This window comes from Oreochromis niloticus, linkage group LG11 (assembly GCF_001858045.2).
Source record: "Oreochromis niloticus isolate F11D_XX linkage group LG11, O_niloticus_UMD_NMBU, whole genome shotgun sequence".
Classification (NCBI taxonomy): domain Eukaryota; kingdom Metazoa; phylum Chordata; class Actinopteri; order Cichliformes; family Cichlidae; genus Oreochromis; species Oreochromis niloticus.
The window spans coordinates 24,954,035-25,092,853 of NC_031976.2; the positions used below are offsets into that span (position 1 = coordinate 24,954,035).

The 138,819-nt window shown below is 38.7% G+C and overlaps 18 protein-coding genes and 3 long non-coding RNA genes across 31 annotated transcripts in view; 12 read left to right on the forward strand and 9 right to left on the reverse strand.

Moving 5' to 3' along the window:
* LOC106098629 (carcinoembryonic antigen-related cell adhesion molecule 6) overlaps positions 1–3,102 on the forward strand; it is a 5,114-nt gene extending 2,012 nt beyond the window's left edge. The window contains exons 1-4 of one of the 2 annotated variants that reach the window (XM_019364830.2): positions 1–273; positions 1,149–1,436; positions 1,524–1,799; positions 1,881–3,102. The exon at positions 1–273 is cut by the window's left edge and continues 7 nt beyond it. In XM_019364830.2, the coding sequence (XP_019220375.1) occupies positions 1,154–1,436; positions 1,524–1,799; positions 1,881–1,963 (642 nt within the window). In that variant the 5' untranslated portion in view covers positions 1–273; positions 1,149–1,153 and the 3' untranslated portion in view covers positions 1,964–3,102. The remainder of the gene's footprint in view (positions 274–1,148; positions 1,437–1,523; positions 1,800–1,880) is intronic. The other variant, XM_019364829.2, reaches the window with a different exon arrangement.
* Positions 3,103–11,049: 7,947 nt separating this feature from the next.
* Positions 11,050–14,297, forward strand: LOC102075620 (carcinoembryonic antigen-related cell adhesion molecule 20). 2 transcript variants are annotated; one of them, XM_019364827.2, is made up of 5 exons: positions 11,050–11,195; positions 11,978–12,235; positions 13,114–13,407; positions 13,495–13,770; positions 13,852–14,297. In XM_019364827.2, exons 1-5 carry the CDS (start codon positions 11,138–11,140, stop codon positions 13,947–13,949), a joined length of 984 nt encoding a protein of 327 aa, XP_019220372.1. In that variant the 5' UTR covers positions 11,050–11,137; the 3' UTR covers positions 13,950–14,297. The 2 variants fall into 2 exon arrangements, with proteins under 2 accessions (XP_019220372.1, XP_019220373.1); XM_019364828.2 differs by having other exon boundaries at positions 13,867–14,297.
* A 4,536-nt stretch (positions 14,298–18,833) lies between these two features.
* On the reverse strand, positions 18,834–23,087 carry LOC109204226 (uncharacterized). Of its 3 annotated transcripts, none has more exons than XR_002063806.2 (3): positions 23,053–23,087; positions 21,847–21,934; positions 18,834–20,776 (listed from the first exon to the last, which is right to left on the reverse strand). It is a non-coding gene; the product is annotated as an uncharacterized LOC109204226 (long non-coding RNA). The 3 variants fall into 3 exon arrangements; XR_002063805.2 differs by having other exon boundaries at positions 18,834–20,954; XR_003222203.1 differs by lacking the exon at positions 23,053–23,087 and adding an exon at positions 22,612–22,647 and having other exon boundaries at positions 18,834–20,954.
* Positions 23,088–27,015: 3,928 nt separating this feature from the next.
* On the forward strand, positions 27,016–35,783 carry LOC100703577 (hemicentin-1). Its single transcript, XM_005463957.4, has 15 exons — positions 27,016–27,248; positions 27,467–27,763; positions 28,359–28,640; positions 28,745–29,005; positions 29,224–29,502; positions 29,630–29,881; positions 29,995–30,270; positions 30,395–30,646; positions 30,780–31,064; positions 31,397–31,672; positions 32,247–32,522; positions 33,446–33,697; positions 33,865–34,149; positions 34,268–34,507; positions 34,815–35,783. The coding sequence occupies exons 1-15, from the start codon at positions 27,197–27,199 to the stop codon at positions 34,901–34,903; spliced, it is 3,654 nt and encodes a 1,217-aa protein (XP_005464014.1). The 5' UTR covers positions 27,016–27,196; the 3' UTR covers positions 34,904–35,783.
* A 1,561-nt stretch (positions 35,784–37,344) lies between these two features.
* pafah1b3 (platelet-activating factor acetylhydrolase, isoform Ib, gamma subunit) lies at positions 37,345–41,748 on the reverse strand. Its single transcript, XM_003458803.3, has 6 exons — positions 41,674–41,748; positions 41,306–41,396; positions 40,463–40,552; positions 40,211–40,327; positions 39,924–40,046; positions 37,345–39,188 (listed from the first exon to the last, which is right to left on the reverse strand). Exons 2-6 carry the CDS (start codon positions 41,384–41,386, stop codon positions 38,928–38,930), a joined length of 672 nt encoding a protein of 223 aa, XP_003458851.1. The 5' UTR covers positions 41,387–41,396; positions 41,674–41,748; the 3' UTR covers positions 37,345–38,927.
* Positions 41,749–43,085: 1,337 nt separating this feature from the next.
* Positions 43,086–47,523, forward strand: LOC100698714 (uncharacterized). The gene is made up of 4 exons (XM_025911786.1): positions 43,086–43,132; positions 44,124–44,997; positions 46,446–46,522; positions 46,629–47,523. Exons 2-4 carry the CDS (start codon positions 44,301–44,303, stop codon positions 47,253–47,255), a joined length of 1,401 nt encoding a protein of 466 aa, XP_025767571.1. The 5' UTR covers positions 43,086–43,132; positions 44,124–44,300; the 3' UTR covers positions 47,256–47,523.
* A 259-nt stretch (positions 47,524–47,782) lies between these two features.
* On the reverse strand, positions 47,783–51,304 carry tlr21 (toll-like receptor 21; the record flags this gene model as incomplete). The annotated part of the gene is given in 4 exon segments (NM_001311317.1): positions 47,783–49,564; positions 49,566–49,582; positions 49,584–50,854; positions 51,214–51,304. Coding segments are annotated over 3 exon segments (2,938 nt in total), but the record flags the coding sequence as incomplete, so codon positions are not given.
* A 1,293-nt stretch (positions 51,305–52,597) lies between these two features.
* On the reverse strand, positions 52,598–53,958 carry cnfn (cornifelin). Its single transcript, XM_003458785.5, has 4 exons — positions 53,692–53,958; positions 53,310–53,435; positions 53,081–53,217; positions 52,598–52,899 (listed from the first exon to the last, which is right to left on the reverse strand). The coding sequence occupies exons 2-4, from the start codon at positions 53,431–53,433 to the stop codon at positions 52,807–52,809; spliced, it is 354 nt and encodes a 117-aa protein (XP_003458833.1). The 5' UTR covers positions 53,434–53,435; positions 53,692–53,958; the 3' UTR covers positions 52,598–52,806.
* Positions 53,959–59,035: 5,077 nt separating this feature from the next.
* cxcr3.2 (chemokine (C-X-C motif) receptor 3, tandem duplicate 2) lies at positions 59,036–60,862 on the forward strand. The gene is made up of 2 exons (XM_003458801.5): positions 59,036–59,172; positions 59,357–60,862. The coding sequence occupies exons 1-2, from the start codon at positions 59,083–59,085 to the stop codon at positions 60,455–60,457; spliced, it is 1,191 nt and encodes a 396-aa protein (XP_003458849.2). The 5' UTR covers positions 59,036–59,082; the 3' UTR covers positions 60,458–60,862.
* A 5,872-nt stretch (positions 60,863–66,734) lies between these two features.
* LOC102076104 (C-X-C chemokine receptor type 3) lies at positions 66,735–70,425 on the forward strand. Its single transcript, XM_013266508.3, has 2 exons — positions 66,735–67,209; positions 67,522–70,425. The coding sequence occupies exons 1-2, from the start codon at positions 66,784–66,786 to the stop codon at positions 68,269–68,271; spliced, it is 1,176 nt and encodes a 391-aa protein (XP_013121962.2). The 5' UTR covers positions 66,735–66,783; the 3' UTR covers positions 68,272–70,425.
* Positions 70,426–72,742: 2,317 nt separating this feature from the next.
* LOC109204162 (C-X-C chemokine receptor type 3) lies at positions 72,743–76,217 on the forward strand. Its single transcript, XM_019364478.2, has 3 exons — positions 72,743–72,983; positions 73,640–73,993; positions 74,329–76,217. Exons 2-3 carry the CDS (start codon positions 73,643–73,645, stop codon positions 75,064–75,066), a joined length of 1,089 nt encoding a protein of 362 aa, XP_019220023.1. The 5' UTR covers positions 72,743–72,983; positions 73,640–73,642; the 3' UTR covers positions 75,067–76,217.
* A 4,790-nt stretch (positions 76,218–81,007) lies between these two features.
* On the forward strand, positions 81,008–86,036 carry LOC100702497 (C-X-C chemokine receptor type 3). 3 transcript variants are annotated; one of them, XR_003222181.1, is made up of 5 exons: positions 81,008–81,364; positions 81,468–81,648; positions 82,378–82,806; positions 83,063–84,694; positions 84,776–86,036. XR_003222181.1 is itself a non-coding variant. In XM_025911500.1 (3 exons), the coding sequence occupies exons 2-3, from the start codon at positions 82,381–82,383 to the stop codon at positions 83,810–83,812; spliced, it is 1,176 nt and encodes a 391-aa protein (XP_025767285.1). In that variant the 5' UTR covers positions 81,008–81,648; positions 82,378–82,380; the 3' UTR covers positions 83,813–86,036. The 3 variants fall into 3 exon arrangements, 1 of the variants encoding a protein (XP_025767285.1); XR_003222180.1 differs by having other exon boundaries at positions 81,008–81,648; XM_025911500.1 differs by having other exon boundaries at positions 81,008–81,648; positions 83,063–86,036.
* Positions 86,037–89,231: 3,195 nt separating this feature from the next.
* Positions 89,232–92,760, forward strand: LOC100702230 (C-X-C chemokine receptor type 3). 3 transcript variants are annotated; one of them, XM_003458799.5, is made up of 3 exons: positions 89,232–89,355; positions 90,336–90,701; positions 91,030–92,760. In XM_003458799.5, exons 2-3 carry the CDS (start codon positions 90,345–90,347, stop codon positions 91,777–91,779), a joined length of 1,107 nt encoding a protein of 368 aa, XP_003458847.1. In that variant the 5' UTR covers positions 89,232–89,355; positions 90,336–90,344; the 3' UTR covers positions 91,780–92,760. The 3 variants fall into 3 exon arrangements, with proteins under 3 accessions (XP_003458847.1, XP_013121966.1, XP_005464010.1); XM_013266512.3 differs by having other exon boundaries at positions 89,306–89,820; XM_005463953.4 differs by having other exon boundaries at positions 89,309–89,461.
* A 3,869-nt stretch (positions 92,761–96,629) lies between these two features.
* LOC100701965 (C-X-C chemokine receptor type 3) lies at positions 96,630–101,131 on the reverse strand. The gene is made up of 3 exons (XM_005463951.3): positions 100,946–101,131; positions 99,514–99,894; positions 96,630–99,421 (listed from the first exon to the last, which is right to left on the reverse strand). Exons 2-3 carry the CDS (start codon positions 99,892–99,894, stop codon positions 98,744–98,746), a joined length of 1,059 nt encoding a protein of 352 aa, XP_005464008.2. The 5' UTR covers positions 100,946–101,131; the 3' UTR covers positions 96,630–98,743.
* Positions 101,132–103,724: 2,593 nt separating this feature from the next.
* LOC100709758 (C-X-C chemokine receptor type 3) lies at positions 103,725–107,096 on the reverse strand. The gene is given in 5 exon segments (XM_019364479.2): positions 103,725–104,192; positions 104,195–104,803; positions 104,896–105,270; positions 106,594–106,744; positions 106,880–107,096. Coding segments are annotated over 3 exon segments (1,113 nt in total). The 5' UTR covers positions 106,594–106,744; positions 106,880–107,096; the 3' UTR covers positions 103,725–104,063.
* A 199-nt stretch (positions 107,097–107,295) lies between these two features.
* On the reverse strand, positions 107,296–108,276 carry LOC106097037 (uncharacterized). The gene is made up of 3 exons (XR_001223368.3): positions 108,050–108,276; positions 107,914–107,974; positions 107,296–107,384 (listed from the first exon to the last, which is right to left on the reverse strand). It is a non-coding gene; the product is annotated as an uncharacterized LOC106097037 (long non-coding RNA).
* Positions 107,739–109,171, forward strand: LOC109204163 (uncharacterized). Its single transcript, XR_002063717.2, has 2 exons — positions 107,739–107,863; positions 108,512–109,171. It is a non-coding gene; the product is annotated as an uncharacterized LOC109204163 (long non-coding RNA).
* A 1,981-nt stretch (positions 109,172–111,152) lies between these two features.
* Positions 111,153–117,412, reverse strand: LOC112841684 (C-X-C chemokine receptor type 3). Its single transcript, XM_019364475.2, has 3 exons — positions 116,998–117,412; positions 116,175–116,905; positions 111,153–111,733 (listed from the first exon to the last, which is right to left on the reverse strand). The coding sequence occupies exons 1-3, from the start codon at positions 117,385–117,387 to the stop codon at positions 111,730–111,732; spliced, it is 1,125 nt and encodes a 374-aa protein (XP_019220020.1). The 5' UTR covers positions 117,388–117,412; the 3' UTR covers positions 111,153–111,729.
* Positions 111,153–122,925, reverse strand: LOC109204161 (C-X-C chemokine receptor type 3). Of its 3 annotated transcripts, XM_025911501.1 has the most exons (4): positions 122,898–122,925; positions 120,372–120,479; positions 112,557–112,940; positions 111,153–112,464 (listed from the first exon to the last, which is right to left on the reverse strand). In XM_025911501.1, the coding sequence occupies exons 2-4, from the start codon at positions 120,372–120,374 to the stop codon at positions 111,730–111,732; spliced, it is 1,122 nt and encodes a 373-aa protein (XP_025767286.1). In that variant the 5' UTR covers positions 120,375–120,479; positions 122,898–122,925; the 3' UTR covers positions 111,153–111,729. The 3 variants fall into 3 exon arrangements, with proteins under 3 accessions (XP_025767286.1, XP_025767287.1, XP_019220021.1); XM_025911502.1 differs by lacking the exons at positions 120,372–120,479; positions 122,898–122,925 and adding an exon at positions 118,216–118,310; XM_019364476.2 differs by lacking the exons at positions 120,372–120,479; positions 122,898–122,925 and adding an exon at positions 114,833–114,941.
* Positions 122,926–128,393: 5,468 nt separating this feature from the next.
* Positions 128,394–133,885, forward strand: trim35-28 (tripartite motif containing 35-28). The gene is made up of 6 exons (XM_003458796.5): positions 128,394–129,052; positions 129,872–129,967; positions 130,721–130,951; positions 131,055–131,077; positions 131,283–131,401; positions 131,979–133,885. Exons 1-6 carry the CDS (start codon positions 128,639–128,641, stop codon positions 132,551–132,553), a joined length of 1,458 nt encoding a protein of 485 aa, XP_003458844.1. The 5' UTR covers positions 128,394–128,638; the 3' UTR covers positions 132,554–133,885.
* Positions 133,886–135,583: 1,698 nt separating this feature from the next.
* LOC102081177 (multiple epidermal growth factor-like domains protein 8) overlaps positions 135,584–138,819 on the forward strand; it is a 23,442-nt gene continuing 20,206 nt past the window's right edge. Inside the window, exons 1-3 of the mRNA XM_019364468.2 lie at positions 135,584–135,730; positions 136,445–136,631; positions 136,718–136,881. Of these exons, the coding sequence (XP_019220013.1) occupies positions 135,686–135,730; positions 136,445–136,631; positions 136,718–136,881 (396 nt within the window). The 5' untranslated portion in view covers positions 135,584–135,685. The remainder of the gene's footprint in view (positions 135,731–136,444; positions 136,632–136,717; positions 136,882–138,819) is intronic.

Below are 138,819 nucleotides of genomic sequence, written 5' to 3' on the forward strand. Positions count from 1 at the left end.
GACAACCTGTGAAAATCTCAGCAGGGGTGATTAATACCTCAGGACTTGCACCAGAAAATAAAAAACCCAGTAATTCTAGGGGGTGTTGGGTTTAGGGAAGTTACGCAAATTTGCGCAGGTTTAGTAAACCTAGTGTTAAGGCCAGCACAGTCAATGGGAGCACATTAACTTGGACACCAGATGGACTGGATGATACAGTGAAACTGCACTGCACTGTCTTCAATCCACAGACAGGAGTCTACACAAGTACTGACACCATTGTAGAAATTACAAGTGAGTACATCAAGTTAAATGTCACATTAAATAGTGGAAAGTAACAAAGGTACCTTTTATTCTGTACTTCTAAAATGTACTGGGTATGGGTAAAGGAGTTTTGAAGAACAGAAATTTAGTTAATGAAATGAAACTGAAATTCTTAAACCATGTGCATGTCTGCTCAGTAGCTTCACAGCCCTTTTTAAATCATTAGCTGAGAGGCGACAGGCATGCTTCCTCCATCCTGTTGGGATTTGCCTCTCACATGTTGTCTGTCTCCTACATTACACCAGAGAAACAGAAGACCAAGCAGCCAGAGTCAGAGGAATAATCACAGCATTAGTAATTAAATTCAATTGAAGTAAATTCACCCTCAGATTTCAATAATATGCTGTTTACATTTTGACCATTTAGAATCACATTTAAAGCAATTTCTTTGCTTTGACGACAGGAACGAGGTGTGTATGAGTTACACATAATTAGGACACATTACACGGACAAAACTACTTTGCTACCTACACATTACACCTACCCTGTCATGAGGCCCTGGGCACGCAGTTTTTCAGCTGATGCTAATGCCAAAGGAGGTTTAAAACTCTGCAGTTATTGAGTCAGGAGGGAATATCTAAGAGGAAGGAAATTTCACATACTGATTTTTAGCAATGGTGGCATCTTATTACACTATCTCATTTAACTTCACTGATGTCTTTAGCACACATTCTTTCACAAATATTTGTAAAGGCAGACTGCATGGCTAGGTGCTTGACTTTACACACCTGGGTCAAATGGACTGAAAACCTGAATGCAAAGATTAAGAGGTGTGGCTTAACACTACCGTCCATATTTTTATTCTCACTTTATGAATTAAAAACTTCTTTTTTCTTTTTGTACAGATCAAATGTCTGTACAGGTCAGTCCGCTGAACACTGTCCCATCTCTCAACCAGTCATTAAATCTCATCTGCCATGATGCCAGATTTGGTGATCCACAAGGTCTATCAGACCTGGTCTGGTATAAAGATGGACAAGAGGTGACCCTGCGTGAAAATATGTGGCTTCAGCAAAACAACCTCACACTTCACTTTGACTCACTGCTGCCTTCTGATGCTGGTTTCTACCAGTGTCAAACTTATCTGCCTACATCACAGACAAGAGGTGTCAGCCTGGGCTATCTGCTCAGCTGTAAGTACAAGGATACAGAGAGACTGAACCAAAACAAGAAAGGCTGTATTTGATCATAACTGCAACAAGCTTTCTTATCTTTTGCAGATGATCAGTGGAACGTCAGCATTAGTGGACCTGACACTGTGTTTCCTGGTCAGTTAAGTGAGTTCACCTGCCTGACCAGCTGCACCTTAAATGTGGAATGCACCGTCACGTGGGAGTTCAGGGGAGGTTTCCCTGTTGGACCCTACCTTTCCATCAATAAAAATGTGGTCAAGTGGACTCCTTCACTACCTGGGACTTTTCAGAACTTCACCTGCGTTGCAGAGAATAAAGCTGCTGGACGTTCTGCTGAGGCCACCAAGATGGTAGAAGTTAAAGGTACACAAACCTCTTTAGAGCTTGCTTGTTCCTACTCTTACTGCTAAATCAGTTTCAGTTATTTTCTTTTTCTCCAAACAGATATCCCAATCTCTGGATCAGAGGCGATGCAGCTCAGTGGACTTTTTGCAGGAATCCTCAGTCTGGGACTGTGGGTCCTCTAGGGTTGGGCTCTAAGAACAGTTTACTTATTTTCACTTTAAGGAGACTCTTCACCCCAGTATCAACTTTATGCCCAAATAAATAGATAACTACACCATGGATTATCACAGCCCAATTACAACAAAAACATGAAATGCAGCAGATATCTGCAAAAGTAACTCAGACCTACAGCCAGAGGAAAATTACGTAAGTTTGATTTTGGGGTGAACTGTCCCTTTAAGTTTAGGTGGGCATATTTTCTCTGCTGTTTATTTCTGCAGCAGCTTTTTATTTATTTATTTTATTATTATTCCTGCAAAACACTGCAAAAGAAAAGTATGCAATGTCAAATGTTAGAAAAGGAGGAGCAGTCATTTTTCATTATATATTATTGTAAAACATATGAACACATGAATGAAAAATAAAGTGTGTGTTTTGTCGCAATCGGACTTGATTCATATTTGACAATGAAATTTGATACATTATTGACTTAGTGCTAATTTATAGCGTACGTTTTAAATATGACCACAAGGTGTCACTAAAAACACAGAAGTCCTGGCTTTCAAGGACAGTGGAACGTATCCTGTTAATTATTTCTATGAATTATATTGCAGTCATTATTCTGATTGTTGGGATTTCAATGACAAACGTAAAGATTAATTTATAATTCTGTAAATGCATTTGTAACTCCCTCAGTAAAAAGAGATTTTTGAGACGTCAGCTTGATAAAGAAATTGTGTCACCTCCACGCTGTGCCCCTGTGCTCAGTGATTCACCAATCTGTCTCCTGTTCTTTTGAAACTGAAAAATTAATACAGAGAAGATAACCACACAGAGCAAACTGGGGAACACTGAGGTTTTCCATGTGTTTTGTGTCTACCTGTGTTGTTTTCCTTTCCTCTTTTGTGATATCTCAGTTGGTTTATTAGATGTAAAACAGGCGACGGAAAATGAAACTAAAACTTTTGCTTTCATTTTGTTGTAAAAGAAACCGAGTTGTGCATCCTGACCTCATCCTAGTTTCAGCCAACTGCTTGTTTAAACTGTGCAGTCTCCATATCTGATCTGTTTATTGTAAACTAGAAAATGTTTGGTGTCTTGTGATATGTCTATGACGTGTTCTCTCTTTAAAATTAAAGAAATATTTTTTGTCCAAATTCCATTCCCTGGGATTGTGTTTTATAAGACTTATATGTCTCACATAAATAACTTATGACATTGGTGCCTTTCACAGTTTTCTTCAACATGTCGTTTCTCGAGTAGTAAATTATTATATTTAGAAGTGTTTTTGTAATTATGTTGTTAGAAAAATGGAAAGAGGCCAGTTTTATGTGTAAATCCCATTTTGAGTCACATAGGTCTTTTGAGAAATACAATAGACACACATACAAGACAATGTAAAAATGTACAAATTAATATTCCAAATTCTTTTTCATATTGGAAGACATCCCATTATTTTTAATAATATCATACTGTGAACAATCTCTCTCATCTTTAACATCTAGTTCTGCTTTAAATATAGACCTAGAAGATTCAATATATTTTTCCTGCTTTTGCATAATATATTTCTATCTGTTGTTATACCCTAGACAGGCCACCACTCAATCATAGGTTCAGTAGTTGCCTGAATAAGAGACAAACAACCATTCACTCTCAGATTCACACCTACAGCCAAATTAGAATCAGCAGTTAACCCCACGCATGTCTTTGCAGACACTAAGAGATCAAAAGTCTACACAGAAAGGCCCCAAACTGAAATTTGAATCCAGGACTGTGCTGTGGGGTAATGGTGCTAACTACCACTACCCTGTTAATATAACATAATATAACAGATTGTGATTTTTTTTTCTATATTTTTAGTTATTTAGGGGCTCCATTGTGTAGTGGTTTCCACTACACACAGGGCCTCCAGGATAAAAAAGAAAAAGACAAATCTGGCAAATCAAAAATGTGGCACTGCTGTGACAAATCCTCATGAACAACGGAGCAGCTTCAAGTATCTTCTTCCATATTAGTTTTGTGCATATTTTACTGTTTGTGTGCTGAAAGGAGGTGCTGTGCTCCCGCTAATATCAGAGGCTAACAAATGCATGTAGGTAGTACAGCTACTTTAATTAACTTCAGTTTAGTTACATTTATATATTACAACACTGGTACAACGTTACAATGATAAAGGCCAAGCACTAAAACTTTTACAGTGTGTTTATTAATATGATTATGCTGCAGTGCTCAAAAGGTCCATTACATGTTTGCAATCACCTGGATCGTCGTCCTCATTAAAGTCACTGTGGATTAAAGATACAACTGGGCTCTTTACATTCCTCTAAGTTTCCTGCAAGCCTGGAAGCATGACTGTAAACAAATATTGAATCTGACCAGGTGTGCCACCCAATGATTGATGATCTATGACCTGCTCACACTGAAGTTTTGTTATCTTGAGATCATGTCAGGCCTCTATCAGACATGTCTGTTTCTTGTCCTTCTGGCTCCCTGCCAAGAAAGAAGGATGACACCACCTGTTTATGGGAAAAGTGATTTCTCATAATATGGGTGCTGTAAAAAAATCATCATATGAGGGCATCATCCAGAAGCATTTCTTCTTCTTCATTAATATTTTTTATTTCTAATTTTTACTTTATTATTGTTGTTTTTGTTGTTCTCATGTATGAGGTCTGAAGTCTACTTTGTTTTTCAAAAGTATCATATGACGCATTTGTTTTTAAAAGTGCGACAGAACTTTGCAAATGATTAATTCAAATCATATTACAGCAGATATTTGAATAGACCACGTGGTCACATGATAATAGTGGTATAAAAATATTGATGTACTTGTCTGATGGGTAGTTTTATAATTTATTCAAACCAAATGGCGAAACATGATCCCTAGTCCCTACCTTAGATTTTAATTCCTTTACATTTAATTAACTAGCCAGCTATCGGCTACTGTTCAGATTTTTAGAAAGCTACTAATTAAAATGTATTTAATGAATCATTTATGTCAAAAATGTGTAGGTTAACCCACAAGGTATTACATACACTGGTTGATTTTAGACTCACATTGTCACCCTTAGCATTAAAATTAAGTATACAAAAAACATAACCAACTCCATGATGCAGCTATAATACAATATTGGTTTGTAAAGACAGAACTAAAAAAAAAAAACAAAAAACCCCCAAAAAGACGCAGTTTAGTGGCACAGTTCATCTAATGTCTTTTTTTTCTTTGTAGGACTGTGACTAGTGATCAGTAATAGAGAACTAAAGAGTTAAGTTTAGTTTCACAGTGCCACTCACACTCACCTTTAAGAACTAGAAATGACCTGGACATCAGTCACATCTTCTGTTTGGCAAATGTATACGACACAGGTTTGCTCAGGTCCTGAACTTCGCCCAACCACAGCTCAAACAACGCACCTGCTGTTTACTCAGTGCTATTGGTCACTGCATCACAAGTTGTAGCATTTAATCCACAAAGCAGTACAAAATGCATGCAGAGGGTTTTTGATCAACCATGAAAGGCTTCTGACAAGGTATGGCTAGAAATCTTGACCTAAGCACACTGAAATAAAAAGACCAGCAAAGTAGTGAGTCAGGTGTGCACACTGAAACCAGGAAAGAAGAGAAACTCATAGTCTAAGCGTAACTTGATATTTAAGCATAGGTGTATATAGGAGTAGACAGTAATGAGAAGGAACAGCTTCAATCTTGCAAAGAAAGAAAGAAAAAGAAAACAACTACCATGATCTATTGTCCATTCATGCCCACAATTTGTCATTTTGCTGATTGGCCATTATCAGACCTTTACATGGAATGGAAAATTAAAAATTTCATCACCTTTCTGAAAAATTTGACAAGCAGGAACCCCAGATGACCAAGAACGACCTTGGTTGTTGCCATATGCCAGTGTATAGGGAACTGGTCATACAATGGACAACTACAAGTCACTGGAAGAAAATGGAGAAGAAAACTGAAGGAATTTTACTAATTGTCATCCTGGCTTTGAGATAAGATAAGCCCTATTATACTGATGAATCTGTAATCATGACTCAATAATGGTAAATGGCCTGCATTTGTATAGCGCTTTACTCAGTCCCTAAGGACCCCAAAGCGCTTTACACTACATTCAGTCATTCACACACACATTCACACATTCACATTTTATTCAACAATCATGTTGAATAAAATTGAAAAGTCAAATCAATTTTTTTTTTTTTACTCAGATTTTCAGGCTTTTTCTGCTTTGGAGAGACAACCTTCCATTAGCCATGTTTTAATTGAGAACACAGTGACACTTCTTCTGGCTCTGTCTGCAATGCTGAATAGTGAAAGGAAGTAGGAGAGTCCCTCGTACTCACTTGGCTTGTGAACAAGGTTGCTGTGTTTTTTACGAATCACAGTGGGAGGGCGTCTGTCAACAGCCTCACTAGAGCGCTCACCCTCTGATCCACCACAATGGATGACTTAGGTGTCTAAATGGTGTAGAGTAGTGACCCACAACTTAGGGTCAACACTAGCGTCAGGGCTCTACATGAGAACAAATAAATAAGTGCTGATGTTGGGAGAGATTGGGTGCAATGTTGGGAGACACATTCTAGACTTTCAAATGGTATTAATTATGGTTTGAACTTTGTAGCTTCTGCCTAAACATCAGAAACTGAAACACAAGCATTTTAAGTGAATGTGAAATTATATTATGAGCATAAGTAGTGCATTTCTTTATTTAATCACATTTCTGTTTTGAGGTGACAGACTGGGAGACACTCTGAGGCCACGTCCACACTAATGCGCTTTCGTTTGAAAACGCATCATTTTCTCTCCATTTTGGCCTCCCGTCCACACTGAGACCTTTGTTTTCACCGAATGAAAACGCAGCGTTTTCAAAACGCTCTCGAAAATGCATACTTTTGAAAACAGTGCTTTCTCGTTGCAGTGTAGACAGCAAAAAGGGAGACTTTCGAAAACGATGACACATTTTAGTCATATGTTGCAGTCAAAGATAGCGGAGTGTATTATACAGCAGTTGTTTTGTTTGCTCTCAATTTTGACAGCCCTATTAAAGATTAATATCAGTCTGTACATGCTCCAGATAGCTTTTCTTCAAATTCTTTCATTCTCACTCACTTTTGCAACTTTGTACTTTTGTGTTACTCGCAGCAACAACTCCACCTCATTGTTAGTCCATTTAAAAAACTCGGTGCTTTTCCTCAAAATTTTGCCGCAACGTTTCAAAGAGCCAGAAAGTAAATAAGCGGCAGACAGAAATGAGGCAGGTCGAATCTTCTTGCATTTCACGCATGCGCAGTACTGGAACGTAAGCGTTTTCAGCCGTTTCAATGTGGATGCGCAACTCTGTGAAAACGACTGAAAACGCTAGTGTGGACGCGGAGCGTTTTCAGACGAAAACGCCGTTTTCAAATCTATCTGGGCTAGTGTGGACGTAGCCTGAGCCTCACGGTGAGGACATCAGTGGGTTTACTGGGTGCACCTGACTCCATTGTTACAGCTGGGACCGTCCATGTAGTTACAAGACTAGGGTAACTAAGGATATCAAAGCCCTCCTCAGTGACAAGAAGAGGACCTTCAGAGCGGGCAATAGAGAGGAGGTAAGAATGATTCAGGCATCATTGAAGGGTTAGATCAGATAGGCTAAGGTCAATTACAGGAGAAAGCTAGAGTGGAAATTCCAGCAGAACAGCATGAGAGACGTGTGACCGATAACCTTCCTCAGCACCATATGGAAGCTCCTGTCAGGCATCATGGTGGCTAAGAAGAACATGCTTATGGCTCAATATATGAGTGGGGCAGAGAAAGGGATTGGCAAGAATACCAGAGGCGCTAAAACACCAGCAGTCGCCAGAGACTGCAAGACTGGGCTGACCAACCTGTGCACTGCCTGGATTGATTCCAAGAAGGCCTATGACTCGATGCCCCACACCTGGATCCTGGAATGCCTAGAGCTATACAAGATCAACAGGACCCTAAGAGCCTTAATCAGGAACTCAATGGGGATGTGGCGTACAACACTAGAGGCCAACTTCAAGCCCATAGGACAAGTCACCATCAAGTGTGGGATCTAGCAAGGATATGCTCTGTCCCCACTGCTGTTTTGCATAGGCCTGAACCCCCTCAGCGAGATCATTGACAAGACTGGCTACAGATACAGACTATGGAATGGAGCAGTTGTCAGCCATCTCCTGTGCATGGATGACATCAAGCTGTATGCCAAGAGTGATTAAAAAACATAAACATAAAACATAAAAAACATAAAAGACCAGAAAGTATAGTGTGTATATTTTTTAAAAACTGAAAAAAAACTAAAAAAAAATACAAAAAGACAACACACATAAAGTAATTCATGTTTTTGCATACAGTTTCTTTAATGACCATTTATTTTGATAATGCTTTGATATTTTATAGAACGAACAAGGAAAAGTAGGTAAGTTCTAATATTTGTTATTTTCCACTATTATTATTGAGTTAAAAAAACAAAGCAAAACAAAAAAACCCAAACATCCAAACCTACATGTCTCTGTGTGAAAAATGACAGCAGGTCTTCTTGGTCCAGCAAAACTGTCCCAGGCAATCACACCACTATATTTTAGTATTGGTATGACTTTCTTTTCTGAAAGGCTGTGTAACTTTTACACCAAATCTAATGGGACACACACCTTCTACAAAGTTCAGCGTTTGTCTCATCAGTTCAGGTAATATTTGCTCAAAAGTATTTGGAATCATCAAGATTTTTTCTGCCAAAACTGAGACGAGCCTTTATGTTCCTTTGGCTCAGCAGTAGTTTCCGACTAGGAACTCTACCATGCAGGCTTTTTTTGGCCAGTCTCTTTCTTATGGTGGAGTCATGAACAGAATCAGAATCAAAATGTCTTTATTGTCATTGTCGCAGATTCAGCGAAATTAAAAGTGGTCTCCAGTCAGTGCATGATCCATAAAAATACGAATAAAAACAATACATTTTAATAAAATCAATAAATAAAATACTTGAAGTGCTAATAAGAATAGTATGAGCAGACATTCACATACACACGTCCACACATGCCTCAGTCAGTGCATAGATCATTTCCAGAGTGGCGTGATGGACATTTTTTTAGTAGCAGCATTCAGACATGTCGCGGTTGGGTAAAAACTGTGTTTGAGTCTATTTGTCAACCCTGACCATTTGTCAAATGTAAAAGTTCACCAAGCAAACAGACTCAGAGATATTCTTTTGGAAGATTATCTAAAAAGGATGACACAGCTTTTCTTGTGCTCTTCTGAATAGAGACCTCTGATGTTGCTGGAACTAGTCTCTCAAGTTTAATAGTTACAGCTCACAGCATTCCTATTACCTCTGGTACCACTGTGGACCGACAACTCACATCCTACTACAATGTGCTGGATAGTCTCCAGGACATCTTTGCACAGCCAGCCTATTCGGTTCTGTCAGCTGTCTTAGACTCCTGCCTCTATGGATCTGGTGCTTAGAGCCTATTCTTGTCATTAGTGCCTCTGTGCTGTCCTTTAGGCCAACATTTTTTAGCCACTGTTGGATTTCCTGATGTCAGCTACATCCTATGTTGTCAGTGGTACATCATATCCAGGGACTTGATCATCCATGATTATTTCTCCTCCTCATCACCATTTGCCTTCAGCCACCTAAAGTACTTTTGGAAAAGAATTCTCAGGGAACCAGATGAACTTCTCCAAGAACTTCTCCATCATCCTGGATTATGGCTCTGACACCCAATAATCCCTTTTTCTCCCTCTGTCCATTGTTCATAGAGCCTCAAGGTGCCTGACTTCAACTGGACACCCCAGTGCATTGTGAGCAATTTTTTGTCTTGACATCAGTGACATATATCCTCTTCTGTGCCCAGCTTATTATTCCAACTAGATATCTGGCCATTAGGATGTATGTATTGAAGGCTTGGATCTTATCCCTACCATTCCTCTGGCTTCTCAACCACTGCCTTACATTTTGGAGGTGTTTGGTTGTCATACTTTTCCAGACTTGTGCTGTCAGGCCTTCATTGAATATTAATACTGTAGCTTCTTCATGCCTGAAAGTCAGTGTTAGATATCTGCCTTTGTGATGTTCTGATGGTAAAACTTGGGTTTTGTTTTTGTTTTTTTACATTTTTCCTAGATTCAACTAAAGAAATGGGAACAAATTATGTGTTTGTGACTAAGTGTCTAAAAGTAGAATTTCTGGCTGGTTCTTTGCTAAGTGTAGACAGCACTGGTTCATCCTTTGAGTTAGGTGCCTCATAATGCTGAATGGTTTTTAATCTAGTGGATTAAAAAGTAAACACTCCTTTAAAGAATGGACAGGTACAGTAATTGTAGTGAAAAGCTCTAAAAGACTTTCAGAAAGCCTGGAGAACTGTTGCTCAAGACCACTTTTTAAAAAAGGACAAAACAGTTTGACTTCTTTGGAAACAAAATCTAAAGACGTGAGGGATGACTTAAGATGTTTGCACAGTACTGTCTACATGGCATAGATTACAATGTTTTTTTCCATTGTACTTATACCAGTAACAGACTGACAGCAACTTTTACTGCTTGTCTTTGCCCTTGCATCTTCCATGTAATCAGGTTCAAAGTGTCAGTCATGGGAGAAATGTTTTAGATCCAGGAGGGTAGAAAAGATAACTATAATATTAGCTGAGAACAGAAATATATAGTTGGATGTTGCATTATTACTGTATCACTACTGATCTGCAGGCTTGTTGAGAGTAACCAAAAGGTCCAGGTATTTCTTGGTGAATATTTTAATGCAGAGGTTATTTAGAGCCAGAAGGAACCAGAATTAAAAGACTCCTGTGAGACAGCGCCATCTAGTGCTTTGAGGAGTGCACTATAAAAATCTTCAATTTCATGCAGCTTTTGACTAATCCATGCATTAATACAAATAAAACCAAACAAAAAAAATTAATACAATCAAAAAACAACAACAACAGAATCTAACCTATTCTTTGAACTCTATTTGACCTCTTCCTCGCTTGTTTCAGGAAACTTCCACCTTCTGCTGATTTCATCATCAAGTGAATTCCAGTATTAAACAATATCAGTTGTGAAATCAAAGTGTGACTGTAACCTGCACTGTTTTAACAGATTTAGTAAATGATTTAAAACTTCCTCCCAGTAACTCACAGCTGTTATAAAAACAAAGAAGGTAAAGCAACCCTACAGCAGAGTCAAACATGGCGAGTGTTACTGTGACATCCTGTTGGAAGAGTCTTCTGCTGGTGGCACTTATGGGTGAGAACATTTCATTTGTCTTCACTGTTATTACTCTATTATTATTCTTTTAAATGCTGACTATGAACATGAATGACAATAGTAACAAAGTAACTGATACAACAGCTAATAAGAGGCTCAAGAATGCAGGTCTCTGTGCTTTGATTCATATTTTATTATAGCAGATGTTTATCACATTTATCCCTACATAACATCTTCTGAGTGTAAAGATTTTACCTCGTGATTTAAGAATACATGGAAGGAACAAAGTGAACAAGGATTGAAAAGTAGCTTTTTCTTCATACTATGTGATCCTGTTTTTGAGGTTGTTGTGCCCAAACTGTGGAACAGCCTTCCTCAGTCACTCAGGTCGGCTGACTATGTTAATTCATTTAAGCGACTGCTGAAAGACAGTTGCTTCTTTAACTTTTGTTTTCTTAAATGTAAATTATAATTATTATTTGTCTGTTAACAAATCTGTGGAAGCAGGAGAACTTTTCTTTTCAAATGTGCTCTGAGAAAAGATGTTTGAATACTGTCAATCCCTTCTACCACGTACATGTAGGTTAAGAACTACACTTGACAACTTTGAGTACCTGCTGATACTAATATAAGTCTTACATCATCTTTTTCTCACACTCAAGTTTGGACACACATTTGATCCATTATGGAGTAATGGATTACATATAATTTAATTCTCAGATTGAGTGAATCAGTGATTCTAACCAGTATTGTACCAGTATTGACACAGAGTGGCTTTTACTGGTATGTGTTACAGCCATCCTGACTGCTCTCTCTCTCAGGTGTACCAGGTTTGGGGATCACCGTGGAGATTTCTTGGACTGGCAGGGTGACAGCTGGTTCCCCCACTACTTTCACATGCTCATCTAGTTGTTTTCCAAACTGCATCTACACCTGGTCCTTTAATGGCAGCACAGTCAATGGGAGCACGTTAACTTGGACACCAGATGGACTGGATGATACAGTGAAACTGCAATGCACTGTCTTAGATCTACAAACAGGAGAGTACTTAAGTACTGACGCCACTGTAGAAATTATAAGTGAGTACAGCAAGTTAAATGTTACATAAATATGGTGGAAAGTAACAATGGTAACTTTAATTCTGTACTTTTAAAATGTACTTTGGATAAAGGAGTTTTGAAGAACAGAAATGTAGGTAATGAAATTAAGCTGAAATTCTTAGACCACATGCGCGTCTGCTCAGTAGCTTCACGGCCATTTTCAAATCATTAGCTGAGAGGCGACAGGCATGCTTCCTCCTTCCTGTTGGGATTTGCCTCTCACATGCTGTCTGTCTCCTACAAAATACCAGAAAAAAAGGACCAAGCAGCCAGAGTCAGAGGAATCATTACAGCACAAATAATTTAAATGAATCAAAGTAAATTCACCCTCAGATTTCAATAATATGCTGTTTAGATTTTGAATATTTAAACACATTTAAAGCCATTTCTTTGTCTTGATGGAAGGAACACAGTGTGTGTATGGGTCTGAGTTACACATAATTAGCATACATTACGTGGACAAAACTAGTGTGCCACCGATACATTACACCTACCCGTAACATGAGGCCCTGGGCATGCAGTTTTTCAGCTGATGCTAATGCCAAAGGAGGTTTAAAACTCTGCAGTTATTGAGTCAGGAGGGAATATCTAAGAGGAAGGAAATTTCACATACTGATTTTTAGCAATGGTGGCATCTTATTACACTATCTCATTCAAATTCAGTGATGTTTATAGAACAACACATTCTTTCACAAATATTTGTAAAGGCAGACTGCATGGCTAGGTGCCTGACTTTACACACCTTCGTCAAATGGACTGAAAACCTAAATTCAAAGATTAAGGGGTGTGGCCTAACACTACTGTCGATATTTTTATTCTCCCTTTATCAGTTAAAAACGTTTTTTTCTTTTTTACAGATCAAGTGTCTGTACAGGTCAGTCCGCTGAACACTGTCCCATCTCTCAACCAGTCACTAAATCTCATCTGCCATGATGCCAGATTTGGTGATCCACAAGGTCTATCAGACCTGGTCTGGTATAAAGGTGGACAAAAGGTGACCCTGCGTGAAAATATGTGGCTTCAGCAAAACAACCTCACACTTCACTTTGACTCACTGCTGCCTTCTGATGCTGGTTTCTACCAGTGTCAAATTTATCTGCCTACATCACAGACAAGAGTTGTCAGCCTGGGCTATCTGTGTTGGCTCAGCTGTAAGTACAAGGATACAGAGAGACTGAACCAAAACAAGAAAGGCTGTATTTTATCATAACTGCAACAAGCTTTCTTATCTTTTGCAGATGATCAGTGGAACGTCAGCATTAGTGGACCTGACACTGTGTTTCCTGGTCAGTTAAGTGAGTTCACCTGCCTGACCAGCTGCACCTTAAATGTGGAATGTACCGTCACGTGGAAGTTCAGGGGAGGTTTCCCTGTTGGAACCTACCTTTCCATCAATAAAAATGTGGTCAAGTGGACTCCTTCACTACCTGGGACTTTTCAGAACTTCACCTGCGTTGCAGAGAATAAAGCTGCTGGACGTTCTGCTGAGGCCACCAAGATGGTAGAAGTTAAAGGTACACACACCTCTTTAGAGCTTGCTTGTTGCTACTCTTACTGCTAAATCAGTTTCAGTTATTTTCTTTTTCTCCAAACAGATATCTGGCGAACAGATATCCCAATCTCTGGATCAGAGGCGATGCAGCTCAGTGGACTTTTTGCAGGAATCCTCAGTCTGGGACTGTGGGTCCTCTAGGGTTGGGCTCTAGAAACAGTTTACTTATATTCACTTCAAAGAGATAGTTCATCCCAGTATCAGCTTTATGCCCAAATAAACACATGACTACACCATGGATTATCATAGAATAGTTACTACAACTAAATGCAGCTGATATCTACTCAACTCAGACTTACACAGTTTTCGTGTGAATATTTTCCCTGCTATTTATTTCTGCAGCAGCTTATTCTTTTTATTATTATTCGTGCAAAAGAAACATATGTGATGTCAATTGTTAGAAAAGTAGAAGCAGTAGTTTTTACTTATGAATTATTGTAAAACATATGAACACACATATGAAAAATAAATTGTGTGCGTTAAGTCACAGTTGGAGTTGATTCCTATTTAACAATTAAAGTTGACACATTATTTCCTTTATGCTCATTTATAGTCTACGTTTTAATTATGACCACAAGGTGTCACCAAAAACACAGAAGCACTGGATTTCAACGACAGTGGAACATAAAATGTAAAATATTTCTATGAATGATATTGCAATAAGTACTCTGACTGTTTGGGGTTTTTTTTCAAAAACAAACTTCAAGATTTATTAAAAATTATTTCGCTGGAATGTAACTCCTTCAGTGAGAAAGGATTTTTGTGAAGTCAGCTTGATAAACAAATTGTGTGACGTCCATCCTGCGCACATGTGGTCAGTGATTCAACAATCTGTTTCATGTTCCTTTGAAACTGAACAATTAATGCAGAGAAGACAACCACACTGAGCAAACTGAGAGCGACTGAGTTTTTCAGGTGTTTTGTTTCTACCTTTGTTATTTTCTTTTATTCTTTTGTCATATCTCAGTTGCTTTATTAGGCGTAAGAATAGGTGGGGAAAAATGAAACTAAAACATTTGCTTTCATTTTGTTGTAAAAGAAACCAAAATTTGCATGTTAACCTCATTCTAGTTTCAGTTGAAATGCTGCAAACTCTGTAGTATCTCTCTGTGTGTGTGTGTGTGTGTGTGTGTGTGTGTACATATATATATATATATATATATATACATATCCTGTGTTTAATTATAAACTAGAAAATGTAGGTTGGTGTTTTATGTTATGTCTGTTATGTACTTTCTCTTTTAAATTAAAGAAACAAAAAATATTCCATATTGGAAGACATCACCATTAGGGATGGGTATTGATAAGATTTTAACGATTCCGATTCCATTTTCGATTCTGTTTAACGATTCGATTCTTTATCGATTCTCTTATCGATTCTCTTATCGATTCTTGTTTTTAAAAAAGGAGAACACTAAGGTCGATTAGCTTAGAACTGTTTTATATCTTCTCTTTCAACAAGATAGAAATTTAGGAGTAACATGGCCTTACAAACCCAACAGTGAGATCTTAAGAGATCCACAGCCTACGGCTCTTCAATGGGGTGTCACAGGGTCCCCGGGGAAAATTGTAAACGTAAAATAATAAAATAAATATTCTTCTGTAGCAATAACAAAGTATAACATAAATTATTCTGTAGCAATTACACAAGAATATCCAGTAATCCAGCTGCCCCTCTGTTGGTCTTCCTTGGTCTCTTGTGTTCTGGGGGCCTCTGGATGTCTAGAGTTTTGATCTCCTCCATACCTGCGTCATGCCCTGGAGGACGGGGCAGTGGCCCCCCACACCCTCTAGCAGATCATTACATGAAGGAACCTTTAAAAAAAAACAAAAAAAAACAAGCGCGTTCATGCTCACAGGTGTACACACAGGTGATCACACACAAACTACACCCTTTTTGGCTCTTACCTCAAAGCACACTGTGCGCTGTCGATCTTACGTGCTGCACAATAATGTCTAACATTTAGTATTTACTGTCATATTCCCATAGATCATTGTGATGTTGTTTATTACTCTCGTTTTCTTCTGCTTGCTTTCTCTTTCTTTCTCAACAGGTGATCCAGATGATCGATATATGTATTTTTTTGTCTGCTTATTCTGTTGGTTTTTGGTTTTTTGCCCTTTTTCCCCGTCCCTCTTCCCCGCTGTTTTTCTTTCCCTCTTTCTTTCTCCCCTTTCTTTCCCCCAGTTAAGTCTGTCCCGTATTCAGCAAGTGAAAATAAAATAAACAATAAAAGGTGAATCAAATGGACCATTACGGCAAGGCTGGGATGGTCAATTTGGTAAAGTAAATCCGTTGGGCATCTTTCTTCGCCTTTAGACAATAATTCTGATGGCAAAAGAACCAAACGGGACAGGTAAAAAAAAAAAAAAAGAATATCCAGTAATGTCCCTGTCTACAATTAAACACATTCACTTACCATCTGCTGTGGCAAATGGCTGCAAGGTTTTGACCACAAACTAGTCACTGCTCGGTGACATTCGGGCCTGAAAAGAGACACTACCGGTAGACTGCAGCGACAACTGCCAGCGAGCGCCAGCCAGACTCTGTCTGTCTGTCTCATCATGGTCACCTAAATGCACAATGGCAGGTTTTGTAATAAAGCAGATCGCGCTAACATAATATGCACTGTTAGTTGATTATTTACCTGCCGCATTAACGGGAGATGACGTGCAAACGTTACCGCTGCTGCTGCTGGGTTGAGATTCACGAGTCCGGAGCGGAATTAAAGACATTCATTTAAATTCATCGCGTGTTTTGTGAGCAAATGCTTTTGCATATTCGTAGTGTTTCCTCCCTTAATGAAATATCTACTTTGCAAGTATTGCAAGTTGCCCTGTTGTCATCCGTTCTCGTAAAGTATAAACAAACTTTTAAGCGTTTGAGCCGCTTAGGTGCCGTGTTTCCTGCCAGGTACGCTCCGACGCTCCGCAACGTGGTGACGTCATTCGGGGCGACTGGAATCGATAAGGGAATCGTTTGCAAAAATGGCAAACGATTCCAAGGAATTGAAACAGTGGGAACCGGTTCTCAACAAGAACCGGTTTTTGATACCCATCCCTAATCACCATCATTATTCTCATATTACTGTGAACACATGTCTATCATCATCTAGGTCTGCTATTATTTTGCAATTTAGATATTTTTTCCTGCTTTTGCATAATGTATTTGTATCCATCCATTTTCTTCCACATATCCAAGTCAGTGTTGCTGGAGCCTATCGCAGCGGTCAGTACACCCTGGACAGGCCACCAGTCAGTCACAGGGTGAACACAAAGAGACAGGAAATCATTCACTCTCACATTGACACCTACGGACAATTTAGAGTCACCAGTTAACCGCAAGCAAGTCTTTGCATGTCTTTGGACCCGGGGCAAACTCAAGCAGACACTAAGAGATAAAAAATCTACACAGAAAGGCCCCAAGCTGGATTTGAATCCAAGACTTGCTGTGGGTTGACGATGCTAACTATCACCCCACTGCACCTGCCTGTTGATATAATATATTGTTAGAGATTTTTTCTCTATTTTATTTTATTTAGGGGCTCCATTGTGTAGGGGATTCCGCGTTTGTCTAAAGTACAAAAGATCCCGGGGGCATCCAGGATAAAATAGAAAAAAAAAATCTGGTAAATCAGAAATGTGGCACTGCTGTGACAAAGCCTCGTGAACAAGGGAACAGCGGACAGCTTTTAGTTTTGTGCATTTATTCTTTGCTTGCTGAAGGGAGCTTCTGTGCTCCCAGTAATATTAGAGGTTAACAAATGAATGCGTGTAGTACGGTTAATTCAGTGGTTAATTTTATATATTACAATGATGGTACAAAGTTACAGTGATAAAGCCCAAGCACTAAAACATTTACAGTGTGTTTATTAATATGGTTATGATGTGATACTAAAAGTGTTTAGGTTCCATTACACATTTCCATCCATCTGGATCACTGTCCTCAATAAAACCACTGTGGGTTAATAATATAACTGGGTTTTTTAACTTATTCCCTGTACGGGGGCCTTTGTCACTGTGTCACAGGGCCCCACAGGGCCCCACAGGGAACGATTCTGGCTCCGTTCCTCTTCACCATCTACACTGCAGACTTCTCCCACAACTCCACCCAGTGCTTCCTGCAGAAGTTCTCTGATGACTCTGCAATAGTCGGCCTCATCACTGATGGGGACGACAAGGAGTACAGAGGACTGACCCAAGACTTTGTGGACTGGTGCCAGCTGAACTACCTCCAGATCAACACTAATAAAACCAAGGAGCTGGTGGTAGACTTCCGCAGGCACAAACATCCTCCAATGCAACCACTAAACATCCAAGGTATGGACATTGAGGCTGTGGACAGCTACAGGTACCTTGGTGTTCATCTGAACACCAAACTGGACTGGACTCATATTTCAGACGCCCTCTACAGGAAAGGGCAGAGCAGGCTGTACCTGCTGCAGAGACTCACTCCTGAAGACCTATGACTCTGTGGTGGCCTCAGCCATCGTTTATGGTGTGGTCTGCTGAGTTGGCAAGATCTCTGCCGGGGATAGGAAGAAACTGAACAGGTTGATCCGCAGGGCCAGCTCTGTTCTAGGATGCCCTCTGGACCCAGTGGAGGTGCTGAGTGACAGGAGAATGGTGGCTAAGCTGTCATCCCTGTTGGACAACATCTCCCAGCCCATGCAGGAGACTCTGACAGCCCTGAGCAGCTCCTTCAGTGGCAGGCTGCGGCACCCACGGTGTGGGACGGAGAGACTTCGCAGGTCTTTCCTCCCCACTGCTGTCAGACTCCACAACAAAGACTTTAACTGATCAAACACACAAACCCACACATGTGCAGTAAGACTAAGTGCAATACTCTTTTCTGACAAAGTTGTATTTTTACTCAGTTGTATATAGCATTTGTATTCTATTTTTAACCTATTGTAGATGTTATTTTATTTTATTTTATTTTATTGTATATAGTATTTTATTTTATTTTACTCTATTCTATTCTGTACAGTTGTGTACACTATATTATTCTTATTGTATTCCAGTGTTCTCTAATTTTTGCTATATAACTTTACACTGTCCACTTTTTGCTGTGACAAAACAAATTTCCCACGTGTGGGACTAATAAAGGTTATCTTATCTTATCCTAGGTTTCCTGCAAGACCTTGAAGCATGACTGTAAACAAATATTGAATCTGACTAGGTGTGCCACCCAAGGATACATTATCTGCTCACACCTGCTCACATTGAAGTTTTTTGGGGGGGGGGTTGAGATGATGTCAGGCCTCCATCAAATGTTTCTGTTTCTTTCCCATCAGGCTCCGTGCCAAGTAAGGAAGGATGACGCTACCTGTTTATGGGAAAAGTGATTTCTGATAATATGGGTGCTGTGATATAAACTCCTCATATGAGGGTATCAAGCAGAAGCTCTTCCTCTTCCTCATGAACATTTATTACCATTTTCTACTTATTTATTGTTGTTTTTGTTGTTCTCATTCTATTTACATGGTCTGACACTTACTTTGTTTTTCAGATGTATCATACAATATACTTGTTTTAAAAAGTACAACAGAACTTTGTAAATGATGAATTCAAAACATATGACACCAGATATATTTGAATAGACCACACAGTCACATGATGACAGTGATGTTAAAAAATATTAATGCAGAAGTCTGACAAGTAGTTCATACTTTATTCAAACCAAATAGTGAAACATGATTAAGTACCTAGCTTAGCTTTTAATTCCATTACATTTGATTGATTAGCTAGCTAACTATTGGCTATTGGTTATGTCAAAAACTTGTAGATTAAACTACAAAGTATTGCATTCACTGGCTGAAATTAGACCCACCATTTCACCCTTAGCATTAAAATGATGTGTACAAAAACCATTACCAAATGCAGGATGCAGCTATACTACATCATATTTGTTTGTAAAAACATAAGGTTTTTTTTATAAAACTCTGGCATGGCTCATCAAATGTTGTTTTTTCTTTTCTAGGACTCTGAATAGTGATCAGCAATAGGGAACTAAAGAGTTAAGACTATAATTTCATGTCAACAGGGCCCCTCACACTTACCTTTAAGATCTACAAATGACCTGTACATCAATCACATCTTCTGTTTGGCCAGTATACACAGCACAGGTTTGCTCAGATGCTGAACTTCGTCCCGTCATAGCTCAAACAATGCACCTGCTGTTTACTCAGTGCTATTGAGCAGGGCATAATGGTTTGCCTGTGCTTCACATCCAACGTGGGAAAGAGTGTGTGAAAACAATTGGTTGTCTGAAATAATACAGTTTTCTGGTCTAACGCACAACACTGCACATCTTGTTCTATGTCTCTTAATTGTTAACTTGATGACTGTAATGGGTCACTGCATTACAGTTTGAGGCATTCAGTTCAAAAAGCAGTACACAATGCATGCAGAGCTTTTTGATCTACAGTTTGAATGTAAAGTTTATGACAGCGAAACTTGACATAAGCAGAAGTTGTATGTCAGGTTTGCACATTGAAACCAGGAAAGAAGAGAAACTCATAGTCTGGGCCTGAGCAGATATGTAAGCATAGGTGAATATAGGCGTAGACAGTAAAGAGGAAGAACCATTTCAACCTTACAAAATGTGGATTAAAAATCATTTTGCTGATTGGCCATTATCAGATCTTCACCTAGGATGGAAATCTAAAAATTTTATCACCTTTCTGAGAAGTTTGACAAGCATGAAACCCAGATGACCTATAACACCTGCAGATAAGACCCGTGGTTGTTGCCATATGCCCATGGGTAGGGGGCTGGTCATACAATGGACAACTATAATTGTGGAGAAGCAGCAAATGCTGAATAAAATTGGAATTCTGTTCATTACATCAGTTATTTGTCTTTCTCAGGTTTGCAGGCTTTCTGGCTTTTGCTGCTTTGGAGATCCATGCCTTCCATCAGTCCTGTTGTAATTAGGGACGCGCTGACACTTTCTCTGTCTCCATCTGCAGCGAACAGTGGAAGCAAGCAGAAAAGTTCCTCATCCTTACTTGGCTTGGGAGCCAGGTTGCGGTTTTTACAAATCACAGTAGGAGGGCGTCTGTCAACATCCTCACTGGAGTGCTCACCATCAGATCCATCACATCTGTCCCACAACTTAGGGTCAACAGTACCTTTACAGTTCTAGGTGAGAACAGATAAATAAGTGCTGATGTTCAAGGTTGGGAGAACCATTTTTGTAGAATTTGAAATGGTTTATTAATAATGGTTTGAAGTTGGTAGTTTCTCACCAAACATTATAACTGAAACAAAAGCATTTAAGGTAAATGCGAAAGTATAAAGTCTCAGGGAAAGGTTGGGAAAAAAGAGCTTTTCCTAAAGTGTTTTTTATTTGTACTTTTTAGTATTAGCATCATTTAAAAAAAAGTTAATCATTTATTCTGAAACATTTCAGCAAGTCACTCTGACACTTGAACCCTTCACCCTGGCTTTCATGCATTATATTTATTACTGACTTTTTATTTTAGGAATGCTGAAGTATGCTTTGAAAAAACTGTGATCAGTGTTGAGTAAATACTATGAGATGAAATGCATGTGGGTGTTGTACAAGAAATGAAATCATCTTTTGTGGAAGTCCAGTTTCTGATAATGTGACGTAAGGAAAAAAAAAAAGAAAAGTTTTCTAACCTTAAATGACTTTGAATGACACAGCAAATTGTGTAATGTAAGGCAGAACAAGGATAAATCATATGAGCAAATAAAGGCACCATAATGAATGACATATTGAAAAAGCCAAAGCAAACTTAAAAGAAACTGTGAACACTGGCTATAAATTCTTACAGTTCTGTAAGGTGACCAAAAACATTTCGACACACTGAGGGTAAGCGGGATGGAAAAACTTGAAAAATATGCTGATTAATTGTTTGCACTAAACATTTTACTGGAGCAGGTTTCTGTTGTAATGAAAAATGATCCCAAAATAATATTGGAAAAGGTTTAATGGAATTCAGGAGGCCCCTGTCTCGTGGTATTTGGACTAACAACCAGCAAAGAGGAAAAACAGCCTGTTCCTTACCGTATGTCTACGTGCTTTTGCTGTTTGTTGTTTTTGGTGTCCTGTTCATCACGTTGCAGTGTCATCTAGTTTCTGCCTGTCCACGTGTCTGTCCAAAGTAAGTATGTTAGTATGCTTCTTTTATCCCAATTGTCATTTCCAGTGTTGAGCAAGTTACATTGAAAAAGTAATTAATTATAGTTACTAGTTACTTCTCCAAACTGAGTTAGTAACTGAGTTACAAGATTCTAAAAGTAACTATTGCTTTACTTTAAAAAAATGTTTAACCCTCAGGGTACAATTGGGAATTTTTAACTACTTTTGATTTTCCCTCCACATTTCACCTTTAAAAACTATTTGCTTTGCCTTGTTTGGTATCATCCTTTTCAGCACAACCTCACGTGTCTGAATTTACAGTTATGTTTTCATTTTGACATACTATATTAACACAATTGATCTAAAATCAGACAAAAACATAAAATCAGAGTAGAAAAAGTTATATTTTTTACATTTTTTTTACTGTAACAACCACGTTTAATGAATCATATTTCATAACTTTAAATGCAAATATAAATTGTCAATTTTAAAGTCCTATGCACAAGTTTTGCAAACAACAAAGTTATTTGCATCATTTACCTTTTACCTTGATTTTTTTAAATAACCATTTCAAACTATTTACAGAACAATCAGCTGTTCTGCATTCAATAAGATGCCACACAAATGATTCGTGCCACTCCCAAAAAATAATTTCTGTCCACTATAAAGAAGAACATCACAGCCTGATACCTGCAGGTCTGACAGCAGCAGGTGTATCCTCCTTTTTCTACCTGGAGACAGCAGTGGCCTCATTGTTCTGACACGCAACACAAAACTATCCACAACACACCAACTACACAAGACAACACATTAACTACACACTCCAAACACGCTAAACGTCACAAATCTCACACATCTCAAAACTCGCTCTCTCTTTTTCTGCTGTCTTTCTCTCTCTCTCGCTCTCGCCGTCACTCCTAAAACTTCCCCTGTTTTTTTGTTATTGTTGTTTTTTTGCTCATAAGCAGAGAGTGCTTGCTAGCGCTGTCCTTAGTAAACGTGAGGAAACTATTGAGGAAAAAACGTCGCGTATATCATGACTCTGGTTTTACGTGGCCTATCAACACAGTTTATAAACTGGTATATATCACCTTGTTGCTTTGTCTTTAAGTGGTCATATGATTGGCTTACCACGACTACTTTATTCTTCCTCGGTCAAACAGCAGCACTCATGCGATTGTTTTGCCCCCTTAGCTCCAGGTGTTGTGCTACACAGTGATCGTGATTACCGTCCGCGGGAGCACGCGCAGCTGCCTAAAGCTGTACTTACGTAGTCAGCTACTTCCGTGCAACTGATATAAGATGCGGTAAGCTGAACACAGCTTCAACCGTCTGTATGTTGAAAAATAGTAACGGGCCGCAATTTCTTGTTAGTAACTGTAACGGCGTTGTAACGATGGGAATATTAATTAGTTAGATTACTTGTTACTGAAAAAAGTAATGCCGTTAGTAACGCCGTTACTTGTAACGCATTCCCATCACTGGTCATTTCCATGCAACAAGGTTAATGATACGAATCTGCTCAGACCGCACCTTTTATTTGAGTTTACATGTTGTTTGCATCTGGCTATTTGCAGGTGCTCTGGTTTCGTCCCTCAGTCAAAAGATGCCTATTTGGTTAATTGGTAATTTTAAATTGCCTGTCAGTATGGGAGGGTGTGGTTGTCTGCTTTGTTATGTTAGCTCTGTCATGGTCCTGGGTGTAACCCACCTCTAAGTGAGCTGGGATAGGCTCCAGCCAGAAAATGGATGAATATATAAAGCAGAGAACTTCAGCTTGTCACATTGTTTCTTTTTGTTGTAGTTAAAATTTTCAGATAAGGCAATTTGAGAAACAATGTAGGGTATTTAGACCAAAATATTTTGATACTTATGGCAGGGGTTATATATAATTTTTTTATTAATTATTTTAAGTAGGTAATTAAAGCACAAAAATAAATAATCAAATAATAAAAGAAATATATTTTTGTGCGTAAAGTTTTTGCTTTGTTTGTACTGTATACTGTCCTAAAACATCATGGCTAATGATGGTATTAGTTTAGGAAACAATGATGGTGTAAAGTACAGTCATCGTTTAGTTATATCAGTTATATTAAATTATATTACATTTACCAAAACGGAACCAAAAAGGAACATTTTATGTTTAAGAATAATATTTATAAGTACTGTTTGTAAGTACTGATGTATTGTATCATATTTAATAATTAAAATTAATATAATAAAGTGGTCTAAGAATAACTAGAATTAATATTCATTACAATTAATACACTCTAACTGTATGCTTACTGCAAAACCTCATTGTCATGAAATACATTTGTAAACATTTATTTTCATCCGTTTGGCTACCACAGAATGAATTATACATGTGCTGATCAGTGTGAACCCAAGAGTCTGAATGAATTCCACAGCTCATCAATCATCAAGTGCTCGATCTCATTCTCCTTCCATTCTCTTTCTTTTGGATGAACAGCAGCTTTGAGGTTACTTCCAATCACAGAGCTCAGCTCACTGATGAAAACGCTCTCTGTAATCAGTGTAACCTGCTATGACCATGTAGTAAACTTTACCATCAGCTGTGAGTTGGGCAATAGCATATTCACTACTACTGCAGTTTTATATAGTAATATAATCATTGAGCTTCAATACACAATTCTTATTTTTCTGTATGTCTCTCGTCTGCCTAATTGTGATTGCTTTTCTCAGATGGACGAGATAACATAGCACTCAAAATGAACAGACCAAACATTTTTCCTTTTTAGCTGGATCCAATCTGTCCGCGGTCTGTTCTGCATTCTCCAATCCTTCAGCTCAGTTTTAGTGGGTTTTCAAAGGGCTTATAAACATAACAGGCCCATTACTGGAGCTGTTACATGTCAGCAAAGACCAAAGTGGTCCATATTGCTGTCTGGCCTTCAACAATCACACCAACATAAGAAACGACATCACCGCAAATGTGCTCATAGCAAGTGCATTTGTTACTATTACAACAGCAACGTCAGTACTTCTTGGTTTTGTTCCAAACTAACTTTGTTTTGTTTTTTTCTCAACACAAACTGTATTCACTGTGGAGCACTGCCTTCCTTTGCTTTTCACAGATGATAGCACGTTCACTGTGATGGACCGAGCAGCGAAGGAAACTTAAGCACAGGTTAAAGTAAAAAAAAAAAGAAAAAAAAGGATTTTTTTATTGAACCCCCAAAAATAATTGGTTAAATCATGTAAAAAGAATAGAAGTCTTGGGCCCATAAAAGAGGTCAAAATAACAGAACTCTACTCAAAGTTAACACACAATACTGATAACTCAAACAAACTGAACTAACTTAACGAGACAAAGGGGAAACTTAACAATGGCTGATCAGCCCACAAAAACACAAAAAGGGGTAAAACACACAAAACCTAACTGAAACTAACACAATGAACTCCAATTCCCCCCCATGGTCCTAAATTATGAAATGAGCCAATTTGCAGCTTTCCATCAAGGCTTGCTCCGCCCCTTTTCCACCTGTTGGCTCCTCAATCAAGGGACGGGAGCAGCTGCAACTAAAGTAACTCAGAAAACAAAGATTAAATTATACGTAATAGTGTAAACTAAAATGTGCACACTTATTTTAGAATACTGTGTTATATGGATATGTGAACTAATTCTAAACCAAATCCAGTTGTTCATTGTCCTGTAATTAATTCCTATTTGAAGAAAGACAAATGTGAATGTGATGTTATGTATAAGCCTCTACACTAATATGGTGGCTATTACCACTGTGTGGCTGTAAGTGCAGCCATCACATTCACCCTAAGCACATGAGAGACACAAAAGGGTCTGGAGAAGCTGTGGAGAGTGTTATGCTGCCTGCAGCGTTGTTCAGTATGACTGGTTTGGTGGTGGGTCAGTGATGGTCTGGGGAGGCATATCCATGGAAGGAGACACAGACCTCTAAAAGCTAAGCAACAGCACTCTGACTGCCCTTTATGTAACAGGATGAAATCTCAGCAAAATGGACTGTCCTGCTGTACTGATAGGTTAACAATTTTACTTTCCATCAAACAATGTGGCATCCCTCAATTATAAGTGCATTCCCCAGTCCATATAAGCAAAGATATCCAGCATTATCCCCCCCCCCCCCCCCCGAAGAACTACACATCATGTCCTTTCCAGTCTATATATAACCCTCTCTGCAATATAGGGTGTTTGTTCTCATTTTCATGTCCTACCCTCTCTGCTTTTTTTCAGCTCAACTCTCATTAGTACAGGGGGATTTGCCTGGCCCAGTGAGCTGCGGTCAGTCCCCTTTGAAGCCTTCCTGAAACTGCAGCCTCAGTTCATTCTAATGCCATCTGCCATTATCTACTAGAAATACTGTCATACCTAAATTAGGATGTGACCTCAGCTAGTTAATGCAACACCCTTGTTTTTGTTATAGCCTTTAACACCACATGTTATTGAGTGCTCCAAAAAAAGAAAAGCAGACATCATGTATATTGAAAATATAAAATTGAGCTAATTGTCAGAGGTATTTGTGAAAGTTTTTTATTTTATTTTATTCTAGTCTTATGGGGGAAAGAAAATTGTAATTTTGTTTACAGATGAATAGGACATTCATCCCGTGTCTCTTTGGTTACTGTAAACAAAATAGGAGAAGGAGACGATCCAGTTTAGTGAGACAGAGAGTCCATTGTCCTCTACAAATTCTTTAAGTTTTGATATTCGGGGTGCAACTCATAACCAAATAATCCAAACACAAACCTCTCCATAAGAAGGCATTTACAGATATAGATTTGGATGGATCATCATAGCTGAATCTACAAATGCTTAACCCCAAAATTCGTTTTTATTTTGTCCAATTCAGTGGTTTCCATCTCTATTGTGGGAAGAAGTGACTCATCTTTTTTATGAGAATACTAAAATGACGTTCAGAGACCAAGATTCCACAGATTTGGTTTGCATTCTAGGTACAGAGTCATGTGTTAAAATTATAAACGCTCTCCACATGTTTCCTTGGTTGGAAAAAGTTGCAGAACAACAGTATACAGTAAATGGACACTCATAGGTGTGCACCTGGAACGCATCAATATAACAGGGTAAAACAAGGCGTGGTCATGACTGTGAGGTGGCATGATGATGGTGAAAGCAGGGGAAGGCATTTGCATCAAGAACACAGAGAGCTGCAGTGTTACAGAGTAAATATTAGCTGATTTGAAGGCAGGTAGCAGAGAATATCACAGGATTTTATTCATCAAAGCCAGATTCAAGTTTAGGGAAAGGATACCAAGGAGCTTAATGGAGTCTCCAGTGGGGTTCATCCTATTCTTGGCTGCAGTAACCTTCACAGGTAAAACTGAATGATAAGTGAAGTTCAATGAGGGTTTTATTGACTATTAAAATAACTACAGGGTCAGAGAATTAGACAATTTATAGACCCTAATATAAATTAAAATCCTTTAAATATACTACGTTGACATATATCAGTACTTTTGTAACTACTTCTGTCCCAGTGTGTGCATGACAACTACGTGGCGACTGAATATTTTACTTGCTTTCTCTTTCTAGATGTGACACGCAGTCAGACATTATATGCCTCTGAGAACCCCGTCGCAGTGGGAAACAATGTTACACTTAGCAGCAATCGCAATATCACCTCAGGCGGATGGCTATTCAACACCCGCCAAATTGTGATAAAACTAAATGAGTATTTTGCTATTTCCAAAACTTGGAAAGACAGAGTATTATTTAACCCAAATACTTCATCACTGACCATACTCTCAGTAAAATTGGAAGACTCTGGAAACTACACACTGCAGGATGTAATCAATGAATTTTTTTCTCAGTTAACACTTTCAGTTGAAGGTAAGGGCTCTCTCATTTTTCTTGTTTAGTCACCAGCACAGATTTCAAGAAGATTTCACTTCCTACATTATACTTCTTGCAAGATTTCTGTATCATTGTCATTATTATTATTATTATTATTATTATTATTATCAATTAACTTTGTTATGATTTATGAAAAGAGGCATTGCTAGAGTCTCTTGGTTCCATTATGTTAAGGAGAAATGTTAACAATTACATTGCCTACAATATATATTTGTGAAAAAGAAAGTAAACCCTCTTTCAGTTCTAAGGTTTTACATCAATTAAATAAAAGTTAGGGTAAATACCAACTCAGAACATGACATCACACCAAGTCATTGTTTAACAAAAATTTTAAGAAGTAATTGCAAATAAAAGTACATCCTTGACGAACCAGAGAATTGGACTGACCAATCAACAGACCAGTACTGTCACCCAAGGAGCCCATTTTTTATAAGACTGTTTTGTTTTTATTTGTTTTTATCTAAAACCTGACTTTAATTCAACATATGGGTCACATTTTCATATATATTTGGTGGAGAACACATTTCTTAAATAAAACATGACAAATGCCTTGTTATTTTATTCTCCGCAGAGTCTGTTTACAATGTGACCATTCAGACAAGCACAACCAACCTGGTGGAGTTCAATGACACAGCAGTACTTATGTGCGGTGTGTCCAAAGGCACATCCCTGTCTTATCAGTGGTTCAATGGGAGCTCAATGATCACGGCCAATGAAAAAGTTCAACTCAGCAGTGGAAACACCATTCTCACTATCATGAACGTGACCCGCTATGATCAAGGACCGTACATGTGTAATGTGTCTAATAATGTCAGCAATGACATCAGCGCCCCTGTGAATCTGAACATCAACTGTGAGTTCTAACTAAAAGACACCAATACATGCATACAATCTATAAAACAATCTGCTATCCCAACAATAACCTCTAAAACAATTTATGCCCTGTTCTGTCACCAGATGGTCCAAGTAACGCAAAGATGACAGTCATGCCCGTAAGCAGCATATACAAAGGCGGATCTACTATCACACTGTCATGCTCAGCGGACTCCAGTCCTCCAGCAATGATCACTTGGATGATTGATGGAGTGTACCAAACAAACACATCAAGTATTGAACTACAGGACGTTACTGAGAGCGATTCGGGAAATTACACATGTCTAATTCAGAATACAGTCACGCTGAGATTCAGCAGCAAAACGACAGCAATCCAGATTGTGGGTAAGTTTGGTTTGGTACCTGTTTAAAAATTTACTTTGTTTTACTTTTTACTTTGCTGCTTAGATCTGCTGAGCTGGTAGACCATTAAGACCAAAAAGAAAGAGTTGTGGTTTGTGCCTTTTCCTTTGTACAGTGCAGAGGAATTATCTAGTTGAACATGCCATTATTTTCAGGTCAAATATTTGAGTGAATTTAAATTACTTACTAAACTCCAACAGATCCTGTGACAGCAGTAGCGGTGAATCTTTCCCATCCAGCATCACTTGGTGAGACGTTCTCTTTGAGCTGTGAAGTGACGGGAGCTGTTGACATCATTTTTTGGTGGAGAAATGGAGAAATCCTTATTTCTGCTGACAATAACAACACAGCGTTTAGCCCGGACAACAAGACACTCACTATAACTTCAGCCCAACATTCAGATGGTGGAAATTATCAATGTCAGGCTTTCAATGCTGTAAGCAACCAAACCAGCCATCGCTTCACAGTCACAGTTTACTGTAAGTATTTGTACCATTATCAACATAACGATTATCACTGTGATGTCAGTTCTGTATTATCTGAATGCCTGTAGTCACATAAGCATTTTTCAGTGAAAGTAATTTGTGGTGTGCTTTATGTGTTTAGATGGACCAGAGATAGCAAATGTCATGGGGCCAAATTTGGCAAAGGCAGGAGACTACGCCACATTCACCTGCAATGCAACATCTAATCCTCCCAGCAGGTATGAATGGTACTTTGGAAATGATCTGGTCTCCAACAAGTCAGAGTATGTCACACAGTCTCTGACAACCAGCATGAGTGGAAAGTACCTCTGTGTGGCCTTCAACAGCATCAGTGGCAAAAACAGCACTGCCGACATAATCCTTACTGTTGTCGGTAAGACTTACGTGACCTTTTTTTTTTTTTGGGTGTACACAAAATAACTTTTCATTCATAAAAAGGAGACAGGTAGAACTAAAGAGCTATTTTGTGATTTGCTTTGTTTGCAGAGCCGCTGCAAAACATAATAGTAGAAGCACCAATGATGCCTGCCGAAGAAGGTTACTCCTATAACTTAACATGCAACACGGATGTACCTGCTGATTACATTTACTGGATGAAGAATGAGGAGCCATTGAATCAAAACAACAAAATAGTTTTCTACAATGATAACAAAACACTTCACATCAGAATGGTGGAGCGCTATGATAATGCCAAATATGAGTGTATCGCCATTAATGCAGTTTCAAAGAACATGAGCACTCCTTACATGCTCTTTGTCAACTGTGAGTATAATATTTAGAGATTTTATGCAGTTGAGTGTCATGTTTAAATGAACAATTTTTAAGTTTTACATTTACATACATACATAGTTGTTTAGGTATTCATCTATTTCCTTTTCTGTTACAGATGGACCAGAAACACCTTTTGTTTATGGGCCAGCTTTTGCTGAAACAGGACATCAAGCTGTCTTCAACTGTTCTGCCGAGTCAGTGCCTCCCAGTACATTCTACTGGTGGTTCAATGGATCCATCGTGGCCAATACATCAAACTATACAACTGATGTGTTGTCATTAAGCATGAGCGGAGAGTACAAATGCATGGCCATTAATAATGTGACAGGAAAGAACAGCACAAACTCCACGACACTCACCGTGATTGGTATGAAAACTTTAGGATTCAGAGGAATTAGATGAAACATTTTTAACATATGACTCTGGCTGCTATTGTGTTCCAAGAATAAAGAACACTAAAGAAATCTTACCCTCTCAACTCTCATGTTTTGTGTCTACAGAGGCCATAGAGTCAGTGATGATCAAAAACACGACAATTCCAATCGACACTAAAAACTTTACTCTCACCTGTAAGGTTGTTGGGCCCTATGACACGATCTACTGGATGAAAGATAACATGATGCTCAACATGGACCCCTCTAATGACTCACATATCTCCTATTACATTGAAAACAACATGCTGCACTTCATCCCAGTGACAACGTACAATGACGGGATATATCAGTGTGTTGCTTCCAATAAGGCTGGCCAGCAAAACAGCCAACAGTACAGACTACTGGTGAATTGTGAGCATGACAGAAAGCAATGAAAAGTGTTTTTTGTATTTTTTTCGAAAACTAGTTTTATTTAATTTTGTACTCATTTTCAAATGCTACACACAAATTGTTTTAATATCTACATCCCTGAGAAAATGTTTGCTGTAAGGAAGATCCAAATGAAGAGTCATGATATTTTTTTTAGCAGTATTTAGACATTTTGGGGATTTAAATACTTAACAAAGCAGCCTACATGTTTTTGGGTTGATGCAAAAAATGTATTTAATTTATTTTCCTTCTTAGAAAGAGGAATGACAGCTAAATAGAGAAATTAAGTGTTATGTGGTTTGCTTTGTTTGCAGATCCAATCCAAAATGTAAAATTAAATGGACCAGTGACCTCTGTCAAAGAAGGTTACGCCTATAATTTGACATGCAATGTAACTGGACCTGCTGACTACATTTACTGGATGAAGAATGGGCAGAGACTGCATGAAGACAACAGAACTTTTTTCCACAAGGATAACCAGACAGTTGAGATTAATCCAGTAAAGCGATATGACACTGGAAGCTACTACTGTTTGGCTATTAATGCTGCTGGAACCATGTCCAGCGCTCTTTACATGCTCGTTGTGATCTGTGAGTTTGATATTTTAAGGATTTATGCAACTGAGTGATATGATTTTAACATTTCAAGATTCAAAACATTTGTTGCAAATCAATTATCTGGAAATTCAGTTATGTGAAATACCAAAAGTTCAGGCACAGAAAAATTATTTACAAATACATAAAACATATCAATATCGTATGAAACTTGACAGAAGGTAGTATATAAAAGACAATGCACAGATGTTAAATTATACTTGCATGTCTATGTGCATGTCTGTTGTGCGCTTGGGGGTTTTGAAAAAAGAAAGTGTTCCATAGCATGCCAGTGTGTGATTTATCAATGTTATGTCTATAACCAGAGGACATCAGGGAGAATAGGCTGTTGTGTGGCTGTCGTGGGCCATTTAAAACTCACCGAGATGTGCTAAAGGACGGTGTTGCCTTTGCTAGTGCGGTTAACATACCAGTTTTGGAGTATTGGAGGCCTCATACTAAAGGTTAAATGTGTGCACTGCTGGACCTTTTTAACAACAGCTATGATGTAAGTTACCTTTGTCATGTCTTTCTGACTAAATGACTGTTGTGTTGTTTGTTTTGTTTGCAGATCCAATAGAAAATGTGGAAGTAAAAGCACCAATGACACCAGCCATAGAAGGTTATTCATATAACTTAACATGCAATGTAACTGGACCTGCTGAATACATTTACTGGATGAAGAATGGGGAGAAACTGCATGATGACAACAGAACTGTTTTCTACATGGAAAATAAGATGCTCCACCTCAGTATGGTGGAGCGCTATGATAATGGAAACTATTGCTGTATGGCTATTAATGCTTTTGGAAACATGACCAGCCCTACTTATAACCTCATTGTCAATTGTGAGTATATTAGAAAGTATAGAATGTACGCTACTAAGTGGTTCAATATCAATGGTGCATCACCTTAAATTAGGTAAATCCATTGTATTTTGGTTCTAAAACATGGATTCTACAAAAAGGGTCTGTTCATAATGTGCAGACTTGCTTCTCATATGCCTAACCACGATTGCCCGATTGATCACTTTTACAAAAAGTGCACTTCAATTTGTATTAGCTTCACATTAATTATAGATTATAATTTACTTAATGCAGCAATTTTACAAAGGCTTTCATTGAGAAAGCACTGGTGTTGCATGCTCTGGTGTGGATAGCAATCACACTACATGCTGAACCGTACCCACACAGCAGTGAAAAACATAATGACTTGACACACAGGTGACCAATTTCATTATAAAACTATCAAAGAGTATTTCAGTCTTGCAACTACAATGTCTCTTAAGACACAGCAGTCAACACAATAAATATACAATGAACTGCACAGCTGACCAGAACCTATCCAAATATGGATAATACTTTACCTAGCTCAAAAGACAAATTTGCATGCAATATAGTCAGGTAGGCTACTCTTTTGCATTAAAGGTAGGACTATGAAATTGCTTCATAATGTTAAATTGCTCGGTAGTAGCTCATACTAAGTCAAAGCGTTATCTTTACCTTATAATACTCCAGTGTTGCTTTGTGCTCAAAGGTTTAGACAATAAATTTCCTCAGGAGGGGCACAGATATTCAAAACGTCTGTAAGAACATTCATCAGGGACAGGTGTGTCAGTCTCTTTTGCATCATGCTGATCCATCACCACATTTTTAACCGCAAGTTGAAGAATTATACTTGCATGAGTCCAACTTGAACTTTGTAGTTAACAAAAAAGTTAACACTCTAGATTCTTACTGTTAGAGTAATCTATCCTTTTTTGCTGTTACAGATGGTCCAGAAAAGCCCATTATTTATGGGCCAGCTTTTGCTGAAATAGGACGTCAAGCCGTCTTCAGCTGTTCTGCCATGTCAGTGCCTCCCAGCCAATTCTTCTGGTGGTTCAACGGATCAATTGTGTCCAACACGTCAGTGTACACAACTAGCCTCTTGTCTTCCAACATGAGCAGAGAATACACCTGTATGGCCATTAATAATGTGACAGGAAAGAACAGCACAAACTCCACTACGCTCACAGTTGTTGGTATGAACACTTTAAGATTTTTGGGAAACGTGTTGCACATGTGGCTCTGAAACTGATCAAATGCAAATTCTTATTGTGTTCTTAAAGTCTAAATATTTCATGGGGATGTACTCCAGTCAAGATGTCATGCTCTTTTGTGTTTAACACCTTGTATTGTGTGTCTACAGAGGCCATAGAGTCAGTGATGATCAAAAACAAGACAATTCCAATCGACACTAAAAACTTTACTCTCACCTGTGAGGTTGTTGGGCCCTATGACACGATCTACTGGATGAAAGATAACATGATGCTCAGCATGGACCCCTCTAATAACTCATATGTGTCCTATGCTACTGAAAACAACATGCTGCATTTCACCCCAGTGACACTGGACAGTGATGGGACATATCAGTGTGTTGCTACCAATAAGGCTGGGGATCATGTGAGCCCCCAGTACAGACTGTGGGTGAACTGTGAGTGTTTGTTGAGGACTAGTTCTAAGAAATCAGTCATTTTGTCAGATTTTGTGCCAAGAAAACAGTATTCATAATTTTGCAGTACATTATTCAAACTAAATCTTTCTTTTTCTAGATGGCCCACTGGGACTGACCATATCCCGTGCAAGTATGTTCATGTACGTGTCCCTGACATGCCAGGCTGATTCTCGACCAGCGTGTGACTTCTCCTGGTTCTTCGACAATCAGTCAACACCTCTACAGAACACACCTAGTATTGTATTCCCTGCAACCAGCCAGAATTTTGGGATTTACACATGCAAGGCATGGAACTCCGTGACTAATATCACAATGTACCAAAATCTTAACGTCACAGGTGAATAAACCACACATCTCATCTCTACTCATTTCTCTTTAACAGGTTCTTGAGCAAGGGGTATTTTACTATAACCTATGACCTCATTAGAAAATAGAGGTGAAATGTACAAAACATTTTAAGACGTTAATGTCAAAAGCCTTCTTTGTAGTGTAGAACATTAAAAAAACTATGATGATCACACCCATCTTATAAAATTGGCCACAGCCAGTGCTATAAATTTGCAAATATACTGTAAGTGTTTCTCTTTCTTTTCCACTCCTAACCTCAAACATGTCTCTTTGCTTGTCATATTTTCCACCCCCAGCTCACGCCCCTGCCATCCACTTCCCATACCAAGGCAGCCTGATGATGATGGTTCTGTTTGCCTTTTCTGCGCCTGTGTTGTTCAACTGAGTTCTCCACGCTGTTAAGTCTTCTGAGAATGAAAGGCTTCTTTTTCTCTCCCTGTTTTTTGACAACAATCTTCCTGCACAATGATTAGGAAAACATAACGTAGTCCATAATCCTAATGTTAGACATACACATTATTTAATTAGTGCAATGCCTACTTTTTATGTTCAATATTATATCTATTAACAGTAAAATGTAGTTTCGCTAGTTTTAATACTGTCATTGCAATCACTCCCCTGGAGCTAGTTCAGTGAATACACTTGAATAGTTTCATAAAGGGAAAGCAAGGAAAGTGTAGTCCTTACAAATTATAATCAGTGTGAGCATTTAACCATGGTAATAATATATGTACGTGGATGTTTTATTATACCTTGATTCACCTTATTTGACATGATTACTTTTTTTTAAAATGAATGAAAAAAGACAACATAATATATTTTTTGGAGATTTTATTAAGTGGGATATTTAAAATAATAATGGTCCCATTCAGAAAGTTATAGTGAGTTCAAATTCCAGTGATAAAGTTTCTTTTACACTGCATTTGTAAAAAATAATATGTGTATGCATAGAAAATAAGATTGGCAGTCTTACAAAAGCATGCATGTGTAAGAATGGAGGGCTTCTTTGTGTTGCTCATATGGGCACAGAGGGGTTGAAGGATTTATTCATCCTTTGGCATATCTTCATGTTCTTGAACTTTTCAGTCTTGCAGTGTTTTTTCCCTTGCGGTTTGAATGAATCCAGAAAGATAAAGCAATTGGACACAAAAAAAAGAAAATGAATGAAAAATTTAAATCAGATTCTAGAATAATTTAAAATGTGTAGCTTCTATCTGTAATCACACTAAGTCATGATAATAAAGAGAATACAATAACTGATTTTATCACTGATTTTTCTCATCATTTTATTCCTTCCCTATTCCAAAAATCTTAGACGCTATAGGCAACTTACACTTTCCAATGTGTCCAGCAGTATTCAAGCAGTTGCAGGCTTTGTTCATCACACCCATTTCCTTCCCTGAGTGACATATAATAAAAGAAGCTGAATGGGTTAGAAATACTGTATTTTTCTAAGAGAGAGGATGTACTTACATAAAAGTGATACATGTAAAAATGTATACATTCTTCGGTAAAATTCGCATGTCACCTTTACAGGTGCAAGGTCTTTTGTCCTGTCTTTGGATTACTGGACGTGCAGTTGTAAGTAGTTCTCCAACAGCAGATCCTGTAGCACAGTTTATTATAGAAATAACTTTAAAAGATTTATAGTAACAATTTTAATAAAGTAAGTATTTAGATACAAACCTGTAACTATCATTAAAGAGCTTGTCTCGGCGAAATGTGTTTAGAAAATAATCTCACATACCGTCAGTGAATCCGCTGACAACCAGGCTCTGTTTCTTCATCTCATGAACACCTTTAACAAATGAAAAGGAAAATAATAGAAAAGGAGACTTCAGAATAGGGTGCACAGGGTACAAAAAGATTTTTACGAAGTATCATACTATACCTTGGATGCAATCAGTGAATATTACCAGCCCAATAGCCAGCGGCAAAAGCACCCTGGGTCCCATGTTGGAGAAAAGGCAATTCAGTTAACTCGGGGAAAGAAATCCTGCTTGTGCACTGACTTCAGTCCCAGAGAAGGAATGATGGGGTTGGTGTTCCGGCTCTTTATAAAGGATGATGGTGATGAAATCATAGCTGAAGCACATTAATCAACTGGCTGAAAAAACTATTTTACGGTGTGTGGCAGTGACTGACAGAATGATGTACACTTGCCAACAGATAGTGGTTTTGAGTAATGGCTTTTTGCTTTTAGAGAGATTCACAGGGTTACTGTGATGCGGTAAAAAAGCATTTGAATGTCAGATGTGCCCATCTGATAGTCTCTAACTAAACTTTCCTGATAGGAACCTAATACATCAATACTCTTTTATTATGTGATTATTTTACATTATTGTGCATTTTATATACATTTTATCTTTTTACTGCCTTTTACTGATTCGATAAAAATTGGGATCATATTGTGTCTTCAGGATATATCTGTTACTCTCTTTAAAAAACTGGCTGGCTGCTATCACTTCTGTCAGCATGACTGCAACTGATACATCACTGTCAATATTAAATCATGTTTGCTAATGTCAAGAAGAGCTGTAAGTGCTCTGCTTTTGTTTCATGTGTGATGACAGTTGGAGAAAGGATCAGATTCGTGGTAAAACTCACAGACCGGTGGTAAGGACAAAGTTAGACTTGTTTGCCTTCCTCAAGTTTCTGAAACGTGCCTCTGCGCTCACAAAATATGCGTGAGACAGGAACAAAACAAGTCAAGCAAAAGTAATAAATCTCTTTTACACATCTAACAATCTATATGTACTCTTGATGAACCCAAGGCCTAAAAATGTAGCTCTGCACCAGTGGTACTCAACACACAGATCCAATCAATCTTGTTTTGATATTTAATGCATATCTTTCATCACTTACACAGTTGGCCATCCAATTGTTCATGTAATGTAGCACAGTCCTCACACAAGAGGCCCAGAAGCATGTTAGTGTGAAGTAAAGCCTTTAAATATTTGAAGGAGCCATTACAAAAGACTTCTCAATTCACAGACATCTAAATGTATCAGCACAGCTTCTCGACCTACTCAAACACATCTATCCTTGCAACAAAACAGTCTCTCATATGAATACACTGTTGTTGTTATGGATAAAGGAAAAGATACAAGGGCATTAATGAGATAACATGATATGCTGAAAAGCAAGTAAACTGTAACGGTCAATTGTTTGCAAGTGCAGACAAGCAAAAAAACAAACAAAAAAAACCCCAAAAAACTTTGGTCCTTCAAATGAACAGGTACAAAAAAGAAACCAAACACATCAGACATCGCAATAAAGCTATTGCCAAATAAAGGTAACCTGAAGAACAGTGAAATTGAGATGATTTACAAGGATCTTCTAAGAAGGGCAGTTGTTGTATCTTGTACACAGGCATATTTTGGCTTAAACCTGATACATCCTGCATCCTTTTCCAACAAGCTCCTGTTCCTAAAGTTCAAGAAAGTGCAACCTGTTGTGTGTGTGTGAAGGATTCATGAGCTATAGCCAAAGGGATAAGATCTGCAGCACAGCAAGCCTTTAACAAGGTGCATTCAGCGGTTTGACCTACAGGATGTCTTCCTTAGAATATAAAGCTGCTGCCTACCTGTGAAATTTATTCATGACCACTGAACATCTGGACTGATGTGTGCTCTAACAGCCATCTCTTCACGTATAGTTGAAGGGTGCTTTATGGTCAGCGCATTAGTCGTGTCGTTTGAAAACAGTGATATCACCACAGCAGTCACCATTAATACTGGTGCTTAGGGCTCAGTTACCCGCTACAGCATTTTCTAAAACAAACTGTCATCACTGAGATAAAACCTCCACATCAGCCCTCTTTAAGAGTAGAAGAAGCTCAAACCAGAAGCTGAGTTTTTAAGAAGTCTTTTTGTCAAGCTGTTGGAGCATCTCCCTCTGTATAATTTGGGAATTACCGGCCATGGTGCAAATGCCACCCACACACAGGTAAAAAAATTGAGAGGTGTGCGACCGGCTAAAATGACACAAAAACTTGCACCAGTGGATGTGACATCACTTTTAGTGAGCGGTGCCAATCATGAGGGCGATAATGGACAGTATAATTAGCTCATTATTATTCTCTTAAACCAGAGGGTCCCCGGATGACAAACAAAATTGTTCAATTGTATTGATTCTGTGTGTCAGAGAAGCTAATGGAACAGGTGCAATATTGGGAATGGAAGTAGGACTTTGTCAATTCATATAAACAAAAACGGTATGGTCACATTGTCTTTAACAGTGGTCACCAACCCAAGCCTTGAAAAGGTCTTCCACAAATAGTTTATGCAGCTCTTAGCCCTTAATAACTGATTCTATCCATCATTACACATCTTAATAATATAAGTGCAATGGTTTCTTGAAACAGGGACAAGGACCACTGTGGTAGTGTACTTTTGTGACCTAGATGCTCAGTTGTCAGTAGGTTCACCTAGCAGGGCTTTGATATGGGCATGCAAGGGTTCACATACAGCTTGATATCCTTTTGGGGTCAGGTGAAGGTAGTCGTACATGTCCTGGTGGGAGATGCTACCATTGGAGTGAACAAAGCCGGGGTCTACATTGAAGAAGGAGGCATGAGGAAGAGATGTTAAGGTGTCCTTTACTAGCTCGTTCACCTTGGCATTTCTATCCCGTAGAGGGTTTGGCATTTTTCCTCTGGGCAGTAAACTCTGGAAAACAAACATTAGCATACTTATTTTTAAATGTTTCATATACCTTTTTTCATAAGTTACTCATCCACGTGTTAGCTGAATTTCCAATTAAGTTTCTGTCCCCAGTACATATACAGTAAATTAATACAGTTAAACCTCAGACCTCTCTGAAGTACAGCTTTTTGCCCCCCTAACATTCACCTGACCAGGTAGAGACTCTTCTGGTTTACTTTAAACTACATATCATATAGCACAAAACCTTGTGATCCAAACAATCTTAGATATCCACAGTTAATCTAGTTTTTTTGTTGTTGTTTCTAATACAATATAGAGTCAGTTGATTTCTAAACAGATTTTCTAAACTGTGCCCATTTTTAGTTGCAATAGTATCAGCACCAGCAGCGATTGCAGCTTCTACATAGCGCCTACCAAGATGCTATTCTCTGCAGACTCGTTGAAGAGCATGTCTGTAGAGTGCATGCTACACTGTTTTTCCAAATGGGCCTACAGTGTATATTTAAAATGCTTCAATATACTACGTGAAATTGCTCACAGATAATCAAAGTTCCAGATGATGAAGAAGTATCCATAACTTTATACTTCACCTCATTTCAGATAGCTAAGATGCTGCTAAAAGGGGTGACATAGCACTGTACTTTGATGGTTGAATTAACTTCATTAGTCATTGTCAACAAACATGCGGGTGAGCAGATTAACACCCGATACAAGGAATGCATTACGAAAAACACCTACAAGTACAAGCGTGTGGGCATTGGGAAGCTTGTTCTTGATAACTTGGATAATAGCCAAGATGCCTCCACAGATCTGTTCAGGAGTGTGACCGTGATTGTTAGTTCCTACCCACAGCACTACGACCTGCAACAACAAAACACAAAGCAATGCATGACTGAACACATGTCGCTGATATTTTGGCCCAATGTACCTGGAAGTGGGATTTTAACACAGAGTTGAGCACAATCAGTCTTTTGTGTGAATAAACAAGCATGATCATGTTCTCTATTTCTGGCACTGTTTTGAACCTTTGGGCTGATGTTATCCAGTTCACCGTTGCTCAGTCGCCACAGCACATGTTGTGTTGCATCACCACCCACCCCAAAATTAAGGCAATGGAGAGGTGAGAACAACTGACGCCATATCTGCAGACAAACCACAATAATATTGCATTCACATGTTGCACAACAAGTTTTCACACTTTGAAAACATTTATGAGAAAACATAAATCAGTTACATAATGAACAGAGGCACATATATGAATGCAATCTTTGTTTTACCCCAAACTCGTGCATGAGCTGAACAAGAGAGTCTCCAACAAACAGGACATCAGGTTCTTTGTCTTTGCTGTCGGACACAAACCGATTGTGCTACAAAAAGAAAATGTAAAAGATGCAAACTTTTAGATATATATACATATTTTTTTTTTACTGCAGTACTAACCATGCACAACATCCACATATATTGGAAGATAAACTTTTTAAAACCTTGGGGGGTTTTTTAAGAATCAGCATGGTATGTTTCCTTTGATTTTCTGGTGACTACTGACATTTGTGTTCATTTAGAGACATGCTTTAAAATAACTACCCAAATGACTGCCGGTGGCAATGCCAAAAGGCTAACGAGTGGCAAGTCTGCTTTCTAGAAGCACTTTGGTATCATCACAGTGCAGTCTTGAATGTAACACCAGCAATTTGTTTTTTACATGAAAAGTCCAGGTACAAAAATGTATTTAGAATGTACTGTTATCTGGATAGAGAAAACTGAGCATATTTTTCTAATGTTTTTTTAAAATCAATTAATGAAATATCTATGTATATCCCCATGTGTCTGAAAAAAAATACTAATTCGCCAAGACTTTTTTCTTTCTTTCACAAATTAATTGCAAAACTGCACACCCATCACAATCCATTGCATTTTTCATTTATTAGACAGGTCTGAATAATTTATGAAGGCCATTATTACAATAATATGTACTACAATATGTCAGTAGCTGGCTCTTTTCAACTATGAAGCTTCCCTTTATCTTCAGTGATTGCAAAACTAAACATCAGCAACGATGCAAACGGAATAATATAACACCGTACTTTATAAATCCTATAAATAATATAAAAGTCACACACCATAGACATCCATCGTCCATCTCCCTGCGTGTCTTCACAGGGAGTGGGTGTGGCGGCTGGGTTTGGTTCTCCTGCACTCATTCTGCTTTACCTGTGTTGGGAAAACAGTCACACTGAGTTCTTCACACTTTCAGCAATACACACAAACCAATTCATAAATAGCCCATAGCTCTGTTCGCTTGAGAGATCTGTGGAAGCTAACGAAGTTAGCTACAATAGCTAGCTCAACATGCTGGAACACATAAGAGATGTAGTTGAACCAATATAAGAGAAATTGTGAAATAAAATAGGCCTATACTCTGTAGAATGGAAAAGGGTAGAGATTTACATAAAGACTGCATTAAAAGGTATAACTTATCATAGCCTACCACTAAATCAAAAACACTGTTGTCCCCCGAATCACTTTCCGGAAGTGAGGTTCAGTATAGCAGAGCGTACCATTATCATGAGTGGTCAACAACATGCATGGTTTTAAATATTTTAATTTTCCGACGTTTCAACATATAAAATTGTGGTGTGGAACATATGATATGAGAATTCAAAAATAAAGGATTACATAAATAGAAAAATGGAGCAGAGTTGATACTGTGTAACCCCTCGTTTTGTGAACGTGGATTCGTCCAGCTCGTTGGCTTTCTTGGGCGTTACCACTGCGTGTAAAAAACGCAAGGGACTGCGTGTTGCCGAGCAACGATACATTCGGTGTGCGGTAAAAGTAAGCGGTTGTGAACGACTTTGGTAAGTGGAAACTACGTTAATTAATTATTTTTCCTTTTCATTGATTCTTTTTATCTCATGTATTTAAGGCTTTAACTGATTTACAGTTTGCTAAAGTTGGAAATACTTTGCGCTTCTAAGCAGCTACAGCTTAAACTTAATGCACCGCGTGTCACCTTAACTTAATTTACACCTGGGGATAGTAGGTGCTTGCTAATCTCCAAGTTAGCTTGCTGACATAATCCAGACATAAGTTGTGTGAATAAGTTGTGTGTATATATATATAAAACAAGTTAATTTATCTTCAGTTAGTTTCCTCGTTTTAGTTCATTTTTCATTTAATTTTCAGTATTAATTCGAGCTGTTTTGAGTTTAAAATAACTGGGGTCAGCCATCCAAAGTAACGAACAGTGCACACGAGAAGTGATGAAGCGGTTGTGGACAAGGTGGAGTGGGTGGGGACTAGTGTCAGGTGTGATTGGCGACATAAGAATAGAAGAATAGAAAAGGAAAATTAAGATGATGTTAGTGAGACTTGCGATGATGTATGGTTTGGAGACGGTGGCACTGACAAAAAGACGGGAGGTGGCGCTGAAGATTCTAAAATTTTAGTTGCGAGTGACTAGGAGGGACAAGGAGGGACAAGCGAGGTTGAAATGGCTTGGACATATGGAGAGGAGGGATAGTGGACACAACGGGCAAAGGATGTTAAAGATAGGCAGAAGAAAAAGGAGGACGATTGCAGAGGAGGTTTATGGATGTAATGAAAGCAGCGGGTTGGTGTTACAGAAGTGGGATAGGGTGAGATGGAGGAAGATGTAGGAACGCCCAACAGGGTAAACAGAAGTATAAGTTCTAACTTTTTGTGTGCATACAGTATGAAGGATATTGTCCAGGGCTTTCCCCCCCCAGACATTCAGAGTAAAAATAAGTAAATTCACATATAATATAAGCAGTACTTTTGACTTACAGTCATCTCAACACTGCAAGATTTTTATTATTATATATTTTTTTAAAGTTAGTTTTTTTTACACAGGATTGACAACAGATCATGTGAACTTGACAGGCAACTTTGATGGGTGTAGTCAGCTCAAGTCATCTTACTATTCAGTAACTATACAGTTACACACTTTATAAATCCTTACAACCATGCATGCACAGAGAAATGTAACCACAGCTATAAAAGTCTGACCTCGATAGGCCTATCTGCTCAGTATCTTATTTTTTCCCCGGTTATTTGAAATGTTTTTCTTGAAACCTAGTTTTCAGTGTGTACAGCTGCACACATATAGTCAAACTATTGTGTCTGTGACTGTAGCCTGCAGGAACAAGTCAAATAATACATTATTTGTTGGACTGATTTTGTGTCTGTAGTTTAATATGATTTAAAATGTTATGCAAATTAATTCCCTTACAGTTTAATTGCACTAATAATGTTAATGTAAAAGAGACATTTTCCAAATTTTATCTATCTCTGCTAAACTATGCCAAGTATGTTACATGCTTTCTTATTATTTTTATGAATTGCTTAGAAAAAATGGCAAGTTGCATTATATATGGTCTACATGTTCAAGTCAAAGCCCACATGATCAGGGATTCAAATTTACATCTAGTCACTTTCACTGAATCATTGGTAAGTTGCTCTTAATTTTACTGGTAGAGTTGACCTCAATGAGCTGCAACCACATCCTGTATTATCAAGCTTTCTTTACTAACTGTGGTTATTTTTCTACAGAATAGGATGCAGCATGAGCCACGTGTGTGGTGAGACCTCTATAAAAAAGGAAAAGTCAACAATTTTCAACAAGATAAAAAGCGTTTCTTTGCAAAAAGATTCAGTGCTCTTCCCAGATATTCAACCCACTATAGTAAGGCAAATGAGGAGAAAAAAATGAAACGACTGAAGACCCGCAAGGAGAGGAGTCAAATAAGAGGTGGCTGGAAAGAGACTTCAAAGATCAAGTCAAATCACCATCATCATCACCATCGCCATCGCCAAAGCAACTTAGATATGGCACATTTGCATAACTGCTGTCATGCTAGTTGTCATTGTTCTTCAAGGAGAAATCCACCATTTCCAAGTATTGTTCCCTCTGTGCAGGAGCCCAGTATCATCACAGACGGCCGCCTGACAGGACACCATGGCCTGTTTAACCATGAGGTGAAGTCTATTGATTTTGAACGCTTGCTAAGTGAACAGCCAAAACTGGAGGAACAAAGAAAAGAAAAGAACACTGTAATTTCACATTCATCTTCAGCATTGCACAATTCTGCTCCAATGTCCACTGATGGTTTGTTGGGAGCTGATACAGATGTTGGGAGCTGTGTGCCATTCAGAAAAAATACAGACCCTGCTTCAAAAGACCACACTGACTGCCAAGAGAAAGAAAAGAAAAACATGCAGTTTGATTCAAAGCAATCAGATGTCACAACAGAGGAGAAACCACAACAACACCTCGCTCTTTCATGTCAAAGTTTTCAAAGCAGCCACTCGTCTAAACACAGCTTCCTCGATGTACTAACAACAGAAACCAAGTGGACATGTGTCGTGTCTGAAAACAGCAGAGAATCACTGCTGACTCCAGTTGTTGACAGAGACAATATAAAGACTTTCAACACAAATGTAAAAGAACGTGTGATTTCTACTCTTGTGCAAACCCCAACTCTCAGTTCAGCCAACAGCTGTGAGATACAGGACAGAACGCAAGATCCAAAGTATGTAATGAAGTTTGTCAGTGCAGTGGCAGCACGTTTGTGTCACCATCTGAAGCTTCCGTCAATGAGCAGGAGAGACGTGCTGTCAGAGAGCAGGGAGGTTTTGTTGAACTCTCTGAGGAAAAGGCATGGACCGTGGCTTCAAGAGAACCTCCTTAGACTTCAGCAACATCGTAGCTTTGCTGTGCATCCCACAAAGAAAGCCCAAGATCATGATCAAGAGCCAACCAGGAAAAATGAAGAGGATCTCTTTGCTGCAGGTGAGCATTAAAATACATTTCCCCATAATATAATGGAAAGCGCAGATTTGTTCAAGATCAGTGTTTTGTTTTTTTAAGTGACAGCTATGTGTTGCACTTTATCTATCACTCTGATAGGGGAGATATTCTGGTGCAGGTTGTAACTGACTATGTCTAATGATCTCCGTTTGACCACAGCTATGCTGGTTGACATGGTAATCATTTTAACTGTGTAACTTCCAGCTGATCAAACATCTGTTTGATAGATGTTATTATATTGTGATACAGATTATATGGTCAAAATCTGCTCATTTTAAAAGTGTTTATGGAGTATCTTCGCATTCATTGTTACTTATAAGTACTTAAGTATAAAAGTGTTTGTTAGTAATATATTGCCAAGCTGATTGGTAAGAAATATTTAAGTTCATACATTTTCTTTTGTTTGATAGCTTGAACATTTACACTGTTTTTTTATGTTAGTGTATTTTAACCATTTAGTCATTCAAAATAAATTAAACTAGTGATAGTGCATGCTGCATCCTGTATGCTCACACACATTATTTTGTTCTTATGCACACAATACAAACACAACTTAAATATACCAATCGAGAATGCACACAAAGTGTTTCCCTTATAGACTGACCATGACCTCCACCTACATCACGTTTACCCGTTGTCACTTTTTCTCCCCGTTTCTTTTAGTGTTTTTGTGCTGTCATGTACTAAAGAATTTACCCTTGCAGTAATTGTTACTCCCCCTCAGCCTTTAAAATGTAGTACAGTTTAAAGGTAGACCTTGTGTGTTCGGTTCAGATTTAACTTTGGCAGAGAGTTGTTGGTACTCCAGCTAGGACCAGCTTCTCTGCCATCAGACTAACAGATGTTTAGTGTAAGTCTGCATCTGTCTATCTATGGTTTTAGAATAATTAACATTTCTTGCACTTCAGTGAGTTGTCATTACCTCACCACTGTGCTCTCTTATACTTGTCTGTCGTTGCGCCACCTCTTCCTTCTGTTGAACAGACGTGCAAAAACAGTTACAGAAGAGAAGTGAAACAATGAAAATACTTTTTTCCCCTTAAAGAATGACTGGATAATGCCTTCTGTGCTAAAATAGTTGTAAAGGTTTATTTACTGTTAAATATCTTTAAACTAATATTTCTGCCGTTTAAAAAAAAAAAAAAAAAGGCAAAAACATTTATCTCAACTCCATGTATTGCATGACAAAGATATTATTTTAATAGGTATCTGTTGTTTGAAGATGGGTCAAAAAAATTAAACCTATCCTTAAAAGTGTTTTGTGTTTGTTTTATGTCAGGAGATGAATTTATGTAAAGAAGAAAGAATACAGAAAAGACACAAACCATCAATTTGGTTTTTACATCATTTTATGTGGTTATTTAAAAAAAAAAAACAGAAGTAGGCATGACATACCTACATTTTTTTCAGTTTTGTTTCCTTATTTTTAGATACCTCTTTTAATATGCCAGCAAATAGACATGCCAGCTGGAAGACCAGTCCACAGCCACACTGCAGTCAAAAACAGGTGAGGCCCTCAGTTTACATTGTCACTCCTACTTAAGTTATTTTCAGATTTCTATAATATAAGATTCTCTGATAATAAATGATGATTCTTTATGTTACTTGTCAAGGTTACTGAGTGGCTGGTGAGCCCTGCGGATACGGCCGACAGTGTTTTGGATGATATCCTCAGACCAAGTCTCTCTCCTCCATTGTTCATGAACTTTCAGACCTGTGAAGCTCCAGAAAGCATTTTGTTTGCTCCTTCTACCACTTTATGCCAGAGAGAAGTGGCTTCTGTACCTGAGAACTGGCAAGGTGGTTTAAACTGGTCAAAGAGCAAAAATTCAGCTATGTTTGGTTCCTTTGAAAATAGCTTCATGGACCAATCCAGCTTATTTGGAAACAGGAGCCTACAGTACTCTGGCAGCAACCCCCAGCCCTTTTTTCCTTACCAATTGCAGCTGCCAGATACATACACAGGAGAGCCAATGCACATTGCCCAGCAGGAAGACCCATTTGGAACTGACAGGTACTCGTGTGTTCCCTCTTTTCCTGCCCCAGTTCACCATCAGAGCAATCATTTCCAACCTTCGAGCCAGTTCAGTCACCCTTCAGCTTGTTCTCCTCTGAAGTCCCAGCACACTGGTATGATGCACTACCCTCCGTCATTCATTCTTGAGAGAGACCCTGCACCTTCCCTTTCTGCTTTCCTGAGCCCTGAGCAATGGTCCTTCCCTCCTATGAGACTGTACTAATGTGTGGTAAAGCTCTCCATAGAGGCATGGCTATCAATATTTCTATGACTGATTAAAGTACAATTGTCCTTTAATTTATGCACTTCAAGGTTTTTGTTTAGTCAGTGAGAAACACGTTATGTTCCCATATTAATATAACCATAGCATTAAGCATAGATGCAATAGCTATCCACTGAAGAGTAGCCTGTCTTCTTCTATTGTCCTGTTTTTGCTGAGTTAAGTAGCCATGCAATTATGCATCATTTTCAACCTTTTGAAGCATTTATGTTTATTTTTGACTTCTGTACAATTAAAAACACAGATGTTATAATGGAATATTATTTGTTTGTGAAAGTTGTGCATCCCTTTAAATGCCAAACAGTAATTTAAAAGAAATTTGTAGAAATTGCATATATACGTCAAACACTGCAAAACATAAAATTAACAAAAGCTGCTCTTACATTTATAACACATTACATTGTATTTTACAACATCATTTCAAGGTTAATTGAGTAAAACAACAAATCACAAATTCTTTTTTTTTTTTTAAGGTTGCAAGTAAAAGTTTTCATCAGATCTCTCTTCCTTAAAGTCTTCAGCTTCTTTGCTCTCATGAGTTGCAGAACATTCTTCTGTCTCTAGTCTGGTCCCTGTTTTTATTGCTCTACGTAGCTGATTCCAGAACAGTTCCTGCGCCTGTGTTGGGTTAGTACAGTCTGAACCAGGCCACTGCAGGTAAGTCTTTTTTAACATTACTTTCCTCATGCGATGATACGAAGACAGCTGCCTCTCAGAGATTGGCTCCAGAAAAACGAGCAGGAGAACATCTCTGTGCTCATCAAAGAGTCTGTAACTGGCGAGCTGGATTTCCAGAGAACACCACTCACTTTGCAGAAAATTCCTGCTCACCACACAAATGGTTTTCCGGCTACTGTATACAGCAGAAACAATATTGTCCACAATATCACGGCCCAGCTCAAAGTCCCTGTGGTGCAGGCAAAGCTTAAAAGATGACCCACCTCCCTCCAAGTTGGGTAACAATTGGTCCATGACCCATTGTTCATCAGATGAGTTATAGGAAATAAATGCATCATATTTACAATTCTCCTCCTCCTCGTGGAGTCTGCTCCACTGCTCGCTAAACCAGGCCCGAAACACATAGTAGCTGTACTTCATTTTCCAGTAGAGTTTAACATAGAATAAGGGAATGATTGTAAACAAGAAGATTGCAGCTGATGTGCTAAAAAACAGGTACATTCCTATATCTCCACGACAAACTTTAGTGTCAAAATTGTGAAATTTGAGTTTTGGATTGTGTTGGCATGACAGGTTGTACAGGTACACCACCTGAACATCTGTGTTATTCTTTGTATAATTTTGCAAAGGAGCATTATTGCAGGTGCAGCTTACAGGATTATCTCGTATGTCAAGGTAACGAAGCATAGGTAGACCCATTAATGCGTCTACAGAAAGAGTCTGCATGGCATTGCGGTTGAGCTGCAGTGAACGTAACTGTGTAAGATTCCCAAAAACCTCTTTGGAGAAGTTCTGAATGCCCATATTTTCTGCAGCCAATCTGGTCAAATTTCTTAGATTTTTAAAGACCCCTGGTTCTAATTTTTTCACCCCAACACAGCAGTTATCCAGTGTGAGGAAACTTAAGTCTGTTAGGTCATCAAAGGTATCAGGAGCAAGATGGTATATGTTATTGTTGGTGAGATACAAAGATTTCAGTGAGTAGAGGCCACGTAGTAAAGTGCGTGGTAAAACGGTGAGTCCGTTAGGTCGCTGCCGATCTAATTTCAGATCAGTCAGTCTGCTGAGATTCATGAATGGTGACTCATGAGTTTCTGTTACGTAGCAAAACTGATTACTCTGTAAATCTAGCACAGTGAGGGTGTCTTGAAATGCATGGTATAAGACAGGGTCAATGTGTTTTAGCTGGTTTCCATCTAGATAGAGCTTGGACAGGCTTTTTAGTCCATCAAGACCCGATTGCTGAAAATGGGTAATCTTATTACCTCCAAGATCCAGTGTATTTAAAAATTTCAGGTTGAAAAAAGTCCTTTTGAAAATGACAGAAATGCGGTTGTTGCGAAGGTTAAGAATTTGCAAACTGACCAGATCTTCAAATGTGACACTGAACAAATCAGTTAAGAGGTTATTGTCTAAACGAAGTGTCTCGAGCTTTTTTAGTCCCTTGAGAGCGTGTTTATGGAGAAATGCAATACTGTTTATGTTGAGTTGTAGCGTCCTGAGATTTGGTGTATTATAGAAAGCATAAGGGTTAACTTTTAAGATGCGATTGTAACGATAACTCAGATTTTCCATTTTTTTTTAAATAAAACGTTTTTGTTTGTTTTACAGTAATTAAGGAAGCTGAGATGGTTGTGCTCTGCTTTGAAGTCTTCTATGTATACATGTCTTTCAAGAAACTCAAGGCAATATGTGTTCTTTAGGTTGTTACGGGATAGATCTAAAGCCCCTGTGATATTAGGACAATAGGACAGTGTGTTATTTGTAAGTATCCTAATCCCATTATTACCCAGGTTCATATTTTTAAGATTTTTCTCTTTCAGCCTTTTTTTCAACAGTATGCATAATTCTTTGAGCATGCTGTCATTGTTCAGTCCTGTACCAGAGAAATCAACATGACTTGGATTGATGTTGCTAATGTTTAAAAACTCCACTATTGTTACATTTGTTGAATGCAAAAGCAAATAATTTATAGTGCTCAAATCAATTTGATCAAAGGCTTTTGTAGGCAGCCGAGAATTGTATGACAAATCTAAAGTGTTGATAAAGCTGAGAAATGAAGGTTGACATCCCAGCGTTAAAAGATTATTTTTGCAAACATACAAAACAGTGAGGGACTGGGGCAGTGACACATTTGAGTGTCTGAGAGAGGTCAAATTGTTAAAGCAAAGATCCAGTGTCGTCAGATTTGTCAGATGTGCCACAGACTTAGCAATGCCTGAGAAATCTGACAGAGAGTTTTGTCTCAGGATTAAAGTGTCTAGCTTGAGAACAGATGAAAAAATATCCCCGGGCAGCTGCTTCAATGCATTGTTGGCCATGAAGAGGGAGGTGAGATTCTGCAGGTCCTTAAACAGAGAAGGGTTGAGCTCTGATATTTTGTTTAATGACATGTTTAGAGTCTTCAGTTGATACAAGCCTTGGAAAGCTAACTGACTGATGGTTGTCAAGGAATTATTATCAATTCCGAGGTGCTGAAGGTCTGCCAGGTTACTAAAGCTGTTGTTAGGAAGGTGCGTCAGACGAGTTCTTAAAATGGTGAGATTGATGGTAGATGGTGGCAGGTCGCTGACAATATCAAAAATATTCATTGCATTTCGATGTATGCAATTGAAAGTTTTTCCATCAGAATCTGCTTCTGCAATGCAGTTCCTGAAGCTGTAACTACTGATGAGTTGAACAGCTGCAAGAACAATTGTAACTGACAGCAGCTGATGAGTTAGGTTTCCCATTTTGTCTTGTTGCAGTGCAAAGAAACAGTTCTTTAAATAACTTCTATCGGCTCGTTTTGTTTGTTTAAATATTAAGTTGAAAACGTCTACAAGGCCTCTGGGTTTTTCATCAGGTGAATGTGGTACAGGAATCTGAGAATAGAGAATACTTTCAAATCAGAAAAAATTCTAATATCAGAATGCAAATTCTTGCTTAAGGTACATCATTGATGTTGTCAGCTTTCTCTTAAAATCTGACAAGTACATTTAAACATTACAAAGAAGTAAATTGACAAACTAGCATTTCATATCTGATTGATTTTTAATCATTTTAAAAATTTTGTAGAAACGGCACACAGGACAACTCATCGCGGCCAAATTATAACAAATAATTAAGTTGTTTTATATACAGGACTACAAGTGTTGCTGGAGTTTTAATGCCTTCAACCGGCATTTTAATTTAGACTTAGTATTTTTATAATTACTTCACTAACCCAAGCTCAGATTCTTACCTGTTCTTGTTGTTGTTAGCGTTTCTTACTAGAAGCAGTTGCAAGTCTCTAGGAATAGTCTCAGCATAAAAGAATCTTCTAATCCTGAGGTGTGAGGAGCGTGTCCCCGAAGAAATATATACGATGAGAACAACTTTGTTCCTCTTTTCTTATGTTTTCATATCCCCTTTCATTATAAATGAATGTTTGCCCTTCTCCTCTTTAGGGTTTCTCTCACGTCATTGTGGTCCACACAGTGCACAATGTTAAAAAGCAACGAATTCATAATTTAATGCTACAGGAATGCAATATAGGGCAAAAATCACAATATCAATAATTTTAGGACGATAACAAAATGCATAGAAAGAGTTGAGAAATAATTATGTATTTTCATATGTGTTATTTTTAATATTCACCCTTTACAAGCATAAATTCTTGTAATTTTGCAAATAAGATATCATTTATTTCCTTTCCTTAGACGATCCCAGGAAAACTGATAACGTCACAATACGTGAAGTTAATCTAATTCATACTTACTTAAATTAATGCCTTCTCAGACAACTTTTTTTAGGTGGCCGCAAATACACTGAGTCAGAAAGAGGAAGCTGTCTATAACAATAAGATGTATAGGAAGAGTTGCGAAATAGTTTTCAGAAATTTTTCACATCATGTGTGCCACTTTTAAGATTCACCCTTTATAAGCATAACTTTATAATATTGATATCCTTTCTCAAACTTGCCCAGGAAAACTGAAAACATGTCCCGATATTTGAAGTTACACTAATTTGTACTTACTCAGATTAATGCTTTTCGCCTCACCCTGTGCCTTTAGACAGCTCTGAAGTACATGGTCAGCCAAAAATAAAACGTTCAGTCAGAAAGGGGAAGATGTCTCCAACTTATTCTTCTTCTTTCATAATCCTTTACAGCTGTGTTCAACTATTTAATCACAACACATTAATTCCAATAGTTTTATTGAAATATTGTTTTTGAGTGGATATACAATTTGCATTCAGACAAATCACTTATTATTTAACACAATTATCTTAAACATTAAAAAAAGAAAAAATATAACGTGCAAATTGTGAACATTATTGAATTATAATGTAGGTAGTAAAACAGTTCTCAGAAATGATTACATTTCAAAAGAGATCCATATATTTATTGAATAGTTATTTGAGTTTACCAGCATAAACTGGTTGATTTTTTTAAGGGTATTTAAGAGCCACTCATGCTGCAATTCCCACATATCCGTCATTATTTTGTTGCTTTGTTGCACAAACTTAGTGTCAGCACAATGAGTCGCTGTCGAACTTTGAGTGAAAAATGTGGGGTTTTCAGCCTCATTCCAAGCCTCCGAGCTCACATGTCAAATATAACAGATATACTATGTAATCCTATTAAACTATAGAATAAAAAAGGAAAAACAAGAAGAAAATGTCAGTTTAGTCCAATTATCTGACTTTTATTCTTATCAAATCCTTTAGCTTTACTACAATGTGTCTATGCCATTTTTTTTATTTTCATAAGATACGGAAACTGAAGAAATACATTTTCATATATTATTTTACTTGGATACTTTGAGGATATCATATCATATCATATATCAAATTTTCAGTTTCCTCTTATCTTCTGCTCACGTGCCATCTGACATAATCCACATGCTGGAATGCAGGCCATTACTAACCAGTCGTCACACACAGAGCCCTGAGGAAAAGCACAGTCACAGTAAACTGGTGACAAACATCATCATATCTTTTTTTACAGAACCTTTTTTTAGAGTGCTGGGATTTGAAAAATGTAATATAAAACACCATCTAGATTTCATCATGATTAGAATTCTAGTCTTCTTGTTTAATAAATGATTAGACATCTGCAGCACACTTACACCAATGTTGTATCTGTTGCGTATGCTTGTCCGTAAAGCAATCAGGGCGCCGGGAAGGCAGGCCAGGCAGCAGCTTTCGTCGCTGTCCTGAGCCACCTTACAAGCCAGGATGCAGGGAACGAATGTTCCACAAAGACCTGGAGGTGAGAGGTGTATCATCATATTTCTGTTCATGTTACACTGTTGGTAAACTTCAGCATCTTCCCACAAAACTCATATAGACACGTACAGATGCCGCAGTCTTCACAGCAGTCGCATGCATTTGTATTCCACTCTGACGACCCAGAGGACACCGTGTACTGTGTGACGGTCACCTGAGGTTGTGCATTTATCACGTTTGTCTGGAATTCCATGGCTGCAAACAGAAGGAAACACACTTGGAGCAATTTAAACATGAAGTTCACTTACTTTACCAGTTTACTTCCTTGTTTATAGAACTTTTGAGACACTTTTACATCGTTTCTTTATAACAAATGTTATATATCCAAATCTGTGTTGTGAAAGCTTCATAAAATTTTATTCCAAACAAAAAGAATTAGATCTTTCTTGATTAGGAGTTTACCCCAAATCAGATATAAAGAAAATCAGTTAGTAGGATGAGTTTAAACTACCTTGATTTGTAGGAAAATTTGCTGTCCACTTCAACTCTTGAACTTAGTATCTGGCTCCTGAAAGCGAGGTCTGAAATTGAAGACTAGGATAGGGTTCACAACCACAGCTCTTATACCCAGTGACACGGTATGCATAGGTTGTAGTTCAGTTTCTATGCTGATATGAGATGGCAAACAATGACCAAGTAAACAGGCCTGAATGTCTTGTAAAGGAAAAAATGTTTGGTTTTGGGGCGTATCACACACCTAAAACGGTGCACCTAGAATGATGCAGGCTTTATCAGCATAATAGCACTCGAGGGACAAAGCGGGAACTTATTGTACATTTACATATCAACAAGGTTGTGACTTCATGGCAGGTGTGGTGTGTGTACATAACAGGGGACAAGCTGAAAAAATTAAATGAACTGTGACGTTTAAGCACATACTCTGTTGACTACACAAAGTGGCACTCCGTATGTACCAGTGACTCAAAAAATTACTCATGAAAAGCATGGAAACGTTATGCTTGTATAATACAATTTAACAAAGTATTTCTGACTTCTAGACTCTTCAAATACCACTTTTGTTGCTGTTCGTTATGGGTTTTTTTAAAATAAAAAAATGTAATAAATCTTCAGTTTATATGTACAGTACATTACATTACATTATTAATCAATGCTTCAGTCTTAAATATGACTAACTTATCTCTGTTAATCAACTCTGTACCACAGGCCTTCAATCTGGCAGTAATTAAACCACTACTTAAAAAGCCATCACTTGACCAGCTTTCTTGACCACTTATCTCCAACCTTCCTTTTATCTCAAAAATTCTTGAAAGAGTGGTTGTAATGGTAATACTAAATGGCTTCTTTGAAGAGTTTCTGTCAGGTTTCAAAACTTTGCAAAGTAAAAAAAAAAGTGTTAGTGAAGGTTACAAATGATCTGCTTATGGCCTCTGATACTAACATCATCCTTTTGCTGTCAGAGGCTATACTTCAGTGCAGCATTCAGTACTGCTGACCACAATATTTTATTAGAGAGATTAGGACAAGTAATAGGTATTAAAGGCACTGCTATGCAGTGGTTTGAATTTTATCTAGACTCCAATTTGTTCATGTAAACCTTCACAAACCGAAGTTTATTATGGAGTTCCACAGGTTTTATACCAGGACCAGTTCTGTTTACATACATGTATATGCTATCATTAGAAGGCACAGCATACATTTTCACCGCTATGCAGATGATCCCCAGCTTTATCTAGCCCTGAAGCTAGATAGCACACACCAGTTAGTTAAACTGAAGGAATATCTTAAAAACATGGATGACTTCTAACTTTCTGCTTCTAAATTCAGGTAAAACTGAGGACATTGTACTCAGCCCTAAAAATCCTAGAAATATGGTCTCTAACCAGACGCTCTGGATGACAGTACCTTGGTCTCCAGTATCACTGTGAGGAATCTTGCAATTGTTCTTGGCGAGAATATGTCCTTCAATACGCACATTAAACAAATGTGTAGGACTGCTTCCTTCCCTTTGTGCAATATCTTTAAAATTAGAAACATCTTGTCTGATCGTAATGCTGAAAAATGACTTCATGTATTTATTACTTTCTGGCTGGACTATTGGAAATCATTATTATCAGGCTGTCCTAAAAACTTACTGAAAAGCCTTGAGTTTATCCAAAATTCAGCAGCAAGAGTGCTAACAGGAAGCAGAAAGAGAGAGTGTATTTTTCCTATATTATCTTCTCTTCACTGGCTTCCTGTTAAATCCAGAATCAAGTTTAAACTCTGTCTCCTCACATACAAGGTCTTGCATAATCAGGCCCCATCTTACCTTAATGACCTCATTCATACACCACTCTGCATTTAATTATGAGCTGTTATTAATCTCAGGCTCTCTCCTACACTGTGTCTTTGTCCTGTTTTTCCCTCCTCCCTCCCAGCCAGTCGGGGCAAGTGGCTGCCCCTCCCTGATCTTGGTTCTGCCGGTGGTTTCTTTCCATTAAAAGGGCGTTTTTCCTTCCCACCATCGCCAAGTGCTTGCTCATAGGGGGCCATCAGATTCTTGGGGTTTTCCCTGTATTATCGTATGGTCTTTACTATATTACAATATAAAGTGCCTTAAGGCAACTGTTTTTGTAATTTTGCACTATATAAATAACGTTTTTTGAATTGAACTGAATACATTAGTTGACATGATGATTCAGTGTAGTAATAAAAAAATCTGAAATACTGGAACAATATTGTCTCTTCATCACAGCACTTACAAGTTCGTTTTTTAGGGCTTTCTAAAGTCATTGATCAGCACTTGGACCAAGAGGTTTTTGACAAACTCCTCTCCTCACATCAAATTTGTCCCCATACATCCTCATCCTTTACACCGAACACTGAATCTCTTTGAGGTTGCTGAGTTCGCTTCTTTACATAATGCACACCGGTAATGGTACACCTGTCCACTCATCCAACATCATTATTTAATCTGCTGATGACACAACTGTAGTTGAGCTAATCTCAGGTGAAGGTGAGTCAGCATACAGATATGAGATATGCCCATCAGTGTGGTGTTCAGTGAGCATACTAGCTTAGCACACCTATAGGACTAAAGAGTTGATATTGAAATACAGGAAAAGCTTGACTCAAACCCAGCCTTATTTTGTATTGACTGTGGAAAGCTTGTGAGTTCCTCAGTGAGACTCCACTTTCTGCTGTTATAACATAATTCACATCAGTGTGGTATGCACGCTGCTCTGTGGCAGAAAAAAATGGTGCCGCAAGCACTGCTGGAGAAAAAACCACAGGTTGCTATCTGTCAACCCTAGAGGACATTGCCACCTCAGACCAAAAAAAACGTCATCAGACACTGCTCTCATTCCAGTTAGGGACTTCTTCTTCGTCTAAAACATGCACCTCTAGATTGAGAGACCCTTTTTTTTCCAAAGGCTATCTGTGTTCTGAACACTTGCATCCACCAATAAATAAATACACGATAACTGACTCATGCTGCTACTTTTTTATTTCAATAAAGCTGCAAAATACAAGTGTAAAATGTCACATTAATAAAACACTTTTTTTTTTTACATTGGGTCACATGAGAAAAAGTTTGAATTTAAACATGGAAGCATAGTGTTTGAGGGGCTGTCAGAAGAACAAAGGTGTGTGCCTTTGTCTTTACTGCAGTAGCGTATATACAGATATGTTATAAGTAAAAAAGTATTGTTTTTGTTTCAAAGTTCTAATTTAAACATTTCTACAAGTAAGATACAAAAACACGTATGATGTTACACAATAGCTTAATTTTCCAGGAGACCTTCGGTTGAGACAGATGTAACCACAACAGTATTCAGTTCCTCTCAAACGAATGCACTGGTCGTTTTTCAAAAATAACACTTATAACGTGAGGGGATATGGCTCACTCAGACTATCCAGCCTCTGTCTAGTTTATGACTCATTTCTTAACAGAATTTTTCAACTTGGATTTGAATGTTCCTGAACCTGACTATGCAATTATCTACTGCTTAAACATACTTTTTTTTTCACGTTTTCACTTTAGTTTAAAACTTGTGGACTGAATTTCACCATCAGTGGAGTCTTTTAGTGTCATTGGTGCCCAAACCTCATAAACTTTTAAAGTTTTTTAAAGTTTGCATAGAGACATCATCTGCAGGAAATCATCTCTACCACAGTTCAAGCAAACGATATATTCTGATGCCATCCCCTTAACCCTATGTTTAATTTAACCGCAAAGATAAACGCGAATAATGTCATATCCTGTCTTCTTTTAAAACCTGCACAATCATTGAGCCTTCAGTATCTCTTTCACCAGCCTGCACCAGCTTGTATCCTGTTTTTATAAAAGTTCGGAAGGTAAGCTCTATTCATATATATACATATATATATCCAGCTTTAGTAGTTTTAACTGAATGACTTTAATTAAGTCACGTCTGTGAAGATTCTCAGTCATCCATTGGGGGGATACTCCCACTGGATTTAAATCTGGGACTCTCAGCCATTTGACCTTAGAACTGAAGAAGCTTCTCGGATGAGAGGTGAAACATCTTCAAGCAACTTAAAGAAGTCCAGACGCTTTTTTCTTTGCAAACTCCTTTGACTTAATTAAGTCACCCACTGCTTCCTAACACAAGTTTTTTAAAAGTATTTTCATCTTAACTCACTTTAAAATTTATATATTTATACCCTGTGTGTCAGTCGAGTCTTTTAGTATTTAGCATACTAATTTAGTAAAACAGTTTTAGCATTTATTTCTAAATGCTAAAACTTAGTTTTAGCATTTAGAAATGTTAAAACTGTTCTCGGAAGTGAATTTATTTTTAATTCACTTCTTGTTGATCTCACTGTGTTATTATTGTGTGAATGCTGTAAAGCATTCGCACTATTGAGTTCCTGTTTCTGTTTGTTTGAAGTACCTCTAACATTGTTTCTGCACACAGTTTATGTCCTATTGTCATCCTTTAAACCAGGGGTTGGGGAACTCGAGGCCTCAAGGGCCGGTGTCCTGCGGGTTTGAGATTTGTCCTTGATCCAACACAGCTGATTTTAATGGTTAAATTACTTCGACGTGTCTTGAAGTTCTCCACAGGCCTGGTAATGAACTAATCATGTGATGCAGGTGTGTTGACCCAGGGTGATATCTAAAACCTGCAGGACACCGGCCCTTGAGTAATATATGTAATGCATATTTATAGAGAGATCTTATGTTTTCAGTGAGGGATGGGTTGTTTTTTTCAGAAGTCACCAATGTTTGAAATCACTAAATAAATCTTATAATGCAGTCCTGCTGAGCTCTAAACAGTTTTATATTTTCACATTCTGACATAGTAAAGTCACAAAAACTGGAAAAGAAAAATACGCCTGAAGAAACAAACAAACAAACAAACAAACAAACAAGTTACTACATTGTAGGTTGAGTGAAATGCTTCATATGTCAAAGCAAGTTGAACTTGCAGCATAGTGGTGAGTGTAAAATTTGTGCCAACAAAGAACTTTCACTTCTCCTTTAGTTGTGGAGGATTTCTTTGCAAAAACAACTTTCTGCTTTTTAAAGCCTGGCTATATATTGTTTTTTACTTTATGATATGTAATCAATTTATGTTTTCAAAGAAGATACATTTTCTTCTAAGTTTTCTTTGCAATGGAATATTTTTCATATGAAGCACAGTAGTCATGCTCAGTCTGTCTGGCCGACGCTTACAGCTAGGTGGAGACATGGATTAAAAATATGTGTAAAAATTTTCCTGAAACAGTCATCAATTCCCACTTTAGCTATGTTTTCATCTGTCTAAAACTGAAAAAAAAAACAATCAGTTCCTGAAATTCGTACTTCTTCTTTCTGATCCTCTGACATCTGGCTACGGCAAGATGTGAAAAGGGATGTTTGGCAAACGTGTTTATGAGAACAGTGTACTCTCATCTCCCTTGGAAGGTTTTAGGTCTTCTGCTGGCTCGCCGTCCAATCCCAGATTCAGCCATGTCAATCACAGTGAGTGGGGATTGTTTTTAAAATTTAGTTATTAATTTCATTTAGTTATTTAGTTGTTATGCATAATTGTTCATTAGGAAACACAAAGTGTTATATGAAACTTGTCCAAAAGCCAGTCTTTTTTTTTTAATTACCCAGGTCTTTGAAATATATTGATGAATTCTGTATCTCTGTCTTGTCACAGGAGTATGATGATTATTATGGAGAAAATGGGACAGACTACAGTACAGATTCTGTTGCATCCCCGTGCTCACAGGAAGACATCTATGGTTTTGCAGAAAAGTACTCCCCTGTGGTATACAGCCTGGTGTTCGTCTTGGCAGTTGTTGGCAACGTGCTGGTGCTGTGTGTGATCAGACGCTACAGAATCTCTCAGAGTGGTGGAGCTTGTGCCTTTTCCTTAACAGACACCTTCCTCCTTCACCTGGCCATTTCTGACCTTCTGCTGGCCTTCACTCTGCCCCTGTTTGCAGTGCAGTGGGCTCACCACTGGATGTTCGGCTTGGCTGTTTGCAAGATCTCAGGTGCTCTCTTCTCCCTAAACCGGTACAGTGGCATCCTCTTCCTGGCCTGCATCAGCTTTGACAGGTACCTGGCCATCGTTCACGCCATCAGCTCAAGTTGGAAACGAAGCACATGCCATGCTCAGTTTGCATGTGCCATCATCTGGGCAGTCTGTCTGGGCTTGAGTGGAATTGACATTTACTTTAAACAAGTGGAGATGATAGACATTGTCGGTCAGCAGAGGGGGCCCGTGTGCCAGGTGTGGTTCACTGAAAACCCTTTACAGTGGCAGGTGGGGCTGAAGTTTGTCAGTGTAGTTCTGGGTTTTGGGGTTCCCCTCCTTGTTATGCTCTACTGCTACATCCGGATCTTCAGGTCTCTGTGCAATGCCTCTCGCCGCCAAAAGCGCAAGTCTCTCCGCCTCATCATCTCCTTAGTGTCTGTATTTGTAATCTGTTGGGCTCCATACACCTGCTTCCAGCTGGCAGATAGTCTGCTAAAGCTGGGTGTGTTAAGTGAATCCTGTGAGCTTGGCTATGTGCTTGACGTTGGAACTCTGATCACTGAAAGTCTGGGGCTGTCACACTGTGCCCTCAATCCTCTGCTGTACGGCTTTGTAGGAGTGAAATTCAGGCGGGAGCTAGTCAGAATGTGTAAGGGGCTACTGGGACAGAGGAGCTGGCTGGCAATGGAAGGGTGGCGAGAGCGAAGGCTTCGAAAAGCCACGGGATCGTTCAGTTCTGCAGAGAGTGAAAACACCTCCTATTCTGTCATGGTGTGATTTTAGTCAGAGATACATAAAGAGAAAGGAAGGTGAAAATATATTTTTGTGGTTTTGGGTGTGAAGATTGTATAGTAAAGTGAGGTGAAAACTGAAATAAAATGTTCTCAAAATTATTTGCTACATGTTATTGGTGCTTTGCCAAGTTTTTGGAAGTCTGCAGTTTGTATTGTTTTGATTTCTTTTGTGTGTGACATGAGCCATGGAGTAAAACCAATTGCAAAATGCTGATGGTGTCACAAAATATTTCTTGCTAACTTACTGTGAAATTTTTGATTTCTACATACTCCTAAAAAGCTTGATCAGCAGTATTGGGTAAAGTTTGCATAAGTACTCAGAGTCAGATCTCATGTATTTATTCCCAGTAGATTGTAAATTTTAAAAAGATTTTAAATTTATGTCATAACATGTATAAATCAATCATCCTGTTTGTGTGCTTTAAAATGTTTAGTGTGGCATAAGATGAAATGGTTATGGCTCATCTTAAATTTTGTATGCATCATTGAAACGCAACTTTTATTTTGACTGATGCCGAATACTTTTGTATTAAATGTTTTAAAGAAAATTATTGTTGAGTTGTCTTTTATGTATTTTTTCATTGCTTCCCTACAGGTTTATTTTTTGCCAGGAATGCCATTAACCTCTTTAATCTAGCATGAAAATACTGAAAATACTGAAAATACCACAAAGCTAATAAACTTTATGTTTTGCACAAGAAAGCACTCTTGGCTGGAAAGCTGAAGGTTGACAGAGCTCACTTCCACGTGCGACTGGAAATTCCAGGAAGACAGATCTTTGTTTGTCTTGCTTAATTTTTATTATAGAAAACTGCATGTGGCACCATGGTGTAGTGGTGAATACATTTGCCTGACATGCAAAATCTCCCCAGTATGTGCCTAGATAAATGGTGGTGCATCAGGAAGATTATTTGCCATAAAAATAAAAAAAAAAAAACCTCTGCCATATCAAATATCACATATGCAGACCCACTTTCTGTGTTGAGTCTTTCAGAAATAAGGGAGCAACTGGACGTAACATCTATTTGGAGAACTTTGATGACACACATTTTGGAGTGGTCCGAGTTTGACAACAGAAAGAATTTTCACAAATGAGTGACTCATTAGCTCTAAGCCATTGCAACACAGCTGCACTTGCAACATTTACTTGAGGCACACTGTCAAGTTTAACGGAAGATTAATTCTCAAGATAAGAACCTTAACCTTCATAAACCACACTGGTTGCTAAACGTGAAAAGCCACTTACAGGTAACCATGCATTAGTCAACAAATAATAGAAACTGTAACTAAAACATCAACTCTGATCTTTCATGAGCCAAATCCGAGGAGCCGTTACTAGACCCGACATTTGTTTTAATAAGAAGAAAAAGTACCAAAAGGTTCAGAAACACCTTATGTTTGATAACATCATTAATTAAAAAAATATATATTTATTTCAAAAGTATTTGTGTGGTTGTGAGATTTAAATGTGAACAGATCTGACCTTAAAGTACCTTTAATGAAAAAATTTGATGTACATTAAAATTAGACAAAAAAGACAAAAACATTTGAATCTACTTGAGAATTACACATTTCAAAATCAGCAAACTTTTAAAGTGATATTTAGTACACTGTGTGTCTATTATTTGAAGTTAATTTAAATAACACTTACAAAATAGTGGCTGTGTTATGAGACCTGCTTGTTTCTACGAAGACAGATGGCCTTATATTACATTACATTGGCCAACTGAAATGAAACAACACACGAGTGCTACATTAAGTTAAACCGTATGTTTACAATACGGTACAACATGATTTCCTGTTTTGGACCTTTCTATTAGAAAATCCAGACTTCTGCATCAGTATGCAATGTCAGACATAAAATAATACAATAGAAAAAACACATATAAAGTCTGATTACATGTAAGAGGATTGCCCTCTGGTGGAATCTGATTAAACACCAGTGTAGATTAAAATAATTTGCCTGGTGATTCAATAATATAAACAGTGGTGATTATAGAGTCTTGTGGAGTCCTAAAAAAATCACAGCACATCCTTTCATCACCTTTACATTACTGTGCAAAATTCTTAAGCCTTTGCTTCCAAGGAGTCACACTTTGGACATGTTTACTCATTTTTCATTTTTCAGTATAGTCCTTGTACCTGTGTCATGGTCTCCTGGTCCTTCTCCAGTTGGAATAATCTGGCAATCTCTGTTGGGCTCACTATGGTGGGTAGGCTACTACTGATAAAGAGGTGATTTCAGATTTACCTGCGCGCTCTCTTTTTACATGCCCTCTGCTGTCAAGAGAAGGAGTTGTTTAAAAGGGAGAAGTCAGGAATCAGCTGTTTTGATAGAATTTGGAAACAGAGTTTCAGAGGAGACAGAGCCACCAAGAGAAGATCACTCACCTGCCCCACTGCCAAAAGCCTGACTCATGCTAAATTACACAAGAACTGGACTGAAAATCAGTGGCAATGGGTCTTATTGAGTACGGAATCCAAATTTTTAAAATGTGGTTCAAATTACCATAAAGTAGTACAGTCCAGCTTTCTATGCCAGGTAAGATAAAGCACATTTACTATCATATCACTCAGATTTTGTATTTCAAAATCAACGCCTTTTGACATTTCCAATGTAAAAACCTTCAAAAGTCTTCAGGTCTTTAAATGTGGCAGAACTGAGGAGGGAAAAAGCTTCTCAAACTGCAGAGCTTCATGCGAAGTAAGTACATTTATTTGGATATGTCTCAATCAACCTTCAATAGTTACTGACTTTTATAAAGTATTTTAAAGTTATGTTAAAATACTTTATAAATGTTTTATTTGCAGCAAAGTAAGTCTGTTTGCAGTCTTTTTGTATCTGTTTGAATTCCTATGCGTGCACATTTACTGGAAACAGTTGCCCTGAACACTTCTGATTTTATAGAACCTTTGATATTTACTTACAAATGCCTATATTCTGCCTAATCCTGCCTCACAGTGCCACCATCTCGAGAACTTACTTGAGTTTTACCCAGAGACAGTGAAACAGAGGAGTGCACGACCTATGTCCTATGGCACAAAGATTGTGCCATAGGTCACACGATGTGATGTCAAAATCATAAAAATTACATATGGTTATGGGGATGAGCAATTAATGTCCCATGGGGCCACATGAGAAAATGGGGCTGCTATGAAGAGCTGCTCGAGTAAGCTGAACTCTGTTCTGCTCATTATTAAGTTTATCCCTTTATAAGTTTATTCGTGTGGCCCTGCACAGCAGTCCCAATTTGTTATGTAACAGCTGGGGGAAATCAATTGCTGAGCCCTGTTCGCACTGCAGAAGTTATGTTTTTAAGTTTACATTTTACAGGCAATTACTGTATTTCTTGGACTATAAAGTGCACTTAACCCATTAAATCCCAAATTTTTCCCTGGAAAATAAGTGCATGCATTTTACTCCTTAAAATTCCCCTACACACAATATGTTTAATTTTGTTAATGTAATAGGGGGTTAAAATGGCAACAGTTGTTGCTTGTGGGATTAAATGGGTTAAGATCCTTTAATTTTCTAAAACCGCTCGATGTATTGTCAGAGCATTACAGCTACTGTAGTCAGGAGCCTCATAGAGTAATACATACTGTGCTTCAACATAATATTATTGTGTGAGTATAAATAGTTTTTTAAGAAGCTGCTTACTCACCATTTCTTCTCCTTTCCAAGTTTCCCTTGCTCCTTTGTTTGTTTCTCACTTTGAAACTCACTAGAATTGTACAAACTCTGTTTTTTGCCTTGTACGCTGTATTTACATTGACATGTTTGCACATGATTGAATTTATCACTGTTTACCTTTGCTTCAGTTTCATCATTGGTCTTTGACTGTGAACTTAATGTAATTAGGTTTACTTAAACAGCATCATGCACACCACTTGAAAAGGGATTGAGTGGAGTCAGGATTCTGCTTCAGTTTTAGGTTTGTCAGTCTTGACCCTCCTCCCCATCTCACAATTTTACAATATCAACAGCTCCCTCTAGTGTTAGCGGCTCTTATTGTAGTGCTTTGTCAGTTTTGTGCCCCTCAATTTGCCAGGTACAGGTTGTTAGAAAGAAGCAACTCTGAAGTGGGTTAATGGGACCTTTTTTCGTCAATAAAGGTATAGGTCTCAGAGATTGAGCCTGTGTAGAGCCCTCTCTTTTTGCAGACTATCTTTAGTGTTTTTAGTTGAAGCTCTTGCAGCAAGATCTTTTCAGTGAAGCAGTGAAGTTGTTTTTGACTTGGATTAAGTTTGACTGTGCTCCAGTATTTCCCGTTGAATCCAGATCCTTGGCTGAACATGCAGAACAGGGTCATTGTACTCAATGGGATGAGATAGCAACACCCTCTGAGCATTAAGACACTCATAGGAAGACGAGGGGATAGCACAATATTTTATCTATAAAAATGAATTTAGTCTTTAAGATTGAAAGTAAAATCCTTGTCTGAGGGTGCTTTCCAAAGTATTATAAAATCAAGGCTATAGCCTTGTGTGGGATCCACATCCCCAAGAAAACCTGTTTTTGGTTTTTGGTTTTCAAAAACAGCCTAAATGTCTAAACAGGAACAAACTCAACTTAATTAACCTGGTTCGACACATAACTGGAAGCTTATAGGAACTGCTTTCAGTCAGTCAGAATTCTCTGTAAAAGCACCTGAAACATGAAGTTTTTAACTGCTGATTGTTAAAAAAAAAAACATTATTTACAACTGCGTTGCTGCTCAATTAATCAATAAAGCTTGAACATTAAAAATTCTTCTGCAGCCCCCACCCCCTCCTTTGTTTTACTTCATCAATTTCTACTATGGATTTTGAGATAAGTTTTTCATTATGTTCGTCTGTAGATATTTTCAAAGGTTTGCATTTGCATTGTGTTTTCTTTGCTTGGTAAATTTTACATTATTTTCACCACAAAGATGATGGCAACTCATTTTTCTGCCATCTTTCTGGCAAATAAAGAACATTAAACAAACTAGTCAACAGGCTTCAAATAACACCTGAATCACTGAGACCGGTACACCTCATCAAATGAATTTACCAACTGTTTTGAGAGCGTTTTTCTAAAACTCCTTGGATAGCTTTCAACAACAAGTAAGTCAATTTTCAGTGAATAGTCACCCAAGAGTCCTTTAATTGGTCTGTTAACCCTGTGAATATACTGTAATATTGCAAACAGAATTGTTTATGCATTTTAACATTTCACACAAAAACATAAATAAATGTATTAAAAAATACATTGATCATGTCATCTTGTTTCTATTACAACACTGTCCAGAAATCGGAAAAGCGAAATATTATAACCTGCCAACAAATGCAGGTGTGAGCCCCAAATAGACAAAATAATTTTTGTCCTATCACGTTCAACTGCTGGTGCACTAGGAAGTACAGAAAACAACAAAATAAACAGTGCTTATTGCAGATTATCTAATATACAAGCATACTTTGTATGTGTGGCTGTTAATGTTTTTCTCTTCATGTCCATTTACATGCTATTCATTACAGCCATCCTCAGATAACAAGGGAGTTGCAAGTTTCTACGTTTGCTTGAGGCTCCCTGTCAAGCTTAATGGAAGATTAACTGTCAAAAACCAAACGCTGACTGCTAAAATGTAAAAACACACAGCTGGGAAATAACAAACAGAAAGCTTTGGAAACACCGGGTTAATCTTGTGTTTAATAACTGCATTATTTTTATCTAAAACATTTATTAAGTGCCATGGTCCTTGGTCTTTGACCCAGTGTTTTGAGTTTGTTTTTCTTTGTCCTTAGTTAAGAGTAGTCTTATTTAAGATTTCCTGTGTTTTCCCAGGATAATTCCTCCCTCCTTAATTATTTCATGTGTTTTTAAGCCCGCGGATTTCCTCAGTTATTGGTTGGTTTTACTTCTGTCTCCCATGCTCTGCTCTAGTCCTGCTGCCAAACAGCTGCATATTACATAAAGAAAACAAAGGCTAACACGATAGACAGCTGAAACTAAAATAAAGTAAAGCTTCACTTTCTGTTTTGGACCTTGTTAGAAATTCCAGAATTTTGTGTCACTATGGCAATTTCTGACATAAAATAATGAATTACATGAATGACAAATAACAAATATTAATAATTGGCAATGAAGTGGCATTTTTGAGAAGAAATTAAAGTGTTTATAACTCTTTATGTGCATGAGGGGCTTTAAGCTACCAATCTGTGAGTGGGGGTGTGTCTATGTTAGGAGTTTCCTATGGGGAGATTTCAGAGAACTGACTTCACTTTCTGATCTACAGCTTCTGAGGCACTGATGTATTTTTGTCTGTTCTGTTTTTGTCTCCACAGTATATGGACATGGCACAGCTGCATGTGGAAACTGACGGAATCTTAAAGTTGGAAGACTATTTGGAATATGGCCAGAACAACACCCATGATTATGATTACGATGCAGCAAATACAGTGAATAGCCCTACAGTGTTTACAGTGTTTAACAGTACAGTGGATAATGTTCCTGTGGAAAGAGGCAGTGAGGCAGTGTGGGTCCCTGCTCTGTATGCCGTAGTGTTTTTTGTTGGAATCCTGGGAAATATTATTCTCCTGACAGTTCTGGTTCAAAAAAGGAGACTGTGGAGCCTATCGGACACCTTTATTCTCCACCTGAGTTTTGTGGATGTCCTCCTCCTGTTGATGCTGCCCTTCTGGGCTGCACAGATGACTCAGCTTTGTGACTGGTTCTTTGGGACTTTCAGCCAGATGTTTGGGGTTGTTTTCAAGGTAAGAACCAGATGTTGTGTGAAACAGAGACTGAAAGTGAAAACAAGACATTTTCAGTGAAGCTGTGACAAAGCTGAACAGAGTCATTGTACAACAGTATGACAGTGACATCCACTGAGTATGAACAGAGTCATTGTTCTCAACAGTATGACAGTGACATCCACCGAGTATTTAAAATTTTCAAAGAAGAGAACAAGATTAGAAACAGAGGTTTAGAGTAGGAGAGAAGTGAAAGGGAAGAAATGAAGTGTAATTTTTATAGATGTTAGAGGTTTGTGTCTTACACTAAAAGTTTTCTCTATCTTCTTCCAGCTCAACTACTACTGTGGGATCTTTCTGCTGGTTTGCATCAGTCTTCAAAACTACCTCTCTGTCATCCATGACATCCAGTTGTATTCCCACGGGAGGCGCTGGTTAGTTCATATCAGCTGCCTGTTAGTCTGGCTTATCTCTGTCCTCCTCACTGCACCTGACTGGATTTTCCTGGTGGGTAAAAATAATTACACAGAAGATAATACTTGTGTTAATATCTACCCTCAGTCTGGAACTGACTGGCAGTTGTGGTCACGCCTGCTACACCATATATTTGGCTTGGTGCTACCTGGAATCATGTTGATGATCTTTTGCTCACATATGCTACGGCGGCAGTGCAGCTGTAATGGCCTCCCAATCCAGAGAAATATCACCGTCATCCTGTCTCTAGTGGTCGTATTCTGTCTGTGTTGGATGCCGTACAACTTCATACTTGCTTTGGACACTCTCCAGAACAGACTTCAGGATCCTCCTAACGATTCACATGAAAGTTCTGAAAGTTCACTAAAAACACTTCTCATGGTCACCTCTGCTATAGGCAGCCTTCACGCCAGCCTGAGGCCTCTGCTGTATCTCGGCCTGTGTGGAAACTTCAGGCAACACTTACTGGCCATGCTGAGATGTAATAAAACTGAACCAGAAAGCTCACTTTGGGATCTTGGTGTAGGCCAGAGACAGCAGCCTGATCGCGGTCAGGTTCAGCAGGAAGAGCTGGAAAAGATGATGGCTGTAGAGAATCAGTCAGCTTAGTAAAGATGAACAGACAGAAATGCCCTCTTGTGACTCAGATGTGAGCAAAATACTGTTACACTCCTGACTATGGATTGACAATTAATGAATTAACACTTTAATGGCCACACCAAGAAAAACCATTGAAACTGTTTTTCTTTGTATTTTTTATTCCTTTGACTAAGAATAACAATAATTCAAACTGAATTTAAATAGACGCCTCTCCCAAACGGTTACCTCTAATCAACGTAATCGATGTAACACATACCCTATCTATGTTTTCATCTTGTTTTGCTTTTCCTTTCAGCTGGGTTGCCACAGCAGATTATCTGCTTTCATTTTTCCCTATCCTCAGCATCCATCACTGTCACACCAACCCTCTTCATCGTCTCTTTCACTACATCCATAAATCTCTTCTGTGGATTGCTCCTGATTGGCATCTCCACATTCAGCATCCTTTGTCCAATATATCTCCAATCTCTCCTCTGCACATGTCCAAAGCATCTCAGCCATGTCTCTCTTTGTCTACAAACTGGTCAACCTGAGCCATCTCTCTGATGTACTCATTTCTAGTCTTGTTCACTCAAATGAAAATCTGAACATCTCCAGCTCCTGTCCTTTAGTCAGTGCTGCCGAGTAGCCTTCTGACTGAAAGTAAAATCAGCATAAAGGAACATGTTGACTTATTTAATTGTTAATTTGTTATTTTAATTTTATTTTTGCTTTTAAGATTTTTGCTTAAAATGTGTGTTTATGTCTAAAACATTTTTTATAATGTTCCACATGTTCTTTATACAGCTAAAACTTTTACATCAGCAAAAGTGCCATTTATTATTCCGTCATCAACAATATACAGTATTTCCAAACTACGTACATTATTTTCTTCCCATATATAGTAAAATGTACCAATTATCCATATAGTTGATAGTAAATTTTTTAAGAGTTGGTTTTAAATGTGCCAATTTAAAGAAGTGTTTGAACATGCTAAATGAACTGTGTAAATCTCTGTAGATTGTGAATTTCAACTTTGAAAGATGTAGTGCTTTGTGGATAGTTTTTAAAACAAACTCTTTAAGAAATTTTGTGAGGAAAAAACTGCAGTGAATTTAATTATTTCATTAATTAGCAAAAATGTATTTATCTTTTAAAATTGAAAGTAAAAATCCTCATTTAAGAGTGCTTTATAGAAGTATTCCAAGACAAAGTGTATGGCCATGGTTGGCATCCACATCGTCTGGAAATCCTGCTTTTTCCAAAAGCAGCATGGATATCTACACATCAACAAACTCAGTGTAATACACTTGAGTCCCCGAATAAAACAGATGGAGTTGTATACCAGTCTTATTTAAAGGATTGCTTTTATTCAGTCACAGTTCTCTGTAACAGAAAGCATTACAACATTAAAACATTCAATTTTGTACCAGTCACTAGGAAACTGTTACTTACTCTGTACTCTACTGTAACTTTGTACTGTCCACTTTCTGCTGTGGCAAAACAAATTCCCCACATGTGGGACTAATAAAGCTTATCTTATCTTATCTTACACTCATACTGATCAGTATTCATGCTCTTTGAACTTTTCCACATTTTTCACATTGCAATCACAAACCGAAATGTATTTTATTCAGATTTTATCTGATAGACCAACATAAAGTGGTGCAAAATTGTGAAGTGGGAGTAAAATGATACATGGTGTTAAACATTTTTTACAAGTACAAATTTGAAACATGTGGCATGTATTTGTATTCAGTCCCCTGAATCAATACTTTATCAAACCACCTTTTGCTGCAATTACAGCTGCAAGTCTTTGCAGGTATGTCTGTACAAGCTTTGCATATCTACAGACTATATTTTTTGCTCATTCCTTTTTTTCAAAATGTCAATAGAAAATTGTAGTCAGTATAATCTTTTAATAATATAAGTTTGCATATGATAGAATACTGCATGATGACCTCTTTATAACTCAGACTGTTTTGATTCACTGTGACCCGTTATCATGCAGGGAAGGAGCAGTACCTGCTAGATAAGAGCTTAATGAGCAGTTTCACTTTGTACCAGGTAGAGGAGCCTCTCCTGGCACACGCACACACGCCACACACACACACACACATATATCCGCACATGCTCACGCATCAACATTCCATTGAACAAACGTATTACTCTTCTTGTGTATAAATAAAGACCAGGGCAGTGGCAGAGCGCGAGTCTCGGAGCCCTCACTCCAGGTGTGAGTGCTCTGTGGCTGCCCTTGCATGCAAGTAAAACTGTGTGTTTCTCCTCTCTGATTCTCAGCTGAAGAAGTGTCTTAGAGTACATCTCTTAACACAAAATAGCTTCAGTTCGGTCAGACTGGATGGAGAGCCTCTGTTAACAGCAATTTTCTAGTCTCACCAGAGATTCACAATAGTAATTACATCTGGACTCCTGCTTGAGTCATAATCCTTTTGCAGCCTTGAACAGGTTGAACATCATGTGGCTGCCACCACCATGTTTGATGGTGGGGATGGGGTACAGTGTTAGTTTTCCACCACACAGCATTTTGCATGTAGGCATGTCAAGCCTGTCAGTTTAGGTGGATGAGCATGCCTTGGTAGTTTGCAGTTGTGCCACACTCTTTCCATTTTCAGATGAGGGATTAAACATTGCTTTGTGAGATGTTCAGAGTTTGGGAAATGTTTCTATAACCTATCCCTGCTTTAAACTTTTCCATAACTTCATCCCCGTCCTGTCTGGTGCATTCCTTGATCTTCATGATGCTTTTTGTTCACTGATGATGACCAACAAATCTCTGAGACCTTCACAGAACACCTGTATTTAAACTGAGATTAAAGTTCCTAACACTCTTTTCATTGATTACAAAACTCCTGAAGGCAAGGATTTTATTAAGAGGTAACAGCATAACGGGGATATGAATACTTTTTAAAACCACTGCTTAGTCACCCTTTGTTCTGCTTTCCTTGTTTTTACTTTTTGTTCTTAAATTTTTCTGCTGTTGATGTTGTTGTATAGATGTTTTTAATTATGTTTGTTTACATTCTTTGCCAGGTTTGCGTTTTAGGCTATATGTTTTATCTTTATGTATGTATGTAATAATAAGGCTCTCTTTTTTCAAATCTAAGCATTTTTTCACTACAAAGATAATTGAAGACTAATTTTTCTGTCAAAAGAAGAAAATTGAGCAAACTAGTAGACAGGCTTCAAGTTGCAACTGAAACCTGGAGACCAGTAGACCTCATCAACGAAATTTACCAGCTGTAAGATGTTTTAAATGGCTTGCTTCTAAAGCTCTTTGCGCATCTTTAACAACAAGTAAAGTAGTTTCCTTAAATAATTTTGGTCCTGTGGGTGTATTGTAATATTGGGCACAGACTTTCTGATTATAATTAAAAATATTACTCTGGTCTCGGTGTGTCCTTAAAAAGTCTGAAGAAACTGTACAAGAGAAGGCCTAAAAAACCTAAAAATCTAAATCAAATGAATATTATCCATGGAATTATATTTGTCATGACTTTTTTTTTATTATTTACGCCAGTGAAATAATTTCTGTTCACGGGCGCAATTTAATTCCTCACGTATAACTCAGTTTCCGCAGTAACCTGAAGTGGCCATTAAAGTGACCAATCACATTAGGACCCCGTCTTCCTTTGTGCGTCGCGTCCAGACAGTCAAAAGTTGTTTTTTCGCGAAAGCAGGATTTCTCGCAGAGAGCTACGCACGAAAGCATATAACTGGTGTAGCGCATGCAAATCAGACAGTCTCGCGTGCGCAATGGCTTCTTTCTGCGCGTGGTTGCTGAGTACTAAACGTTAAATTTACGCGCAAGGAATTTAATTGCAGCCGTGAAATTAAATTATTTGCTTGGTTTATTTGTTATGGGATAAATATAATTCCATAGAAGTTCAGGAGAGAGGAACAATAGTGAATATTTACAGCCACCTGTAACATATATTTGGCATATTGGTACATCAAACAGCTAGACAAATGATACGTGATATGGGAGAAAATCCACATTGGATATCCATTATGTAATGTATTTTGTTGTTTTACTGTAGCTTTGTGTCAACATATAGTGTTGTGGAAAAGTCTTGAGCCACCCCTCATTTCGTATATTTTGCTGCCAGCGAGCAACAGATTTTATGAGCAAAAGTTCTCCGGGTTTTTTGAAGGTCTGTCTACGCAGGTAAATATGTTGCAAAATGTGAGAATGTGTAGAAAAAAACGTGGTTTTTGAAATGTTCTTATCTCTTAGTTCTCGCATTTTGCAACATATTTCTCTTTGTATCGATCAAAGTTTGTCTTTGGATATTGGCTGCTTTGTCAGTTATTTTCAGCCCAGTCTTTGTATCAAACCATTTTCAAAGGAATGCATTTTTTTTTTTTAATTCAATTGATCCAAATTTGACAATTTTGATTAAAATCCAATTCCTCGAACGGGTGAAGTCAGGTGACTGAAAACGACTGTGCCCTTGCCCTGCATCCCATTTCACAAAGTCATGTTGTCAACAGCTCCCTCTAGTGGTAGAAGCTCTTTATGTGGGGTTTTGACAGTTTTTTTGCCCTGCACTCTACGTCAACCCAGGCAAAGCGAGAAACATCCGACCAGTACTGATCCTTTAACACTGATTTACTTGGAGTTGAAGGGGTAGGACATACTGAGGTCCTGCTTTTAGTATCATCGTTCCACAGCACACAGAAAGCTTCTCAAACTCTGCAGCTGAAGCTCTTTATGTGAAGTAAGTGCATTTGTTTGCAAATATCAGGTCGCCTTTAATATGTATTTTAACATTATGAACATTTTACTTGCAGCCATGGAAGTTACTGATAATTCTGTTTACTGTCTGTTTGCAACAACTGTGTGCGCAAGCTTAGCGTTCCTTATCTTTAACTCTTGACTCTTCTGGTTTTGTAGAAGCTTTATTTTAACAACCGTAAAAAGCATAGCTGGGAGGCAGTTTTATAGATTAAAGATGTGTGTGTGTGTGTGAGTGAGTGAGTGAGTGAGTGAGTGAGTGAGGAGAACTGTACTTTCCGTTTATGTCAGCCCCACAATTGCCAAATCACCAAATCACAACATGTGAGCTGTTGTATGTTTGTGCATTTACTATAAGCTGGGCTTACCAAAGGGAAACGGAGTACTGTTGTACTTTCCTTTTATGTCCACTCCACGATTGCTACATCACACCAGATGAGTTGGGATGTGCTTGTGTATTATAAAGGCTCATCTGGGCTTCCCAAAGGGAAATGTCAGGGAACTGACTTCACTTTTACCCGGAGAGAAAGAGAGAGAGAGGAATCTATTCTGACATAGAGTTTCTGAGGCACTGCAGCATTTTTGTCTTCTCTCTGTGTTTCAGCACTTGTGTTTTGACTTTTTGTTTTTGTTCAACAGAACATGAATATGAGTACGGATGATCTGGATGTGAACAGTGGAATTGACTATGACCCAAACATCACCTATGACTATCCAGGGGATGAGTCTTTTGTGAAAAGAGGGAGTGAGGCAGTGTGGGTCCCTGCTCTGTATGCCATAGTGTTTTTTGTTGGCATACTGGGAAATATCATTCTCCTGACAGTTCTGGTTCAAAAGAGGAGACTGTGGAGCCTATCGGACACCTTTATTCTCCACCTGAGTATCGTGGACATCCTCCTCCTGTTAATGCTGCCCTTCTGGGCTGCACAGACAACTCAGCTTTGTGACTGGTTTTGGGGAATTTTGAACCGGGTCTTTGGGGTCGTTTTCAAGGTAAGGGCCAGATGTTGTGTGGAACAGAGACTGAAAGTGAAAGTAAGACATTTTCTGTGAAGCTGTGAGAAAGTTGTTTTGCCTTGGATTATATTTGGCTGCACTCCATCATTTCCTGCTGTTTGTAGATTCTTGGCAGAACGTGCAGAACAGAATCATTATACTCAACAGTATGACACGTGACATCCTCTGAGTACTTAAAAATGTTTAAGATGAGAACAAGATTAGAAACAGCAGTTTAGAGTAGGACAGAAGTGAAAGGGAAGAAATGAAGTGTAATTTTTATAGATGTTAGAGGTTTGTGTCTTACACTAAGTTTCTCTATCTTATTCTAGCTCAACTACTACTGTGGGATCTTTCTGCTGTTTTGCATCAGTCTTCAAAACTACCTCTCTGTCATCCATGACATCCAGTTGTATTCCCACGGGAGGCGCTGGTTAGTTCATATCAGCTGCCTGTTAGTCTGGCTTATCTCTGTCCTCCTCACTGCACCTGACTGGATTTTCCTGGTGGGTAAAAATAATTACACAGAAGATAATACTTGTGTTAATATCTACCCTCAATCTGGAACTGACTGGCAGTTGTGGTCACGCCTACTCCACCACATATTTGGCTTGGTGCTACCTGCATTCATGCTGATGATCTTCTTACATATGCTATGGTGGCAGTGCAGCTCTAATGGGGCCCGAATGCAGAGAAATAGCAGCGTCATCCTGTCTCTGGTGGTTGTATTCTGTCTGTGTTGGATGCCGTACAACTTCATACTTGTTTTGGACACTCTCCAGAACAGACTTCAGAAACATCCTAACGATTCACATGAAAGTTCTGAAGGTTCACTAAAAACACTTCTTGTGGTCGCCTCTGCTCTAGGCTGCCTTCACGCCAGCCTGAGGCCTCTGATGTATCTCGGCCTGTGTGGAAACTTCAGGCAACACTTACTGGCCATGCTGAGATGTAATAAAATTGAACCAAAAGGCTCACTCTGGGATCTTGGTGTAGGCCAGAGACAGCAGCCTGATCAACAGCAAGAGCTGAAACAGATGACGGTTGTAGAGAATCCGTTAGCTTATTGAAGATGAGCAGAGAAACATGCTCTCTTCTGACTCAGATCTGAGCAGCATGTTGTTTCACTCCTGAGAGGATGTGAATTCAATCTCATATCAAGGCATGGAGGACTTTATTCTGTGTAACTGACAAGTAGATATTTATCTACAAAAACTACTTTCACATTTCACTATAATGCTAAGGTTGTGGAGATCCATCATGGTGACACATACTCATCCAAAAGCACAAAATGTATATCTTTCTTATTATTTTAAATAAAAATATATAGTTTTTTTATCAATAGTGAAATATCTGTGTTGTTAGTGAACTGATTTCAACACATTTATCATTAAGCTAATGCTGTAATCATTGAAAGTCGATATAATGCAAACTGTTATCTGTGATAGTATTATTGACTTCTTACATTAAACACATAAACACATTTTGTAACTTTATTGCCATAAACATAGTTTCATGTTTCTTTTTATGTCATTGGTGGGCAACTCCAGGCCTCGAGGGTCGGTGTCCTGCAGGTTTTAGATATCACCCTGGGTCAACACACCTGAATCAAATAATTAGTTCATTACCAGGCCTGTAGACAACTTCAGGACATGTTGTGGAGGTAATTTAGCCATTTGAATCAGCTGTGTTGGATCAAGGACACATTGATCCAACACAGTGGCCATAATTTCAGCATCACATGTCATTTACTTTCTTGCAGTATGCACTGTAAAAAATCTCTCTGCATGACGTATATATCTCTAATATATATTCTGCGGATTTGTTTTGTTGTTACTTGTTTCCATATATACGAAATGTAGCAAATATCCATATTGATTTTTTATCCATAGTGATGTTGTTATAGTTTGTTTTAAATAAAGCATTTTTGAAGCACAATGGAGACATGTTAAAATGAACTGTGCATAGTAAATCTGAATTTTGAAAGATGTTTTCACTTTTACGACGCTGACTGTATGAAGAGTTTTTAAAGACAAAATTTAATTATATAAAAAAAAAGCATTTTGTCTATGAAAATAAATTTAGCCTTTAGTATTGTAAGTAAAATCCTCACCTGATGATACTTTCCAGGAATATTCCAACTATGAAGGGTATAGTTCAGGGTGGGATCCACATCCCCTGGAAATCCTGTTATATTTAAAAGGATGTCTAAAAATGAACAGACCTTTACTGAACTCACTTAGGTCTCCAAATAACACAAGTGGAGATGTACACCTCCACTTGTGTTATTTGGAGACGTTCAAAGGATTGCTTTCAGTCACTTAGAATTACAGCAAACGCCAATTTGTACTTTTTCTTCGTCAGTTTCTACTGTGGATTTTGTTATATGTTTTTAATTATGTTTGTTTGTACATATTTTTACAGGTTTGAGTTTTAGGCTTGATGTCTTACATATATGCGTATTATCAAGTTATTTTTTGTAAGTTTTAGGTTGTTTTCAACACAAAGATGAATGAAAGCCAATTCTTCTGCCATCTTTCCTCCAAATAAAGTAAATCAAACAAACTAGAGGCTTCAAACAGGACCTGAATCATGGAGTACACAGAGGAATTTACCAACTGTTCTTCGTTTTTTCAACTGTTGTGCACTGTTTTGATAGCTGTTTCCAACGCAATAGTTTTATCAGCAAGTGAGTTCAATTTCATAGAATGATCACCAAAGATTCCTTTAATTAGTCTGTTGGCCGTGTGGGTGTACTTTAATGCTGCAGCAGACTTGATTGTGCTAGGTTTATGTTACACTGCTAATAAATGCAGTGTAACATACAGAAAACAACAAAGTAGCCACTTCTTCTTTCAGGTTATCTAACACAAAAAATATACAAACATACACTGAATGTGCTGATGTTTTTGGCTTCGTGTCCATTCGTGTCCGTTTTGTAGGCTTGATAAGATTTGTTTGATATCAAGGGGGGTTGGAGGTTTTGGCAGATTGACCAGAACACAGAGACCTGGGAATGCTCAGGCGCCGATACCGGAATTCCACACCCACGAAGGCATACAGAATTAGATGTTGTGATTGAACAAGCTTTGTTGCTTGTGTCAAAATGACATGTTTCCAGAGTGTGATGTTGTACAGCGTTCAACAGAGGAAGAAAACCACAACGGCTGCCATGACAATCTTAACAGCTTTCTGCTTTTTAAAGCCCTGGGTACCACGCCACAGCTGATCCATGCCGCAGGAGTAACAGAAGATCATGATGGCTGAAGAAAGCATTAAGACCACTATTTCATAATTCAATATAATTCAAGCTTCCAAGAATCTACTGCCTGTTGGCCAAACTTGGGATAGCTGTGAACACACTCTTTTCTACCTCATCTTTCATCCAACACATCTTCTAAAAAATCCAGTCAAAGAAAGGAAGAAGCATCGACTGGCCTGAATGACCCAAGGCTTCTTTGGAAATACATCTGGGTAGTGTGGATGATGGACAGGTAGCAGTCCAGACTGTTTCAAACCAGGAAACCCATAATAGAGGCTGATCTAAATGTACCAAGAAATAAACGCAACCTCTGCTAAATGATACAGGTACAGGTCCAGGCACTTTCAAAGCATCTTCACTCCAGCACAATACTTACTGTAAAAACTGTTCCAGTGACATGTTTCCTATTGCTACCATACAAGTTTACTCCAGGAAACCCTCACACAGTACAGTATGCAGATGACAAGGTCATTTACCAGAAAATGTCATTGACAGAAAAACACAATTATTCATTTCACTAATAAAATGTAGGAAGAAGCAACAAGGTGTTGGTAGCGAATGGCATCTATTTTGCTGTTGTCTACTTGGGGGGAGGGGCAGCATCAGTGACAGAGATGCCATCAGGATCAAGAAACTAATCTGCAAGGCCGGAGTCATCATTGGTCAGAAATTGGAGGTTTCTGAGTCAGTGAGGGGCACGAGGTCACTGAACAAACTGCCCTCCATCATGGACAACCCATCACAACTGCTCCACTCCACACTTCTGAGGCAGCAGAGCTCCTTCCCCCTCAGACTGATTCAACCTCACTGCCATAAAGAACACTACAGGAAATCATTCCTACCATTCTCTATAAAGCTACAGTGGCTTGCAAAAGTATTCGGCCCCCTTGAACTTTTCCACATTTTGTCACATTACAGCCACAAACATGAATCAATTTTATTGGAATTCCACGTGAAAGACCAATACAAAGTGGTGTACATGTGAGAAGTGGAACGAAAATCACACATGATTCCAAACATTTTTTACAAATAAATAACTGAAAAGTGGGGTGTGCATAATTATTCAGCCCCCTTTGGTCTGAGTGCAGTCAGTTGCCCATAGACATTGCCTGATGAGTGCTAATGACTAAATAGAGTGCACCTGTGTGTAATCTAATGTCAGTACAAATACAGCTGCTCTGTGACGGCCTCAGAGGTTGTCTAAGAGAATATTGGGAGCAACAACACCATGAAGTCCAAAGAACACACCAGACAGGTCAGGGATAAAGTTATTGAGAAATTTAAAGCAGACTTAGGCTACAAAAAGATTTCCCAAGCCTTGAACATCCAACGGAGCACTGTTCAAGCGATCATTCAGAAATGGAAGGAGTATGGCACAACTGTAAACCTACCCAGACAAGGCCATCCACCTAAACTCACAGGCCGAACAAGGAGAGCGCTGATCAGAAATGCAGCCAACAGGCCCATGGTGACTCTGGACGAGCTGCAGAGATCTACAGCTCAGGTGGGGAATCTGTCCATAGGACAACTATTAGTCGTGCACTGCACAAAGTTGGCCTTTATGGAAGAGTGGCAAGAAGAAAGCCACTGTTAACAGAAAACCATAAGAAGTCCCGTTTGCAGTTTGCCACAAGCCATGTGGGGGACACAGCAAACATGTGGAAGAAGGTGCTCTGGTCAGATGAGACCAGAATGGAACTTTTTGGCCAAAATGCAAAACGCTATGTGTGGCGGAAAACTAACACTGCACATCACTCTGAACACACCATCCCCACTGTCAAATATGGTGATGGCAGCATCATGCTCTGGGGGTGCTTCTCTTCAGCAGGGACAGGGAAGCTGGTCAGAGTTGATGGGAAGATGGATGGAGCCAAATACAGGGCAATCTTGGAAGAAAACCTCTTGGAGTCTGCAAAAGACTTGAGACTGGGGCGGAGGTTCACCTTCCAGCAGGACAACGACCCTAAACATAAAGCCAGGGCAACAATGGAGTGGTTTAAAACAAAACATATCCATGTGTTAGAATGGCCCAGTCAAAGTCCAGATCGAAATCCAATCGAGAATCTGTGGCAAGATCTGAAAACTACTGTTCACAAACGCTGTCCATCTAATCTGACTGAGCTGGAGCTGTTTTACAAAGAAGAATGGGCAAGAATTTCAGTCTCTAGATGTGCAAAGCTGGTAGAGACATACCCTAAAAGACTGGCAGATGTAATTGCAGCAAAAGGTGGTTCTACAAAGTATTGACTCAGGGGGCTGAATAATTATGCACACCCCACTTTTCAGTTATTTATTTGTAAAAAATGTTTGGAATCACGTATGATTTTCGTTCCACTTCTCACATGTACACCACTTTGTATTGGTCTTTCACATGGAATTCCAATAAAATTGATTCATGTTTGTGGCTGTAATGTGACAAAATGTGGAAAAGTTCAAGGGGGCCGAATACTTTTGCAAGCCACTGTATCTATCTGTGCAAAAAAGCATTCTTTTAGCTGAAAACTTGACTGAGCTCGCTTGCAGGTGTGACAATAAATTCCAGTTGTTGTTGAATTCTTTATTATAGAAAATTGCATGTGTCGCCATAGTGTAGTGGTTACCCAGTTTTGTTTTGTTTTTTGTCTGTCCCCAGCCCGAATGGGACAGGAGCATCAGGAAGGGCGTTTAGAATGTAAATAAACCAAACAAAACTGCCATATCAAATAATCAGATACACTTGTCCTGATGACTCTTGAGGAAATAAGAGAGTGTGTGAAAGAACTGTCTATATTGTAGAAAATTTCACTGACACATACACTGTAAAATTTCATTAGTTCCCAGAACTTAGAAAACCTATGCAACTCGTTGCCTCAAAAAAAATGGAGTAAAGCTTACTTAAGATGACTAAGTTAGGGCAACTAATTGGTTTTGAGTAGCTTGGTGCTGAGACGGTGTGGGTGTAATGATGGAAAGAGAAACAACTTAGTCAAGAGTGACTCATGACTAAGCCCCTGCAACACAGCTGCACGCTTACTTGAAGCATCCTGTCAAGTCTAACAAAGGATTAACTGTCGAGATAAAAAAAAAAATATATCGAACTGTCAAAAACAATACAATGATTGCTAAATGTGAAAACACAGACTTGGAGACAACCATGCATGAATCAGCAAATAGGGAAAACTGTAACGTCTTTCTGCCTCAGATATTTCATGAAAGAAATGATTCAAACTCCAAAGAGCAGTTAATAGAAGAAGTGACAATCCAGAAAGGTTTAGAAAGACCTGGTTTAATCTGTTTAATAACATCATTATTTGTATGAAAAATATTTATTTTAAAAATCTGCATGTCTTTGCCAGGTCTAAATGTTAAAATATCTGACATAAAGGTGTTTTAAACTAAACCAAAATACTTTGAAGTACATCAAAATGTGCCAGAGACATTATGCTGACTACCTAATAATTCCTGAAATGAAATCTATATGAGAATTTCAAAGGACAAAGTCTGCAGACTTTTTAAGTGGTCCCTAACACGCTTTGTCGATGTCCATTATTTAAGGTGAATTTAAATAATACTTCAAGATAAGTGCCCAAATAAATCAAATGATAACTGATTTGTGAGACTCACTTCATTAACAGATGTCTTTGAGCCAGTGTTTCCTTAAGACTTTTCTTATTTATGATTTCTTGTGTCTAGTTAGATCTCCCAACTGCCGACCCCATCTCACAATATCAGAATATCAACAGCTCCCTCTAGTTTTCAGCAAACAAACGAAGACGTTTGTTTGCTGAAATCTGGTAGATCAAGCCAGGCATATGAACTAGTAACACGGAAGTGACGTGACGTGTTTTTTCGAAACAAACCACCTGTTTTTTTTTTATTAAAGCCGGATGTCACAGAGGCTGTGCCAGTGTAACGCGTCTGTATGAGCGGTACTAAACCACAGAGCCTCGTCTTTTTGTAAACTTATCTTTCTTTGAGATTTTTAGTCGTATCTGTTGCAGTTAAATTGTTATAATCCAATATTTTATTTTGAAAAACAACGAGGTGAGGCGTGATGAACCACAAAATCCCAGTGGAGTAGAAGTTAAAGTGTTTATAAGTCCTTTCTGTGCATGAGAGGCTTTAAGGTACGAGTCTGCATGATTCTGTCTGTGTTATGAAAATGACTTTTGGGAGCTCAGCTTTTCTTATCGTCTCCTTTACCAGGGCCCTTGTTTTTTTTTTTTATAGATTTTGTACTCTCAGCACGTGCGAGTTGTCTGTATTACAGTTTTATGATTCCTAAATTTTGAGCGCAAACGCAGCTTCCTAAGAGATTTCAGAGAGATAATGTGTCTCTTCACCTGAGCATCATCGGTCCACAACGCGGAAAAAGCTTCCCAAACTCTGCAGCTGAAGCTCTTTATGTGAAGTAAGTGCATTTGTTTGCATATATTAGCCCTCATGCAATATGAATATATATTGACTTTTGTGAAGTGTTTTAACATTACGCATATTTTTCTTGCAGCAATTGACGCTGCTCATAATTATCAGGCATGTCCCTTTCAGTTTCTTTTTGAATCAGTTGGCAAAAACTGTATCGGCACGCTCAACGTTCCTAATCTTTAACTCTTGACTGTACTTTATTTCAACAACATTCAATAACAAAGCAGCGAGACATTCTTTTAGATTTTAAGTGTGTGTGAGAGAGAGAGAGAGAGTGAGGGGGGGGCGGACAACGGAGTACTGTACTTTCCTTTTATGTCCACTCCACGATTGCTACATCACACCAGATGAGTTGGGATGTGCTTGTGTATTATAAAGGCTCATCTGGGCTTCCCAAAGGGAAATGTCAGGGAACTGACTTCCCTTTTACCCGGAGAGAAAGAGAGAGAGAGGAATCTATTCTGACATAGAGTTTCTGAGGCACTGCAGCATTTTTGTCTTCTCTCTGTGTTTCAACACTTGTGTTTTGACTTTTTGTTTTTGTTCAACAGAACATGAATATGAGTACTGATGATCTGGATGTGAACAGTGGAATTGACTATGACCCAAACATCACCTATGACTATCCAGGGGATGAGCCTTTCGTAAAAAGAGGCAATGAGGCAGTGTGGGTGGCACTGATGTATTTTTGTCTGTTTTGTTTTTGTCTCCACAGTATATGGACATGGCACAGCTGCATGTGGAAACCGATGGAATCTTAAAGTCTGATGACTATTTGGAATATGGCCAGAACAACACCAATGATTATGATTACGATGCAGCGAGTACAGTGAATAGCCCTACAGTGTTTACAGTGTTTAACAGTACAGTGGATAATGTTCCTGTGGAAAGAGGGAGTGAGGCAGTGTGGGTCCCTGCTCTGTATGCTGTAGTGTTTTTTGTTGGCATACTGGGAAATATTATTCTCCTGACAGTTCTGGTTCAAAAGAGAAGACTGTGGAGCCTATCGGACACCTTTATTCTCCACCTGAGTATCGTGGACATCCTCCTCCTGTTAATGCTGCCCTTCTGGGCTGCACAGACAAGTCAGCTTTGTGACCGGTTTTGGGGAATTTTGAACCGGGTCTTTGGGGTCGTTTTCAAGGTAAGGGCCAGATGTTGTGTGAAACAGAGACTGAAAGTGAAAACAAGACATTTTCAGTAAAGCTTTGAGAAAGCTGAACAGAGTCATTGTACTCAACAGGATGACAGTGACTGAGTATTTAAAATTTTTAAGGAAGAGAACAAGATTAGAAAAAGAGGTTTACAGTAGGACAGAAGTGAAAGGGAAGAAATGAAGTGTAATTTTAATAGATGTTAGAGGTTTGTGTCTTACACTAAGTTCTCCCTTTTTCTTCTAGCTCAACTACTACTGTGGGATCTTTCTGCTGCTTTGCATCAGTCTTCAAAACTACCTCTCTGTCATCCGTGGCATCCAGTTGTATTCCCACGGGAGGCGCTGGTTAGTTCATATCAGCTGCCTGTTAGTCTGGCTTATCTCTGTCCTCCTCACTGCACCTGACTGGATTTTCCTGGTGGGTAAAAATAATTACACAGAAGATAATACTTGTGTTAATATCTACCCTCAGTCTGGAACTGACTGGCAGTTGTGGTCACGCCTGCTACACCATATATTTGGCTTGGTGCTACCTGGAATCATGTTGATGATCTTTTGCTCACATATGCTACGGCAGCAGTGCAGCTGTAATGGCCTCCCAATCCAGAGAAATATCACCGTCATCCTGTCTCTAGTGGTCGTATTCTGTCTGTGTTGGATGCCGTACAACTTCATACTCGTTTTGGACACTGTCAGGAACAGACTTCAGGATCCTCCTAACGATTCACATGAAGGTTCTGAAAGTTCACTAAAAACACTTCTCATGGTCACCTCTGCTATAGGCTGCCTTCACGCCAGCCTGAGGCCTCTGCTGTATCTCGGCCTGTGTGGAAACTTCAGGCAACACTTACTGGCCATGCTGAGATGTAATAAAACTGAACCAAAAGGCTCTCTCTGGGATCTTGGTGTAGGCCAGAGACAGCAGCCTGATCGCGGTCAGGTTCAGCAGGAAGAGCTGGAACAGATGATGGTTGTAGAGAGTCAGTTAGCTTAGTGAAGATGAACAGAGAAACATGCTCTCTTCTGACTCAGATGTAAGTAGAACAACTTTACACTCCGGAGAGGAAGTGAATGGAGTTTCATGTCATGAGTTCAAGGGGTGGAGGATGTTATTCTGTGTAACTGACAAACAGATGTTTATATATAAAAAAAATGACTCTCACATTGCGGACATGCATCATGGTGACATATGCTCACCCAAAAGGATCAAAAGTAGATATCTGTAAGTATCTGTATGATCAAGACGACGAGCTGAAACAGATGATGGCTGTAGAGAAACAGTCAGTTTAGGGAAGATGAACAGAGAAACATACTCTTTCATGAGAGAGCTCACATGTGAGCATGATGATGTTACTGTCATGGTACTGGGTCATTGACCCACAATTTTGAGTTTATTTAGGTCCATGATGTATTTTGTAGAATGTGTTTTTGCATCGTTTGGTCTTGTTCTTTCTTTATAGAGTTATTGCCATTCTTATGTTCAGTTTGAAGCCCTGATGCTAGTTTGTAGTCTATTGAGTTTTCTTTTTCCTTTCGGGTCCTGTTTGCCTTGGTATTGCCTCTGTGTGTCCTCCTCAGTATCTCCTGCGTTATTTTGCCTCCCAGTGGAGTCTGTCTTGTCTTGTTTATTTGCCTGTTTTGTCACGGTCCCCGTGCCTCACCGGCTGATTCCATGTTAGGCAACATGTCTTTGTTTTTGTTCTCTCTCTCTCTCTCTCCCCCTCTTTCCCCTGCCACGGCGATGCTCACTGCGGGCTCCGCACCTGGCCCACGCACCTGTGCTCATCATCACACCTGTCACTGTTTACTACAATCAGAAGGGCTTTTTAAGATGGCAGACCTACACTACTCGTCGCTGGAACGTTGAGTCACCCGCGTTAGTGCTTCAGCAATCTGCTTAAGTCAGTGAGTTTCCCTGTGATGTAGTGCTAATTGGATTTTCTGTGTGTGTGCATAGATTCCCCCCGGACCCGTCCCTGTACCCCCGAGTGAGCGAGAGAAGCGACTGGTGGAAAAGGAGTGGGATTGTTGGGTGAAAGAGCAGAGTGTGGTTTTGGACCCTTCCCCTTCCCCCCTGGAGCCCCGGACCCCTTTCCCAAGCACCTTGTATATATATTCACCCGGTGACACCACAGTTTCTGCAAAGGTCTCCTGGTCTGCGACTGAGTCCGTTTACAAAACCGTGTCATGTTTCCCCAGGCATGTGGGCATCTGTGCGTGTGTCTGGTTTCCCTCACCCTCTCTGACCGTCACTCTCTCACCCTCGTTCTGTGTCTCCCTAGTCGTGTCTCTGAGTTTCGTCTCCCTTTGCTTACATGTCCTTGTCTTGTTCTCTGCGTGAGTGTAACTTCCTGTTTTATTTTGACAGTACCTTATCTCATGTGTGTTATGTTCAGTTTGGCTTCCCTTGTTTTGTTAGTCAGATTTGTTCCTGATGTCTTTCCACCTGTTGTCCATCGTCTCCTTGTATTTAAGTCCTCAGATTGTTTCTGTTTGTTGTCAGTCTTTATGTTGGTCCTCCTGTCATGGAGGCTGAAGGGCAGCACTGGTAGTCGCCAGTATTTTTAGTTCTTGATTTCACTGTTGCAGCATGGATACTGGGAATGTGCAGACAGGACACCGGATGACAACAGCATGTAGTGTTGTTTGTTTTTGTTGGCAGATTTTAATCCTGCTCTAAATGTGTCTTATGCTTAAAACTGAGGACTAGCAATAAAATAAGTCTTCATTTAAAATGTTTACTTTTTTTTAATTTACGTAGCAGATTTTTGCTCAAAATGTGTGTTTATGTCTAAAACATTTTTTGTAGTTTTGCACATGTTACAGTACACATTTCTAAGATTTAACATTTTTTACAGTGTTAAGTTTTTTGTTTGTTTTCCTGACTTTTCCACAGAAAAGTCAGGAAAGGTAGCTGTGCAAGTGGCTACTTTTAGCATCACACCTGACACCGTTTCTCCCAGAATGCACTGTTCAGAAAGATTCTTTCTGTGTCTCTAATATATCTCTTATGTCTTCTGCAGATATGCTTTGATGTTAATTATTTCCTATATACCAAAATGTACCAAATACTTGACAGTTATTCTGTTATTGTCAGTCTTATACATATTTTTGAAACAGTGTGCAAACATGCTAAATGAATTGTGCATACTAAATGTAAATTTAAATGTGAATTTAGTGCATAATTGTGAAATAAAAGGAAAAAGATACATAATGTTCAATGGTTGATGTGTATTCGACAATACATGTTTTGATTCTGGGGGGGGGTTGGTTTTTTTCTTTTCAGGGTCCACAACCGACCTGATAAAGCTCTTTGTTTTTGTTAGTGAATTCTTTATTATAGAAAATTGCATGTGGCTTCATGTTTACCTGACGTGCAAAAGAGCCCCAGGTTGGTACTGTCCCATGCCTAGACACGATGGGACAAGTGCATCAGGGTATTTGGCATTTAAACAAAACAAACACGTTTTAAAAAAAAAAAAAAAAAAAACTGCCATATCAAATACGCAGATCCACTTGCTGTTATGGCCCTTTAGGAAATAGTTGTGTGGGAAAATATTATCTATATTATAGAAAACTCCCTGACACAAAGTTTGGAGCTGAGATGTTCTGGGTGTGATGATGGAAAGAGAAACCTCAGAAGAGTGATTCAGCTCTAAGCCACTGAAACACAGGTGAACTCGCAACATTTACTTGCAGCGCCCGTCACATCTAACAGAAGATTAAATGTCAAAATACACACTTAGAGGTAACCATACAAAAATTGAAACTGTAACTTAGACATCAGTTCAGATATTTCATGAACGATATCATTGCAACGATCCAGAAAGGTTTGGAAACACCAGGTTTAATATTTTGTTTAATAATGTCATTATTTTTTGTTAAATATTTATTTCAAAAGTATGTTGTATGTTGCTGTCAAGTCTTAATGTGAAAATATTTATCTGATTTTAAGGTGTCTTAAATTAGATTAAAGACTTTGAAGTACATCAAAATTAGAGAGTGATAAAGACATTATGATGAACACTCAGTAAATCCTGAGTTGAAATCAATGGGCAAAGTCTCCAGACTTTTGAAGAGGTCTTTAGCATGCTGTGTTTATCGCTAATATCCAAATATGATGATGGCTCACAGGTGAGACTTTATTTCAATAGCCTCCTAAAACCCGTAAGAAAAGCACATTGATATTTAGACTTTTTTTTTTTTTTTTTTTTTAGATAATTTGTATTTTGTGGTTCAAAGAAACATGTTGCATCTTTTTCTTTTTCCAAATTGTTATTTTTTGAATCTTCTGTACCTTGTAGCTGACATCAGGTCTGGCTTTATTACCGAATTATGTCATTTAATTACACCTCAAATTATTTTTGAGGGGATTTCTTTACTCGTTTACTTAGAATGGTGAAAGTGTAGTCATACTTAGTGTTGTCAGCAAATGAGGTGGAGGACGGTCAAACATTAGAGTAAGAAAATAAAGGCTCAGAAGAGGACGTACCAGCTTTTGAGCCTGAAAAAAGGGAACATGATGGCCTCCAAAGTCCATTGTGGCTAAGAAGCAGTGTACAAGCTAGGGCTCTGAAATTGTGACGTTTGGTTTCTCAACTGGCATATAGGCAATGACCTGTGCAGGGAATCAACCCAGTTTCAGTAAAGTTGAAAGTTAACTGACAAAGACAGGAGGCTCACAGTTCAAAGCACTTTTACCATATATCCTGTTAATCAAAGAGGATAAAGGAAGCAATCAAACTCTTAGCTGGTGTGTGTGTGTGTGTGTGTGTGTGTGTGTGTGTGTGTGTGTGCGCGCGCGCGCACATGTGAGCCCTACAATCAATACTTGTTATTATGGATGGTATGAGCGCCAGCACATTGTTCCTGCTAAGGCACCTTTTCCTCTGAGCTTTCACCTTCCTGCTCTAATGCCTCGCCTTCCTCTACCTCATGACAGCAGTAAGTCTGACTCCCCTTCCAAAGTTTCAAGTAAAATCTGCTTCACCCTGCCCTCTGCTTTCTGAAGTGAGGACTTATAGGTTGGAAACGATGGTACATTTCTGAAATCCTATACATAGCTACTAAGAGTTTCAAATTGAAGAAACAATTTGAGTTTTGACAATAGAATCATAATATCGGCAAAACAATGTATCTGCTTCCCTTCTGGAGATAAAATGTGCATGCTGCAATTCCCATCATTTTGAAAAGAAAGTCTATGTAGTCTGTTAGCTCAACCCCCACAAATGTGTTGTTAATTGAAAGCCCTGGATATCACATTGAAACTACAGTAGGATTCATAGATCATATAAATGTCCCCAACAGAGGACAAAAATTAAATTCTGGGTTTTGGAGGATAATAAATGTGAGCATAATTTATTCTCAGAAGCCACTATAACTAGATAAAGTTAAGAAGACAGAGGACCACACATTGAACAAATGAAATGGAACACACTGAGTGCTGCATTGAGTTAAACTTAATATTTACAGTAAAGCTGGGATTCCTGTTTAGAAAAAAAACAGACCTTTGTGTCAAAATAGCAAAGTCAGATGTAAAATAGTCCAACTAAATGAATGAACAAAGATATGGTCATTCATGAACATCACCAGGCTAAAAAAAAAGATAAAATACTCCTGTAAAGACCATATTACTACATACGTACTTACATGCGCATCATCACACATAGTTTGATTGCAGTGGAGCGCCCTCTGCTGGATTTGGGTTAAACGGCAGATATCTAAATTTCTTGTTTTTAACCTTACACGTTGTATTAGCATGTTTACTCATTGACTTATTTCCCATTTTTCCAGAAAAAAAAATTAAAAACGAAGAAAGTCTTGAGAATTTTTCAAAGTATTGAATGTTATAAATATTCTGACACCTGCACCAACAAACAACAGCTGCATTCGTCTTGGCCAGGGACTGCGGAAAATGACTTTTGAGATGGTCATGTTATAAATCAGTTTAATTAAAATAGCTAATATGAAACTTACATTAGTCTCTCTTTCACAATTAAAGTTAGATAGCATCATTTAGCTCTCTACTTCATTCTAATTATCTGCTACACTCTTAGTTTTGTTTAAATAGCATAATTCTCACTTTAAAAATGAATGAGTTGACTTTGGTGACTCCAGCCGGCCAACCCATCTCACAATCTCAACAGCTCCCTCTAGTTTAGCAGCTATTTATGCGATGCTTTGTCTGTTTTGTTTCCTTCTTTTCAGAAGCCTGAATCAAGCCAGGCCTCTAAAGGCGAGACACGGAAGTGAGTTGGGGGGCGACCTTCAAAACAAACCACCTGTTTTTCACATTAAACACGGAGGTCACAGAGACTGAGCCACTGTAGCCACTGTAACGTGTCTGTATGAGCGCCACAAAACCACAGAGCCGAGTCTTTTTCTCAAATTCTCTTTCTTTTGGATTTTCAGTTGCATCCGCTGTAGTATAATTATTATGCAGTATTTTATTTTGAAAAATATAATATTGTATTTCGCCAGAGTATTTGACTGAAGTGGCAATTTGCGAGCGAGGTGACGTGTGATGAACCAAAACAAGTCAGTGGAGTAGAAGTTAAAATGTTTATAATTCCTTTATGTGCGTGAGAGGTTTAAAGGTAGCAGTTTGTGTGCGGGGCGTGTCTCTGATAAGCAAACTACTGTGGTGAGCTTAGCTTTGTTTTTCACCGTCTCCTTCTAAGTTGCTCGCCGGAACGCTTGTGTTTCTGGATCAACTCTCAGCGTATTATTCTGTAATTACAGTTTTATGGTTCTATAATTTAACTGTGTTTGGTAGCTATAAAGAACGCTATCGCGCGTTTTTCAGTTGTACTTGACAGGCGTCGGACAGCTGCGGGAGTTCGTCTGTGCTCCCTCCAAAAACACCCGACCGGTAGTCACCCTTTAAAACTGAGTGACCCGAGGTTAAAGCGGTAGGCTATGCGCGGGTCCTGTTTTTAGTATCATCGACCTACAGCGCGCAGAAAGCTTCTCAAACTCTACAGTCGAAGCTCTTTATGTGAAGTACGTACATTTATTTGCATATATCAGCCCTCCTACAATATATCTTTTAACATTATGAATATTTTACTGGCAGCCATGGAAGTTACTGATAAGTTACTGTCTACTGTCTGTTTGCAATAACTGTGTGCGCAAGCTTAGCGTTCCTTATCTTTAACTCCTGACTCTTCTGGTTTTGTAGAAGCTTTATTTTAACAACGGTAAAAAAGCAAAGCTGGGAGGCAGTTTTACAGATTAAAAGTGTGTGTGTGTGTGTGTGTGTGTGTGTGTGTGTGAGTGACTAAAGAGAACTGTACTTTCCGTTTATGTCAGCTGCACAATTGCTACATCACAACATGTGAGTTGTTGTATGTTTGTGCATTTACTATAAGATGGGCTTACCAAAGGGAAATTTCAGGGAACTAACTTGACTTTTAGCCAGAGAGAAATAAAGAGAGGAATCTATTCTGACACAGAGCTTCTGAGGCACTGCAGCATTTTTGTCTGGTCTCAGTGTTTCAACATTTTTGTCTTCACAGTTCACGAATATGGGTGATCTAGATGTGGATCTACATGGAATATTTGAAGAGAATGTCACATTTCCTGAGGACTATGACTATCAATATCCAGGGGATGAGTCTTTTGTGAAAAGAGGCAGTGAGGCAGTGTGGGTCCCTGCTCTGTACTCCATAGTGTTTTTTGTTGGAATCTTGGGAAATATTATTCTCCTGACAGTTCTGGCTCAAAAGAGGAGACTGTGGAGCATATCGGACACGTTTATTCTCCACCTGAGTATCGCGGACATCCTCCTCCTGTTGATGCTGCCCTTCTGGGCTGCACAGACAAGTCAGCCTTGTGACTGGTCCTTCGGGATTTTCAGCCAGATCTTTGGAGTCATTTTCAAGGTAAGGACTAGATGTTGTATGGATCAGATAGAGACTGAAAATAAAAGCAAGACATTTTCAGTGAAGCTGTGAGAAAGTTGGTTTTGTTTTACTGTACTCCATCATTTTTCTGCTGAATTTAGTTTCTTGGCAGAACATGCAGATCAGAGTTATTGTACTCAACAGGATGACAGTGACATCCTCAGAGTATTTAAAAATTTTAAGGAAGAGAACAAGTTTAGAACAGCGGATCAGAGTAGGACAGAAGTGAAAGGGAAGAAATGAAGTGTAATTTTTATAGATGTTAGAGGTTTGTGTCTTACACTAAGTTTTCTCTATCTTATTCTAGCTCAACTACTACTGTGGGATCTTTCTGCTGTTTTGCATCAGTCTTCAAAACTACCTCTCTGTCATCCATGGCATCCAGTTGTATTCCCACGAGAAGCCCTTCTTTGTTCACATCAGCTGTCTGTCAGTCTGGTTTGTCTCTGTCGTCCTCACCGTACCTGACTGGATTTTCCCAGGGGCTAAAAAGGACTCCACAGAAGAGAAAACATGTGTTCACATCTACCCTCAGTCTGGAACTGACTGGCAGTTGTGGTCACGCCTGCTCCACCACATATTTGGCTTCGTGCTACCTGCGTTCATGCTGATAATCTTGTCATATATGCTATGGCAGCGGTGCAGCTCTAATGGGGCCCGAATGCAGAGAAATATCACCGTCATCCTGTCTCTGGTGGGCATATTCTGTCTGTGTTGGATGCCGTACAACTTCATTTTTTTTTTGGACACTGTCAGGAACAGACTTCAGAAACATCCTAATGATTCACATGAAAGTTCCAAAGGTTCACTAAAAACACTTCTCATGGTCACCTCTGCTCTAGGCTGCCTTCACGCCAGCCTGAGGCCTCTGCTGTATCTCGGCCTGTGTGGAAACTTCAGGCAACACTTACTGGCCATGCTGAGATGTAATAAAACTAAACCAGAAGCCTCACTTTGGGATCTTGGTGTAGACCAGAGACAGCAGCCTGATCACGGTCAGGTTCAGCAGGAAGAGCTGAAACAGATGACGGATGTAGAGAGTCAGTTAGCTCAGTGAAGATGAACAGAGAAACATGCTTTCTTGTGACTCAAATGTGAGCAGAGCAACTTTACACTCCTGAGAGGAAGTAAATTCAGTTTCATGTCATGAGGGGTGGAGGACTTGATTCTGCATAACTACCAAGCAGATGTTTATATATAAAAAATGACTCTCACATTCCGGACATGCATCATGATGACATATGCTCACCCAAAAGGGTTAAAGTAGATACCTATATTTTATTTTTTGAATTATTTAAAATAAAAGTATTTCGTTTTTTATAAATAGTAAAAACTCTGTATCATAATCGTTGAAATTCAGTGTCATTCATGCAAGTTGTTATCTTTGGCAGTGTTATTGACATCATATGTTAAGCAGTCCCAAACAGTTTATAACTTTACCACCATTAAAACCATTCACTGTTTAAGCTTTCTCTATCTGCTCTCTTTGACTTGTCTTGAAGCAGTAAATCCCAAGATTGCGTAATGACATGTCAGTGTGTGATTGCTTTGCAGTTAAGGAATTTCCCCTCAGGCCAGTTTTACTTAATTTACAAAATCATTGTTTCTGGGAATGTACAAATGTGACACAGGAAGAAAAGAAAAAAAGTGGTGATGTCATCAGTCAGGTGGCAGAGCACAACGGTGGAGGAGGGGTGCTGCACCCTTTTCATAGCTTTCTATTTACAGTCATCTGAAGACGTGTCTGTGTTTGGTAGCAAGAACTGTGTGAGGCTTTGTGAATAGAGCCGGCTGACAGAAAACCAGCAGACCAGTATGTGGGAGAAGAACAGAAGTTAGAGAAGATAAAAACTTATTGTGATGATAGTAGTCTGTGTTGTGCTGCACACACACACACAAGCCTGTGGTTTTATGCTTTCACACTGTTCAGCACATCGTGACCTGCCATGCTTGCCTGGTTTCAAATCCTAACAATCTTGAGAAATGTAACTATTTCCAGAAATAAATGTACTTTCAGTACTGAGTGTTCTTCTGAAAACTCGCTGTACAGTAATTTCACACTCGGAAATATTCAGTTTCCTTGTTTCAATGCACTCCTTCCTCTGTTTAGTGTTTTGTGACTCTAGAGAGTCTGTAAGAGTGCATGATGCAATAAAAGAAATGGTGGTTGTCGAAAGCAGGAGAAACATTCTTCATGTTTAAGATGTGGTTTACAGTTTTGAGCTGCACCTCAAGCATTATTTCCTGCTTCAGCTTATCTGGCAACTAAGATAGAGAAAACCATCTAATCAGGTCTTTTCTTTAATGAGTAACAAATTTGGTATCAGCATCAACATAATCTTTGGGAATAGAGTCCAAAAGAGAAAGAGAAACTCTTTGTATACAACTTGATAAAATGTAAGCGCACTTAGCAAAAATACTAAATGATTAACACATATCCAGGGCTAGTTGACCCTGTTTGGCTGTGTTTGCAGACAGTGTCTTTAAATGTGTTTAATCCACCATACTCTGTTGCTTTAAGACTGAAATGTTTATAGTGTAGACATAATGACTGTGGTTGGGATGATCTTTGCACTGCTGCCATCAGACTGCTGTTGTCACATATTTGCCTTTCACGTAAATTATGAAAACAAAAGCAGTCATGTCATTGTCCACATGTTTGTCTGAATGTCGGTCATGTGCATGTCAGTTGATTTGGAGAAGTGAGTCACACACTGTAAAATCTAATTAGTTCCCAGAACTCAAAAAAATTATGGAAACTCGTTGCCTCAAAAAAATTGAGTAAAGCTTAGCTAAAAATGACTAAGTTAGGACAACTTATTTACTTTGAGTACTCTGTACAAGCTCATTTGTTCCCAGAACTCAAAAAAATTGGATCAAGTTTACGTAAGATGACCAAGTTAGGGCAACTTACTCATTTTGAGTACACTGTACAGCCTTGTTAGTTCCCAGAACTCAAAAAAATTATGGAAACTCGTTGCCTCAAAAAAACTAAGTAAAGCTTACTTAAGATGACTGTTAGGACAACTTATGCATTAGTTGTCCTAACAGACATAATACTGCAGACTTGCAGTATTAACAATAACTTGATATTTCTGACTGTACAATACTAATTGTTTACCTACTGACAAACATGTTAAGTTCAACTAAATGAAAAAACAATTTGTGGTACCATGAATATTTTTAAAAATAATTAACAACAATTTTTGTAATGATGTTAAAATCAGCCCAACTTTTATTTTCAAACACAACAAAGTATAACAGCCAACATACTGGACACTGTTCTGCTGAACAACAAACAATTATATTGCCATCACTGTTATAATCTTACAATGAAACAAAGTCTCAGATTTAATTATTCTGAAAATAAGTTTAGGCCTACCACAAGTTTGTTTTGTACTTACATTACTTATATAATCAAAATAAAATATTTGTTGTTCTGTCACAAGTGCAGTCTCTAATTTAAACAACACATTTGTTTTCCATTCCAACACATGAGCTGGAATGTTGTATTATTTTAAGGATGCTTGTTTCCAGTCCAGGCATTACTGCCTGAATGACTGTCATGGATCGAGGTGATCCAAATGTAAGTGCAGAAGAAAGTCTTTAACTTCCCTTAAGTACAGTGGCAGTGGATGTGGGTTGGAGATGCAATGAGCTTGAACCTGCAGGCGACCATCTTCACTGACCACACCATCTGTGACGGAGGACTCATCTCTCCTGTTGTCCTGCAAGCAAACAATCATATTTTTTGGAACATGAACTTAATTGCTTTCTTAAAACATTTTTTTCTGCATTTGGTATAGAACAGACTCCAATTTAGACAATCTCAGGCTCCCTCCCCACCGGAGAGGTGACATTCAATGTCCCAAATTGTCAGTCTGGATAACCCTGACCACCACCCAACACACAATAATGTCATGAAAGCATCATTTTAAAAAATGGCTATGCAAACATGGCCTCCCCTCTGTCAGTGCGCCCCAGGGTGGCTGTGGCTACAACGTAGCTTGCCATCACCAGTGTGTGAATGTGTGTATGAATGGGTGAATGACTGGATATGTAAAGCGCTTTGGGGTCCTTAGGGACCAGAAAAGCGCTATATAAATACAGGCCATTTACCAATAACTTTCATTCTAATGATGTGCAAAATGATTTTGGGCACAAAACAAATTTTGCTGTTAGAAAACTTGCAGACTTCACTATATACAGTGTAGACCCTCTAAACTAAGTTTGGGGGATGTGATCTTCCAAGAAATGCAGCCCAAACTGTTGTTGTTTGTTTACTTACACAGCATGTCTTGTAGAATTAACTGTGGTCACCAGCAACAGCATAGTGCAGTCATATCTCAAGTCTAACAACAGAAGACAGGAAAAGATCAGTAAAGAAACAACTTCCCCAAACCAAAGCACAAATAAAACAACAAGTAAAACAGGCTGATCTAAAGTATGATTAAAGTTCAGCCTGATTAATATAAATGTCACTGACAGTTGCTAATATATTGGAAAACCAAAATACTTACCACTGAGTTGATGTCTTTCTGTCCAACAACAGGAGTGCTGGTCCCGAGCCTCAAAGACAGTAAGAAGCAACCAGAGGGAGAAAAAACAGAACATTTTTCAGAAACTGATTTGATCCTTAATGGCTGTGCAATCATTGTAACATAGAGTTTGCTTATGTTGTTAAATAAAGGCTAGATTTGACATTAATAGATGCCACAGATGTTCTAAAGCTGCCACAAAGCATGAAAAAAAAAAGACGTCTCCGAAAACGTCGGAGCATTTTTGCAAATATGTGATGTCTTGATAAATCGAGCAAATATTTTAAATTTACACAGCTACATTCTCGCCTGAAAATATCTTAAAAGTTTATTTTGTGACCCAGAAAAAGTAATAAGTTTTTCAGCGGCGCTCCTCCGCCATTGCCGCGCTTACAAGTACGCACAGGCTCCGACAACCGTGGCCGACAAATGCGATCCTCCTTTTCCCCAGACTACCCTTTCTGGGTCACAAAATAACCTTTTAAGATATTTTCAGGCGACAATGTAGCTATGTAATGCTCAAATATCTACTTAATTTATCAAAATATCACATATTTGCAAAAGTGCTTCCACGTTTTCGGAGAGCTCTGTTATCCACCCCCACCCCCACCCCTAACGGCTGCACCTCCCGAAGAATTTTGTCTGGGCTCTTATCTCATTTATTTCAAACAATCAACAGAAAATTTCACCACATAGTTTTATGTAAGGTTTTTAAGGCTGTGGTGTTAATTTTTAAGTAAGACGAGCCCAGCGGCAGCAGCAACGCTAGGCTAACACTAACTAGCTAGCAAGATTTTAAACCTGGTGCTAAACTAAGAGAAGCCACAAAATCAGTTTGAATAAGAGTAAACATTTACTCACCAAGTCAGTGTATCAGGTAAAGATCCACAGCAATGACAACAATAATATCTTGAGCTGACGCTTCTCCAGGTTTGCTCAACATATTCCATAAAAAATGCACCGTGAACATGCGGACTGATCCGAGAGGGAGGAGGACGGTAGTCACGTGGCATTTTCAAAACACATCTTTCATCCTTCCGCACTGAGAAGCAAAACTTCCAGCTTACTTAGTTTTTCTAAGTTAAGACAACTCAAATAAATGGAGTTTATCAGCGTTTTTGCATAAAAAGTACTGGTAACTTATTTAAATTGAGTTCTAATAACAAATTGATAAAAATTGAGTTCAGCCTATTTAATATTTTTAATTAAACACAATATTACATTTTACAGTGCATGTCACATTATATCTCATTGTTTCCATCTATTACGTAAGATCCCTGTCACCGAGCCAGTGTGTCTACCGTTCATTTTTATGGTTTCAGTTTCCCGTTAAAGACATGTAAGCTGTTTTTACAGAAACTATTGCATGTGAGTTAAAATTTTTCTGTATCATTCTTACATGCATTCTTCATCTGTTTGCCAAAATAGGTCATGAACTTAACTTAAAAGCTTCTCCTCGGTTTACACAGGCCATTATAAAAATTTAATATATACAGAAAAAAAGAAGGAAGAAATAGACCAAAATGTTGCGCAGTCTTCTGTCACATCAGTTGACATGTACTGAGCAAAGACTTCATGAGCAGAAGACAAACAAGTCACACAGTGGTTTCATAGTGTGATTTCAATGCTGCTTTATGTTTAGATAATGCTTAAAATAAATAAGCAAATAATGCATGCAATAACGCAGCTTTTAAGTCTTTGCAGGCTCTTGTCCTGCACTGAACTCTGTACTGTAAACATTAAATATTGGGAGTTGTTTTAATAAGAAGAGTAATGGTATGTGTAAACAGGAAAGTTCACTTCAGCTGAATAAGATTGTAGAGCAGCATATATACTGGCAACCAATAAACTAACCAAAACAATAATTTACTCATTTTTTGTTCTTTTACAAAAATGTTTTTTACATGTTTATTTTGTTAGCAATTGTAACAGGTATTTCTCTGATTTTACTTTTTATTTATTTAGCAAGAAAATTGTTATTACCACAAATATAAACTCTGGGAAATAAAATTCCTCAAAAAAGAGCCAAAAGGTTTTACTGAGGAGTAGCAGTTTTGATTTAACTACCTATAAACTCACCAACAAACATGTTCACTCATTTAAGTGTTCATTTTACATTTTTATTTTACTTTTGCTTTGAAGTTTTGTTCAAAATGTGTGTTTTATGTCTAAAATTGCCTTTTAGAAACATGTTCTAACACCTCAGATTTTGAATTTTCCAAACTGTTAAGTTTTTTTTATATAAAGCTCAGAAAAACAGTTTGTTTAACATAAAAACATTAAAATAGTAGAACGTTGTTCAACAGTAAGAGTAATGGTGGCTTTCATTATGGTCTTAAAATCAACAGCAATAGACAACATTTCCAACTGCATTATAGGCCACAGAAATTATGCAATCCCACACACAAAAACAGCTGAAGTAATTCTGGGAAGTAATTATAGACCTATGCATGCATTAATTATACTTGTATAGGAGAGCCACAGAGAGTCAAGTCAGAAAAAGTAGCAGTGCCAATGCCTGTAATTTAAGCCTCACACCTCATCTTTCTTGCAGTGTGGACTGGAAACAATCTCTCTGCATGTCTAATATATCTCTTTAAATCCACTACAGATTTGATTTCTTGTTAATTAATTCCATATATTTCATAATGTAGTAAATATTCATATTGTTTACAGTAATTTTGTTGGTTTGTTTTAAAATGCCATTTTGAAGTAATGTAAATAACGTGCCTAGTAAATTTGAATTTTGTAAGATGTGGTGCCTGAATGTTCATTGGGTTGACTTTTGCTATGTTGACTATGTGAAGTTTTTGAAACAAAACTTCATTACTTGAAAAAAAATTTTGTGCAAATAAAATAAATATATGTCTGTAAAGGTGAATTTAGCCTTTAATCCTGAGAGTAAAATCCTCATTTAATGGTGCTTCCCAGAAGAATTCCAAGATCGAAAGTATATCCCTGGGTGTAAATCCTGATGTTTTCAAAAGCAGCCTATATAAACAGGAACAAACCCAACTTAAAACGACTGGGTCCCCACATAACACCAGTGGGTCCTTCACATTTAAAGAACTGATTTCAGTCAGTCAGAATTCTCTGTAACATCAACTAAAACTTTACACCTTGTACCAGAGACTACAGTTGTGATCAGAAGTTTATATAAATTCATCATGAGGATGAACTTCACAGTAATTTTGGAAGGGGAGAATTCTGGCTCCTAAAGAAAGAAAGAAAGAGTCAATCAAGAAATCAATCAATCAATGGTCCTCATTTTGGAGCTCCATGTATTATCATGGGGTGAGCATGACCATGAGAAAAGGTGGAGGGGAAAGCGGTGCTCTACTTACACTGTATTTAATGAAGGTGGGGTGCTGCTGCCTTCAACTGAGGACATAGCCAGACTGTGGAAGAAATATTTAGAGGAGCTCCTTAATCTGACTGAATTTCTTCTTTAGAGGAATCACGGTCAGGGGCCGGGGGAACAATTCACCTATGATTTGTTTGATGATTTGAAACATTTAAGTGTGACATGAACACTGTTTCCCTGCTCAGGAGCTGACGCCGGAACTTCTCACTCACAAAAGCATACAGGATGGGATTGAGGCAGCAGTGAATGAAACCCACACAGGTGGTCACTGTCTTTGCTTTCTCCAGAGATGTTGTGTCTGAACAAGTTTCATTACTGATATCAAAATTAAACGTTTCCACTAAGAGTGTGATGTTGTACGGGGTCCAGCAGATAAAGAAAACCACCACCACAGCCACAATAACTTTGAAAGCTCTCTGCTTTTGATGGCTGTGGGCACCACACCTCAGCTGATGCAGGATGCAGGTGTAGCAGAACATCATGATGGCGAAAGGAAGCACAAAACCCACTATGAGATAAATCATGCGTGATGCCAACCTCCAATAATATACTGCATTCTCATCAAATTTGCTATAGTTGTGAATACACTCTCTCCTGCCTCGTCTATCATCAAACATTTCTTCTAAAAAGATCCAGTCAGTGATGGAGAGAAGCAGGGAAAAGAACCACACCATCAGGCAGCTGGCCTGAACAACCCAAGGCTTCTTCCTTGAGTACATCTGTGTAGCATGGACGATGGACAGGTAGCGGTCCAGACTGATGCAGGCCAGGAGAAGGATCCCACAGTAGAAGTTAATCTAAAGAAATCAATGAGAGACAACAAACCTCTGCTAAATGAATTGAAAATACAGATATTTTCACTGCATCTTTACTTCAGGACAATACTTACTGTAAAAACACTTCCACTGATCTTGCACAGGGGAGTACCAAATGTCCATCCACCACTTTGAGCATACTGTGCAGCCCAGATGGGCAGCGTCACCAGCATCAGGATATCTGCCACTCCCAGGTGGAGGATGAAGGTATCTGTTACACTCCAGGTTTTCCTACTCCGAGCCAGTATCCTCAACAGCAATCCATTCCCAATTAGACCAACAGCAAACACCACAGAGTACAGAACTGGTATGAACACGGCTTCAAAATCGACAGTCTCAGTCAGGCTGCAAATATCATTCCCCTCATAAGAGATGTTCCAGTCTGAATAGTTATAGTTCTCGTAGAAATCAGACCTGTCAAGGTCCTCCCCTGTAAACTTTTCATATTCCATCATCTGTGGACAGAAAGAGGAATGGCCATTAATTTTATTTTCACTTAGACTCTGACTTGTGAAGTGGCTTTCAACCACATGGTCGCTCAGTCAGCCGGTCTGTAAAGTATTGGATGGATGGTTGGATTGTTCTTGTTGAAATGCAAAAATAATGTTTTTTGTGTTCTGTATTTAGTCTTTTGTTTGTTTGTTTGTTTGTTTAATGCATGCGGGGGGTTTTTTAAAGCTGCTGCATTAGATATTCAGTGCCTTCCAAGTATTTGGAAACACTACTATTATTTTCCAGGTAAAGAACACAGTGTGTTTTTTAATAGATAATATTTTTACTGTGAGGATAGGGTGAAATACCACAGAAACTGGATACATAATACTTTGCTTTGTACGGTTTATTATTTAATTTTTTTTATTAACTGAATTACTTGTGCCAATCAACATAAGGCAGTGTCAACCATTTCAGTCATACTATTGGTTTATTTTTTAATTTATTAATTTATTAATTTATTTTAACTGTTTTGTATTCAATCTTCTTCTTCTTTTATTTATGTTGGTACAATTTAGGGAAGAGAAACTGAAATACATCAACCAAGAGGAAGCATGTAAATTCACATTTTGCAACAAATTAAGAGTCAGGAGGCTCTAGACATTAGTGTGTCATAAACATAATGTCATAAACATAATGTCATAAACATACTGAATGTTAAAAAAAATATATATGTTATAGGAAAATATCACCCTTCACAACATCACAGTTTAATACGCTGTAGTTTGTCACTGAGGACTAAAGGTGTGTATACAAACAGAAAAACAAACAGTAAAGAAAACAACACAAAACAACCTTTTTGTGTCAAAATTCAATTTGTGATTATTTAGTAAATTCTTAAACTCATAATTAATTAATGTATAAAGAGAGTGATCAGTGTAGTTAAAATTCATGATATGATGTTGACCCAAATTTTACAATAATGACATACTCGAGAAAAATGAGAAATAGCCAGCATAGGATGATATATATATATATATAATAAAATAATATAGGAACAACATAAAAACATACCAAACTAGAAGTCTCTGATATCGTAGATCATAAGAATCTGACCAGTAAAAGAGCTCTACCTCCAGCAGTGCCGATAAAAGCATCTAAATCAGCTAAAGAGGAAGCTCGCACAAACCCTAAAAATAAAACCAAAAAATTACCTCCTCTACCTTGTGCTGTGTAAGAAGTTTGATGGGGTTTTTATTATAGAAAATCGTTAATGTTGTTTTGAAACAGTATTTTTGTGAAAAAATATAACAATAACTTTAAAATTTCAGCTTTACTTTTTAATTTACTCTTTTTTCCAAGACGCTGAGAATTAGGTTTCAGGCCTCATTTAAAAATGTAGCTTACATTTTTACAGAGCTATAAAATAATCCTGATCTGTCTAAATATATGAAATGTAACTGCACTTCATATATTTAAATTGTGTGTTTAAGATGTCTGGAACTAACTACAGCAGAGATAACTGAACCCATTTATAAATTTGCTGTAAAACTACAATTTTCTTTCTCCTTGTTACCCTTCTTTTTTTGTTAATAAAATGAAGATACATATATGATATAAACTTTTATGGAATCTGTGTGCAGGTCGTGGTTCCACTTTAGATTTACACATTTCATAACCCTGTCAAATAAAGAAAATTTAACAAATTACTCAACTGGTGTCAAATGGAAACTGAAACCTAGAAACCAGTAGTGCTAATCAAAGAAATGTATCAACTGTTTGATGGGGGGGGGGTTTCCTAATCTATCTTTCGGTTTTGATAGCTGCCCTTGTATAACTTTAACAATCATTAAGTCAATGTCAGTAAGATTTCTTTACCTGGCCTTTTGGTCCTGTGAGTGTATTGTATTAAAAACTGACTTGTTTATATTATTTTTAATAATGCATGTTGTATGTTCTGATGTTTTTGACTTCGTGTTCATCTATGTTCATTTGTAAGCTCAGTCAAGATTTGTTATTTTTGTCTTTTTTAGAGACATATTGCCAAAAGTATTCCCTCACCCATCTAATTTCTTGAATTCAGCTGTTCTGGTTGCTTCCACGGCCACAGGTGTATGAAAACAGGCGGGCAGACTGCTTCTACAAATATTTGTGAGAGAATGGCTCGCTCTCAGGAGCTCAGTGAATACCAGTGTGGTATTGTGCTAGGATGCCACCTGTGCAACTTGTACATTTGTGAAATTTCCTCACTACTAAATATTCCACAGTCAGTTGTTAGTGGTATTATAACAAAGTGGAAGTGATTGGGAACAACAGCCACAAATAAGTAGCCCACCTAAAATCACAAAGTGGGCTCAGTGGTTGGGTATGGGGTTGTGAACCTTCTGCAGAGTCAGTCAGTATAGACCTCCAAACTTCATGTGGCCTTCAGATTAGCTCAAGAACGCTGCGTAGAAAGCTTAATGGAATGCATTTACACTAGTGTGAAAATATGTATATGATGAAAAACTTTAGTGAATAAGCATCTAAGTAAGGTTGTCACACTTTCTGTAAATATTCCTGTGAAATCAAAGACTAAACCTGAAAACAATCATCAGTTTAATAGTTGTAATTTGTGCTTCAGAATTTAAAAAAAAAAAAAAATTTAAAAAAAAATATATAGCATTTTTAGTATATGTCAGTGTCACCTTATTATTTTAGTCAATTGCAGTTACTGAGTAAACAAATAAATGAATGGATGACCCCCAAAATTTTTTAACTTAATACTGAAAAACAGAAATAATTATTTTTGGTCCCAAAAATTAAAGTACATGAAATTCAATACTACAGATAAATTTTTAAACATTTAGCATAGTTATGGATGCTGATTTGAATTTTAATAGTTATACAAAGACCATTATGCAATCCGTTTCCATCTTAAGGATATTAGAATTAGATTTAAGAGATACTAAAATGCTTATTTATGCATTTATTTTTCCTAAGCTAAATTATTGTAATTCAATGTATACCCCAAAATGCTGTTGCTAGGTTTCTGACCAACACCAGGAAAAATTGATCATATTAAAATAAATGTAATTATTGTACTGGCTTCCTGTCTGTAAAGGGACTGATTGTAAAATACTGTTAATGGGTTATAAAGTATTGAGGGCAATGGACCTAAATATACTGGTGATCTACTTGAAGTCTGTGAGGCTCCTAGGTCTCTTAGGTCTTCAGGAATAGGCTTACTTAATATCCTAAGGTCTAGAACCTAACCAGCTGAGGCACCATATAGTATTTGTTTCTCAGTTATGGAATAAACGTCCTGTGGTGTGCAGAATCTTTTTTTAAATTGGGGTTAAACATCATTTTGTTTTCTGTAGCTTTTATATTGAATATTTACTTCATTTTCATTTAATTGTAAATATTGTGTTCCTATTTTTTTATATGTTTGCCTTTTTATGTCATTTTTTTGTCCTTGTAAACCATGTTGGATTCTTTTTGTATGAAAGATTCTATATGAATAAATTTGACTTTAAAAGAGGTTTTCCATTTCAGTCCATACGTGTTTTGTGTATGTCAGTAATATTTGTAGTAACTTGTATTCATATTTAGGTTTTTGTAGTTTCCAGCACAAAGTCAAATTTAAAACTAATTTTATGCCATGTCTATATAAAATAAAGTAAATTAAATGAATTAGTCACCAGGCTTCAAATGGAAACTGAAACCTGGAGACAAACTCATCAAAGGAAGGTCTCAACTGTTTGATGAACTGTTTGTGGTTTTGACACGTTTCCAAATTTGCCCGCATAGTTTAGTGATTTTAGTGAATAATCATCAAAGTTCTACTGATTGGCATGTTGGTCCTGTGGGAATTCTCATATTGGAAACAGACTTTATTATGGTTTACAATTATATAGTCTTCATTATAACATTTTTTACAAAATATAAATCAAGATACAAAAAAATAGTATGAAATACAAGCTGTTGAAAACATATTAATCTCTTTAAACTAATGATTCTCATGTTGTTATGACTTATTTCTATTACAATACTGCCCGGCAATTAGAAAAAAGAAATATTATTAGCCGTCATGTTCAATACTACGGAAGATAACAAATTACCACTGCCCATTTCAGGTTATCTAATGCAACAATATACAAAAGCACACTGTACATTCTGATGTTTATGTATTTCCCTGGTTTTGTCTTTCTCAGTTCGCAGGGGAGTGGGAGGTGTCGGCAGACTCAGATCAAATGGTGCTTCCGTTGCTGACAAAAGACTGGATTTTTGCACTAGCCACTTTGCAGGCCAGAGACCTGAGGATGCTAATTAATTAATTAATTAACAGCGAAACTTCACACCCACAAAAGCATACAAGATGGGATTGAGGCAACAGTGAATGAAGCCCACACAGGTGGTCACTGTCTTTGCTTTCTCCAGAGATGTTGTGCCTGAACAAGTTTCTGTGTTGCTGTCAAAATGAAAGGTTTCCACCAAAATCATGATGTTGTACGGTGTCCAGCAAATAAAGAAAACCACCACCACAGCCACAATAAATTTAAAAGCTCTCTGCTTTTGATGGCTGTGGGCACCACACCTCAGCTGATGCAGGATGCAGGTGTAGCAGAACATCATGACGGCTGAAGGGAGCGCAAAGCCCACTATGAGATAAATCATGCGTGAGGCCAACCACCAATAATATACTGCATTCTCATCTAATTTGCTATACTTGTAAATACACTCTCTCCTGCCTCGTCTATCATCAAACATTTCTTCTAAAAAGATCCAGTCAATGATAGAGAGAAGCAGGGAAAAGAACCACATCATCAGGCAGCTGGCCTGAACAACCCAAGGCTTCTTCCTTGAGTACATCTGAGTAGCATGGACGATGGACAGGTAGCGGTCCAGACTGATGCAGGCCAGGAGAAGGATCCCACTGTAGAAGTTAATCTAAAGAAATCAATGAGAGACAACAAACCTCTGCTAAATGAATTGAAAACACAGATATTTTCACTGCATCTTTACATCAGCACAATACTTACTGTAAAAACACTTCCAATGATATTGCACAGGGGAGTACCAAATGTCCATCCGTCACTTTGAGCATACTGTGCAGCCCAGATGGGCAGCGTCACCAGCATCAGGATATCTGCCACTCCCAGGTGGAGGATGAAGGTATCTGTTACACTCCAGGTTTTCCTACTCCGAGCCAGTATTCTCAACAGTAATCCATTCCCAAGTAGACCGACAACAAACACCACAGAGTACAGAACTGGTATGAACACGGCTTCAAAATTTACAGTCTCAGTCAGGTCGCAAACATCACCCCCTTCATAAGAGATGTTCCAGTCTGAATAGTTTTCATATAAATCAAACAAGTCATCCCCTGTCACTGTAATCTTTTCATTTTCCATCATCTGTGGACAGACAGAGAAAAGGCCGTTAATTTGGTTTGATCATTTGACGTGTCAAATGTTTTTCAACCACATGGTGGTGCCATCCACTATACATCTGCATGTACACCAGTGTTTTTGCTTGTTTCTTTTCAGTTACACAAACCAAATGCAAAAAATAATGTTCTAATTTTCTGTATTTAGCTTAGTCAATTCAACTAAATCTTCACTACAATTTTATTTATATAGTGCCAAATTTACAACAGGGGTTGGCATTAAGGCACTTTATGTAGTAAGGTAAAGACCCTACAATAATATAAAGAAACCCCCAAGAATCAGACAACCCAACAAGATGAAGCTTCTGGCACAACTGGGCTTAGGAAGCGGCTGCCATCTGCTGCACACAGGTGGAGGTGAGGGGAGGAAGACAAGAAAAAAGACAGAACATTTAGGTTTTCTTAAAATCTCAGCTATCGGATTTATTGTATCAAGACCAAACTGCTCCATTAGACATCCAGTGCCTTTCAGACAAATTTGGAAGCACTTTCCAAATATTTTCCAGGTAAAGAACTAATACCATCTACAAAATATAAGGACAGCATGGAAAACCACAGAACCTGCATATGTCACATTTTGATGTGTGGAAGCCAGATAAACTCAAGAAACAGGAGATAAGCACAAACATCCATTTTAATGCTGGTAGTTTATAGGAAAAGCAACAGAAGGTACCAAAGACTTGCAGAGAATGGCACATGACATCAGGAATCTCTAAGGAAACCATGCAGCGAGAAACACAAAAACTCATAAGTACAGGGAATACAAAATAACTCAAGTAACAAAAGGCCCCAAGGCTGAATATAAATCCCATTTCAAAACCAAAAAGAAATCATGAACACACACACACACACACACACACACACACACACACACACACACAGGTCTCTAGTTTTGATTAAGTGAATTACTTTACACCCTCATCTTTGAGAACTTCTTGAGTGAAAGAAAAAAAATGCTAGCAAGCTATCACACTTCAAACCACAGCAGATTTTAACACACAGTGGTCTGCTACCTTCAATCAAAGGTGTGTCTACTGAAAAACAAATGAGCAAGTAATACAAAGTAAAGCAAGTGTTCATCCTCAAAAGTCAATTTGTGATCATTTTATACATTTTTTTAAATTTTCACATGTATTTGTCCAGAGAGGGAAGAAAACCTGCCTAGTGAAAAAGAGCTCTACCTACAGCAGTGCTGATACACAGCATCTAAAACCACTAAAGAGGAAGCTGACATAAGACTCAGACGCACAAAAAAAAAAAAAACACCATAAAAAAATCCCCACTCCTTCACCTTGCAGGGTGCGGGCTTCAAAGTATAAACCAGCTTGTTTGTTTGTTTTAATTGTGTTGGCGGGCCATAATGACCAGATTAACTGGTGTCGTGATTAACTGGTGACGGTGTTCCAGATTAACTGGCGTTGGTCGAACAGATGTGTGGTAGACTTGCTTTTCAGGAGCCGTTACCGGAAATAAACGGTGAATATTTCATCTGTTACATTTGTGAGGTTGCCCTAAACACAGTCCGTTATTCTTATTGCTCTTGACTGATAAACTATTGAAAACTAATTCGAGTTTACCTGGTGATATTTTCACGTACGAGGCGAAAACGGCAAACAAATATACGTCACCACGCCGATGCTGTTCACAAGACCGAGAAAGTTTATCCAGATCTAGTCTTCGTTATTATTCACGCCGCATGTTATTACTCCGATTTCGACGTTGTCGCCTCACAACTAAAGCGTGGCATTGACTTTGTGCGCACTGAAAGTCGAGTCAACTAGCGCCACCTGTAGCCAAGTGCCATAGTCTACAAACAGATTAACTTATGACACACAGCTGCCCCTGGCTTTATCGCCACAAAAGGGAAGTTCCACAACTTACACTTGGAGCATTCAAATCGACCCACAAACATGTTCACTTATGCAATGGCAGCAATGTGGATTGTGAAGACTAAAACCAGTTATTGAGCATAGACAACAGGGATATTTTTTCTGTTTATTTACCATACATAACATCTGTAGTGGCCTTCTGTACAGGGGAAGACATTGTGTGGTACCACTTTCCATAGCACGTGCATTCAATCTGAAAGAAATTTTATGTTTTCAGAGTCAGTCGTGTAAAGTCATGTTGTTGAATGCAGCATCTAAGGTTGTTTAAATGTGCAGTTACTGCAGATTTCTGTGCACAAGTCTTAGCATTGGATCATTTGTTGTGTTTGTGTGTCCTTTAGGTGCTCTAGTGTCTTTAAAGTGCAAAGGCATGCAGGTTACCTGGACTATATGTTTTCTGATGGTGCATCTAGGTCAGGGGTGTCGAACTCCAGGCCTCGAGGGCCGGTGTCCTACAGGTTTTAGATCTCACCCTGGGTCAACACACCTGAATCAAATGATTAGTTCATTAACAGGCTTCTGGAGAACTTCAAGACATGTTGGGGAGGTAATTTAGCCTTTTAATCAGCTGTTTTGGGTCAAGGACACATCTAAAACCTGCAGGACACCGGCTCTCAAGGCCTGGAGTTCGACACCTGTGATCTAGGTGATCTTTCAAGCAATGATGTTGAGGTAACCAATCTAATGTTCTTTAGTCTTTGGTATTGATTTGGGTATCTTACACATTCATTTTCTGCACCAGAGCTTGTTTCATCACAGGCACAAAAAAGCTGGGAAGGTCATCTGAAAATATGCCACAAGGAGGATATACATATAAATATTTTAAATGAATATTCAATTGCAATTTTGGGGGTATACCTGAATTTTGGAACACAGAGAGCGCTGTCCAATCTTAGCCTGCCAACCCCTTCTTTGTCAACAGGGTAGTGTATTGTTGTCCCCGATAGAATTTGTTCTGCAAACTGACATTTTCTGTTAATTAGAATCTGTGTTTAATCAAGTACAATACTATGGCTGTAACATGGTAGACTAATGAGCCTGTATTAATTCAGCTCCATCTTATTGTGTGACGTTGCACTGGGTTGTGTGTGTGTGTGTGTGTCATATTTTTGGTGAGCCAATGGAGCTGGACTAATTAGAAGCAGGTGTAATTGATTGCACTGATACACTGGTCTACTTATAGCCCACACTACAAACACTGCTTTGTTATTTTGTTTCTCTGTGCAGGTATGTAATGTGATGAAATCTGATATGTTTGGGATGGATGGGTTTTGCACTATGAATTATATAGTGAATGTGTTATTATGTCTCTCTGTGCAGGCCAGGGCCTATTATATGCCACAGTCTAAAGGCAGCGGAGTTTCTGAGGCTGGAGTGACCACTCCTTGCAGGGTGGTGGGTCTCAGAGGACAACTGCTAACCCAGTTGGAGTTGATGTGTGGAGTGCAACTGTCGTTGTGGCATAGCTGGCTCTGGCCTTGGGACTGTGTTTTTACTTGATTCGCAAATGGGACACTGGACTATTATCTTTTGAGTATTGTGTCAACTATCTTTTAGAATTGTATTGACTGTCATCTTTTTGCCCACGGCTGAGACGGTTGGTCAGACCTAGAGTCTTTTTGGGTGTGTTACAATGACCATTATAGCTACCTTGCATACAAAGATACCAAAGGATGTAACATCCTGCTCCTCTGGGTGGGCAACAGTTGTGCTCCATTTTCCAATGGCTGGACATTACCTCCTAATCAGAGCTCTGTACAACTTCACTCATTGCAGAAGCCTCATGTGATTCACATGTACAAGTTGATCTTAACCAAATGGTAGTTATTTCTTAACTGTTTTTGCTTACCTTGTTACATTCTTGAACTTTGCCATTTGTTTTTCTATTGCCCCAAATGGGTCAACAAAGAGAACCCTCATCTTGTAGATACACCGTCTTAAAGAAAATTAATGAAAATTGTATTAAACGTAGTCATTTCATTTACAAGTCTCATGGTCGTGTGATTTCTTACAATGAGTGCCCAGTGTCTGCTGCGGCAGTCTGCTATATCATACTTTAGAACAGGGGTGGCAGGACTCCAGGCTTCAAGGGCCAGTGTCTTGCAGGTTTTACATGCATCCTTGATCCAGCACAGCTGATTCAAATTGCTAAATTACCCCCTCAACATGTCTTGAAGTTCTCCAGAGGTCTGGTAATGAACCAATTGCTTGATTCAGGTGTGTTACCCATGGCGATATCTATAACCTAAAAATTATGAATAGTCTAAATTGGAAGTTTCAAAGCCCACTCACCTTGCTCAAACCTTTTTGGACCCCTGCCAAACTGATGTCATTGAATAAGAGTCAAAAATCAATGCTGCATATTATTTTTATTTTTATTTATTTTATTTTTTTTCCCCACCAGCATCAAATAGGCAATTATGATCTAGAACAGGGGTGTCAAACTCCAGTCCTCTAGGGCCAGTGTCTTAAAACCCTTACATGTGTCCCTGCTGCAACACACCTGAATAAAATTAATAGGTCATTAGCAAGACTATAGAACACAGGTGTCCAACTCCAGGCCTTGAGGGCTGGTGTCCTGCAGGTTTTAGATGTAACCTTGATACAAGACAGCTGATTTAAAGGCTAAATTACCCCCTCAACATGTCTTGAAGTTCTCCAGAGGCAAGGTAATGAACTAATCATTTGATTCAGGTGTGTTGACCCAGGGTGAGATCTAAAAACTGCAGGACACCGGCCCTCGACACCCCTGCTATAGAACTTCACTGCATGTTGAGGTGGCAACCCCTAACCCTACTCTAGTAAATTTGAATAAACATAAGTAAATGTAACTGTTTGGAAAAATGTACTTCTAAAAGTACTTTTATTGCACCATGTGCATTGACTCATCAGCTGTTATAGAGCTATGGACTGATTCTTATATAGCACTTTACTACTTGGAGTACCCGGAGTATTCAAAGCACTCTATACAACATGCCTCATTCACACCAGCACTTCTAAACATTCACACTCCGATGAACACATCGGAGTGCAATTTGTGGTTAGTATTTTGCCTAAGTATATTTGACAGGAATCGAACCACCAACCTTCCAATCAGTAGCTGATCTGCTCTACCACCTGAGCCACAGCCACCCTACAGAGTTGAGCGATTTGTTTCTGTAATCTTACTAATGGCCTCTAAAGGTGACCACTAACTTAAGGGGAAAAAAAGTATACATACCTCACTTTCCAACTCTTTCCAGGGGCCAAGTGAACAATGTTTTTGAAAATAACTCATATGGACCAATCTTTGACCACAACACCTTTCTTTTTTCTCCAGCCCAGATTTTTCTATCCTAAAACTATCCTCTCCCCTTTTTGCCTTTCTCTTGCGATCTTTTCTTGGCTGCTTTTGACATTTGTAAGTACAGAGCATGACACCACCTGAGATTTTAGGCCCTTACAAACCTCTTCATATGTTCAGCTGTGTACTCACCAGTCTCTCATCATTACCATCAGCCTGTGTATTTAAGTCCTCAGTTTCTTCCTGTTCTTTGTCATGTCATTGTTGATGTCGTCTTTCCCACATGTGTGTTCTCAGTTCAGTCAACCAGCCAGCCAGCCAGTCCAGTCCAGTCAGCCAGTTAGTTCAGCCATCCTGTCAGTTGTTTCAGCCCATGTTCTGTTCATCCAGCCTACAATAAAACACCAGTTCTCATCCTTCACTGCGAGTCCTGCGTTTGGATCCCTTCCTCTCATCCTCTCATCCACACACACGACGCTCCTGACAACTTTCATTTTAATAGAGGTTTTTGATTTTTGTCTGTATGTGTTATCTGTATGTCAGTAACTTCAAAAACTTGTGTTCATACAAAGTCAAAAGAAAGATTTTTATGCCATTTCTCAATAAAATAAAGCAAATTAAACTAATTAGTCAGCGGGATTTAAAAGGAAGCTAAAACTGGAGACCAAACTCATCAAAGGAAGGTCCCAACTGTTTAATGAACTGTTTGTGGTTTTGACAGATGTTTCCAAAGTTGCCTGCATAGTTTCAACATCAGTTAAATACATTTAAATAATCACCAAAATTTCTATTTCCCTGTTGGACTGTGGGAATTTTTTCATTGGAAACAGACTTTATTATGATTTTTTTGTTTTTTGTTTTTTTTTTATATTGGAACATTTTGCACAAAACATAAATCAGTATAACAAAAAAATAGTATAAAATACAAGCTATTGAAAACACATTAAGCTCAAACATATTAATCGCTTTACACTAATAATTCTCATGCTCTCGTGGCTTTTTTGTATTACAATGCTGCCCGGCAATCAGAAAAAAAGGAAAAATTATTAGCTGCTAACAAATGCAGGTATGAGTGAGAGATTGACAAAATTATTTCTGTCTTGTCACATGGAACTACAGAAAACAACACAATAACCACTGCCTGTTTCAGCAATCAAACACAATGATATACAAAAGTATGATGTTCATGTATTTGTCTTAATGTCCATTTAGCTTAGTTTGTAAGCTTGATCAGATTTGTTGTTTTTTGTCTTTCTCAGATAGCAAGGGAGTGGGAGGTGTCGGCAGACTCGGACCACATGGAGCTTCTCCTGTTGCTGACAAAAGACTGGATTTTTGCACTTGCCACTTTGCAACCCAGAGACCTGAGGATGCTCATAAGCTGACGCCGGAACTTCACACCCACAAAAGCATACAGGATGGGATTGAGAGAGCAGTGAATGAAACCCACACAGGTGGTCACTGTCTTTGCTTTCTCCAGAGATGTTGTGCCTGAACAAGTTTCATTACTGATATCAAAATTAAACGTTTCCACTAAGACTGTGATGTTGTACGGTGTCCAGCAGATAAAGAAAACCACCACCACAGCCACAATAACTTTAAAAGCTCTCTGCTTTTGAAGGCTCTGGGCACCACACCTCAGCTGATCCAGGATGTGAGAGTAGCAGAATATCATGATGACTGAAGGAAGTGAAAAACCCACTATGAGATAAATCATGCGTGACGCAAGCTTCCAAGAATCTTTTGCCTTCTCACCAAATTTATGATAATTGGGAATACACTCTCTCCTGCCTCGTCTATCATCAAACATTTCTTCTAAAAAGATCCAGTCAATGATAGAGAGAAGCAGTGAAAAGAACCACACCATCAGGCAGCTGGCATGAGCAACCCAAGGCTTCTTCCTTGAGTACATCTGAGTAGCATGGACGATGGACAGGTAGCGGTCCAGACTGATGCAGGCCAGGAGAAGGATCCCACAGTAGAAGTTAATCTAAAGAAATCAATGAGAGACAACAAACCTCTGCTAAATGAATTGAAAATACAGATATTTTCACTGCATCTTTACATCAGCACAATACTTACTGTAAAAACACTTCCAATGATCTTGCACAGGGGAGTACCAAATGTCCATCCGTCACTTTGAGCATACTGTGCAGCCCAGATGGGCAGCGTCACCAGCATCAGGATATCTGCCACTCCCAGGTGGAGGATGAAGATATCTGTTACACTCCAGGTCTTCCTACTCCGAGCCAGTATTCCCAACAGCAATCCATTCCCAATTAGACCAACAACAAACACCACAGAGTACAGAACTGGTATGAACACGGCTTCAAAATTTACAGTCTCAGTCAGGTCGCAAACATCACCCCCTTCACCCCCTTCATAAGAGATGTTCCAGTCTGAATCGTTTTCATATAAATCAAACAAGTCATCCCCTGTCACTGTAATCTTTTCATCTTCCATCATCTGTGGACAGACAGAGAAAAGGACGTTAATTTGGTTTGATCATTTGATGTCACATGTTTTTCAACCACATGGTGGTGCCATCCACTATACATCTGCAGTGTTTTTGCTCATTTGTTTTTGGTTACAGAAACTAAATGCAAAAAATAATGTTCCAATTTTCTGTATTTAGCTTAGTCAATTCAACTAAATCTTCACTACAATTTTATTTATATAGTGCCAAATTTACAACAGGGGTTGGCATTAAGGCACTTTATGTAGTAAGGTAAAGACCCTACAACATTACAAAGAAACCCCAAGAATTAGACAATCCAACAAGATGAAGCTTCTGGCACAACTGGGCTTAGGAAGCGGCTGCCATCTGCTGCACACAGGTGGAGGTGAGGGGAGGAAGACAAGAAAAAAGACAGAACATTTAGGTTTTCTTAAAATCTCAGCTATCGGATTTATTGTATCAAGACCAAACTGCTCCATTAGACATCCAGTGCCTTTTAGACGGAGTTAGAAACACTTTCCAAATATTTTCCAGGTAAAGAACTAATACCAACTACAAAATATAAGGACAGCATGGAAAACCACAGAACCTGCATATGTCACATTTGAATGTGTGGAAGCCAGATAAACTCAAGAAACAGGAGATAAGCACAAAGATCAATTTTAATACTGTTAGTATTACAAAATATTTGCAGAGAATGGCACATGACATCAGGAATCTCTAAGGAAACCACGCAGCGAGGAACACACAACCATGTGGGACAACACAATAAATGACAAAGGGAGACCGAAACAATATTTACAAACACACAGGCTAATGAAGGGAGAGGTAACAGGTGGGAGGAGTGCTGACACTGATCGGGAAAACAAGACAATGTTTCTGATGTACAAACTTGACACAGAAAGACAAAACAACAAATACAGAGACATAACTGAAGGAACAGAATGTGTTCACAAAAGGGAACTAACAAACCTATCGGCAATTGAAAGATAAGCAAGGAACTAAGTGCGCAGCTAACAAAAAACTTGTAAGCACAGGGAATACAAAATCACTCAAGTAACAAAAGGCCGGGAAGCCTGTACATAAATCCCATCTCAAAACCAAAAAGAAATCATGAACACACACACACGCACGCACGCACGCACACACACACACACACACACACACACACACACACACACACACACACACACACACACACACACCATCATGCCATCATACCATCACAGGATCCATAATATTTTGCTCTGTAAAGTTTTTAATCTTACACGGTTTTTAATTTTAGTTTTGATTAAATGAATTACTTACACCAGTGAACATAAAGAATAAATCAACATTTCAGGCATCTATTTTTTTTTTCAGTTTTCAAGAAATTAAGAGCCACAAGGCTCTAAACATTAATCTGAATTTTAACTCTCTGTGACTTAATGCTATATCATGAAAATTTAATCATTCTTTAGTTAAAATAAAGGATCCAAAGAGTAGTATTACATCCATTACACCCTCATCTTTGAGAAAATGTCAACAACTTCTTGAATGATACAAAAAAAAAAATTCTAGCAAACTCACGCTTTGAACCATAGCGCATTTTAACACGCCGTGGTCTGTTACTGTGAACTAAAGGTGTGCCTAAAAACTGAAAAACAAATAAGCAAATAATACAAAGTAAAGCAAGTGTTCATCCTCAAAAGTCAATATGTGATCATTTTGTAAATTGTTAATCACATTTATTTGTCCAGAGACGAGAAAGTGCAATTTAATCCATAATGTGATGTGCGTGAAGGCAGGTGGACAAAAATTCTATAATAATGAACTGCAAGAGCAATCAAAACTAACTAGTATACAATGATAAAACAGTAAATGATTTTTTTTAAAATATAGGAATGAAATAAAAACATACCAAAGTAGAAGTCGTTGATATTTTAGATCACAGAAATATGCTCAGTGAAAAATACCTCTACCTCCAGCAGCACCGATAAAAGCATGTATTACCACTGAAGAGGAAGCTGACATAAGACACACTCAGACAAAAGCCAAAAAACCCCTCCCCCACCTTGCAGACCACATTATACATAAAAACTTTCATAAACCTCCATCAAGACATTTGATAGTTTTACACAATCTTAGAGAAACCATCACTAAAGGTGAACTGATAAATCATTTTGGTGAAGATAATCTCACTATCAATTTGTATTCTATTTCTTCTTTTTTCTATACAGAATAAATTTGATATTTGATACATTATTTAAAATGTTATATGTATTTTTACATATCTATAAAATAATCCCAATCTGTAATTGTTGCCCCTCTGTTTATGTTAGACCTTTTCACCAACATGAAGATCTGCATATGATAAGAACATTTACAGGGTAAGTGTGTAAGTAAGGTGGTTACACTTTCGGCAAACGTTTCTGTCAAATCAGAGACTAAACCTGAAAACGCACATCAGTTTCATTTGGTTTTAAGTTTTGTTTCAGATTCTTTTGACATTTAAAAGAGGTTTTGATTTTAGTCTATATGTGTTATCTGTATGTGAATAATATGTGTCCTTGAAAATTTATATTTTTTATTTTATTTTATGCGATTTCTCTGTCAGATAAAGAAAAATTCATCAAATTAGTCACCAAGGCTCAAATAGAAACTGGAACCTGGAGACCAGTACACCTCATCAAAGGACTGTACACACTGTTTGATGAACTGTCTTGTAATTTTGATAGATGTTCCCAAAACTCCTCCCAAAGCTGTAAGAATAAGTACGTTTATTTCAGTGAAAATTCATCCAAGATTCCTTTAATAAACCTGTTGGTCCTGTGGGTATACTATAGTACTGAAAACAGACTTTATTATGATAACAAAGATTTATTGTGCATTTGAACATTTTACACATAAAACATAAATCAATATACAAAAGCAAATGCAGCATAAAATACATGTTTAAAACATTTTAAGATACAATAGTAGCTCTTTACATTAATAATTCTCATGCTGTCATATCTTATTTCTATTACAATACTGCCCAGAAAACAGAGAAAGGAAATCTCATACACTGCCAACAAATGCAGGTGTGAGTTATTTCTGTCCTGTCATATTGAACTATAGTGCACTAAGAACTTTAGCAAATAACCAGTGCTCATTTCAGGTAATGTAACAAAAAATATATATACAAACACAAGTTGTATGTGCCGATGTTCATGTATTTGTCTTCATGTTTGTTTAGGTGTTGTTGTTTTTGTCTTTCTCAGATAGCAAGGGAGTGGGAGGTGTCGGCAGACTCGGACCACATGGAGCTTCTCCTGTTGCTGACAAAAGACTGGATTTTTGCACTTGCCACTTTGCAACCCAGAGACCTGAGGATGCTCATAAGCTGACGCCGGAACTTCACACCCACAAAAGCATACAGGATGGGATTGAGAGAGCAGTGAATGAAACCCACACAGGTGGTCACTGTCTTAATTTTTTCCAGAGATGTTGTGTCTGAACAAGTTTCATTGTTGTTGTCAAAATGAATTGTTTCCACTAAGACTGTGATGTTGTACGGGGTCCAGAAGATAAAGAAAACCACCACCACAGCCACAATAACTTTAAAAGCTCTCTGCTTTTGATGGCTGTGGGCACCATAGCTCAGCTGATGCAGGATGCAGGAGTAACAGAAAATCATGACACCGGAAGGAAGCACAAAGCCCACTATGAGATAAATCATGCGTGATGCCAACCTCCAATAATATACTGCATTCTCATCAAATTTGCTATAGTTGTGAATACACTCTCTTCTGCCTCGTCTATCATCAAACATTTCTTCTAAAAAGATCCAGTCAATGATGGAGAGAAGCAGGGAAAAGAACCACACCATCAGGCAGCTGGCCTGAACAACCCAAGGCTTCTTCCTTGAGTACATCTGTGTAGCATGGACGATGGACAGGTAGCGGTCCAGACTGATGCAGGCCAGGAGAAGGATCCCACTGTAGAAGTTAATCTAAAGAAATCAATGAGAGACAACAAACCTCTGCTAAATGAATTGAAAATACAGATATTTTCACTGCATCTTTACTTCAGGACAATACTTACTGTAAAAATACTTCCAGCGATCTTGCACAGGGGAGTACCAAATGTCCATCCATCACTTTGAGCATACTGTGCAGCCCAGATGGGCAGCGTCACCAGCATCAGGATATCTGCCACTCCCAGGTGGAGGATGAACGTATCTGTCACACTCCAGGTCTTCCTACTCCGAGCCAGTATTCCCAACAGCAATCCATTCCCAAGTAGACCAACAACAAACACCACAGAGTGCAGAACTGGTATGAACACGGCTTCAAAGTCCACAGTCTTAGTCAGGTCGCAAACATCACCCCCTTCACCCCCATCGTAAGAGCTGTTCCAGTCTGAATAGTTATAGTTCTCATAGAAATCAGACCAGTCATCCCCTGTCACTGTAATCTTTCCATCTTCCATCATCTGTGGACAGACAGAGAAAAGGACGCTAATTTGGTTTCAGCATTTGATTTGTCAAATGTATTCTACCACATGGTGGTGCTATCTATCTATCTATCTATCTATCGATCTATCTATCGATCTATCGATCTATCGATCTATCTATCTATCGATCTATCGATCTATCGATCTATCTATCTATCTATCTACCTATTTGTATGTATGATATTCTTGATGATCACATCATAAGCAGGTAAAAAAACAGTTTGTTTTCTAAATAATATCATAACTTTAGGGACAGAGTGAAATACCACATGAACATACATACATACAACATACAAGTTTTGTAATTTTATTTTTAATTAACGGAATTTATTATCAATCAGTAAACAGGATTCTAAAGAGTACTATCACATCTCATCTTTACAAAACCTGGAAACTTACTCAGTGACAAAAAAAATATAATAGCAAACTATCACACTTCACACCACATCAGAGTTTAATATGCTGTGGTCTGTCACTGTGAGCTAAAGGTGTGCGTACAAACACAAAAACAAATGAGCACAATGAAAGCGATGCAAACCAAGCATTCTGCATCAAAATTCAATCATACCCCAAAATGCTTGCTTTGTATTGTTTTCAATCCGAAACAATCTTTAATTATTTGTTAATTGCATATTTAACTGCATGCATTTGTGCACAGAGGGGACAGTGCAGTTAAAATGCTCAATGTAATGTGTGTACTGAAATGTAAGGAGAACTGAAATTTTACCACAAAGAATGACACATGCATGAATATGAAATTTAGCTAGTATAGGATGATTTTAAAAAGCATAAAATAAAAAAACATACCAAACTAGGAGTCTCTGATATTGTAGATCACATAAATCTGCCCTGCGAAAAAGAGCTCTACCTCTAGCAGTCCCGATAAAAGCATCTAAAGCTACTACAAAGGAAGCTGACATAAGACAAAGGCTCAGGCACACAAACCAAAAAAAAAAAAACCCTCCTCCGCCTCACAGGGTACGTTATGACAGTATGAAAACTCTCATAAGCTGTAAATAAGAAGCCTGATGGTTTACAGAAATTTAGTGAAATAATTGCTAAGACTGTTTTTTGAGGATTTTTGTAAAGAAAGTTTTACTTTTAAACTTTTAAAGTTTTATTTCTTTTTTAGTCTTTTTCATGGACGCTGAGAATAAAGTTTTATCCTTTAATTAAAAACAAATTATAATTTCATTTCACTTGTTAAATTGTTTTTTTCAGATGTCTGAAACAAGCCTACAGTAGAAACAACTTAACATATTTATAAATTCTCTGTAAAACTGTAAAATTTTCTTTCTCCTTGTCGCCCTTCTGTTTATGTTAAAGTAAAGGGCCTTTACACCAATGTGGAGATATGAATACGTAAAAACACTTTCGGGGTCACTGTGTGAGTAACGTAGTCGCACTTTCCGTGAACGTTTCTGTGAAATCAGAGACTAAAAATGAAAACACTCATCAGTTTCATTTGGTTTGGAAGTTGTGTTTCAGAATTTGTTGCCATTTAAGAGAAACACACGATTTAAAAGAAATGCATTGTGTTGAGTGCTGAATTTGTCATATGTATTTGACATATATTACATGCAAATATGCTCTGATCCTGGACATTTTTTCTGGCCTCTGATCACAAATGTTGATGGGGTTTTTTAAAGCTTTTTGGGGGGGATAGACATGGGCTTAAGCTCTCTGTAACAACCAAAGATCAACCATCATCATGTAGTTTGACCAGATTTATTTCAGTGAGTAGTGTCTGATTTTCTTCTTTGTATATTTTGCAGTGTTTAACTTGTTATGTATTATTCATGCATGCGCACATGTCCTCACACATCAGTTGAATGCTGTAAAACACTCTCTGGAATATGTTAAATTTATAAACTGCACATTTAGATTAGATGACAATGACATAGCACACACGTAATGGACTTTGCATACATCCATTTAGTTTTGCCACAAAATTGAAAGACAGTGTCATAAAAGTCGATCAAATATACTTTTCTGTATTGCTTTAACTGAATTGTGCACCAGTGTTTTGTTGCATTTATTTGCTTCAATCCTGAAAACTTAAAAACAATTCTGAAATGTGCTCAAGCGATCAAGAAAAACTGTAATAAGCACAAGAAATGCATGTCAAACGAACAACATACATGAAATTCAAATTTTAAAACAGTTTTCACAGCAAGAAATTACAATACAAATATTTTTGTAAATGCATTCTTCTTGTTACTCATGTCAGGGCGTTACATTCACACTTATTGCTAATTTAGAAAAAAATGTTCTCTAAAATGGCAACGGAAGATATACACATATAGAAATGCCCTTGGTGACCACTGATGTTCAAACCAGAAACCTTCGTGCAGTGAGGTGACAGTGCTAACCACTGCCCTACTACAGCACCCTTTGAAAGGTCTAATTTATGTTACTATCATATTTTTCAAAAGCAGACTCTATGCAAAGAACATAAAACTGACTGAATGTGCGGTGAAATAATAGTGTAGTCATGCTGTGCATCTTTTTGTCTTACATGTCTGTTTATGCAAACAAATCTCGCTCTGGTTTTATTAGAACAGTAGTAGTGAAGAGTGTTGGTGCAGAATGCATGCCCAGAGACACAGCAGCAATTGACACCATTCATATAAAGCTCTTAGACTACACAGTCTCATCAAAATGAATGAAAAAAACAAACTGAAATTATGAATGAACAGCTACACGTTGATAGATAAGCTCCTGGCATGTCCTAACAAACCAAAAAAAATAGTGTTTTATGACACTCATATCAGTGTTAAATCTCACTTTATCTCATTTTCAAGATCAGCATTTCAAAGATTTAGTTACCTTCCCCCAAAACCTCAAGATATTTCTCACACCTTTTTTTTTCACTGTATTGCTCATGCTTTGTACGCAGCCACCAAACATGCAAAGATGACACCTGTGACAGAACTTGGTTTCAAATGTCTGTTTCCCCTTACCATTTACAAAAGCTTCAGATCGTGTTCCTGTTGTTTTTCACACCTTTCCTCGGCTGGTTGTGCAGCTCTTATGCAATGTATCTTAGAGGCAAATGGAAATGCAAGCACCTGTCAGAGAAAGGCAGAAAAGCACAGATAGAAAACAGTTCTGTTGTGACCCAGATTATCCATTTTACATCATATGAAAACAGCATGCATGTCTGGCTTTTTTGGTTGTGGGATGCAGTGGGATGCAGCATGCTGGAAACAGTGGGATTTAAACACAAGTCATTCAAATCTAACATAACATGACAACATTCTGATACAAACAAAAATATATAATATATACACACGAATACTATTTTTTTGTCTGTTAGAAACTCATTAAAACTTGTTTGTTCACCATAAAATCTGTGCTCCTAAACTGAGGTTTGTTTTTTTTAAGCTACAGTGAAACCATTGAGATGTTTTTTTGGGCAGTTTGAGGAACTGAGAGAAGAAAACTGGCAGTTTTAATTCCTAAAATCGTTTTTGTATTGCTAAGTTTTAGCAGTAGTGAATCATTTCTTATAGCACATAGGAATCACAGTTCCAGTTTACAGGTTAAATCACATCTGCTGACTGATGTAATACCTTTGGCTTCATGGGATGCTGATGGTGTGATTGGATGTAAGATAAGATTCACAGAAGATGAATATGCTTCTTGGCAAGATTGTTCTTTAGCAACTGTTTGAACATTTGCAGAATGGCTTCAACTTGAACCACCTCTTCCTTTTGCTTAGGCGGTTAATTTGACCACATTGTAGGTTAGTGTGCCACTAACCTGTGCCACTTGCTGAAAAAGGTTTCCGTTGTAATGCATGACTGTCTATGATTCACAGAAGGGTTGGGAAGGAAAGACAAAGTTCATATCTGGAAATCTATTTGAGAATCTAGATGCTAGTTTGGTGGTTTCAACACTTGAATGGTAAGGGGACCGGCTTAGCTACACACTCTCTATACGACTTACATTTAACAATGAAAACACTATAATTCGTCATAGGTGTGAATGCTACTTTGTTTTGTTTTTGCGAAACCGCTGCCATTATATAATGCAGCCACAATAAATTAATAAAACAGTACCCAATTTTAAATCCCTGAGTGATGGCAAAACAAACAGCAACAACAACAAAAAATGTCACTTGTGCAGGTTCAACTTGTAAACAGAAGGAACTCACAGCACCTCTGTGGATTTCCTGTGTGACATTCAGTCTCAAAAAATATATTCACCCCTTTCAGCTGTTAAGTAAAATAGAGGTAAACAACAGTACTGATGTCACAACAAATATATATGTAAAGTTTATTTTGCAGATGAAAATCCACCACCCTGTCACAGTCATGAACTTAACATGTATTCAGAAGTGAATTATTAATGAATCTCATTGCTAAATGTTTGGTTTTAAAGCTGCATCCTTAAAAATGCCCAACATTACAGTTACCATCAAATCATTGCCATACACCCTACGTGATTGTCCATGATTATCTGAACCCTCTGGGCTGGCTGACAGGGAACGATCATGAAACCTTAGTAGCATCAGTCTAAGACAGTACTAGACAACAGAGAAAAAGAGTTGTAATGACAAAACAGTTAAAACTGGTTTGGTTTAACACATAAGCCTCATCTGAGCATTAATCACTTAGTTCTTCCATGTGCACACAGGAAAATCAGTCCATCACACTTTACTGCTTTATTGTGAGCAGAGTAACAAAGCTAAGTTGAGGAACTCCTCCATAACCTGGTGTTTGGTGGAGCACAGCACATTATTCTTGCTGTGTGCTCTTACTGATAGTCAGGCTTCAGCCTGATTGAGGAAGGCATCCTTCACCTGTCTGTGAACTTGGGATAACACAGAATACAAAGTTTTGCAATGTCTCAAAGTATCATTTTCACAGTGAATAGTGGGAGGAGGTGTTCTATGTGCATGCTGCACGCTGAACTCTGGGGGCCTCCTAGGCAGGAAATACAAGGTGCTGAAAGATCAGGTTGAGCTGTTTTCCTCTTCCCGAGCAGCAGGCAGCAGATTGGCAGGATTTTATAAAATTGCAGTGTTTGCAGTGATGTTTGTTCTAATGACCAGAATGAGATTTGAACAAAAATGCCAAAATCTTCTAATCTGTCACTGCCGTGCTTTGAGAGCAGCACATAAGGATCAGATTTGGTGCATTAAGCTGTGTGGCTGCTTCACGACACAACAGATTTCTAAAGTCTCAATAAGCATGTGCATCAAAAACTACTTTCGGTCTTTTCAAATTATGAGAGTTTTCATTAATACCAGCTAATCAGGACTGATTCAGGCTTAACCCCTTCAGGTTTAACTACTCTGAGGGCTTTCAAAAATTACAAACAACACTTTAGATAACAGTCTAATAAAGTTATTTAAAAACAGGCAGACAGTAAAAAAGCCTGTTTAAAAGTTAGATTTTCTCCAGTTCATCAAGTGATAAAGTAAAATGTTCTCTCTGAACTTACTCTCACACACTGATAGAGTGAACTTAGTTGCCACTAACCTGTGGAGGAGTTACTCTCAAGTGTGAGCTCAGGCTGGAATACTATCATGTCCATGTGCCAAAGGCGTGGTACCGTCAACTTCAGGTATCAGATGAGTCAGAATAGTTGCACGTCTCTCGTTGTCATTCTTGTGATGATGCTGTCCCTGTTGAAGCATTCCCTCTTCTAGCACTTAAAACAGATGCCCAGGTCATATCATCCTCATCCTCGGGACTTCTGGCAAAGAGGCTGTAGCTTGGACAGATTGGTACAGGGATCAGCTCACCAGATGGAGCTCTTTGTCCATTTTCTCCTTTTTTCTTCTTCTGTTGGGTTCTGATGGTATTCTCAGTGTGAACGAGATGGTGTCTTGCCTTACATGGCTGCTATGGCCTCCCTGTATGCCCTCTCTCAATGCCCTGCCCCGATCTCATCATTGCCTCAATCACAATATTGTCTGTTGATGTTTGATGTAGGAAATTTGCTAGGACCTTTTGCAAGTGATGAGTCAAGACTTTTCTCGTGAGCTTCTCCTTTCCCTCTGTTCCCGCATTCTGCTTCATATTTCCACACATTCAATGTCTTTTCAGTTTCTTTTCTTCTTTATTCTATGATCTATTTTTTTCCTTCCAAATAAATTAGCTTATGCTGACTGTTCCTCTCTGTGGAGGCCCCAAATTTTTTACCCAACCATACGTAACACTTATAGCACCATCACCATATTTTCCCCTCATATAAACAGCATCCACACCTTCAGTCTTCAATGGGGTTTTCTTTACCAGACCTATCCCCCATGCTCACAAATGCTTAATTTTATCTATCTGGCACACTAATTTCTATGAATGTCACCACAAATCCAAACTGTCTTTCGCTACAACCAGGCAAAACAGTCACAACAGCCTTAAACGTTCGGAAAACCCTTGTCCTCAATTTACTTTCCCATTGAGAAAGTACTCTTTGTTCCCCGAGCACTGAATTTACTCAGCCTTGTGATGACAAATCTCTAGACCAGAAGTGAGCAATCAGTTTTTGTGGGGGGTTTTGTTTGTTTGTTGTCTTTTTCCCAAAAGAATTATCACAATGTATTTCACATATCTGACCTCTGATATGTGGTCCATTTCTGGATACACAATGGGACTACATCTGGGGTCTACAATGTTTGACCTTGTTGTGTCTCAACTATGGGAGGTAAAGCTAAAGTATGATCAGTCTCTGTCCATCTCACACCCCTCTTTCAATCAACCAAGGCATCTCAATTCTGTCAACAAGCTTGTTATAGGAATCTGAAATAAACCTCAAACAGTCAGTTTGAGGTTTAATTTACTTTGCAAAGGGATCAGTCAACAGCACAGCATGCATACTCCTGTCATGCATACATGACAGGAGTATGCATGTTCTTTGACGAAGAGGTATCGTAAGCCTAGATTATGTGTAGAGCTGTCTATCTGCCATGATCACAGTATAAAATCAGTGTGCAAAAGATACTTTACAGCTCAACATGTGGTATATCTGAAAGATCACGCTGAGAAAGAATAAGACTGTAGGGAGCTTCTCACTGTGTAGGTTCAGCTTTACACAGAGAAAAAGATCATCTTAAAATGTTCCATCACAGTATGCACTGGGGTATTAATAAAGTCTGTATGACTAAGCCCAGTAGCCCCTGGTTACAGTGGTTTAATATAGCATACAGCAAACAAAACACTATCTGAAGTTGCATCAGAAAGTGCTCTGACTCTTTCACTTTCTGCACAACTTGTCTTACAGTTTCTAAATGTCTCAAATTACTTGCCTAAATGGCCTAAAATTCATTAACCATAAATAACAATGAGAATAAAAAATTTTTTGCGTTTTTTATAGAATTTATTAAAAGTCAAAATATGAAATTGCTCACTTAATAAAAAGTTAAGACCTTTAAATTCACTAGTGCATATGAGCTGTACCTCGGAAATGCACACGTAGATTCGTGCAGTTTATCCCACTCAGTGTGGGGTGCTCTCGAGCTCTGTCATACTGGGAGGGAAATGTGTGAACTGGACTCTACACAGATACTCTGGGGGTGGAAACCTTATCTGAACCAGTCAAGGACAGCTAGAAGTTCCTGAGGTTACTTCAGTAATATCTTTTGCTTTGGGTCATTAAAATGCTGAAAGCTAAACCATTGCCCTATTCTCAGATCACATGCACTGTGGGAAAGGTTTTCTTTGAGTACCTCTGTGTGGGACTACATTTATCTTTTCCTTAGTTCTGGGCAGCCTCCTTGTGCCTCTGCCGAGGAGTGCTGCCATACTACAATGCTCAGGCTCGAGGATGGTGCTAGTCCAGGGGATATGCGATGCCTGGTGTTTGGCAAAAAAAGGTTCTGATTTTTCCTTGTGCGCTCACTCTACGTTTAAGTCAAACCCTCACCACAGTTCAGTTTCCATGCAGCCGATTGCCAGAAGAAGCAGAGAAATACTGAACCTCTATTACAGTGATGCGTTGGGCTCTTGATCACCTCCCTGACTCAGGCCCTTCTTGCTTTATTTCCCATTTTAGCCAAATGGTCAACTCTAGGTGGAGTCCAGTCCAGACACAGTATGTGATTTGGTTATGCTTTTGTAAAATAATTAAATTTTCCATCGCATTCAGGTTCTGGCATCTGTTCACAGCTTTATTAACAGCAAAAAGTATTTTTAATGTTGAGGTTGTCAGAAAAAGAGCATTAGTTTCACAGCAAATGCATGTTTGTTTGTTGGTTGGTTAACTGAGGACTTCCTGAAGCCTCTTTACAGTTTGTTGTCCAAAACCCCAAACTTGCACTGAATTGTTGCTACTGTGAGCTTCACTGTTTTGGTTCCTGTTTAAAACATTACCAAGATTGTTCAAAAGACACACACACACAAACCAAAACACACATTTTCCACACGCTGTCACTGTCCTTCTAAAAGGAAATTTTCTCTTTTGTTTGTTTTCTTGGTTTGATTTACTTTTTGGAACTACTTGTTGTTGCAGAATTCACAGTGTCTCTGAGTTTGGTAACTTTACTCTGCTCAGTGGTTTTCAAGTATCTTGAGGCAAAACACACTAAAGGTTAAACTGGATTATTCACACCTGCCAAAAACAAAACACCATATCTTACCCACAGAAGAACTGTGTCATCAGTTCTTCTCTTAACTGTAAGCACTTTTCTTAACACCATCATCATCACTTAATCATCAAATTTTCTACATTTCTGGTAACGGTCTCTTTATCGCAAACAGTCGAGTAAGTTAAAGGACGAGTTTAATTCATTTACTGACAAAGAGAGAAAACACACATTAATAAAAGTCAAAGATGTTTTCACTGAAAAACTCTCCTTGTTATTTTTATTCAAATTTCCTGTGGATAATGCAGGAATATTCATTTCACCATGATGGAAGTGTAATAAAAATCAGATATAGTAAAAGCTTTTGTTCAGCTCAAGCATTTCCTTTGAGAAGCCAAGTTTCTCTCAGAAAGGATGGGTTAGGTTTCCTTTTCAGCTTGCTTGGCACCATGTCAGCCAACTTCTTCCCACAGTGGAGGCATTTGGGCTGAAACTATGGCCAAGCTAAAAACTCTATAGTTAGTAGAGTGTCTTGACTGCTTGTGTTTTGCTTTAAGCAAAAAGAAATTCATCCCCCACCACCACCACCACCCTCGCAGATTTTTGTTTTCCTCATCGACACCAGTAAGGGCCTTTGATGCATACTACTGGTAAATGCAGCTGCAGTTAAAGGGAAAGTTTACAAGATGTTGGTGAGATGGTTTGGAGATGATGGCACACACAAAACAGAAAGGAGGCGGAGCTGGAGTTGACAGCTCCGTTTAAGCATTTTGGAGACAAAGTAAGAAAAGCAAGACTGAGATGATTTGAACTTGTGCAGAGGAGGTATAGTGGATATATTGGGAAAATTATCTTAAATATGGAGATGCCAGGCAGGAGGAAAAGAGGAAGACCACAGAGAAGATTCATGGATGTAGCAACCCCTAGGGGGGCCAAGGGGAAGAAAGAAGGCTTTATGGTCAGTTGCAACGACAATTTATGGTTGACGCCACATTTCAAGGGGCACACCTTTGGGGAACCACTCTTTAACAATCACCACTCAGAGTACGACGTCACGCAGTGGTGCTGCAGTGCCATCTATTGGATACCCTGCTATCATCTCTCAGAACAGTGTTTTGTAAAACAAATCTACTGTATGATTGCATCAGTGTGACTAAAGGATTGATGTTCCAAATAACGCAAAGACTGTTTAATAAACTAAGATGAACAGAGGAAACCAGATTAAGTGCAAAATCCTGCTCCAGCTCTTTTATAAACTCTAAGCAGCAAACAGGAAAAAGCTTTAGATTCTTCACTGGCAAGTAAAAATAAAGAGAAAATTTACAAAAGCAATGTGCTTGTGTGCTGCAGTTATGTATCTTCATAGATTATGCTTGCCAGGTTTAAGAATCGGTTAAGTCACCTTAAGTTATTTCTACTGCACAATGACAGGGAGACATGTTGATACTCCAGGGTGTACATCAAAATATGAGGCAAAATGAAAGGAAACACAAAAAATAATAAAACCATCTCAAATAATATTTATTCATTATGACAGCCTCAAGTAGTCTAAATGTACAAAAACTAATTAATTTGGGAACTGCATAGTGGGCATGCCTTTTTATAAGTCTATGCCATAGTTCATAGGTTTCATTTCTCCTTTCACTGGGGGGGAAACACCTTCTGTTTAAATGGGACTTCAACACATTTTTATCCTTTGCTCTCCCCATACTGAAAAAATGTTCTACATTTTGATTACCTTTAATTTTTAAAAATCAACACCGTAAGGGAAGATGGTTTTCTAACATCTGGCTGCAAAGCACCAAAACGTTTCATTGTGGGTCTCCTGCAGGCTAAGGTGTTATTTAGTTTCCACGCTGCAGCGAAGTGGAAAAATGTTTGTCACTGCAGATTTTAAAGGTTGTGCAGATTTCTTTGGAATAGGCTTTAAAAAAAATAACCACGAAGAGAAAGAAAAACAGCCACAAGAATTGCAAACATCCACTGGGTGAAACTTGCTGACGGTGACTGGCACAGGGTTTTCCCCTGTGTTGACACCTATCTGTCAGTGTCATGAGAAAGCTGTCGTTCTGAAAGAAATGTGCTAGCAGATGGATGGATGGATGGCACCATCTCTGAAACCTGAACTGAAATAACAGCAAGGAGCTCATATAAATGTTACTGGGACAAAATAGAGAATACATGAAAGTAAGACTATGATTGAAGGAAAAGAAGAAACCTCAAGTTCCTTTAAATGCTGGCTGTTTATGGAATTTTTGAATGTCAAATTTAAGAAAAAATAAACTTCTTCACATCCTTTTCAGCACTAGAACCGTGTCCCTCATTTTTCCACACAAGCAAACTCTTTCTCTTATATTTAGTTTGTTGGGATCTGCTCATCCTGCTCCTCACCAGATGTTTACTGTTCCCTCCAGGACCACTAGAGGGCAGTGCTTCAAAAAAACAGTGAGTAGATCTGCTTCCTGTAGCACAAACACGGAAAAGGAGTTGGGGAGGGAGAAGTTGTTGAACTTCGTCAACGCAATGATAGTAAATTTTCGTTATTTTTTTGCTTTCTGTTTTAATCTAACCAACATTTCGCCAGTTCTCGCCGTGGCCTAACCCACGGAGGCGGGTGGATTCGTGTCTGTCTGCCTTTAACTGTCGATTTTCGGTGTTTTTGAAAACGAAAGCAAATTGAAGCGGGCCTGTGAAGCCATGTCTGACAACATGGATGAGGATGAGCCTTTACCTCTCCAGCAGGACCTGACCTGCCCTGTATGCCAGGGCATATTCCGGGACCCGATGCTGTTGCCTTGCACCCACAGCTTCTGTCGGGAGTGTCTGGTGAAAAATTGGGAATACAACAAAAAGTGTCCCGTCTGCAGGGAGGTGTGTGAGGAAGACAAGGCCATCGCCAATCGTGCGCTCAAGAGCGCCTGCGAGACCTTCCTTAAACAGACGAACAAACGACCGAAAACCATTCAGCCCAGTGAGGCAGTCTGCAACCTGCACCTGAAACCCCTGGAGCTGTACTGCGAGAAGGACGAGGAGCCGGTGTGCGTGGAATGCGTCACTCTGCACAGCACCCACAGGCTGTACACACTGAGCGATGGAGCGCCCATGTGCAAGGTAAGAGTTCCCCCAACCAGTTTTTCAGACTCTTCTTGAGAAAAAATGGTATGCAATCCTGTTTCCACAAGGAGGAACTGGTTTGTTTGAGATTTCTTAAAAGCTGACAAACTGTAGTTGAGGTAGAGCTGCCCATTTAGTAATATGTTATGTAAAGGTGTGTAATTAACAGTAAGTTTCCCAAACGTGGTTTAAGGCCAGTGCCAGACTAAAAAATAAGTTTACAAATAAGTTTTTAGTTAGCGTTAATGCCCTTTCTATCAGCTATGTATGCTCTGATATAATGTCATCAGCAGGAACGTTGACAAGTTTGGATCTTCTGTAAAAGGAGATCATCAACAAGTAGAACAGATGCACATAATCTGCCATTAAAGACAGAAAATTGTTCACAGGATCGTTACTGCAGTTTGTACACGCCCCCGAAGCACCACAGTGAATGCTTGTGAATATCTTGGCCTGCAATAAACGGTGTCACCCTTTTTTTGGTAACAGCTCTCTGGTAACTCTTTGCCCCACAACATTTTTTGTTGAAGCACAATCTTTTGGGCAGCAATGGCTCTGGTAGTAGAAAGGGTCAATCCCCAGATCCTACGGTCTGTTGAAGTATCCTTGAGCAAGATACTGATAGATGGCTAGCCCTAGTAGAAAGAACTTTGAATGCTCATAATAAATAGAAGGCACAATATAAGTATATAATATAAGTACCAGACCATTTACAATTTGATGTCATCTTATCTGTCTAACATATGTATATTTGTGTTGTGTGTGTAACCCTTGTCACTGGCCTAAAGGATTTTGTGATAATGATGTTTTTTGCAGAAAGAGCTGAGCGACAGAGTCCACATTTTTGAAAGGAAAGTGGACACTTACAAGAAAACATCTCGCAATCTCAAAAACGCAGTGAAATACATCAAGGTAGGGTCACTGACATGTCTCACGGTGTTCTTATTACATGTATAGTGATTAAGCTGGTTATTAATAGCAGCAGTACTGGTATTTTAAATTCAGACATCTTCAGTTTTTAAAGCGTGGCTCCCTGGGGCGATCTGTAAAGTACTTTGCCCCCTTATGCTAAACTGATCCGGTGCAGATTACATTCCAAAGGAAAGATGAGACTATAGAACATGTAGATGGGAAGTTATGGAGAGAAATATGCCTGAGAAACATCTCAAATACGTACGATATTATCCACGGGCAAAAACTACACTGTACACTGATTTATGTGTAACTTCTGTGGACTCCAAAATACAGGCTTCAATCCACACAATAATACAAAGCAATTTGACCACACATGCGCTGTTCTGTTTATTGAGAACAAGAAAAGACTTTTTCATTAAAAAAAAAAATTATACATGAAAAAAAAAAAGACAAATACGGAGAGCGATCCCAGATGTGTCCATTTCACTCTGTGTCATGAAACAAAAGTTTCACAAACGCTGTACGCAATTGTACGCTTGTGGATCATATCGTTCATATTTGCAACGCTTTTAAAGCATATTTCTCTCCATGGGATATGGGGTATTCATTTCACTGCTGCACATTAATATTTTTCTGGTACACAGCACAAATGTACAGTACAAATGCAAAACATAAAACACCAGAGGCTGCTCACATCTGATTTCATACGCGATGTTCCATAAACAAACTCTCTGCTCTGTCTTAATACAGTATCAGGCTGAAGAAGCAGAAAAACAGATCAAAGCAGAGTTTCAGAGGCTTCACGACGTGCTTACCGCAGAAGAAGCCATGCGGCTTAAAGCACTGTCTGATGAGGAGGGGGAGAAGATCACTGCCATACACAAACTGATTGAAAGCACAGAAAAGGATGTTGTCGCTATGAAGGAGCTCATTGATACAATTAAGAAGGAGATGGGCAATGAGGATCTACCGCTCCTTCGGGTAAAAAAAAAAAAAAGTCTCTTATCACAATGTCGTTTTGTGTCTCACGAGTGCTTTACATGACTTGAATCAAACTCATTTCGGTCACTTTTTTTTGTTTCAGAATTTCCAGAATTTAAAAAGACAGTAAGTCCCTGCAAAACTCGATGTAATCAGAAATAATCTTTGCAAAACAATCTCTGTTATAGATTAAATACATCTAAAAAAATTCATTACAAAGATGTTTTTAATAAATATTTGCACAATCTATTTTCTTTATGTAGCTCTCTTTTTCTTTTGCTAAGTTACAACTGTCTCTCGTTAACTTTACACATTGCCGTCTCTTGTCTAGAGCTCACTGGCCTCGTTCAGAGCCTCGCCTTCCCTACGGATCCCTTTTGAACGTGGCCAAACACGTTGGTGGTCTGGGCTTCAACGTATGGAAGAAAATGCAGTCTCATGTGAAATATTGTGAGTACGTTACACGGTGGGATTTTGGAACAGTGGAACTGCTTTTATTGTCCGAAATATACACAAATTTTAGAAGGCCCCATTTTTACTTTGAACCACTAATTGGTAACATTTCCCCCTTTTGAAGACACACATGCACTAGAATGCATCTCATAGGCTAAATTTTATTATAGGAATTGTGAATGTAAATCAGCATTACACTTCAGTCATTGCCTGAAAACCAGTGTTGTAGTGGACTGAGCTGTTTATCATGTATTTGGTATCATTTAACAGTGATCCAGATCCTCCATGAAAACTGAACTTGTGCTTGTTGATGGCTATGCGACAGACAGAAGGCAAAAATAACTAGTCTGTTTATTTATTTCAGACAGAAAGAAATGCCGCTGAACCTTGGAATCAGTACATTTTAATACTAGTTAGTCTTTTCCTGCCAGCACTTAATAGTGGATGTTTGTAGTCTTGAGCTCTAGAACAGTGCATGGAGATTGTATGTGACTTTCATACATTTCATACATTTAGCATATCTCTTCACAAGAAATTTAACCCCATTGTGCCTTTTCTCGCCTTGTGTGTGCAGATCCAGTGCTGTTGAACCCGAACACAGCCTCGCCTTGGCTGTCTTTGAGTCCAGACCTGGTCAGTGTGAAGGAAAGCTCAGAGCGGCTGACCGTCCCCGATAACCCAGAGCGCTTTGATCCCTGCGTCTTTGTCCTAGGTGCTGAAGGTTACACCTCCGGGAAACACAAATGGGATGTCCTTGTAGGTGACAACCCCAAGTGGATAGTGGGAGTGTGCAGAGAGTCATTGCCGCGTAAAAAGAAGTTTACAGTCGCAACAAACCGCGGTGTGTGGGCCTTAGGACTGAGCAAAGGGGTGTATAGTGTAATGACAACTAAGCGTGAAGAGCTGCAGCTTCAGCAGCGACCTGAAAAGATTCGAGTCAAGCTTAATATAGAAAAGGGAGAGGTGTCATTTTGGGATGGAGGGTTAGGGAAGCACCTGGTCACACTTACACACAAGTTTGAAGGTGCGATATTTCCTATTTTTGGTCCTGGCCTCCATAGCTCGCCCATGGATCTGGTTCCAGGAAAAATAGCTATACACATGTCAACAACCCAAGATAAGGTTATTGACGTAAAGATGCAACATTGAAAATCAATGATGAAAAACTTTTAAAAGCAAGATAAACTCGACAACCCTTTACCAGTCGGTCAGGGGTAACGAGAACATCAAATAAAAGTTTAAAAGATTAAATCTGCCAGTAGATGAAACATCAGTTTAAGTATAAAGATGAAAATAATGACGCTGACATAATGTTCGAAACGCATGATAAAACACAATGTCAGAAACGCAATTTAGAGTGAAATGCCTAAACTTTAAAACATGCAAACCAGCCTGCAAAAGACAGTCAAGATGAAATGTGTTGACGGCGTGCAGAAGACAGAAACCAAGAAGTGATCAAAGGATGACACTTTGTGCCGTAGTGCCTTTGCTGAGGGAAACCGAATCCACTGATCTTTTGGCACCTTGCTAGTGACCGACCAAAGGAGGAAAAAGTAAACTGAATTTGGGATGTCACGGTATGTTGTATCGAAGATGATCGCCATGATCGAAAGTTTCTTGCTGTGTTAATATTACCCATATGATAGTCTCATAAATAATTAACAGTGACTGTGATGTATGACACCACCAACATAGGTGGTGATATTACAGCTTAATGTGGGCTGCCGTTCAGGCTGCGATTTACAACCACAGTAAGGATGTGGTTATTTATATCAGAGCGATGAGTTATCAGCCTGTGGTCCACACACAGACACTCATGCTTTTTGTCCCGTTTATACTCATAGATGTATTTTGTTGTTTCTTTCTTTTTTCTTTGTTTTCACTATGCATTGCATTGATGGAAGATTTCAGGCCTTATTGATTTGTTTATGAGTTCACGGAGTTGCCTTTACACAGTTTGTTTTGCACAACTGTTTTCTGGCCCTCTGCACCTCCCTACCCTCATGTTTTGAGCGTAGTTAATGTGGCCAAACAGAAACAAAACACATGACGAAAACAAAGGATTGGACTGATAGCTTTATTTATTTTTTTAACCAATGAAATAAAGGCGATGATGGTGATTAAGTTTGAAACTTCACTGTTATATCTAAAGTCATTTGCTTCTGGGTTTTAGGGGATGTTATTGTAGTTGTTGTTAGCCTTTGATTCAATTTGATTTTTGTGAGGAATCAGAAAATTTTCTCAAATATACACTTAAAAAAACGTGTTTCAAATGTTTTTGGTGATGCTGATGTTTTGGATTAAAATGCAAAATGAAACTGCTGATTGTTGGGATAGTTAGACTGCTATGCTGGCTATCATTCACTATACTAAGTTCATGCTTAGCAACACTTTGTGATATAAAATATACTACTGCAGTGTGTAACCTCAAAACATTAACACTTGTGTGTCAGTCTTCAATTAAAAAAGTTTCAAATTAAATGTGTGTTGACTTCTTTTCAAAACATTTACAAACAGTATGGGGAACTTTATTCAGCAGGGAGCAGAGGAGTTCAGCAGTGGTGAAAATAATACTTTAACCTGTTTAATTTGCAGAAATCAATAAGTGCTTACAGATACTCAAACAAAAAGCAAGAACATAAGAGGGAGAATGAGAATGATGGGGACAGATGTAGCAGTGTAGATGCAAGGAGCAGAGGTAGTGATGGGAGATGAGTTTAAATACCTGACATCAACGGTCTGCACAAGAGCAGTGAAGAGAGTCCAGGATGGAGGATGGTGATGAGTCTGCATACCAGCAGGAAGTTGAGCGGCTGGTACTCTGGTGCAGTCAGCACAATCTGGAGACTCTTAAAACTGTAGAAATGACAGTGGACTTCAGGAGACTCTGCCCCCCCTTACCATATCAGACAGCCCTGTGTCGACTGTGAAGAGCTTCAAGTTCCTGGGTACCACCATCTCCCAGGACCTGAAGTGGGAGACCAACATCAACTCCATCCTCAAAAAGACCCAGCAGAGGATGTACTTCCTGAGACAACTGGGGAAGTACAGTCTTCCACAGGAGCTGCTAATCCAGTTCTACACTGCGGTCATTGAGTCTGTCCTGTGCTCCTCCATCACAGTCTGGTATGGTGCAGCCACTAAACAGGACAGGAGCAGACTGTACGGGCAGCAGAAAGGATCATCGGTGCCCCCCTGCCCTCCATCCAGGATCTGTACCTCTCAAGAACCAGGAAACGGGCAGGGAAAATCATCACAGACCCCTCACACCCTGGACACAGACTTTTTGATCTCCTGCCCTCTGGCAGACGGTACAGAAGCCTGCAGACCAGGACCACCCGACACAGGAACAGTTTCTTTCCCCTCGCCATCTCCCTTCTAAACAGTTGACCTGTCACACTGCTCCCACTGCCAGACTGCAACTGCACCTTATGTACATTCTGTAGTATTCATTCCACCTCATTTCATTCCTGTATTTTATGTATATAAGTTTAGATTAGTTATTTATAGTTGGTTTACACAGCTTTGTGTATGTATGTGTATGCATGTGTAATGTATATATGGACACGTGTGTGTGCGTGCGTGCGTGCGTATGATTTACATGGCTGTGCTTGAGAGCCACCATCTACTGGAACCAAATTCCTTGTATGTGTCTGCGCATATACTTGGCCAATAAACACGATTCTGATTCTGAGATGAGAATCAGGGGTAATTTGTGATGGAACGAGAAGGTTCAGAATAAGGTAGTGAGACCTGTGATGTGTTGCTCTGACCAAAAGCACAGGAGGCAGAGCTGAAGATGCCAACATTTACAAGCAACCAGAATGGACAAGATTAGAAATTAATTTTCGAGAGGAACAGCTCAGGCTGAGAAGTTTGGACACGTGCAGAGGAGGGATTGTGGATGTATTGGACTAAGGACGTTAAATATGGAGCTGTCAGGTAGGAGGAAAAGAAGACCACATAGAAGATTAATGGATTTATAGTAAAGGAGGATATGTAAATGGCTGGTGAGACAGGGGTGGGGGAAGATACAAGTGATCCACCTTATCCACAAATAAATGACATAAATAATGAACAAAATATTTCATAAACAACCCTCCGTTTATGGCTTACACAACATCCAAGTGTAAACCTTGAATGTCTCCGTTGGGTGGCAGTAGTGGGATGGGTTATTCGCTGCACTGTCTTTGTGTTGGTCACCGTTGGCTATTGCTCGCCTGCCAAAAAGCACCCAAACACTGGCTTCTCACCATAACATGGTCTGCAGGAGTAGCGTCGATGCTTTTAAAACGTGTCGCTGATAGCTGCAAACAGTTTTCCGAGGTGTACCATCGTAGTTTTTGAGCCATCATTTGTTATTACATAATGAAGAATTACTCTCAAGAATGACTGATTCTGTTAGGGTCTGCAGCAACCAACGATTGCGCATCTGGATTTGGCCGAGCCGCTCCCACTAGCTAGCGGACAGGCTAGCAGAGCAGAACGCTGTAGCGCTGTCCTCTGCAGTGAATCCAATTTAGCTTAGCTACCCTTTCGTAAACTGTTTGTGTGATATTTTAATGCAACACCACAGATGTGGAGTATCGTCCTTTCACCTTATGTTTGTATTGTATGATTTCTGGAGTCGTAATGTTTGCGAGCTACTTCCTTGTGCATAATCAGCATAAGAATTTTTGTAGTGGCTTTTCTTGAGTCTGGCAGTTTGTAGTAATCCTTGTAATCTGATCATTAAGCCTAATGGGTTGTTACTGCAGGGTGAATGGCACTGCAGTTGACATATGACTCATAGCGTTTTAAATTGGACCCTTTCAGTGGCATAAGACTGCACAGCGAGACCTGAGAACAACTAGGGGGACTAAGATTGCGCTTTGATGTCCATAAGACATTCCCTTGTATCCAGTTAGCATAGTTTAGTTGTTATATGTGGTCGATAAACTTAACTTAAGACATATATGGTCTTCATATATGCTGCAAATGTTTAAGGTCTGTTATTAGGAGACCAACACCCACCTTGCTCTTTCCCTTTCCATCCTTCAGGCAGTGCCAGTGATGGCCTCCCCCCTCCCTGTCTCCTTCATCCTGGTGGTTCTCCTGTTGGTCAAGTCACCTGTGTGCCAGGCAGGGGCCTGTAAGGGCCACAGGCAGGTTTTGAGGGGACCACCTGGCTATGTGACAAGTGGAGGAGGAAACTCTCTCAATGGGAATTGCGAGTGGCTCATCAAAGGTGGAGAAAATGTTTTTTGTCATTATTTTTTGTTGTTTTCTGTGATTGTTCAAAGTGATATTTATCTAATTCTTCATATCTTTCAGCTCCCAGCAACAGTCACCGCATTATCTTGAATTTCATCTTCATGGACACAGAGTGCACTTATGACTACCTTTTTGTGTATGATGGGGACTCCTACCAAAGCCCCCTGCTAGCCAGTCTGAGTGGCAACAAGGTGCCCCAGCCCATTGAAGCAAAGTCTGGCAAGGTAACCAAGAAAAGATACCACAGCTGAAAGGCCAGGGTGATTCTTGACACTCCATTAGCATTGAATTCTAACTTAATTTGTGTTTTGATGCATGCTCTATCATCCAGGTAAGTAAATCTCCAAAAGTTGATTCTGTTCATCTGGCTGTAGCCTCATACCACAGGCTATACCCAGGGGAGTCTACACCAAGACTGTATGGTTTACCGAAAATACATAAACAGGGTTCACCTTTAAGACCGATTGTCTGTATGATCAACTCGGTCACCTATAACATCTCCAAGTTTCTGGCTTTGATCCTCAACTATGGGCTCAAAATGTGGTCATAAATATTTTGTACTTGTAAATCAGTTTTGTACTTGTAAATCAGGATTTGTGTGTGTAAAAAAGATTTGTATGTGTAAAAAAGATTTGTATGTGTAAAAAAGATTTGTGTGTGTGTAAAAAAGATTTGTATGTGCGTAAAAAAGATTTGTGTGTGGACTTAGCCAAAAAAAACCCCTGCAAGTTACAAGTACGAATTTTGACCCTATTTTTCTTCCTTTCATCTGATTGGTCAATGTCATGTCAATCACAAATGTAACAATCCAATCAGAGAACAGATGGGTTTGGCTGTCGGAGGGGCACTTTTTTGAACTGCAGGTCCTTGAAGGGTAATACAGTTTGAAGCTGGAGGATCTCTATATAAATATCCGATAGCAGCTAGTCAACCCGCTGGTGGGCAGCTCTGAACACCACATCCAGAACACTCTGGATTTTGTTGAGAAGGTGAGAGATGTCATTATGGAGGCAGATGAAACCATGGTCTCGTACGACGTTACATCTCTCTTCACTTGCATCCCAGTCACGGAAGTGTTGGAGGTAGTCCGTAAGAGATTACAGGTTGACCCCAACCTCAGCAACAGGACCACCCTCAGCATCGACCAAGTGTGTTTGCTTTTGGAACTGTGTCTTCATTCCACCTACTTCACATACAAGGGTCAGTTCTACAGGCAGAAACATGGGTGTGCCATGGGCTCCCCAGTTTCACCCATCGTGGCCAATTTGTACATGGAAGAAGTGGAAAAGAGGGCTTTTCTATCCTACCCTGGAACACCACCAAGCCATTGGTTCAGATATGTGGATGACACCTGGGTAAAAATCAAATCTCAGGACGTACCACAATTCACGGATCACATTAACTCGGTGGACCGACACATCAAATTCACCAGAGAGTATATGAAAAGTGGCAGGTTAGCCTTCTTAGACTGTGAGATTTCCATCAGTAATGGGGGACATCTAAAAGCTGATGTGTACCGTAAAACTACACATACGGATCAGTATCTAAGGTTTGACTCTCATCATCCACTGGAGCACAAACTGGGTGACATCAGGACGCTACAACACAGAGCGAACACCATCCCCACAGACACAGCGGCCAGGGAGGCAGAAGAACAGCACATCAAGAAGGCCCTGAGTAAATGTGGTTATCCCAGCTGGACTTTTGTCAAAGCTGGAAAGGCACCTAAAGAAAGCTCCAGGAGAGAAGGACAACCGCTGCCCAAGCGAAAACCTGTAGTGATCCCATATGTGTCAAAAGTATCAGAGGAGTTGAGATGCATTTTTTCTAAACACCGGGTCTCTGTGGTTTTTAAACCCCAAAGCACACTGCGCTAAAAATTGGTCCACCCCAAGGATCAGGTCCCCCGACACAAACAGAGTAACATAGTGTACGCTGTTAAGTGCCAGGAGGATTGTCAGGATTTATACATCGGGGAAACCAAACAACCTCTGGCACAACACAGAAGAGCCACCTCATCAGGCCAGGACTCTGCAGTCTATTTACACCTACAGGCCAGTGGACACTCTTTCAAGGATTAGGATGTACACATCCTGGACAGGGAGGAACGCTGGTTTAAGCGCAGAGTCAAGGAGACCATTTACAGAAAAAGAAAAGACCAT

Coding starts and splice junctions, on each gene's coding strand:
- LOC102075620 (XM_019364827.2), top strand. CDS start 11,138: ATGGCGAGTGTTACTGTGACATCCTGTTGGAAGAGTCTTCTGCTGGTG. Junction 12,236..13,113: donor CGCCACTGTAGAAATTATAA/GTGAGTACAGCA, acceptor TCTTTTTTACAG/ATCAAGTGTCTGTACAGGTC. Junction 13,771..13,851: donor CAAGATGGTAGAAGTTAAAG/GTACACACACCT, acceptor TTCTCCAAACAG/ATATCTGGCGAACAGATATC.
- LOC100703577 (XM_005463957.4), top strand. CDS start 27,197: ATGGAGTCTCCAGTGGGGTTCATCCTATTCTTGGCTGCAGTAACCTTC. Junction 34,150..34,267: donor GTACAGACTGTGGGTGAACT/GTGAGTGTTTGT, acceptor TTCTTTTTCTAG/ATGGCCCACTGGGACTGACC. Junction 34,508..34,814: donor CCAAAATCTTAACGTCACAG/GTGAATAAACCA, acceptor TTCCACCCCCAG/CTCACGCCCCTGCCATCCAC.
- pafah1b3 (XM_003458803.3), bottom strand. CDS start 41,386: ATGAGTGCAGGAGAACCAAACCCAGCCGCCACACCCACTCCCTGTGAA. Junction 40,553..41,305: donor ATGGACGATGGATGTCTATG/GTGTGTGACTTT, acceptor TTCTTTTTGTAG/CACAATCGGTTTGTGTCCGA. Junction 40,047..40,210: donor TGGATAACATCAGCCCAAAG/GTTCAAAACAGT, acceptor TTGTTGTTGCAG/GTCGTAGTGCTGTGGGTAGG.
- LOC100698714 (XM_025911786.1), top strand. CDS start 44,301: ATGTCCACTGATGGTTTGTTGGGAGCTGATACAGATGTTGGGAGCTGT. Junction 44,998..46,445: donor AGAGGATCTCTTTGCTGCAG/GTGAGCATTAAA, acceptor CCTTATTTTTAG/ATACCTCTTTTAATATGCCA. Junction 46,523..46,628: donor CACACTGCAGTCAAAAACAG/GTGAGGCCCTCA, acceptor TTACTTGTCAAG/GTTACTGAGTGGCTGGTGAG.
- cnfn (XM_003458785.5), bottom strand. CDS start 53,433: ATGGAATTCCAGACAAACGTGATAAATGCACAACCTCAGGTGACCGTC. Junction 53,218..53,309: donor CTGTGAAGACTGCGGCATCT/GTACGTGTCTAT, acceptor TCTCACCTCCAG/GTCTTTGTGGAACATTCGTT. Junction 52,900..53,080: donor GCAACAGATACAACATTGGT/GTAAGTGTGCTG, acceptor GCTTTTCCTCAG/GGCTCTGTGTGTGACGACTG.
- cxcr3.2 (XM_003458801.5), top strand. CDS start 59,083: ATGAGAACAGTGTACTCTCATCTCCCTTGGAAGGTTTTAGGTCTTCTG. Junction 59,173..59,356: donor ATTCAGCCATGTCAATCACA/GTGAGTGGGGAT, acceptor GTCTTGTCACAG/GAGTATGATGATTATTATGG.
- LOC102076104 (XM_013266508.3), top strand. CDS start 66,784: ATGGACATGGCACAGCTGCATGTGGAAACTGACGGAATCTTAAAGTTG. Junction 67,210..67,521: donor TGTTTGGGGTTGTTTTCAAG/GTAAGAACCAGA, acceptor ATCTTCTTCCAG/CTCAACTACTACTGTGGGAT.
- LOC109204162 (XM_019364478.2), top strand. CDS start 73,643: ATGAATATGAGTACGGATGATCTGGATGTGAACAGTGGAATTGACTAT. Junction 73,994..74,328: donor TCTTTGGGGTCGTTTTCAAG/GTAAGGGCCAGA, acceptor ATCTTATTCTAG/CTCAACTACTACTGTGGGAT.
- LOC100702497 (XM_025911500.1), top strand. CDS start 82,381: ATGGACATGGCACAGCTGCATGTGGAAACCGATGGAATCTTAAAGTCT. Junction 82,807..83,062: donor TCTTTGGGGTCGTTTTCAAG/GTAAGGGCCAGA, acceptor TTTTTCTTCTAG/CTCAACTACTACTGTGGGAT.
- LOC100702230 (XM_003458799.5), top strand. CDS start 90,345: ATGGGTGATCTAGATGTGGATCTACATGGAATATTTGAAGAGAATGTC. Junction 90,702..91,029: donor TCTTTGGAGTCATTTTCAAG/GTAAGGACTAGA, acceptor ATCTTATTCTAG/CTCAACTACTACTGTGGGAT.
- LOC100701965 (XM_005463951.3), bottom strand. CDS start 99,894: ATGATGGAATATGAAAAGTTTACAGGGGAGGACCTTGACAGGTCTGAT. Junction 99,422..99,513: donor TCAGTGGAAGTGTTTTTACA/GTAAGTATTGTC, acceptor TGATTTCTTTAG/ATTAACTTCTACTGTGGGAT.
- LOC112841684 (XM_019364475.2), bottom strand. CDS start 117,387: ATGATGGAAGATGGAAAGATTACAGTGACAGGGGATGACTGGTCTGAT. Junction 116,906..116,997: donor TCGCTGGAAGTATTTTTACA/GTAAGTATTGTC, acceptor TGATTTCTTTAG/ATTAACTTCTACAGTGGGAT.
- LOC109204161 (XM_025911501.1), bottom strand. Junction 112,465..112,556: donor TCATTGGAAGTGTTTTTACA/GTAAGTATTGTG, acceptor TGATTTCTTTAG/ATTAACTTCTACTGTGGGAT.
- trim35-28 (XM_003458796.5), top strand. CDS start 128,639: ATGTCTGACAACATGGATGAGGATGAGCCTTTACCTCTCCAGCAGGAC. Junction 129,053..129,871: donor ATGGAGCGCCCATGTGCAAG/GTAAGAGTTCCC, acceptor TGTTTTTTGCAG/AAAGAGCTGAGCGACAGAGT. Junction 131,078..131,282: donor TTCCAGAATTTAAAAAGACA/GTAAGTCCCTGC, acceptor TCTCTTGTCTAG/AGCTCACTGGCCTCGTTCAG.